The 126149-nt window shown below is 43.5% G+C and overlaps 2 protein-coding genes and 1 long non-coding RNA gene across 15 annotated transcripts; 2 read left to right on the top strand and 1 right to left on the bottom strand.

The window, feature by feature from the left end:
- Positions 1–6896: 6896 nt before the first annotated feature.
- Positions 6897–71610, bottom strand: ILDR2 (immunoglobulin like domain containing receptor 2). 10 transcript variants are annotated; one of them, XM_053208817.1, is made up of 10 exons: positions 71568–71610; positions 50068–50400; positions 49048–49167; positions 29115–29171; positions 26191–26337; positions 24892–25068; positions 15946–16059; positions 11222–11438; positions 9185–9866; positions 6897–7869 (listed from the first exon to the last, which is right to left on the bottom strand). In XM_053208817.1, exons 1-10 carry the CDS (start codon positions 71593–71595, stop codon positions 7834–7836), a joined length of 1911 nt encoding a protein of 636 aa, XP_053064792.1. In that variant the 5' UTR covers positions 71596–71610; the 3' UTR covers positions 6897–7833. The 10 variants fall into 10 exon arrangements, with proteins under 10 accessions (XP_053064792.1, XP_026902257.2, XP_053064794.1 ...); XM_027046456.2 differs by lacking the exon at positions 71568–71610 and adding an exon at positions 65496–66194; XM_053208819.1 differs by lacking the exon at positions 71568–71610 and adding an exon at positions 65084–65212.
- Positions 37023–46266, top strand: LOC113595686 (uncharacterized). 2 transcript variants are annotated; one of them, XR_008292923.1, is made up of 5 exons: positions 37023–37177; positions 37309–37619; positions 39652–39786; positions 44445–44530; positions 44661–46266. It is a non-coding gene; the product is annotated as an uncharacterized LOC113595686 (long non-coding RNA). The 2 variants fall into 2 exon arrangements; XR_003416258.2 differs by having other exon boundaries at positions 39649–39786.
- Positions 71611–80555: 8945 nt separating the features above from the next.
- MAEL (maelstrom spermatogenic transposon silencer) lies at positions 80556–119165 on the top strand. Of its 3 annotated transcripts, XM_015062336.3 has the most exons (12): positions 80557–80778; positions 81042–81134; positions 82753–82852; positions 83796–83951; positions 85586–85627; positions 96273–96397; positions 96811–96865; positions 96989–97130; positions 112912–112974; positions 113974–114106; positions 117782–117857; positions 118620–119165. In XM_015062336.3, the coding sequence occupies exons 1-12, from the start codon at positions 80647–80649 to the stop codon at positions 118814–118816; spliced, it is 1314 nt and encodes a 437-aa protein (XP_014917822.3). In that variant the 5' UTR covers positions 80557–80646; the 3' UTR covers positions 118817–119165. The 3 variants fall into 3 exon arrangements, with proteins under 3 accessions (XP_053065235.1, XP_014917822.3, XP_026902106.2); XM_053209260.1 differs by lacking the exon at positions 117782–117857 and having other exon boundaries at positions 80556–80778; positions 118620–118763; XM_027046305.2 differs by lacking the exon at positions 81042–81134.
- Positions 119166–126149: the final 6984 nt, after the last annotated feature.

Here is a 126149-nt window from a genome sequence, read left to right as displayed (position 1 = left end):
AAATAAGTCATACAGAGAAAGACAGATACCATATGTTTTCACTCTTAGGTGGATCCTGAGAAACTTAACAGAAGACCATGGGGGAAGGGAAGAGGAAGGGGGAAAAAAAGTTACAGAGAGGGAAGGAGGCAAACCATAAGAGACTCTTAAAAACTGAGAACAAACTGAGGGTTGATGGGGGGTGGGAGGGAGGGGAGGATGGGTGATGGGTATTGAGGAGGGCACCTGTTGGGATGAGCACTGGGTGTTGTATGGTAACCAATTTGACAATAAATTTCATATTAAAAAAATAAATAAAATTGTATACTCAGTGAAATTATCTCCTAAGAACGTGAAGTAAAGACTTAGATAAACAAAAACTGATAGAGTATCCTACCAATAGACCATCACTAGAGAAAACTTCCTTCAGAAAGAAGGGAGGGGCGCCTGAGTGGCTCAGTCTGTTAAGTAACTGATTCAGCTCAGGTCATGATCTCCAGGTTCCTGAGACAGAGCCCCGCATCATGGGCCCCACACTGACAGCACGGAGCCTGTCTGGGATTCTCTCTGTCTGTCTGTCTCTCTCTCTCTCTCTCTCTCTCTCAAAATAAATTAATTAATTTAAAAAAAGAAAGAAAGGAGGGAAGATTTCTAAAGAAGGTCTGAAATGCAGAAAGAAAAGGTGTAGAAAAAAATGTGGATGATTCTAAATGAACATTTTATAAACCAATATTTTATTTTTCTAAACACAATATTTTATAAAGCTGGCCAATCAAGATAAATAAAACAATGGACAAAACAGCAGTAAGTCCAGAGGCGATAATCAGAGTTAAATTGTTTTGGGGTCTATCTTTAAGTTAAATCTACCTGGGAACTTTTTTTTTTTTTTAATCTGTATTCACTTTTGAGAGACAGAGAGAGCCAGAACATGAGTGGGGGAGGGGCAGAGGGAGAGGGGGACACAGAATCCAAAGCAGGCTCCAGGCTCTGACATGTCAGCACAGAGCCCAATGTGGGGTTTGAACCCACGAACCGTGAGATCATGACCTGAGCCGAAGTTGGATGCTCAATGGACTGAGCCACCCAGGCGTCCCGACACGGGAACGTTTTTAAGTTGACTACTGAGAGAATTGAGTCCAGATGCTTCAAGAAATGACAGGTTTTCCATTCAACCAGGACCCTAGAATCTGAGACTCCCTTGAGAAGGCCTAGCCAAGAAGAGGATTACTACACCCCTGAGGTACTGATCCCTTCTTCCGCCAACAAAGGTTTTCAGTGGCCTTCTCTTAATTATTTTTCAGATCTAGGGGCACCTGGGTGGCTCAGTTGGTTGAGCATCTGACTTCGGCTCGGCTCATGGTCTCCCGGTTCGTGAGCTCGAGCCCCGCATCAGGCTCTGTGCTGACGGCTTGGAGCCTGGAGCCTGCTTCGGAGTCTGTGTCTCCCTCTCTCTGCAACCTCCCACTCTTGTGCTCTGTCCCTCTCAAAAATAAACAAACATTAAAAAAAAAAATTTGTTTTTTAATAAAAAAAAATATGTTTCAGATCTCTGGAATTTTTCAGATCTCTTTAGAACTTAAAACATTCTCCCACAAATAGCTTTTTTTTCCCCTCCCTTCCCCAAGTGCCATTTTGTGCCCTCTTTGAAAAGGAGCCAGGTACCATCACATTGTCCTGCCGTCTTTCCTACCCCTTATCTCCTCCTGAATGTAGGCCTGTGGAGAGCAGGGAGAGTGACAACAGGAGCTATGGAGCCCATAGCTTATGAAAGTCTGTGACAAAATCCTTCTGCTGCTAACACTCGACTCCCCTGTGGTCCCGCGGCCTTCTGTCAACAGTCCTTAACCCCTCTGTTACGGTCCTTACAACAACCCGAGGCAGTCCTATGTGATCTTTTCTTTCCTGCTGAGGTCTTTTAACGTCAGATCACGATCAGACATAGGTATTAATTACGAGTTCTTGATAACAAACGGAGGTGAAACACTTTATTTAGACTAAAACATTACAACCAAATTCACTTTGTAGGTTTGACACCGAGAAAAAATCACGGGCAACAGCGATACAACAAGTTCAGTTTTGATGCCACAGACAAGGCACAAAATAGCCGGGCACGTGACTCCCATGAGACAGATTTCGGACCCCTCGGCCCTGTCGTTCCTTCGATTCCTCTTGCGCGGTCCCACAAGGAAAACTCTCGCGGGGTAGTGTCTAATGCCTTTGTTAATAAAGTGGCTTTGCCTTTACAGCCAAGGTAAGAGCGAAGTTATTCGTGCCTCTTTTCGCTTTCCCAGAAGAGAGGGGCCGGACCACACGGGCGCGTGTCCAGCCCCAGCGAGAAACCCTGACAAAACTTCTCTAACTAAACAGCTGCATCGTCTCCTACCTCTAGTCCCTCTTAGTGCCACCTAAAATCCCCGAGATAGAGTGACGGTGCCAGATACTTCACGCCTAAGCAGGTTGCCCCCAAGCCCCAGAATTCTGAGTCTAGATGAATTTCTAGTTTGGCTCAGAAATTCCTCTTCAGGAAGGGTTCTGAAATCTCAAGTGCCTTTTTTGTCACGTCCTTCCCCACCCCCAACAGCACGGCTGATGAAAAAGAAACCATCGTGGAGGGAGGCTGGCTCCATGCAGAGCCACATTTGAGGGGCGACGCGGGGCAGCGAGGGGCAGCCCCCAGTGGCCAGCTTCGCAGCCTTGCCCCACCGGCGGCGTGTGGGTGGGCACGGGGTCCAGGACTCTGCACCGGGTGCAAACCAGCCGGATCCCCGTCCTGCAGGTGTTGTAGGAATTGCCCGGGAAGAATCCAAGACAGAGGGCCTGGCTCGATGACTTTAAAAGCCTTTGGACTATAGGCAAATCACTTAGTTTTTCTCAACCTCGGCTTTACATTCTGTTTGATGAGGTCACGACATCCACCCTCCCTCCCTCCAAGGCAGGAGGGTGTCGTAAGGATCAAAGGATAGAATGCATGTGAAAGTGCTCTGCAAACAGTAATATGCCACAAAAATAACACAAATACCATTACTATTAACCTTCTTATCTCCCTCAGGCAATGCCAAAACTCAGGCTGCCGCTTAAAGCAGCTCAGCATTATCTCTGTTCCACTCTGGTGGCAAAAGCCCCTCACTTCAAGCTCTGTGGATCAGCTTCCCAGGTGACTAGGAGGTAGGATCCTGGCAGGAAAAAAAAAACAAAAACAAAAAACAAAACCCACAAAAAACTAGGCACTTTTTTTCTCTAGGACTTTAAGTACCTGAGGCCCTATTTTGGTGAATTTGGATCTCTACATCCTATAAATCAGTTTCAACCCTTGCAAGATTCTAGCATCATCTAAATCTGACGTTGGAAGGGTATATAATGTAGATTTTGTTATTCTTGCCCGTCCTTCCCACTTGGGGCCTTAAGGTGGCAGTGGGTGTTGACCACAGCCAGGCTGGCCATTTGAATGCTTCAAAAAATGATTTGCCGTTTCCCAATGGTCCTTTTCCTTCCTATTCACGATCTAAGTTTTGCTCGGAGCGACATCAAGGGAATGAGAAAATTACCTGTAATTCTTGTCAGATCTGGGATCGTCACAACAGATCACTTTTCCAGGATTAGAAACATCTAGAACAGGTTCTTGGGAGCGCGCCTAGCTTTCCTTTCTCTCTGCCTCAGTTCTCCTACCCCTGGACCCTGGCGAGTCAGTTACCACCGTGGCAGCCAGATTGCTGGGTGCTTCACCACTGCCAGCCCCAAGGGAGTAAAAGGGACCTCCCCAAGATGTTTACGCAAAAATTTCAAAGCCCAAGGAGGCCTCGAGACCGGGGTGCACCTTAGTTACGATCTAGTGCAGCATTTTCCAAACGCATCTGATCACAGGACTCTTCTGAAACGTACGTTAAAAGAACAAGTCCTCGCTGCAGACCCACCCAATACATCTCCAAGACAGGGCCCAACACTACATGTTTAACAGCAATCAAGTACTTTGTACAGTTAGGCAATTTGGGGAAACACTGACCCAGCAGCAACGGCTTGGAGTCTAAAGGCTGAATCAGATTTGTGATTTCACTAATGGCAGTGACAGTTCGTTTCTCCAGCCACAAAGGAAAGGGGGGCTGGATGACAGCAGTGTCTGTGACTTCGGCCTCCCGAAAAGGCTGCCTGACGTCTAATCAGATTGCCTACGTGAAGTCTTTCAGACTATTTAGAACTATTTAAAGACGTGGCTGTTTTCAGCACGGAGCGCCTCGGGCTCCAGTGGCAGCCTCTTCCCACCCCGACTCTGCACAGTCCTGTGCCAGGTGCAGAGGGACGGTCGCGGGAAGGGAGAGGAGAGGCCCACTATCTCCGCCAGACTTGCTCCGTGCGGGTGACGGTGGCCAGCCACACTCACGGCTGCGGAATGGAGCCCCTGGATAAGGAGACGCAGAGCTCCCCCGGGAGCACGCCTGGGCGGGACAGCTGACATGTACCACCGGGGCCACCGCAAGTGTCCCGGGCTTCCTGGTGAGTCTACGCAGGACCTAAAGAAGCAGTCCTGGGGGATACCTCCTGCCACCTGCATCCACGCCCCCTTATCCAACACATCCCTGACTCAGCTGTGACTCCCAGGCAAACACAGCAGCTCCTCCATCAACCCACTGGGCCCTCGGCCTTGTACTCCCCCCTCCCCCATCCGAATTCACCTCTTGCAGTCACACTTTTTTAACACTGGCTTTTCAGGACACTGAGCACATCTTTAAATACAGTGGATGGACACACACACACACACACACACACAACATTTAAATATCAAAATATACCCATTTAAATTTAAAAACTTTAATTCTCTGGGTTTGTTATAATTTATCCATAGCAGTATTTCACATTATATGCATAAAATCTCCTAATTCTTTCTTGGGCATGTCTTATTTCGCCTGTTCAATTGCAGGGTCCCAGTGGACAGAGACCATGTCTTCCACAAGACTTATTTTGTACCCAATGGAACCTAGGAAGGAAGCTAATGTGTGTTAAGTCCGTCCTATGTGGGAAACACTATTCAGGGAAGAAACAAAAGGACCCACTGAGACAAGCCGGGGTGCCGAGGATGGCCAGCTTTACCTTCACTTGTGCAGTCAACCCTGTCTGCGTCCCATACCCAGAAGCAGGTGTTCTCTCCTGGCCGAAGGCCTGGAAATTTCAGTGATTTATGCAGCCCTACAGGGGACAACCTGGTCCTATCTCCCCAGGTTATTTCAGTAGCCTGTCATCTTTGTGTTTTTTATTGTGTTGTCTGTCTGTAGTTTTGTTGTCTTTGGAACTGCAGGTTTCCAATTTTAATAATTCTTTTCCACGACTCCCCTAACCTTCACCAAAATCATACATGCCCTCGGCTAACAAAAGCAATATGTTTGGTCTCTGCAGCTGGTGCTATGGGGCTCTTTGGTGGAGAGAAGCCTGACACAGTGCTCAGTATAAAGAGATAATAGCTACTACAGCTACCCAATATTCTCTAGAATTGCCTGAGCAAGTTGAAATCCAAAGCTGGTGACTAAGAAATGATGATTAAGTTTAATCATCTTCTCCGTCTGAACTGGGGCCAAAACAAACAGACTAGACCTAGGCTCTTAGAGGCCAGGGACACACCAGCAAGTCTAAAACTCAGCACCAGGGTTATGGCTTGTGTCCCCCACCCTTGGAAGTGCCAGCGCTGGGCTGAACCGTCCCTGGTTCCTCTCAGACAGGCCGAAGCCACTGCAAAGTCGCTTGGTGGGCCAGTTCTCCTCCAAGCAGTGATATCAACTCATCCTCTGACCCTCACCACCAGCCACTTCTTTATTTCACTGCACACGCAGGACTGTTTTGGACACGTCACGAAGTAAATGGATACCAGTGGAATGGTACTCGGAGAATAGGGCCCAGCTCCAATCAGGTGGCTCTAGAGAAGACCAAGGAGTTGCTGAAGAAGAAACCTTCGTAGGTTGCCCGGGGATTCAAAGATAAAAAAATTTACCACTGCTGGGAGGCCAGGTATCATTGTCCTCCGGGGATCTGACCCAACCCTGTGTCCCACCACAATGGTGTGGGGTGAAAAGCTTTGACAAACGTTTGCCAAAGAAAGTGGAGACTGTGAGACGCCTAAGTTAGATGGAGTCAGGGATGAAGAACACCCAGGCAAGAAGAAATAGCTTTTCCTCGAAGAGAAAGGAACATGTAACAGGTGCACCAACTTCTCAGCCTTGAGCAGGAATCAGCAACTTGGGCTGGGCTCAGCGAGGCAGTTCTTCTGTTGGTCGCGGCCGGCTCACGCCGGTGTTTGCGATCAGCTGAGACTTGATGGGCTGTCAGGGTGGCAGGGGGACCGGGCCTTTTTTTCTCATCATGCAGCAGGACAGCCCAGGCTTGTGCACCTAGTGGCAACTGCAGGGTTTCCAAGAGCAGCAGGAGAAAACAGGCCCCATGCACAAAAATTTTTCCAAGTCTCTGCTTGTGTTACATTTGTTTTGGGCCACTGGCCAAATCAAATCATGTGGCCAATCCCAGATGTAAGGGGTAGAGAAACAGGCCGCACCTCTTGATGAGAAGGGAAGAATTTATGGCCGTTTTTTTTGTTTTGTTTTGTTTTGTTTTGTTTTGCAATCTACACAAATTACAACATCCAGAGATATCTATCTTTGGGATTTAGGCAAAATCTGTCATTGAGGCAAGGGTGGGAATAGGAAGTGTTGCTTCCTGAGAGAGCCAGATCACTTGTTTCCCAAAGCATCTAGAGCAGCAATCTGATGAGGCGAAGAGTTGCACACTCCACCATCTCCGGTGTCCTGGAAGGGCAGGGCTGGGATGGCAGAAACAACTCATGGTAAATGAAGTACAAAACCAGAGAAGGTCACGTGGAATCTGTAGGGGAAATGGCCCACATCCAAAACATAATGAGATCGTATATTCTTTTCCTCTTAAATTCTTTTTCATTCTTCTCTACTTACTGCTTTGTCCTTTTTCTTCCCCTTCCCCTTCTCTTTCATGTGTGTATTTTAAGCGTTTATCAAAAGGCACCTGATGACAAGTGAATCAGGGTGCAGAGGGAGGTGGGGCTCTGTGGGCGGCACCGCCATGTGAAAAGTCCCGGAGAAGGAGGGTGAGGAGAGCCCTTAATGTCCGAGACTCAGATGTCACTGTGCACAGCAGAAGGAGAAAAAGCAGTTTATGTTCTCAGAGTGGAAAAAGAAATACCACTTGCACAGCTTTTCAAAAACGTATACTCTTTTGTTTTGTCGCAGCCACTCAAGGCATGTCATTCGGAACGGCAGGTTGAAGTCACTTCTGCGATCGTCCAGCAGGTCACTGTCACTGAGCTCACCAAAGGCCCTCTGATTTTAGCGTAACAATAGTCACTGACTAGTGACTGGGAGACGGGGGTAAAAGGTATACTTTGCCTAAAGCTATCTTCTGTTGTCAGTATCAGGCCTTCTTCTAATGGTAGTAATAAGTTCTTCTGTCTCTAAGTATAGAAGAGCATACCGTAGGCGGAGGCGTTTTCCAGGGATCGGCGGTCCAGAGCTAACTCCCTTTAAGAATTGGAAAAGGAATCCCGGTTTGGCTAAGGAAAAACATCAGGCAGGATGAACTCAGTGGATGAGACACTCCGTGCGTGGAATGTTCTCACAACGTAGTCATCTTGTTTCTCACACCAGTTAGATGTACGCTGAAGTTTGGAATCAGCACCCCCCCCCCTTAAAGGACGCTCCCCCCCAATCCCTTGCCAAAGCAAAGGTCAAATCTTCCAAGGTGGTGTCCAGAGAAGGTCCCGGGCCTGCTGGCTCTTGGATTTGTGTCTTGTCTCCATAGTCCGCTCCTGATTTCTAGTCACCCAGAGAGACGGCTTGAAAACAAACATCAGACCACAAGGGACATCCTGGTTGGAAAGTCACTCTGGAAAAGAGCAGGAAGAGCCCAATGTTAAGCCACACGATGGTTAAAGAACCCCAACCCAACACAGCGGATGGTCCCCTGGGCAGAGGCTACAACCTAACTGTTCAGAGCCTGGCGCACCCTGACTCTTAGGGCATTCCATCAGGCTTATGGCTATAGTTCCTAAGCCTCAGTTGGTGCTGAAGCCAACATGCATCTGACGGAACTTAGTTCCGTGGCCACACAATGACTTCCCAGCCCTTTAGGGCTAACTACCTTTACAGTCCCATAACCGCTAGTGCGGACGGCACACCGTAAACCTGACATAACCTTAAAGTTCATTCCCTGCTCACGGTACCTCACAGGTCATCTCATTTTACTCTTTAAAGAACAACGAAAGATACTTAATTGTTTTGGAGGGGCTACGAGTCATGCCAGAACGTTTTCCCATTCATATTCTCTCCCCATACTGCACACTAAAGGAAAGGTCCACCCTGAGTTATGAAAAACAAAATGGTGGAAGAAGCAGGGTAACCGAGGAGGGAGGGTAAGCCTTGGGCTGGCAGAGTGGTCTTCAGAGCACAGGGGGCAGAGGCATTCTGACAACCAAGAGTGGGCATTTGGGGCTGTCCCCTGGCGATTCTCTGACCTCCAGAGCTCACATCTGGGGGCTGAGGGGCGGACCGGGCTGCCCTTGGCATTTAGAGAGAAAACAATACAATCTATGTAAGGCCAATTACAAAAGAGACAATTAACCGGACAGGGACCGAAAGGTTTCCTTCACATACACAGAGCACAATTTATAGTTTACATTCAACAAAATGTCAAGGAGGAAAGTGAGCTGTCCTTCAAAAACGGCAGTAGCTACTAACCTTCTCTGGGCTGTGAACGCATCCGGAAGTTTATGCAACCCTCCCCGCAAGGGGTGGGAGACGGGGGGGGGGGGGGGGGGGGGGGGGGGGAACGCATCTACACGCGTGCATCGCACATTCTGCACACAGATCTCAGAAGCCCCCCCAAACGTCTGTGGTGGTAACGATTCTCGAATCCCTGACGCCACACGCTTCTGAAAGCTGCTCTTAAGGATCTGAGACGCTACATCTGCACCCCCCGCAATTTCTGCTTTTGGCGACTCTCCATCCAGGGCCCCCTGCTTACTGCCTTCACCTGGTCCGGGGCAGAGCGAGGTGGGCAAAACCCGGCCTGGCATCCGCGTTCCCAAAGCCGGCGGCCCGGCTCCCGGCACCTGGCCCTCCTCCCCGAGCCTCCCCCTGCCCTCCCCTCCCCCGCCCCCACCGACGGCTCCCCGCACGAGGAGCGCCAGGCTCGGCCTCACAGTTTTCTTGGTGGGCTCCTTCTTCCGCTTCTTCTCCGAGTTGCCGTGGTAGGGCAGGTCGCGGCCGCGGTAGGACGGGCCTCGGCTCAGCTCGCGCTCGCTGTAGGGCGGCAGCGCGTCGTCGTCGTCGTCGTCGGCCGAGTCGTCGTCGTCGCCCTGCGGCGAGGCCGCCTTGTAGGTGCCGGGCGGCGACCAGGCGTAGTAGGAGGCGCTGCGACGGCCGAGCTGCGCGCTCAGCCGGGACGGCGTCTCGAGGCTGCCGCCGCGGCTGGCGCCCTCGGGCCGCGCCTGGCGCTCCAGGCCGCCGGCGCGGGGCGCGTGCTCGTACTTGGGCGCGGTGCCCGGCGTCCGGCTCACCAGGCGCGGCAGGGGCGCGTCGTCGGGCCGCCGGCGCGGGGTGCCGGGGGCCCAGGCGCGGCCCGCGTCGCCCAGGGGCTCCCGGCTGCGGCTCCGCGGCCCGTAGTACTCCTCGGGCGAGTCGTCCTGGTAGAAGCCCCCGAGGGCGTGCGTCTCCGAGCGCTCGAAGCGGCCGCCGCCCCGCGCCTCGTGGCTGTCGCCGTCGGCCCGGCGGGAGCGCGCGCCGTACGAGTCGGCGAAGGCGGCCAGCTCGTCCATGGAGACGGCCGGCACGCCGGCGGCGAAGTTCTTCCGGGACAGCATCTCGGACTTGGAGCGCTGCTGGCTGAGGGCAGAGGGGACGACGGTCAGCCGGCCCTGGCGCCCTAGACCGGGGTCTGCGCGTCCGCCGGGGGCCCCGGGCCCGGCGGGGGGGGGCGAGGGGGGGGTCTGAGGGGGACGCGAGAGCGCCATGTGCTCTGGCTGGCCGAGCGGCCTTGGACACCCCGGACTCTCAAAGGGCGGCCGTGGCTAGCTCCTGAATTCGTGCCAAGGATCAAGACGGAGTTGTAGGTAAAAATGGTGATATATATATGGTGTTGAAACACACAGTGGGGCCTTGTGATCATTATGTGACTTCTGGTTGACAGCCACATGTCTCCTCACACCCTCAAAGCCAGCGTGGGTTGGGGTGGCTTGGGATGCACACAGTTGTAGCCCAAGAATACCCTGTAATATTTGGTGATATACAAAGAGCCCATTTCCTCCCTCAGAGCCCAGGGTCAATTTATCTCTGCAAGTTACCTGCAGTTGGTCAGTCTGAGAGAAAGACAATGTCTAGTGTCCTTCAAGATAAAGGACAGGGGAATGGTGTTGGTCCTATTCAGTGGGAAGCGGCCCAACAAAACAGGGTGCACGTCTTGGCCTCCCATATTCATTGGCCAGGTGACTCTACCAAGCTCCTCAACATCTGCAAATTTCAGCCCCCCCCCCCCCCCCGCCCCAACTTAAAATGGGGACATTAATAGTACCTGCCTTTTAGAGTTATGAGGATCAAATACAACAGCATACATAACGTGTTTGGCATCTTACCTTTCACGTAACAGTGATCAAATGATGGGGGTGATGGGTGGGAATTTTTAGAGGTTATAGGATAAAATATTATGAGAAGGGCAGGGAAATGTCAATAAGGTTAATAAGGAAACGTAGTTAATAAGGTGCATTAAGGTTCAGTACGGTGCCCATTTCAAAGGGCCTTGAATGATTACTTCTACACATGGTGTCTTAAGTGTTCCCCTGCTTAATAAATGTGAGGGGGTGGGGCGCGCCTGAGTGGTTCAGTCACTTAAGCTGCCGACTTCAGCTTCAGCCTCATGATCTCGCGGTTTGTGAGTTCCAGACCCGCGTCCGGCTTGGCGCTGACAGCTCAGAGCCTGGAGCCCGTTTCGGATTCTGTGTCTCCCTCTCTCTCTCTCTGCCCCTCCCCTGCTCACGCTCTGTCTCTCTTTCTTTCAAAAATGAATAAAGATTTTTTTAAAAAGTTAATAAAAAAATTAATGTGAGGAGGGGATGTTCAACAGCCCAAAGGGATGTGGCAGGACAACCCAGAAGGGGAGACAGAGATGCTATCAGAAAGTAACAGCCTCCGAGCTCCGGCCACCAGCACCCGGCACCAAAGCTGCCTGCTGCAGCCACCTTCACCTGTGCCTGAAGCTCTCCCGATCCTCTTTGTTATACTCCATGGCTGAGGGTCCCCGGCTTGCCCCACTGCTGCCTCCCATGACACCTGACCAGTAGTCAGGATTGCTCTCCAAATCCCCCGACACAGGGAACTGCTTGCTTCTCATCTGGTGGTACGCCTGGCGGAAATTACTGTCCTCCTCGTGCAGGGAGCTGAGTTCCGAGATGGTGTTGTTATCTGCAGGGACAAAACCAGACATGACAGAGCTTTCTACGTATTAGGGTGGGAACTCTGTGAAGGGCTGAGACCGAGGCTCTGGGGAAACCCCGTCCCGAAGGCCTCAATCCTGTCCAGGGTTGGTTATAGACCTGAACTAATGGGATTTGTGTTCCGAGCTCAGCGGGAACTGGCTCCACCCAAAAGCCCACTTGCTTATCAGGAGGAAGGCTTCCCGCATTCTCTGTTGGTGGAATGGGAAAACAGTTGTTACTGCCCCACCTAAGGCAGGCTTCCCAGAACTTGGGCTCTTTTGCAGCTGGTTTCCTCCTAGAGCATCACCATCCTTGTTCCAGTGTTTTTCTCCATGTATAATTGGGTGAAAGCCATGACGATCCCAGGCATGTTGAGCCAAAAGGGGCAAAAAGAGAAGCTGTAGTTCACAAGATCTTCCCTACTGTTGCCTGAGTCCCAAGACGGGCCTTCAGAGCCGGGACAGCCCCATGCTTTAGAGGAACCCCAGTCCAGCCTCCTGCAGCCGTGCCCCTCACCACAGAGCACAGTCCACAGGGTCAAGGGGACTGCATACCTCGTATCCATTCTTTCCCTTTCTGGATACTCATCCAGGAACCTGGAATATCCTTCCCAGTTGGCACCACGTCCATTTCCAGGGCCTACAAAGACTTCTTTGCCTCCCTAAAGAGGATTCCAGGAGTGTGCAGCCACGGGTGGCTAGGACAGTTGTGTAGAGGTGTGGGAAGGAAAGGGGGATTGGGCTGCACTGTGGTCTATGGGCTTCCACTTGTACTCTTCCTACAAAATTCTAAGGAGGGGATGGCCACAGTTTGCTCATTCCCTAAAGGGCCCTAAGTAGCATTTTGCATAAGCACTTGTGAATAAGACCAGAATCGCAGTCTGGAAAGAAAAAAAAAAAAAAAAAAAAAAAAAACCAACTATTTATTTATAGAACTTCGAAATGGATTGAATATCATTTTACTTAAAAAAACACATCTAGCGAATCTATTTCTAATGTAACTGGATCCATTTGTTTTCTACAATCCTTTGGTTAGAACTTCAAAATATTATCAAAATCAACATTTACAAGGTGTAAGGCCTGGCTGTTGAGCAAAAGGTAAGCCAAGATAGGATGTGGGCAGCACAAATATGCGTCTCAGGTTCCCCTCTACTTCTCCTCCCTACCCCCAACAGTCCTTGGAGGAGCAGAGAATTTTGCTGAGTCCCACCCATAGAGGAAAGGAAGGGCCTCCCCACCACTGCATAAACAGTGTCCTTGTCCTGTTCTACCAGATCTGGGCTTACTGGAAATGTCATTCATTTTGGTCATGCAATCAGTTGGTTTTGGATTATAATCTAATTGTTAAACCTTTTCCTCTTTCTGAGGAGAATGGACTAGTTAGTGCCCATTTTAAAGAAAAATAACTCAGATACTACTGATTAAACAATCTAGAACCTTCCTTTTCTCATGATCTCAGTGAATTCGAATCTCCTGGGAACAGCACAGAAGAGAACCATCAGGGGAGCCTGGGTGGCTCAGTCGGTAAATCGTCCGACTTCGGCTCAGGTCATGATCTTGCAGTTTGGCAGTTTGTGAGTTCGAGCCCTGCGTTGGGCTTTGTGCTAACAGCTCAGAGCCTGGAGCCTGCTTCGGATTCTGTGTCTCCCCCTCTCTCTGCCCCTCCCATGCCCATGCTTGGTCTCTGTCTCTCGATAATAAATAAACATTAAAAAAAGAAGAGAACTATAAAATGCATCAAGTGAAACTGCTGAACGATCACATTGTTGGCTCAGAACTTTCCTTAAACTTCAGGGAATAATGGACTTTTCCCACTTCTCCACACAGTGAGGGCTAGCTCTGTTTCACCATTCATACTGGTGGACCATCTAGGATGTCTGTGGCTCTAACTTTTCTGCCGCATCGAGCATACACATCAACGTCCCTGCTTCACGAACACCTAATAATGTAACTCTAGGACAGGAAAGACAGGCTTTGTCTGTAAAGGGCCAGATAGCAAATATTTTAGGTTTTGCAAGCCGTGTTGTCACAACTCTTCACCCTGCCATTGTAGCACGAAAGCGGCCACAGTCAATGTATAAGTGAGCCAGCATGGCTCTGTTCCAATACAACCTTTTTACAAAAACAGGAGGTGGAACATATTTGCCCTGGTAGCTGTTGTCTACAGATCACTGCACTAGGAAGGATCCTGGACTAAAAACATCCCAAGAGCAACCCCCTACTTACAAGGGGCAAGAAGAAAAAGGATCTTCCTGGCTAGCATATTCATGAACTTGAAATCCCCAGTTCTTACAGAATCTTGCCCCAGCCTGCAACCAGGAGATCCGTTTTACAAGGAGATCTTCAAGACCGTCCCACGTCCAAGATCCACCCCAGGGTTTACTCTGCTCTTCAGGAACAGAACCTCTCAAAGCCAAGTGAACTATATTCCTACTTCATCTCTGTGCAATTATTGTAATGTCAACCCGCAGGTTCCAGGAAATCCTGTTCCAGTTCTAGCACTTTTCCTCTCTGCCTCCCTTTTCTTCTCTGTAAAAGGAAGGAGATGGGAGCGCCTGGGTGGCTCAGTCGGTTAAGCGGCCGACTTCGGCTCAGGTCATGATCTCGCGGTTCGTGAGTTTGAGCCCCGCATCCGGCTCTGTGCTCTGACAGCTTGGAGCCTGAGCCTGCTTCATATGCTGTGTCTCCCTCTCTCTCCCTGCCCTCCCCCACTCATGCTCTGTCTCTCTCTCTCTGTCTCTCAAAAATGAATAAATGTTTAAAAAATTTTTTTTATTTTTTTTTATTTGAGAAAAAAATTTTTTTAAACGTTTATTTATTTTTGAGACAGAGAGAGACAGAACATGAACGGGGAAGGGTCAGAGAGAGGGAGACACAGAATCTGAAACAGGCTCCAGGCTCCGAGCTGTCAGCACAGAGCCTGACGCGGGGCTCGAACTCACAGACTGCGAGATCATGACCTGAACCGAAGTCGGCCGCTTAACCGACTGAGCCACCCAGGCGCCCCCCAAATTTTTTTTTTTTTAAATGAGGGAGGTGGATTCAACAACCTCAATCTTTTCAGCTCTAACATACTAAAGTCCTAGGAGGTAAAAGGCTGTGATCTCTAAACAGATACAGCCGCGGCAGCCATGGAGCCATCCAGTTTGCTCAAAAATTTCTTGGGTAAAGAGCACAGGACTGGGAATCAGAAGAGCTGGGTTCTCATCCTGTTCCGGTCACTTCAACCCTCTGGGCTTCTGTTTCCTCATCTGTACACTGCAAAGGTTGACCTCAGCCATCTTTAAGATGCTAAGATTCCATGGATGCTAAGATTCCATGACATTAATGATCTGTCAGTCCCCCAAGACCATCCAGGTAGGCAGGAGACATCACCTAAACCGGCACCCATCCTTTTAGCTTAACCTCAGGTTTTAACTTTTTCTCTGAGCTGTGAGATCCACAGATTTCCTCCCAGGCTCCTTCTCCTTGATCCCTATCTGTGTCCCCTCACAGGGCTCCATGACAACACGTTACAACTAACTTGTCAAGTGCAGTGACATCTGCATTCCTGACATTCCAATCTGGAGATTGTCTTTTTATAGTCCCTGCGGTGGGAGGATGCAGCCCAGACAGGATGAATTTAGCATTGCAAACTGGGAGGAATATGTTGTCCTTAATCTGAATAAAGTGCCTCTAGTCTGGGACTGTTTCCCCAACAATTCTATCGAGTCTCTCCTTGCTTCCAAGGCAAGGAGGGTTCAAAGAGAGACAGACATTGTGACCTGACCACCAGGCCCGCCAGCACCCTTTTGATAATTAGCGAATCTACGTCAGACCTGCCCTGTGCCGCCCCTCATCACGGAAGGTAATTTGGAATCCACGCCAAATAATCAGCCGTGTCGGCTGCCAAGCGTCCAACGGGCTGCGAGTGAGTTAAGGTTGGGGCCCTGCAACTCCGTGATTTAAAGGTTCTCTTGACGAGAGGGACACCCTTTCTGCTAGCCCCTCGGTCTCTGCTGCTGGGGATCTCAGAGCAACGTCGGGCCTCCTTTTTGTAGATTCATTTGGCAGACTTGCTCGTTCACTTTCCTCGAGGCCCCCCTCTAGCAAGTCAGCAGCTGGACCGTTGTTCAATGATGGGGGCTTTCGTGCTGGGAAAAAAACGCACATCTTTTGCCATTATTTTGAATCTGTTTTAAAGAGAGTAGCAGGGAGAGACTCTTCGAATAAAGTATTTCCAACACCAGGACTGCACAGGCCCAACAGCGCTGGCTACTCCATGGAGAGATACAACGTAAGCCAAGGGACACACATCTGCTCTACTCCCCGCACCAGAAGCCCTTTCTCTCCCTTGTGTGTACTTGAGGCTACTGTCCTCAGGATGTCACCGGCACCCTTGCTAGTTCTAACCCTGAGAGCTCAGGGCTGCCCAGGTTTGGTAACCCCCGAATCCCCTTCAAGCGTTGAACTCCCGCATGACGCGCAGATCACACAGAACTAACAGATGCTCACATCTGCTTCTCATCCTTCTGGCCGGATCAAACTGAGCCAGCTCCTTCTCGACGTAGTACAGGACCTTCATGGAGTCTCTCTCTTTGTCCGCTTGGATCCGGTAGCCTTTGCGAACTGTTAAGGAAAGGACAGGAAGGTGAGCTGAAAAAAGCAGGAGGGGGCCTCCATTTTACCAAGTGAAAAAAACATGGTCCCCGCTTATAACAACTCTTTTTGAAATCACCCAGAAATAGTCATCTATATTTATACGTATGGAACCATACCTGAGATCCCTTTTATCAGATGGTGCCCCTGGAACGGAGGAACAGCAGGTAAATAACAGAGTTCTATGACAGTATATTTTGGGTCACTTGTTAAATTCTGTTTCCTGCTTTCTGACCTTCTAGAGCTCCACTTAAAGATCATCTTCTCAAAGCTCAGGGAAGTATACGCACACTAAAAAAAAAAAGGCCACTTTCTAGACAGATCATTCTATACCATCTGGGGATCACATCTTCACTTGGTAGGAGCACATGTAAATAAAACAGACACCCAAACATCAGGGACCTTGACAAAGGTGGCCTGAATGCCTCTAGTGTCCTGGGAGATGATGCAAAAACTCCATAACTGGGATTAGAGACTGTGATATACATTTGGGCCAAGGAAGGTGCAAACCACTCGGATTGCTAAGTATGGTTCCATTTATTTCTTTAACATTTTCCTTTTAGGAAAGGGAATACCACATTCTAGACATGATAAATTCAACCTGCCGCTATGTGGTTACAAGCAGGTGTTATTTGCAGGGCTTAATAAGAAACAAAACTAAAGCCTGAGAGATAATACCACCTCCTACATTCCCATCACTCATGTTGTCAGATACAAAGGCTGTTGAAGCCCCATATCACTTAAGTGTCAGCCAAGTCCAATACCAGCCTCAAGGGTGATCAGACACAGGCACGTCTAATCTTCACAGATAAGGGAAACAAGAGAAGGGAAGGAATGGGATGGGGACGTAACAATAATGGCAAGAGACAACACTCATTGGGCACTATAAATGTGCTTAGGTACGGTGCTAAATGCTTTCATGGATGTTCATTCCTCCCAACCCCTAATGAAGTTCCGGTAGCCTCATTTTATGGTTGAGAAAAGTCTGATTCAGAGGGATTTCATAACTTGCTCAAGCATTACTGGCAGCACCAGAGCTGGAACCATGTTATCTGACTGAAGCCTCTCTGGAGCCTAGGAGTCGGGGGTAGTAGGAAAGACAAGAGGAGAAAACCCAGAGTAGGAAATGCTCATAGGTGTGCCCTAGGTGGGAGGATCTGAGCCGTCGTCCTATCTTCTAGCCAGTCAGGACTCTACAACGGGATGGAAGAAAGTGACCCAACCCCAACGTCCTCTATTCCCAAAGCAGGGCGAATGCCATAAAGAAACCACATGACTGCATGTGCCTCCAGAGGGGACTCTGCTTTCTGCTTTCTGGTCATCTTACCCTGGCTGTGGACAAAGCCCCACACACGAACTATGTCCATGGAAGATTAAAATACAGCATTCCGCAGCACTCTGATCACAGCCCTGGCACCGAAAACTGAAAGAACGCCCCCACACCCATTTGCAGGTGCACCAATTTTCTATATGAGAACATTCTGGGCAGTTCAGATTCATCTCCAATTGTGGAATCACTTTAAAAAAAAAAAAAAAACTAATGAATCTCAGCACACGCTTTTAAGTGGCACCTTCTCCTGGAGGTTAGATCCGTAATCCTTATGCAGAAGCAATTATTAGCAGGAATGATTTTATTTATCAAGCTACACACTCTTCCTTCCATCTCTGCAGAGGCGTTTACAGAGTAGTACAGACAGTTCAATTAAAATGCAATTATCCCACGGAACTGCTATGTCTGTTCTGAGGCAGTCATGTCTGATGGATGAAACACAGGGCTAGGAAATAGGGAACTGGGCACTGGTAGGCATGTGGCTGGTTTATTGAGGGGCCTCAAATAAATGATGACCTACCAAGTACTTGGATTTAATGTCTATAAAATGCAACTAATACTTCCCCAACTTTAAATCTTCCCAACCTTCCTCTTCACAAGGAAGAGAAGACAGATATAGAAAAAATTTAAAAAGGTAAAAAAGAGGACAACAAAGACCTAATCGGTAGAGTTCTTTGAGTTCCTTGTAATTATCAGGGGCCGCTCAAATGGCACCACATCCCAAAAGCTTTCTCTGATTCTCATAGCTATAAAGTTCTATTTCTTCTCTCTCTCCATCTCATTTCTCTCTTATAAACCATTTACTTGGAAGTTTCACTAGGACCCTCAATACGCTCTAGTTTGTTCCAAATTATTTGTATAAATGTCTCATCTTCCCAAAGATTTTCGAAGGAAAAGAAGTCTTATTCTAGATCAGCGTAAAGCCCAGAACAGTGCTTGGTAGGCACTTAATGAACGTTTGAGGGGCGCCTGGGTGGCGCAGTCGGTTAAGCGTTCAGCCAGGTCACGATCTCGCGGTCCGTGAGTTCGAGCCCCGCGTCAGGCTCTGGGCGGATGGCTCGGAGCCTGGAGCCTGTTTCCGATTCTGGGTCTCCCTCTCTCTCTGCCCCTCCCCCGTTCATGCTCTGTCTCTCTCTGTCCCAAAAATAAAAATAAAAACGTTGGAAAAAAAATTAAAAAAAAAATAAAATAAATAAACGTTTGAGCTGAATTGGTGCTAGTCTGAGGGTGGTGCGGGGGGTAATGATTTCCTTGGAAAGAGTATTTCCTGCAGAGTTTCCCTCTCTAGATTCTAAACTTCCTGAGGACAAGGACCGGTTCTATCTCTGCATCTCCAGCACAAGCACAGAGCCTAGCACACTGTAGACCCTAGAAACATGTGTTTGTATGAATGAATGAGTGAATGAACGAACGAACGAACACACGAACGAATGAACAGAAATCAGGAATAGAAACTATATGACAAGGGACTGCAGAGTAAGGCAGAAGCAGCCATGTGGTTGGTTGGTCAGAGGGTTTTGGCCAGGAAGGGGAGGACTTGAACGATGGCTTGAGGGAGCAGCAAGGTTTAGGTCAGTTTTGCTGCCATCATTGATGGTTATTTTTTAAAGGAGAACACTAGCAGGTGCTATAGGCATTAGGGAAGGGGCCTACCCTACCTGAACTAGGGCCTCAGCCAGGTGTTTTAAATATGTGAAGCACTGTTACAGTAAACATTCAGTCACACTGAGATCAAGTGGAGGTGGGGAGGTGTTGCTTTATGGAACAATGTCCCAGCTGTCCCCTGGTGGTGAGAGATGGCCGCCTCTCTGAGCAACAGCTGGAAACCTCTCCGTTAGTTGCAACTTGGGGTAGAGCACAGATTGTTTTCTGTGCCAGTACAACAAATCACACTCCTCCTTGTGAGACAGGTTTGATGGTGTATGCACAGGTTATCATGTCCCTGAAAGGTTACAGTCACTATTTACAGCCTCAAACGAAGACAGTGGTCTCACCTTCCAATCCTGGCATTCTAAAGAGACTCCACTAGAACAGATACTTTCTGCCTGGACTTCAGCTAATGTCTTCAGAAATCTAAATCCCTCCGATTTGCCGAGAAGGACGAGGACGAATTATTGATATTTAGACTTTAGAGGTATCATCTATTTGGTTTCAGTAGCTAAAAAGCTAGGCCATTCTCCCTGCAAAAAAGGTGTTTCTTTTTTTCCAACTGAAAACTGTAAGTTTGATTGTGTAGCACACTAAAACTAGAACGAAAACAAGTTCTCTCATCCTAGCAGAATCTGGCTCTGTGTCACATATATGCTCAGGAGCATTTAAAACACCAGAAAACCTCTCTTCATCCCTCCAAGCAGATGAGACTTTTCCTTCTCTGAGCTTGCATCAGAGAACAGTCTTATCATACACTGCTTTGTATTGCTTCACTCGTTTTATTTCCATTCACAAACCCCCAATGCTCATTTTGCTAGACAGCAAATTCTGTGAGGGAAAATTCGTAGGCATTCATCAAATTTTTCTTACATGAAAACAAGTAAAATGGTGTCAGGTTGATTTTTATCTGTAATTTGCCTGAAGATCCGAGCACTCTCTGATGTGTGGTGATAGTTTAAAAAGACAGGTCCTGGACCATTGGCCAAAGTCCAGCCCTTTTTGGAAAATGACTCTTCCCCCCAGTGATGTTTCAGTTTAGCATGGATGCGGGATCTATTTATCTTTTCAAGCTCTGTCTGGCCCAAGTCCTTTCGTTGCTGTGGCTCTTCATACTTCAACTCCTCGAATGGATTAGCCTCGGCAACTTTGGTTCTGGCGGGGAGGGAATATTGGGATGTTCATTTTGATGCCAAACTACAAAAATTCTTATTGTTAAAGTAGTTGAGCTGATGTGTGTGACCCAGTTGACTGGAAATCAGCTACTTTTCAGTTCATTTCTCCTTTACAGCCAAGCCTAACTTATAAAACTTGCAGAAGAAGTCTCTGAGGCACATACCCGTGGATATAGCCTTGTCTTTCCTACCCTATCTTAATGAGCTAAGTAAGGCTGTTTATGGATGATGGAACAGCTGCCACATTCCACCCCCAGGGTGATAGCAGCTCAGTTGTGGGAGAAGGTGATGTTTAAAATTTGCATATCCTCTGGATACATACAGTAGGCATATATATAGACGCATATCCTTATTAGTTTTGAAAATGACATCTCAAAACCCTACTTGCCTACTCAATTCTTTTGTAAGAAGAATGAGGGGAGGCCAGGTGGATGTGAAAACAAATTAGAACAAGGCAAGAGTAGCGGTGGAAAGCCAGTGTTGGAGATAGTTGCATTCATCAAGGTGAGAGATGAGGGTAGCAGGGACTAGGACAGCACAATACAGGTGGAGGAAAGTAAACCGATTCAAGGTGATTTTGAGGTGTGATCCGAGGGGCCTGGTGACCAACCGGACGAGGGAAGTGAGGCAGAGATGAGGACAAGGTCCCTGCTTCTGGTTGGGGCTGCCGGGTGGACAACAGGGCCACCTGTTGTGATAAGAAACGCGGGAGTTGGTTTGCAGTCAAAAAACAGCAGACTAATTCGACTTCCTGGAGTCCGAGTTTGAAATGCCTGTGAGATGTCCAGGCAGTTGGGTACATGGGACTGAGGAGCAGGAGAGGGGCTGGAGACAGTGACTGGGAGCCATAAGCATAGAAAACATGATTGAAGCCGTGGGAGGAGATAACATTTCCCAGGGAGAGGACCTTGGACAAAACAGGAGGAAGGCCAGCCAGCGTAGAGAGAAATAAGTAGGAAAAATTACTAACCAACGTGTTGGGGAAGGCAAAGAGAGAGGGGTGGGGCAGGGGTGGCAAACGCTTTAAGAAGTCAAGGGAGGTTAAGAACTGGGAAGCATTGATTAGATCTGCCACAAGGCAATCTTCACAAGCACTGTTTCTGGAGTAGTGAAGGCGATAGCAAGATGGAAGTTAGTCGAGGAGTTGGCGAAAAGCGGAGGAAACGGAGACATGAAACATCCGAAACGTTGAAGGAGTTCAGCTGTGAAGAGGAGAAAAGGGGTAGGGAAGCAACATCCAAGGACTACGAGGTTTTTGCAAATTGTTGTTTTGTTTTAATGGAGAGATTTAGGCACGCTTTGAATGCTGCTGGGAAGGAGTCTCTAGAGCAAGACAGTCCGGCAAGGAGAGGGGAGACCGGGATGGAATGTGGGGTACTCAATAAAGAGAGAACCTTGACAAAGCTGAAGAGGCTGAGTCCAGGGCAGGACAGGAGGAGAGAGTTCTTCTATTGTAACAGAGGTCTCAAGTAGCTGCCAAGAAGAACGGGGGAGGGAATCAAGGCTCCTCTTCTCTCTCCCAGTTGGTAACTGACTGGCTGTACTACACACAGCTCATCAAAGATGCCTTTCCAACTACCCAGAGGGTTCAAAAGGGCACTGTATACAAATGTAACCTGAAAAATCACTATTGCTAGATGATTACCCTAAAATTGAGCTAGCATATAAATATAAAATAGGCTAAACTTACATCTTTATAAATCAGCACTTCTTGACATCTCTAACCTTCTTTAACAAATAATGTACATAGAACATTGGCTTAAGCCACCTTTTTCTTAACAGACAAATAACCAGATGCCATCAATAATTCTGTCCATGGGGCCATGAGTACAGAAATGTGCCCACCAGGGGTCATGAGGAATGCTATCCTGACTCAGTGAACCAGACAATGACAACCTGGGCCAGACTAGCTGTGGCTAACATTGCTTGTGCATCTTCCCCTTTTTGCTGGCTAACAGAACCCTGATTTTGTTCATTTCCGAGGTGATTAGGTGTTTTTGGCCTAAGAGATGCGTCTCGATTAGTTCAAGCCAATCTGGTATAGAAACGGGCACAGGACACAATTCTTGCCAATAAAACCACCAACAAGTCTGTTAGAAGGGGGAGGGGCTTCTGGAAAAGGTTTCCTCACTCTTGAGAAAAGCAGCACAAGGGAGTATCTTTTTCTATCTCTGAATGCATTTAGTACCTGAACCATGGCTGTCACCACAGGATCATAAGGGGAGCCAGCTTGGAAGGACAGAACAAAAGCTACAAAGAACTCAGTCCTTCAGTGGTGCTACCTGACCCGATCGATGAAGCAACCCCGGAGCCACTTTTCCTTGGGATTTCTTGCTCTGTGAAATAATAAGTGTTCCTATGTTTCAAGCCATTTCTTTTTTTCTTAAACTTTTGTTTTTTTTTAAATTTTTTTTTCAACGTTTATTTATTTTTGGGACAGAGAGAGACAGAGCATGAACGGGGGAGGGGCAGAGAGAGAGGGAGACCCAGAATCGGAAACAGGCTCCAGGCTCTGAGCCATCAGCCCAGAGCCTGACGCGGGGCTCGAACTCGTGGACCGCGAGATCGTGACCTGGCTGAAGTCAGACGCTTAACCGACTGCACCACCCAGGCGCCCCTAAACTTTTTTTTTTTTTTTAAACATCTATTCATTTTTTTGAGAAGTAGAGACGGTGCAAAGCGGGGGAGGGACAGAGAGAGGGAGACACAGAAATCCGAAGCAGGCTCCAGGCTCTGAGCTGTCAGCACAGAGCCCTACGTGGGGCTCGAACTCACGAACTGTGAGACCGTGACCTGAGCTGAAGTCGGACGCTCAACCGACTGAGCCACCCAGGCACCCCCTCCAGCCACTTCTAACTGCATTTGGTTAGTGTGGCAGGAACCAGAAAAAGGTTGAAATCAGGAGAGAGGAAGTATCTGTCACCCTATGAGTAAGAATCATTTCATTACGAGCATCCATTTCCAAAAAGTAAGAGGGAATGGGTTCTGGTGGGAAGGAAGGATAAAAAGACTGGAGAAAGGGGAAGCCACAAACCGATTATGAGACAAGTTCCATTAACGTCTCTTTTCCCATTCCATCCTTGGGAGAAACGAACTATATTGTCTTTATCTCTCCAATTCTCTGTGTGTCCTTGATCATTAACTTTTACTTCTCAGTCTGTGACTCATTCCCAGGCTCAGACGTCAGAATTCTACTGATAGTTCCAGGGAGAGGGTAAAAAAAAAACAAACAAAAAAAACACAACAAACCCACAAATACCAATTGCTCACTGAGGATATCCACTCCTTCCAGGGTCCAGCACGGACAGGTCATTCAGTGGGCCGGATACTCTTCCCGCACCCACTGAAGGAAGTCCAGATACCTCCAGGGGAGAAGTGTCTGTTTTACCAACCCCGCTGGCTCATCCACACCTAGGGATTTAAGTCGCCTTCCAAATATACTTCACACACGTCTAATCGCTACTGCTCTGTAATCCTGTTCAGACACCTCCCAGAAAGCTACATTTTAATGTCTCTCCGCCCCGGCTACCCCTGTGCCCTCGCCCATAACCACGAATGCATCATGCCCTAAACACCAGGGCTCATCTCCATCCAAATAAGCTCTCCCTACCAAGTACTTAATTCCGTCTATGGTGCGCATCACTGGACAGCTTGCACTCATCCTGAAGCCTCCCCTTTCCTGCATTCCCTAAAGTCATACCTGCTTCCTCTTTCGAAGTATCTCTCAGATTTACCTGCTCACTTCAACTCCCATAGCCTCCATCACGACCCAGATGCTCTCACACCCCCTGAACGGCTTCAGTCACCTCTCAGCCCGGGATCGCTGATCCCACTCTCTTCCGTTCCCACTTGCCTTGTTAGCACAGCACCTCTCCAAGAACTCAGGAACCTGCCTGCAGTGGCTCCGACTCCCTTATGGCACCAAGTCCCGGCTCTCCTGAATGGGTTTCAAGGCCCTCCCTCACCTGGGTGAGGCTCCATTAAAGCCTCCCACTTTCTCCCAGTCAGCCAAGTTGGAGACTGTCAAACACACACCCTGTTCTTCCAGCCCCAGGCTTCCACCATGTGTCCTTCCCGGGGGTGCCCAGCAACCCGCTGTCTGCTCTCCTCTTCCTTTGTCTTCTAGGCCCAGCTCAAATCCACCTCTTCCCTGAACACTCTGTAACTGCTCCAGCTCTTTATCCTTTGAATTCCCAGCACCATACTCTTTACAGCATCTAATTGTCCTAATAAAAGTCTATGGTCTCTCCCTGGCTGGGCCGTACCGCTTCCTGGGCAAACCGCGTCCTAAACTTCTTAGTGTTCCTCACAGTACCTGCTGTAGTGCAACAGTCCTGAACCCTAGGTAGGGCTGAAAGAACTATTTATTCACTGGATGACCCACATTCAACGGGTACCTTGCCTCTTTTCCTCATCATCTTAGTTACTGAGGAGTCTGGGAAGAAAGCAGGGGCAGCTACATCCTGCAGCCCTTGGAGAGCCTGACACGCGTTCCAGATGACATCTGATAGAGCTAGAGAGATCCCACTTCTGGAATGGAGACCGTCACTTTCCAAAGAAGAATCACCGAGCTGATGGTTCTTATCAGGAAGGAACGAGAGCGGAAGCCAGAGAGGAGCATGGGGCAGGGCGGTCTGGAACTACATTTACCACTGTGGCTTCCTCCAGTGGAGTCACTTGGTGCCAGGGGAGGTGGATGCGGCTTGTCCATCAGCATGCCAGATGAGGGGGCTCCTCCCAAGGGGACAGAGGGGATGGAGTAAGGGCCGGGGACACCGGAGACAGAGGGAGGGTACCCGGCCTTTGCTGCTTTCCCTGCTTCATACACTGCGGAGGGAGATGAAGAGCAAAAGAGATTATATTATTGTCCCACCCTCCACAACCCTCACACCAAAACTCCCTGAGGATGCGCTTACGGGAGCTCTTGGATGTGTGCCTCTGTGTTGTGTGTGTGTGTGTGTGTGTGTGTGTGTGTGTGTGTGTTCTCCTAGGCCTGAACTGATTCATCAGAACCACTCTCCCCCACCCCCTTGGACTCCTCCAGCTCCACCAAAAGCAATGACATAAGGAATTACAGTGTTCAGTAGCTGGCAACTGAGTAATTAAGCAGTACTAGGAGCTGTCATGGCAGTCTGTGGTGACGGCCCGGCCCATTGCTAACCACACTGTCTGTAGGCTGCCTCTGTCCCTCCGGAGGAGGCCTAGCACCGTGCCACCCTCCTGGGTTCCAGGAGGACCCCAAACCTCTTCTAGAGAGGCAGAGCAGGTAATGAGCTTGCACCTGGCCCTGCTCTGTGCTCTCAAAGGCAGAGCAAATAACCTGGGTCCTCCTGGAAACTGCTTTCATGCTAAGAATATTAAAGATGCACGTATGTCTTTCTCCTTCAAGATGTATTCGGCTTATGGCCGGGGTGCCCAACTTAGTGGCTACACGGGCTCGGCCATTCAGGTAAAATTGTGAATCCCCAAGTAAGGACTGGTCCCTTTGTGGACCATTTTGTCACGGGAATAAATAAAACTCATCCGCGGCCGGATGGTACTCAAAGGCTGCAGTCTGCATACTCTGCTTGTTAAAAGAGGAGTTCTCTGCATCCGAGAGGCATGGCCTTTCCTCTGGCTTGAGGGCCTGAAGAGAGGACAAAAGCCTTACCCACAACCTGACATCTGGAAGCTGCCCTTCCTTTCACCAATAGTGCCAATGAGAGTCGCAAACGCAGGGGTGACTGGTGTGGATGAGAAGTATGGAGAGGTGCAGGCAGGTGAGAAAGCAAACAGCAATGGGCATCTCAGGATGCCGGGGGCTCCCAGCAGAGGTGTGAGCCTGGAACGACCAACTTTTAAGGTGGAAGGGAAGGAGGCGGAGAAGGAACTCAGGGTACACAGCTGTCTGATGGTGAGGTGACATTTCTCGCGATCGTTCTACATCTCCCCACTAGTCACTTTACTCACAGGCCTGCGGGCAGCAGCAGGAATCTGGACAACACGGGCAGCGGATGTAGCAACAGCAGCTGTGAGGGCAGCACTGGCACCAGCAGATCCCCACCAGGACGAAGAAGAGGAAGATTCCCAGGATCACCAGGCCAACAAACACCCACTCTGGAAGGACGCACAGAGAAACCCACGGTTGAGGTGGCCCGCTGTCGGGACAGGCGCACTCTCATGGCTGTCTACTGTGGGAGGAGTGGGCGGGAGGGATCTGGGGAAGTATCCGGTAACAGGGCACGGAGCCCCCAAACTCAGGGGGGATCTCTGAGAGGGAAAAGCGCAGACTTCACAGGGTTGGGGGGGGTCATGGGGAAGAGGGGCGAAGGTTGCCTAGGTCGTACCGGGCACACGTAACGACCAGCACAAAGTGATGGGGGAGCTTCGGGGCCCCCTCCTGGGCAAAAGGTTCAAAGTATCAACTGTAGCGGCAGAACAAGTATGGGACAAGAACAGAAAGAGCCCCCGGCTGGGGAGAGGAGGAACCTTGCTTGCTGAGCTACGAAGAGGTGGGTTCTGTGAATATGTTCCTTTTGCGGTCAAGTTACTCTTTCCTATAAAAATGTAAGTCCTGCAAGAAAGTTCTCTATGTCTCCACGGTCTAAACCGGCACATATTTAAGTGGGTCCAGGTTCCTTATGTGTTCATCTACTTTCCCTGCTGACCACCCCGTAACACCCTTCCCAGACTCAGCATCAAGGCTGAGATCAAAACCTTCTGCGACAAAACCTGTGGAACAAACCATGGCTAGGGAAATCTAGAGACAAAGACTCAGGAGGAGAATATGATGTCGCCACGCCCCCAAGAATGGCTCGGTTGGATCACGCGCAGGTTGACCATGCTGAATAGCCTGCGTAGCTGCGGGAAAAATGGCTCAGGGCTTTGAGGACTATACTGGCTACGTTTGTTAGCTCCTGTTATTTTCCCACCTCTACCAGAGGATGACCACAGCTTCTAGTGCATTTGCTCATCCAAAAGATTAAGAGAAGGGAAACAAATTCCATTTGGCTTAGATAAAAATGACTGTGACCTTCGAGTGACTTTGTGTCACGCTTTTGGGATTTGGCTATAGGACCCAGCTGCCTATAGACTGGACAGACTAGAGTGAGCCATGAGTTCCTTTAAAAGTCAAAAAATCAAAGTAATTCATTTTGAGCGAAAGCCGCCTACCAAAAAGTCCCTTTACAATGAACTTTAAGTATATATTGTTTTTCTTGAATTTTTGGTTATTAAATGTTCTTTCAGTTAAATGGACATTCAGTTGGAGCTTGAGAATATGACATTTTTGTTATATAAAGGGTTCTGTGATAATGATAAAATTCTTTGACCTTTGTCTAGAACACAGTTTCCTCAGAGAAAAAAACCAACAACTTCTATTTCCTGAAACGTCCCTCGTCACCCCATCCACTCATCCCCATTCAAATTAACCAGGTCACCATCTCTTCAGTGAGGAAATGAGAAGGCCCTGCGCCTGCTGAGAACGGTCTAGAAAACATTCCTGCTGAGGACCATAGATAGCTCAGGGCTTTGTCCTGGACCTTAGCAATAACCCAGGAACATTCTGTCTCCGGAGACAGATATGAGCTCTGAGGATTAGATGAGTGTTGTGGCATGGAGGCTACAACAGTCTTGGGTCAAGCAGTCAAAGATAAAGGACTGGCGGGTTACCCTGGAGAAACAAAAGAATGTTATCCACACAAGGATTCTTGGAGTCAAAAGGGAGGGATATTCAAGGGACCAGGACCAGATATGAAAAATACAGTAACTCTTTCCTGGGACTGGGGGAACATAACATCTAGTTTGAAGCGATGCTTCGTAACATTGTATGTGTATGTTTGCGGGCGATGCACAAACGAGTACAAGCTGACAGCACTCTGGATAAGGGGGATCACAAAGAGATATCTATTTGTGTCCCTGGGGTCAACATCAACAGGAAGCATGTTTATATTTGGGTTGGCCAGCTAATGGCAAAACAGGAGAATTCGTGGAAGAATAATGAGTGAAATTCAACTGTGGAGACTTTGGATGTTTTAAAAGCTGAATAAAGTCAAAACCTATGGCCGGGAATAGTCTGTATCTCTCTGTTGCTCCCAACTATCATGCAGCTCTCAACCCTTTGGCAGTAGCCCTCCAAAGCAAGAATGAATCATAGTCTTTAGTATTCTCTGAGTTTGGATATGTCCTTTCCCGTAGTTCATTCCCGTTTCTCATGGAACCTCCTTCCATTACGGACTATAGTGTTGCACTGAACGGATGCTGGCTTGTCTAGGCTGGTGCATTCAACTTAAGCTATATGAAATGACAGAGCTGTGCATCTGGGGTTTCCCTGACATATGGTCCATGGATCCCAGGGACTTATGGGGCCCAAGGAGCCCCTGAAATTGTATACAAAGCAATGTAGGTCTGTAAGTATGTACTTTTCAAGGAAGGAGGGGTGTACTGACTTCATAAGGTTTGAAAAACTGTTTTGGTAAAGTTACAAAAGGCAATTCAGAGTAACATGGTCATACACTAATGAATGGGTCAACATATAACTTAGGGAATAAGGAAATGCAGATAAATAATTACTTTGTTAGGGATACTTCTAGCTGCCTGGGGACAGCTGAGATGCTGAATGGTTATGGAGTTTGCCAAAGAGCCTGCACAGCTGACACTGAAGGACTGGGTCCCCCTTGCGGCTTATTTTTAATCATTATCCTTTTAGGACCTACTAATAGAAGAAATACAATCTAAAGGCTCTTCCATTGGGCTCAGTTCATCCTGGAAAAGAACACAGAAATAATACAGACAAATGTGCAAACAAATTAAAGGAACAATTAGCGACTAATGCAGAAGCAAGACAGATGGAGTGACAGCAAATTAAGCAAATAAAGAGTTAAATGAGTGAATACCTGGCATAATCTCCACAGCAAAACTGGGCAAGAGATCAGCAAGCAGCCCTGTCCTGCCTGGAAGAGGTGGAAGGAAAAGAAGAAGGAAAGAGGTTACTCCAAAGGAAAATACAGCTTAGAGGCTGGCTCCACGTGGCGCCGTCCCTACACCAGGGCCATGGACCCACGCTCCTTGGGGTAGGAGAGGCAAGTCGCCGAGGCGGGGCTTAGTCAAGAGAATAACTTTCTCCATCACTCTTTGGCAGCCATCTAAGTGAACTCTGCACCTAAACCAGATGGAAGCAGAAACAGAACTTTCTCTCCAACTATTTATAGAAGGAGGAAATTCTCTGCTTCAAATATGAAAAACCCTGCTTGAGCAGACTGACACATACCATCTCCATTCATTTATACATTCTTCTCCACACATTTTATTGGAAAGTCAAACCCATCTGTATCCAAACGTTCAACCTACATTTTCATACATCCATACACAGTCCTATGTCCATATAAAAACAAAAGTACATATTTGGTTTTAACTCAGAATTGTCTCACTACATGTTCTATTTATAGCCTAAAGATGTTTCAATGATTAAAATGTTCAAAGGCGAGGAAAAGATAAAGCTAGATGAGTTACACGCTCTTCTACACTCCTTCTGGTTTCAGAAATACTCTATACATATGTATATGGTATGGATTTTCCATATGGGACCCACAGCTGGCGTCGTATGAACCCAAGTGCCTTCTGCATGGTTCGGCATACGAGCTTAAGAGCCAGCTGGTGTCAGAACAGGCGCCCCCTCGGGGTTCTGGGAGGCAAAGAGCTACGCAGGAACCAAGACTGTAGAGGATGTGGGGGAGGGGGTTAGTCCTTTTAAATACTAGCCTGATTTAGGGGCGCCTGGGTGGCTCAGTCAGTTAAGCATCTGACTCTTGGTTTCAGCGCAGGTCACGATCTCACGGGTCGTGAGTCCGAGCCCCACATCGGGCTCTGCGCTGACAGTGTTGAGGTTGCTTGGGATTCTCTGCCCCTCCCTCTCTCTGCCCTTCCCTCTGTGCCCCTCCCCTGCTCATGCTGTCTACCCCACGGAAGCCCCTGCTAATAAACAAGTCTTGCATTATGAAACAACTGGCAAACTGCCCTCCTTTCCCACTTCTAATGGCAAAAAGTCGCCGTGGTACCACTTAAGCACGCAACTGAATCTTACTTGACTTAACACGCAGAACATATGCCTCTAGAACGGCTCTATCCACTAGAAATATAATGTGAGCGACAGGTAATTTTTAGCTTTTCTAGTCATCACATCACAGAGTAAAAAAAGAAATTAATTGAATACTATATTTTACTCATAGCAGCACTTCAAGGGCTCAGCAGCCACACGTCACTGCTGAACACACAGGTTTAGGGGTCTGTTTCATGCATGTGGAGTGGGCCCATTTAGAAAACGAGTTTATTGAGGTGCATCAGAGAAAAAATTACCCACGTGCAGTTTATATTTTCAGTCGAAAGGTTTATCATGATCGGTCACTGGTCCCCGCCTCCGTCAAACTACTCTATGGAAAAGAAGGTCTGACAAAAGTCAAAGAAAAAGGAGTCCCTCCAGGACACTGACTTTTTCTTGGCTCTCCCTAACTATACAAGGCCAACGGGGTAAAAGGTGCCCTGGCCATGTCTCCTGCTTGGGTAATGGTTCCTCATCTGAGAAATTCATTGGGACCACAACACATTCCAAGGGGAAGGAAGTCTAGAATGAAGTGACTTAGGCTAGCTCTGTTTTAGGTCTTGGCAAGAAAGGCTTCTTTCTTTCTGTCTTTCTAGCTTGTGCAGCTGAGCTGTTAAGGATGGTCTGCTGCTTGCGAGGTCTCTTGGAAGAACACACGAGAGCCAAGTGGGGCACTGGAGAAAGGTGTACCCTGAAGGAGACTTCTCAGGCTAGCCTTTGACCTAAGCCTTCCTGATAGGCTAAGAGGTGCCTCTAAGACTCACGTGTGGTCTAGGATGGGATACCAGACAGGAATTTGGGGCCAAATTCCGAGCAAGTGATTCATAGCATGCACTGGTCTCATCTGGAGTGTTCTGTGTACAAATATCCCTTGGAATCCCTTGTTGGAAACTCAACAAAGAAACAGCTGGTCAAGGACTGGGGAATTTGGGATGTTGGCCATCTCTTGAAGACATAATTAATATTAATTACCGGCTGATAGTTGATCAAAAAGTCAATATACAATGTTTTTCACAAGCTAGTTATGGGATGCTTACTTAATGGTGGCTTAAAAAAAAAAAAAAATCCAGAGGTGCCTGGGTGGCTCAGCCGGTTAAGCACCTGACTTCGACTCAGGTCATGATCTCCCTGTTCCCGAGTTCAAGCCCTGCATCGAGCTCTGTGCTGACAGCTCAGAGCCTGGAGCCTGTTTCTGATTCTCTGTCTCCCTCTTGCTCTCTGCCCCTCCCCCGCTCACACTCTGTCTCTGTCCCTCAAAAATAAACATTAAAAGATTGTTTTAAAATCCAGACAATTAGCACTTCTGAATGTATCTCTTATTGTACCTAATAAAATGAGAAGCTTTTCTTGGGTCTACTCTTAAGCTCTCAAGCCTACCAATGTTTTAAACATCTCTAGATACGCTATAGCCCATAATTAACTACATTTATAAAAGAAATGTTATTGATGATATAAACTACCAACTTGTACACTCACAGGAAATTAGCCATGTGATAATTATTAACTATAAAAAATCTATATATTCAAGGAAAATATGGTGCTTATACTTATTATATAGAAGACATTATATTGGAGAAAGCAGTGAACTGGGAATCAGGGTACTTAGGGCACCTTTGCCATTAGTTTACTTGGTGACTATAGGCAAATTACTTCCTCTTTCTAGGTCTCAGTTTTCTCATTAATCAAATGAGGTGACTGAATAAAGTGATCTATAAATAGGGAGACTATATATCCTCGTTTGTGCCTGTTGTACCTGTGTAAATACTAATAGCACTACTTTTTATTCTCTAAGTGTCTTATCTTGGACGATTAATTATATGGTCACCCAGCCTACAATATTCTTGGTTCTCAAATCTGATACTTAGAGATTAGAGTTGCAAACTCGGCTCTGTATGTTTACAGGGACAGCAGGTAACACAAGTAAATGCAGCCAGCCGAATGTAATACGAGGTGTAGCAAATAGCAGATTATATGTCTATAGAGGCTGCTACTACTCAAGTCTGGCCAATCGCTGCCCCACAGGAATGTGTCTTCACGGTTGCGGGTCTTCCTATTTTTCAAGATTAGCCAGACCCCAGGTTTTTGTGTGAAATATCTGCATTTTCAGTGTTGGCGATTGATCCATAGGTATTTTTTTAAACACTGGACAAGCCATACAAAGTATGTTTGGGGGCTGTATGGAGCCCAGAGATCACACACTTGCAACCACTGATGGGCATATATAAACCAAAATATTTATGAGCAGGTAAAATACAAAAGCTGGATTTCCCCATAGGCTGGTGTTCTGACATTGTTTCTACACTGAGAATGTCAGCGAATATAATCTCCAGGAACCTATGTTCAAGCTAAAATCTGTAAGCGACAGCACTACACACAAAATTGTGTGCCTTTCTTATTTCTGGGGACCCGGAATGGGCATCGTGGAGAAATAATGGAGAGATTTTCATTTCTAGATTTTTTTTTTTTTTTACATTTGTAACGAAAAAAATTAAGGATACGGTGGTCACAGAAATATGGACAGGAGAGTCACAAAACTTGTCACTCCAACCGAAAGACACACATCGAGCTTCTCATTCTCCCTAAGGCAACAACCAATAGCTGATGCTTCAGAAGAAGATGAAGCTTTCCCATAATGCACCTGTGTAGCGCTAGCCCCAGGATGGCGTGGGTGACAGAATCTTGCCATAGTTGGTGGAATTAAATGTCTTCAGAATTCGGGACACAGTAGGAGCTTTGGGGTAGCAGACAATACGACTGTATCATGTCGACAGCAGACAGAGTGCAAAGCTCTCTGGCTTTTATACCACACTTACATTTTATTGGGACTAAAGGCATTTTTAAAAGTAGATTTATGCTGGAATAATATATTTCTGAAAACCATTTGCTTCCAGCTTCTTGCCTAACAATTTCTAAGAAATGCTGTTGCCAGTTAGAAACGTTCTATCTTTTCTTCCTATTCTACCACATCCACTGAAGGTCTGATCTTAGAAAGTCCAAACAATTGCAGTAAATACTTTCCAGATTTCAGTAGCACTTTACCAACACTTGTGAATCATTGCTATTCTTCCAGGATTCAGTTGAAGAGGGGCAATTAGAAGTCACTTTAATGTCTGAGGAGAGGACAGAAAGCAGACCCTGCAAACAGAAGGCCACATTTATGCTTTTCAAACCACAGCTCAAACTATCAGGAGAAAATACAGTTTTGATGCAAGCACTCAAACAGTTTTCCCCAAACCTTGCAGCATCCATTACTTTTAAGAAATTTCCACATGAATAGACCAAACAAATTAGGCATGCTAACAGTTGGTACATGCGCACACACACACACACACACACACGTGTCGGCTCCGTACAAAACCATCACTAAGTTTGTAGCCAAAAACATTCACATGCTTTTGGTTGACTGATTAGGGCAGAAACATGCATTGTGAATAAAACGGCCTCTGTACCTGACCTGTACAATTCCCATCTCGGCTGTGTTCTGCCATTGACACAGTGAAGTTATCCCCATTCTCTTTGTACGTATTCCTGAGAACGAGCTCACCTCTGGAATGTCTCCAATTCATTCATTCATCATTCAGTCAACAAAAAAAATGTGTCCTGTGCCAGGTGGGGACACAGAGGAATAGACATGAACCCTGTGCTGGGGAGGCTCGCTGACTGGCCCATGCAGCTTATCTAACAGCATCAGCTTAAGAACTCCGTTTTAGTTACCTGCTTCTGTTTCACAAAGCTTCCTAAGGTCAAAGCGCTTTCCTCCCGCCAAATCCAATTCTCATCAGGTTTTTTTTTTCTTTTTTTATATTTTTGACATCAGGTTCCACCTAGTACGAGGCCGTTCCCCAGAGACACAGCCTTTGCCTGGTTTCCCACTTCTCGTCTACTCGTGGCCTTATCTTTGCACATTTCACAACAAGGTCCCAGTGACATTTCCCCAAGGTTCAAATGCTTCTTTTCTTGGTAACCCAGTCTCCTCAAGGCAGGATTTACTTACCTTCTTTACTAACATAACCAGCTAACACACTTCTCAATCTCCTGCTTTGTTCAAACCCTTGCCACGCACAGTCTACAAGACTCTGAAGTCTGTTGCGACAGAGCCCTGGAAGAATGCTGCACTGGGAGGAACCTCCATGCTCCTAAGGACCACTGTGCACACCTACAAGAGAGCCCTTGTGGCTCTGGACCACAGCGACACCTTTACGTGCGCCTCCGCTAACAGGACGGGTACCCCTCGGGGGCAGAGACTGTGTTCTGTGTTGGACACCCTGAGCAGCCCTCCTCACCCATCAGGACCTTGCAACGTTTCCAGTAGCAAATCCCCATTGTCTGGTACGCTGAGCTTCTGGCTGGACTTCTGGTTCACTGCTCATGAGAGTGCTTTTTGTCCCAGATGGAAACAGGCTTTTAATAAGACCACGAAGGAAACATTCATTCATTCATTAAGCGCTATTCTATGCACTGGAGAATGTTTAGCGCCCCTGGACTCAGAGCTCAATGCCACTAGTGTCCTCTAGTCCTTGAATGTCCCCAAAGGCCATCTTGCTATCTAGGAGGACTGAAGCACAACCCCACCGGACAAGTTGACAGCTATCAGGCTATGTTGTTTGAAAGGCAGTCGTTACAGAGAGATCCAACATGCATACAAAGTTTAGCCAAAAAAGCCGTCTTTGTCTCTACCTTTAAAACTTAAATCTAAGCTCTGATTAGTCCAAACCTTCAAAGTGCAATGGAAGGTACCGAAATTCTGGATTTAGGACAAATTTGTTTTCAGATCCCAGATCTGCCATTCAATTACTTGCTGACAACGGAAGGTTGTCATGCGCTGGAACCTACCAAAAGGAGGAAAAACAACACTTCCTTCCTACTCATGATGTCACCAAGACTGACAGCATGGTTATCTTCGTTCATTCCTTTGAACTTACTACCTCGGAGTCCTCCTCCGGTTTGCCAATATTCCATACTAATGAACTTTCTGCTCGGGACAATCTAGAACACTTTCCTTCCCCAGTTCCTGTGATTGCCTTCTTCTCCCTTCTGTTTAATGCACCTCTGGGCTTCATCCCATTTCTGAGCTTCCCGAACATGCCCCAGATCCATTTTCAGAGACCAGGGTGACCCACCCCCTGGTCTCTCAGCTCCTGACCATCCAAAATGTTTCTCTCCTAAGGCTTTTAGGAGAGCAGATGGCTTTCTCTGGCCCTCTCAAGTGTAAAGTTGTTTCTATGGCTATTTGGAATCCCAAATAGACTGGAAATTTCCCAAGTGCACACACATCCCTGTTTTTATTCTATATTCCCATAGCAACCATGCATTCAATAAATATAATTTATGATTATCCATCAGAAATGTGGGTATAGCTTTCCTTCTTTTACATATATTTATAAACTGTATTTAAGCATTTCGTGCGTGTACTTTTTTCTTTTTATATCTTTTACATTTCAGGTCACTTTAAACCACAGTGAATAATTCTGACAGTGAATTCTCTCCACAAAATGACTAGTATTGGACCGTCTGCAATTAACTGTCAATAAATGCTTCCGGGTTTTTGGCAGTGATTATAAGCTTGGCCTAAGGCACTGACTTCTACTATTCACATAGATTCTAGAATTAGATTTTACAGCTAGAAAGAATCTCAGAGGTCATCGAATCCATCACCCTTTCCGTGTTTTCAGGAAACTGAGGCTCAGAGAGGTTAAGAACCGTACTCAAAGTCACACGGCTAATAATCGAACCAGAAGAAACTGGACCTACTCATCCCCATTCCAGTATTTTTTCCCCAATATCTCATTCCCCCTCAAGCTTTGCTTAGCCTTAATTTAGAAATGTATAGCAACAGCTTTCTAGTCTCCTAGTATTTGCAGGCAGCAACCCTGAAACTTCTGTTTGTGGCATTATTGCTCCACTTACATAATTAAAGTATAATTTTTGGATGTAGGAAATGCTAGAGATGGCGAAAATGTTCAGCATCTTTTCAAGTCGTGACCAGAGAGTGATTACTGAATACATCATAACGCAGTATGCGCTAATTAAAAGGCATTCACCATTCTGCCACAAACTAATAAACAATAATAAAAACGACTGCAAAGCACTCTGCCTTTGCAAAGTGCTACAGTGAACCAGGTCCCTGCCCCCAGAGAGGGAAGTGATGCCAAGCATTATTAGTAATCTAGCATGCACAACTTGGCCTGAGATGAAGTGCAGAAGGCGGCTGGATTTGACTCCGAGACGACCCGGGGCAGGGTGGGATTTAACGGACGAAGGGAACGGGCTTCCTCGGTACCCAGTGTGATTTTCTGAGCTCACCGGGCTCCATCCAACAGGCCGGCAGAGGGAACTTAAATACAAAGGTGCCCAAAATGGCCACTTTCCTCAACCCCCAAAGCCCTGATGGTCTGAAGCAGACACGGAGGGCCCCACTCCTTGTGGGTCTTGAGCGGTGGGGGTCTCTGCCCTTTCCTCTCAGCGTTGAGGGGCTTCCCCCGGGGGGCAGTTCCCAGACCAAAGTCCAGACACCACCGGCGTGTGAACGCGAACCTGCACCCTTGAATGGCAGCAGCTGGCTCTGGAGAAAAATGCAATGGCTGTCTTCCTGCCCGGCTTTCAGGGGCCCCAGTTCTTTCTTGGCCGGGCCGAGCCGATTTCTCGGTGACGCCCACTCCCCCGCGGCCCCGTCCCCGCCCTCCCTCCCTCCCGCGCCCGCGCCCGCGCCCGGGGCCCAGAGACGACAATGAAGCTGGCGGGCTGACCCAGCTGCTTCAGCTCGCGCCCGGGTAACCACGGCAACCGCAGGCTTCAGGAATGCGCGCTAATTGAAGGCCGAGTTTCCTCCCACGGTGATGAGCAACAAGTGAAGCAAAAATAGTGAGGCGGGATACAGGCTGCGAGGGAGCAGGGGGTGGAGGCGAGAGCAGGCGCAGCGCGGGACTGGGTGGCTGGGGACGGGGGAAGGCAAAGGGCGCCTTGAGACCTCGTCTGTTCTCTTCGCCACCCAGGGTCGTGAAGAGCTAAGTGGACGCCCTTTACCCTTCAGACATCTTGGGGCAAAATTGTCAGTGAACAGTCCTTAACCATCTCTGTGCTGGGCCCCTTTGATCGGTCCTGGTAAATGAATGGCGATGTGTACATCCCTAGGACCCCACAAATGAAACGCCAACTAGCAGCGAGGGTCCGGCAGGTGAAGGAAGGAGCCGACCCTCATTTGCTCCCAGTTTCCCTGGATCTTCTGTTCTGTTCTCTTCAACCGAAAGGAGAACCTTCAAGGCGGTCACATTTATGGGGCGACCATGATACCAGTTTGGACAGTGTAAGTTTATGCCTGTTGTCTTGAGATAAATTATTAAAAGTTTCCCCTTTTCCCTCTCAAGGATCCTGATTTGGACAGTAAATTATGAAGTCACCCTGTCTAAAGCCTTTTAGAGCCATCCAGGGCCTAATCCAAGTCAGGCGTTTCCCCAGACCCCTCCAGACTTCAGCGAATGGCCTGTGTGCTGTACTCCTTGCATTCAGGCACTAAACGCCATATAATTAACTCGGGGCCATCCGCTGAGACATAGGGGCTTCCAAAACAACCAAAATAGAGCAACCAAAACATAGCATGCTGGGACAGAATGTCCTGAAATCCACTAGCGCGAAGATTCCCACGGGGCTGATTGGGGTCACCACTGGCAAGGCATTGCCCAAATGTCATTGAGGAACCAAGAATCTATTAGTAATAGGATTGCCAATGCACAGATGGCTCATTAAAGCCTCTGCCTATGGAATGGGCTAAAGGGAAATCAGCTCTTCTAGCAGGAGCCCCGGATCGCAGAACTCCCTGCAGAGCGTTCCCTCAGATCAAGCATGACGCACCAGCAATGAAATGTGAGGGGTGGGAACAGGTGGGAGTTCTTACTTATCATGTGCCATTTAATCCTCACGATAGACCTTCCACGTAGCTTTTATTACCCCTTCCCCATTTTTACAGATGAGGAAACTGAGGCTCAAAACTGAGGCTCATTAACATGGACTTACCCAAGGTTATATGGCTGCACTGAATCCAGGGGTATCTGACCCCAAAGCTCTTCACAACAGCCCTTGCCAAGTATCCACACGGACCTTGGGTCAAGATCCGGGTTTTGCCACATTGGCACTATGGCCATTTGGGGCCACGTAATTGTGTGTAGGAGGGCTGTCCTGTGCATTTAGCAGCCTCCTTGGCTCCTACCCACTAGATGCCACAGCACCCCGTACGTTGTGACAACCAAAATGTTTCTAGACGCTGCCAAATGTCTCCTGGGGGGCAAAATAGCACCCTGTTGCGAACCAACAGCCTAGATACTTAATATCAAACACAGTCTTAACCTTTTCTCATATTCTCTAATTGCTTCAGAAATACAATATTCATCTTTATCAAAAGACCGTAATTTTTATAGGGACAAGATGGCATCATTTATTTACTTTGTATCCTTACTGTGCTAGGGACATAGTATGCAGAAAGGACTAGTTAAATGTAAATCATAATTTCAATGTAAACCATACTTGAAGCAAAACTAACCCTACTGCATGGTGCCTATCATACAGCAAGGGTGCGATTATGCACCAGAGAGGTCTAAAGGCCATAGGAGGCTTTCCGCAAAGAGTAAAAGGCGTGATCTCAATTCTTTGGAGCAACCACCACCCCCATTCCACTGCTCCTACAGTAGAATGGTTGTTACTCATGGTCGTTAACCAGAATCATATTCTAGTTGATGCCTGGCTAACTTTCTAGTTCTTCCACCAGAGGCATCTAGGTATGCTCAGGGCAGAGCAGGCTAGGGCTAGGACAGAGAACTGGGAAAAGAGGCAATGGGGATGAAGCCTAAAGAGCTCACTTCTCATTAGTTCTCTGGCTCTCCTTCCACGGGACCTGGCACGGTTATCTTGGCTCTTCTGGATATCTGAAGGCACAGGTGTCCACTGAAGATAGAAAAGATGGCTCCGCCCCCCTGGTAGAATCAAGTTCACTTGAGGTCTTTCATGCGCGGCCAAGATAACTGAGGTATAACTGAGTCTACAAATGAAAATATGGGCACAGCCCGAATCCAAAGATGTTCCAGAGGAGTCACCCCCAGATTTATGGCTAGAGTGTGGTTCTGTAATTAATTCCTTCTCTCCTTTCTGCCAGGAGTAAACTTTTTCTTTCTTCTCCCCCAATTCTTTTTCCCTCTTCTTCTGTTTGTAAATCTTGGAGAGAAACAGCAGCAGCCACTCGGAGAGATCAAAGTTTTAGCAAGCAACAAAGACCTCCAAGGAGGCTGTTGCCATGGGAACCCTGGGAGCTGAAGCCCTTTTAATCGGCAAATCTCCTTGGTTAGCAGCACCAGGCTGGGGCTGGCAAAGAGGAAGAGAAGGAGGAGGAGGGACCTTGGCATCAAGGAGCCTTTCTTAACGGCCAGAACGTCACAGGGGTGGCAACACAATGGGATTCAGATTGAGGCGGCATTGACACCGGGGTGAGTGCTAGAGCATTTCTGCTCAGGCTTAGAAACACCTGTCCAAATCCCTAAGGTCAATGGCGAGTTCTGAGATGTCCCCTCCCAAGAATTCCCTGATTTCTGATTATGTTCTTTTTTTTTTTTTAAGTTTATTTATTTATTTTTGAGAGAGACAGAGAGAGTGAGCTGAGCGGGAGAGGGGCAGAGAGAGAGGGGGAGAGAGAGAATGTCAAGCACGTTCCTCACTGTCGGTGCAGAGCCAGATGCGGGGCCCGAACTCACAAATCATGAGATCGTGACCTGAGCTGAAACCGAGAGTCAGACGCATAACTGACTGAGCCACCCAGGTGCCCCTCTGATTGTGTTCTTAATGGTTTCTTTTTTTAAATGTTTATTTATTTATTTTGAGGGGGGCAGTGAGAGGGAGAGAGAGAGAGAGAGAGGAGTGTGAGTGGGGGAGAGGGAGAGAGAGAGCGAGACAGAGAATCCCAAGCTGGCTCTGTCAGCACAGAGCCCAGCACGGGACTCAAGGGGCTTGAACTCATGAACCATGAGATCATGACCTGAGCCAAAACCAAGAGTGGGACACTTAACTGACTGAGCCAGCCAGGCACCCCTTAATGGTCTCTTAATACGAACAGGCTGGGGGCACCTGGATGGCTCAGTCAGTTAAGCATTCAACTTCGGCTCAGGTCGTGATTTCACGGTTCATGGGGTCAAGCCCCACACCGGGCTCTGTGCTGACAGTTCAGATTCTGTGTCTCCCTCTCTCTCTCTGCCCCTCCCCTGCTCATGCTCGCTCGCTCTCTCTCTCTCTCTCTCTCTCTCTCAAAAATAAATAAACATTTAAAAAGAATTTTTTTAAATACTAACAGCCTACAAGGTTTATTTTAGACCACAGTAACAATTTCAGGCACGGTGTTGTGAATAAGTTGATTTTATAAAAATTCATGTATGTCTGTTCCTTCACCCCTTGCCTAGGTAATATATGCTTGCACTTCTGAGTAAGTCACAGAAGGAGATGGAAGGAAAAATAGAAGCATGACAGAAAAACAAAGGTAACTCTGTGGCATTACCGTCACAGGGAAGAATCAATCCCAACTTAGCACCTCCTCACAAGGACCTGCTGGGAGCAAACCTATTTCTGGCGCCCTGGAATAGCAATGCATTTGGCCTGTGAAGAAGCCGAAATGGATGAATTCCACAAAATATTAACAGTGTTTGTTTTTGCCTGCCTTCTTCATTTGGAAACAACTGCCCAATTTCCCTTTAGGAAGCTACTCCTTTTCCCTTTTCCCTTCAACGCATACAGTTCAATGGGGGCTGGTGGCCCGTTTGTATGCTCCTCTGCCAGAGCACAGCCACCCCCAGCAACAGGACTTCTGCCCGCCACTGCGAAGAATGGCACTTTGTCCTCCTGAGATGGAAGGCATTAAAGACCATTTAACTCTGGACCTGCTTGGGGCCACCTTTGCCCCAAACGGAGAGCCTGCCTGAGAATTAAGCTAACCCAGAGGAGACAGAGATTCTTTAAAATATAATCTGGGGGCAGTTGGGGGGCCCAGTCAGTTGAGTGACCAACTCTTGACTTCAGCCCAGGCTGACACCAGGGTCGTGGGGTCAAGCCCCACATTGGGCTCCGTGCTGAATGTGGAGCTTGCCTAAGATTCTCTCTCTCCTTCTCTCTCTGCCCCTCTCCCCTCTCCCCGGTCCAGAAGCAGGCGCTCTCTCTAAAATAAAATTTAAAAATTAAAAAATAAATAAATAAGGGGAGTCTGAGTGATGCAGTCAGTTAAGTGTCCGACTCCTGATCTTGGCTCAGGTCACGATCTCAGAGTTCGTGGGTTCAAGCCCCTCATCAGGCCCTGCTCTGATAGCGCTTGGGATGGGGCCTACTTGGGATTCTCTCCTTCTCTCTGCCCCTCCCGTGCTTGTGCGTGCTCTTTCACTCTCTCTCAAAATAAATAAACTTAAAAAAAGTTTTTAAATAAATAACTGAATTACAATGTAATCCGAACATAGACATACTTGGACTTGGACTTACCAATTACCTAAGCCAAAAAAGTCCCCTAAGCCAGGTTAAGTGTCTATCCCTTGCAATCAGAAGAGTTCTGAAGAATACATTCATTAGCTGTGGATAGTGAGATTTTAGGAAACATTTTTTTCTTTTCTACATTTCTCTTCTGATTGAAATGCTTCCAATACACATATATCATTTTTTCTAAAATGGAAACAATATTAAAGCAAAACAAGACTGCGGTATTTTAGGCATCACCCTGTATAGAGAATTAATTTTGCGATCTGTGGATCTTCTATTTTTTTTTTAATTTTTTTTAATGTTTTTATTTATTTTTGAGAAGAGAGAGACAGAGCCTGAGTGGGGAGGGGGAGAGGGAGAGGGAGACACAGATTCTGAAGCAGACTCCAGGCTCTGAGCTGTCAACACAAGAGTCTGATGCGGGGCTCGAACTCACAAGCCATGAGACCATCACCTGAGCTGAAGTCGGACACTCAACCGACTGAGCCACCCAGGCACCCCAGCAATCTGTGGATCTTTTAAATAAATCAAAATCCTAGAAAGGACTCTGAAAGCAATCTTATTTATCCTAATATTCTAGACAAGAGAACCTGTTCAATGTTGAAAGCTCATCAGAGAGGGAGTTTCTGTCATTTCCTCCGCCAGCCATAATTTCCAAAAGTTACCATTAGGAAAGTCTTCCTTAGCTTTAATCTAAACACCCCTTAGGTAATGTTCTCTTACTCTATTCTCGGTCCAGAAGCAGGAGTGTTCATCCACCCATGCTTCCACAGGGGCCCTTTCCCTCATTTTTCTATTTGAAGGCACTTCAAAAACAAGCTACCACATGGGACATCAGAAAGAAGGGGTCAGGCCCTCATGTTGTGCGTAGAGAGAAGTAAGAGCAAGGCAAGCTGCTTTTAGATTTTAAAATAATAACTTCTCTGCTTGAGCCTTCCTGAATGGTGAAGTCCTTTCCTGCCAGCTGGAGCAGCCCGAGGGAACTTTACTTCTATCCAAATAGTGGCATGGTTCCAGGTTATAAACATCCCGTCCTTGCCACAGATCTTAGACCAATGTCTAATCTCAGGGTGGCAGGTTCCTGGACATTCCCTTCTTCTGTCTGCTGGTATGGCCCTATGATCCCAAACATCTAAATGTTTCTAAGGTAGCTGGCACAGTCATAAAGCACCCAAAACACCAAGTGCGTTTCCAACTTCAGTATGACTTTACTTTCTGAATCATCAAAAAGAGATTAAAGAACGTTCAGTATAGTTTTTGTGTTTAATGTTGAATCAGCGTTGTCCTCCCATTTCTCTGAATCACTTGTCTTCAGATATTTCTGAAACCTCTGAAAGAAGCATCCAGAGCGATTGGTAGAGGGTTCAGATGTATGGGGAAAGGAGGGTGGGGTCACACTCAGGGAGAGGTATGCAATCCAGGCAATGGCAACTATGCCTTTGAAGTGAGTGCCTAGGTCAACGGTTATAGGCAGTTGCCCTTAGAAATAAAGTGAAATACGAAAGCTAATCTGGGACAAGTAAAAATGATTGCCCATGACCTCAAAGCGGCAATCACAATTTTTAAAACATGGTTTATGCAGGGGAGCATTCTATAGCTTCTTAATATACACAGGTCATGTGGTACTGTGGAAAGAAATGAGGCTAGGAATCAAAACATTTAGGTTTGAACATTAAAAAAACATTTTTTTAAAAGGGGGGGGGCAGTGCCTCAGTGGCTCAGTCAGTTAAGTGGCCAACTCTTGATTTCTGCTCAGGTCATGTTCATGAATTCAAGCCCTGCATCGGGCTCTGTGCTGACAGCACGGAGCCTGCTTGGTATTCTCTCTCTCTGCCCCTACCCTTCTTGTGTGTTCTCTTTCTCTCTCTCTCTCTCTCTCTCTCTCTCTCTCAAAAATAAATAAATAAGCATTTAAAAAAATTTTTAAACATTTAGGTTTGATCATCAACACTGTTTGGTTTTTTTTTTTTTTTTACTGGGATGATTGTTATAAAACCTGAACATTAATTTCTTCACTTGGAAAATGAGGAAAATAATACCTGCTATCCTACCTTATTACATGGTCATTATAGAAAAAATTTGTGAACTACAAATTATTATCAGTGTATGTTAATATTAGTATCATTAGGAAATGTATGTTAATATTAGTATCAGAGTAATGGTATTACTTTGGTGGACATTTTTTTTTTTTTTTTTGGCATCTCACATCCATTCTTCTTTTGTAACAGTGCCTCAATTTACTTTGGGGAATTAATTCTTCTCCATATCTGGATGGACGAGCCGCCAAGAGCCCCTGGTCTCCCAAAGCTAAGCACTGGACACCTGTCCAAACTGGGCTGACTAGACTCTCTCCTGAAACTGATTCTTGAGCTGGAAAATGCAAAACCAGAAAAAAACAATTGAATTGATTTTTTTTTTTTTTCTGGCTATGAAGCCCTAAAGACATTTTCTATTAATTCTTGCTACGTAGACCCTAGAGCATCTCTGGCACCACAAGGACTGTGCTGTGTTCACTAAAAAAGACTTTTACATTTTTCCTGGGGAAATACAAAGTAACAGCATAAGTGACCCATGTCACCGCCAGACCTGGCAGCTGAAAAGTCTCACATGACCTTTCTCACTCTCTCTTCCTAAGCAGCTGAGAGTCAATGTTTCCGGTACAGCTGAGCCAAACAAGGGAGAAGCTTAGAGTCCCATTCTACCACCTGGAAGGGAGCTACCCAGGTGAGTCTCCTAACCCACATTTGACTAGGACAAGAGGAAGTAATAGACTTCTGTAGTAAGAAGGGAGGTGTGACGGGGGGTGTTTTTACAGAAACTAACAAGCGTCACCCTCACATACTATCCTTTTCAGAGACGTTCCAGGCTTCCTTTCAGTTATGATACCCTTCCAACAAATTCTTTTCCCGCGGAAGTTGCTCACCTCCGTCGCTTTCAACCACATCCCTGATGGATCTATCACCAGTAACGATTTCAACAGCCAGATGAAGAATGATGACCAGTGAGATTAAACCATGTTATCTCACTTGGGACTGTATGCATTGATTGCACTGACCCTTTATAAAGCAACAAATATATACTCAGCACTGACTAACGTTTAAGAAGCATAAAGTATTAGGTACAGATTCTGACCGTTTGTCACTAAAAACAAAAAAACATTCACACCAGCCTCTTTATACCTGACACTCTGCGGGGCATTACAGATATGAAGACAAATGAGAGTTGGTCCTATATCTGAAGACCACGTGGTCCAGTGCTACTGAGAAGCTTCCAGTGTTGTGGGAGAAATCAAGACGAGTACGCATGCAGTACCAGGGTTACTACTCACACGAGGTAAAACTAGAATACAAGACTGGCAGGTTCTGTCCTTGGCCCTTTCCACTTTATAAAATCTTCCCGGGTGACTCATCTACTCTTTCATGGTTCTGATTATCACTCAGGATTCTCAAATCTGTCTTCTCGGATCCTGGCTTCTCCACTGAGTTCCAGACCTATGTTTCTAGTCAGCAAGACATCCGTACCTTGGTTCCCATAGGCCTCTTGTTCAACTTGTCGCGAACCAAAGTCACTCTCCTGCCTCCCCAACCTGGTTTCCAACCTGTGTCCTCTCTTAGTTGATGGAACACCTGCCTACCCAGCTAGCTAGAAATCATGGTATCCTTTTGACTCCTCCCTCTCTCCTCTCTCCTTTTATACATTAGTCACCAAGATCCGTCACCTTCCACCTCAGAAATGCTTCTGTGTTGTTCTCAATTCACCGCTCTGGTTCAGAATCTCCTATGCTTTTCATCCCCACTGCTGCAGCACCCCCAGGGCCCATCCTTCTGTTCTAGCATTCCTTTTGCATTGTCTACACTGCTGCTAATTATAGTTTTGACCCTAAAGTCTCACTTCATTCTTCTTAGTATTTCTTTACCGGATCCCCAAAGTCTTCAGGATGAAGTCCAAACGCCTTAGTCTGACACAGAAGCCGCTTCACAACTGTGCTCGGTCAACTTTCCCACCTTCACCTTTGTGAGTATGGTGAGAAAAATAAACTCAACTTTGCCTCTAATTGACCCCTTTAACTCATCTCTCCTTACTGATTGGTCATCTGAAATTCCAACCAGCTTTCTGCTCCCCACTTTGTGACCATCTCCAAGGAAAGCTACTTTCAACTCTTTCCAGGCACCATCAATAGTCTCTCCTCATTCTCAAGGGATTGGTCCTTTTGACCCTGACCTACTGCAAAAGACCACAGTCTATTCTCTGTGGCTTCCTTGTGAACGAGCATCACCCTGTACAGTCTTGTAACCAACCTGTACCCCTTCTATCTCTGTCACGAGGACTGAAGTCCTGGGAGGCCATCTGCTCATTTGTCAAGGTAGTCACATCCCTCATGTCTATCTACTTTTCAGTCCAAAATTTTAAAATTGAAATGAAACTCAAAAGTTACCTACACACCATTTCCTATACATAAATGTCTCATTTATAACAACTCGTAAGAAATTTTTCACCCTCTTGGGACAAAGAAATCACTGTTCCTCAGAATACTTTTTCCATCTGTAATGTCTCCAATGGCTACGAGTTATTTCTTCATACTGAGACGGATTCCCGCCGCTGGTAACCTCTACTCCTGGTTCCAGTTCTACCCAGCCATGCAAAGCTTCCAGTCCCTCTTCTGTACAATTTCACTTCTGATACGTGGACATGCTTCCCATAATCCCTTTCCCAAGTCCGCCTTCATTAAATCAAACCCTCTCAGCTCCTCCCAACCAACCATTCCTCATTAAAATTCAATGACTGAACCAGTGGCTCATGGAGGTTGTAATTAGCAACCTGGGGACCCAGTTATATTACCCCTGAGGATTTCATGACTCCTTGAGATTGACCTCAGACATCAGGTTGCTCTCCTGGGCTCACATAAAAGGAATACCTAACAATCAGGCCCGCAGGATGTAACAACCAAATAATTAGAATTTTAGAAACGGCGACAATATTTTGACTCATTCTCTATAGGGTGTCAAGATAAAGACGACTCCGAATTTTGCATCTGGAAAGTAAATACAGTAGTTTCTGTGGCCAGACAGTTCTCACAGATTTCCAAATAACTTCTTTCAATAAACATCACAACTAGTATTGCCCTAAAAAGTTTATACACGGCAAATTAGGGGCGCCCGGGGGGCTCAGCCGGTTGAGCGTCCAGCTTCGGTTCAGGTCACGATCTCGCGGTCCGTGAGTTCGAGCCCCGCGTCAGGCTCTGTGCTGCCAGCTCGGAGCCCGGAGCCTGCTTCGGATTCTGTGTCTCCCTCTCTCTCTCTGCCCCTCCCCCACACATGCTCTGTCTCTCTCTGTCTCAAAAATAAATAAACGTTAAAAAAAAAGTTTACATGGCAAATATATCACACTCTGAGCATTTCTAATTAATGTGGAGCACAGCAGAAGGGTATGTTTCTCCCCTGCGAGAACCCCAGCATGCATCTGCTCATCTCACAGATAAGCTCCCTCTACTGTGATGAGTTCACCTGCAGCCTCCCCAGTTTTCTTTTACTGTTCTTTTTGGAGGGACACGGGTTTCTGTTCTTCATCTTTTCTCTCATCATTGGTGACCATTTTCAGCTGAGCCTTTCTCTCACCCGCCTCTTTCTGTCCTCCGGACAGACCGCATCGTCCCCCTAGCGACCGTGTGTTTCGATCCAGGGAAATGCCCTTCCTATACTTGCCGCACATCCTCAGATGACAAGGCTTTCTCACGCTATTTGTTTCCCCACGTTTGCAGAACTGGGAACAAATTATTTAAAGTGGTTTTTACCTGGCCTCATTTTCCTGCACAGGCAATTACTTCTCTGCAAATGGCTGCACTAGCCAAATAACTGTGTCCACAATTAGCTAATTGCAGGTTCAATGAGCCACTTGTTCCTTCAAACTTGGCCATTAGAGTTGTGTGATTGGGCAGAAATTTATCTTTCTATTCCCCTCTGATTTACAGAGTCACAGCAGTTCCCAAATTTGATGTCCCCGCATTCTTTTACAGTGTGAATCTAAGCCTTTTTACTTTACTTCCTTTTGTGTATCTGGATTCCATTCTTTTACAAACCGCAGGAGCTACGCTTTATATATTAGACCCAAGGAATATGTATTTGAATTAAGTCAACCCTTTAATAGGGGTTATCATTAATTAGAGGGTGAATTATTAATAAATTATCCATTTGATAAACTGTAAAAGTAAGGCCGCAAAACAGTTGATTTGCCAAAGGCAAGCGGTCATAATAGAGTAAAACTAAAAACCCTAAATAGCAAACTCGACTTTCTCCCTAGGCCCTGAGCTTCCCACACAGGGTAAAAATTAACCTTCAACCTCACTTGCCTTTAAAAGAAAGCACCCTTAAACATTCCTAAAAATCATTATCACCTGGGTTCTCTGAAACTACAAAAAATGTCATTTCTTTTAAAAACTGCTTGAATTTTTCTCCTACAATTAATGCATTTTCTTTTCTCAATTTCTGTATATTTGACTCTAATTTTCTTGTTCAACCAACACTTATAGAACATTGAAATATGTGCTCAATTTTCAGTTTCATCACAAGGAGGTCATCTCCCACCAACACTCCTCCAATCCACTAGAAAAGTCGCCAAGAATAGTGAGTTTTCATTTATGAACAAATTAATATTAATGAGGATTAGATATATTCGCTTTGAGAATGACTCAGACACTTTTAGGTTTCAAGACATTTGCCTTCCAATAAACACTAGCAGACTCTCAGATGGTTCTTTTCACCTGGAACATTTTATTGTTAAACTCTCTAGTTTACAGCCACCCCTCCTCATGATTGTCCTAAGTGTCTGTAGCTGAATGGGAAACGATTCCCCATGTCTCAGGAGATCCTGACCCACCAACAAATTCTTATCTCTCAATTGTCTCTATTCTGCTTCAAAAGCCTCTGGCATTTTCTTCAACACTTAGCGTATAAAAAGGTAAGTAAAGCTTAAGAGCAAAGAGAAATCAGGGTTAAAGGTACACAAGTGGAAAGGAGGGAAAAACAACTCTAAGAAAGCAGAAGAAACACTCAGGACAATGCTAAAAAAAGGGAGGGGGGCACAGCCTCCAAGAAACAAGATACAGTAACGCCTACTGCTCACAGAGAACATGTACTGAAACCAGTTTGCGCACAAACGATAAAGCCTGCGTGTGCACCTGCTGGGATATGGAGGCAGAAGTGAGGCGGTCGAAGACACAGGTGCTGCTGATGCTTTTCACTTACCCAACACCAGCAATTCTGCCGAGTCCTCGTTTTTGCCCTCCAGGTCATCAGGGGTAGTGATAATACAGTAATAGAGTCCGCTGTCTCCCCACATGAGTTTTCCAATTTGAAGATCAGCATCTGTGATCACAAAAAGAAGTGCCCAGTCCTAAAACTGCCCCCTGAAAGGAAAACACTGAACACTAGAGGGTGAGAGAAGGGCCCTTCTGGATTGTTTACAGGTCTACTTCTCCACTTAGATGGCAGCTGACGAGCTGTTCGCTTTATTTCAAACAAACAAACAAAAACCTAAAAATAGCAAACAACAGCATCCCTAAGGTGAGACACTTAGTGTGTCCCCAGAAACTGGTCTAGGGCCAGTTCAGTTTTGGGAATAGATGACTGCTTGCAGCCAACCAGATCTGCAGAGGCCCCTGAAAGCCAGATACATTCCAGAGTTACCCTGGACTCCCAGAAATGCGCTGGCGTCACAGGAGTTCTTCAAAATTCACAGGTCACGTCAGACTCTTAGGCCCTTTTCTTGTCCAAAGCTTTAGGGAGCAGAAGGAAGGGTAGAATTGATGCAGAACCACCTGGGGTTTGGGCCATGGCATCTACCCGGCTCTGTAACTTGATGCATTCATCCCTCCTCCCAGCAGAGCAACTTCCTAGGGAAGTGGGTTTTCTGAGTTTGGGAATGGGCCGTAAACGCTAATGTCGAGATGTAAGGTTTTGAGAATATTCTTTCACTAGAATCTGTTTCAATTCAGTTCTGATAACAAGCTCCTCAGACTAGAGGTCGGGACCGGGAAAGACTATTTCCAAAGCTCATCTCTGTGTCTGTCCTAGATATTACACCCTTTACACTTTCTACACTCCCTGTCCCATTAAGTGATTTGCTAAGCTTCTTGATTGCTCCCATCTCCCATAAAATCAAAATCTTGAGGGGTTGCAAGGCTGAGACACTGGCATCCCCTTGTGTGGGGGAGGGTGGAACTAATCTCCCCTCCATTCCTGGAGTCCAAGAGGAGGCATCATTACCATGCACAATCGTGATCTCTCTGCCCCTGTAGAAGTCTCCCAGGGTGACGGTCGAGCCCTGTTTGGAAGCCACCACTCGAACAGTCCTCCTGCTGTCTAAACAATCCAAGTAGGGGTCCCACTCCAGGTTTCTTTTGCTGAGAGACTGGGCCCGGGGAGAGGACATGCCCAGGGATTCCCCCATGCGATCCTGGCAGTAGGACTTGAACTTCCACTGCACGACGGCAGGCTGATGGGAAGACGTGGAGAAGTGGCAGCGAAGCACGGTGGGCTGGAAGAGCATGGCCACCTTCTTCTTGTCAGGCACTGTGACTTGAAGGCCGTCAGCCATGGCTGCAAAACACAATGAATATGTCCAAGTGGCATCCACACCCTGGACCTTACCTCCCATCACACGGTCGCGCCTTTCCACCTCACCTCCCTGATCTGTCCCTCCTCGCTTTCCCCATCACAGTTAACGGCATCATCCCATCTGGCTGCATTGTCCAGAAACCCGCCCTCACTCCCAATATCGAGTCGGTCACTAAGCCATGTCCATTTGATCTCTTAACATCTTTAATACTTCTTCCCTCCTCTTTGACCTCACTACCATTGCTTTTGTTGGTGCTTTTGATTTCTTGCTTATAACATTACAATAATCTCGTCTCATCTCCCCGCCGGCCACTGCCCACATGTCATCCATTCTCCTTGTTATATAATTCAAGCAGTCTTTCTAAATCTGGCTGCTGTGGCTCTCCTTCTTAGAACCCTTCATTCAACCTCCCTGGCCTTCAGGATAGAACCCAAAGCACCTGGAAAAGATGTAAGGTCCTTCATCATCTAGTTCTTCTTACCTCCTCAGCCTCACTTGTAGTGGCACCTTTATTTGAGTACCAGCTTCCAGGAACAACCAAACAAGTTAACAGTTTCCCCAGGTGGGACATGCTATCTCACACCTCTGGGTCTTTGCACATGAAGCTCCTAGTTTCTGGAATGCTTTCTCCTCGCTTCTTTCTTTGGGAAGCTGTTTTCCACCCTTCAAAGCCCAGGTCAAAGGCTTTCTGTAAGTCTTCTCTGACCCTCAGTCCATTCATCACTTCCTCCTTTGTGCCATCAGAATCCCAGCATCCTTTTCTAGACACTTCTTATAATTACTTTGCAAGAATTTCATGCCTGTCACCCCCATCAGATTTGTCAGGTAAGGAATGTGTCTTATCTTACTGTCCTGGCTTGTGAAGCCCACAGGTGCTCAACTAATATTTGATAAATAAAAACGATGAAGCTGGGAAGTATAACTTCAGGAGGAAGTGACTTCCCTTCCAGATGATAAGCTAGCAAAGGGGACAGAGATGAAGGGAAATGAAAGCTTTAAGAGAAATGAAGATTTTCAGATCAAAAGCAGTAGACTAAGTTCAAAAGCTTTGAAGGTTCATCAAAAAAAAAAAAAGTGGGGGGGGGGGGGAGAAGGGTACCTGGGTGGCTCAGTCGATTGAGCGTGCAACTCTTGATTTCAGCTCAGGTCAGGATCTCACAGTTTGTGGGTTTGAGCCCCACGTCAGGCTCCATGCTGACAGCACAGAGCCTACTTGGGATTCCCTCTCTCCCCCTCTATCTGCCCTGCTGTGCATGCTGTCTCCCTCTCTTTCTCTGTCGCTCAAAATAAATTTTTTAGAAAAGGGAGAAAGAACTCTAGAAAGCAAACGAGAAGTTTAAGTGGCGAAAAGATACAGCCTGAGGCTTTGTCCAAGAAAGAGAGGGAGATTTCAGTGAATGGAAGACCAGGGGAGTATTTGAGAGGCAAAAGGTCTCTATTAACTTAATGGTGAGATCTAGAAATTCCAAGCAAAGACAACTTAACTTTCTCAGTTCAATGAGAGAATCAGGAGTTTCTACCTTGATCTAACCTAGAAGCAGAAACAGAATAATGATGAGAGGCAGAGAAAGGAATATGAACAGAAAGACATGATAAAGACGCTCTGAATTAAATCCAGGAGGGAGTCTGCCAAGTCAGCTGCCGGGAGCTTGAGACCCTAGAATTACAGTGGACTTGAAGCACGCGAGGAAGGAACAGTTTCCGCGGGGCGCCTTCTGTCCTTTATTCCTGCCAGTGTTCAAAATGACATCTTGAAAGCACACTCACTCTCACGGTTCCAACATACACTTATTTACCTACGAGTGTCTCCTATGGAATCACCCTCAACAAAGGCAAAATACCACACTTGTGCTCCTGTCTTCGGAGTTCCAGACCAGCACCTCTCATTATGAAAAACCAGGTTCTAAGTTCTTCTGGGGAGAAAACATTTTCCGCATTCTGTGAACATGAGGAAGTGAGTACAACAGAGTGTTTGAGATTCACCAAATCGTAGTGTTTTGAACCTACCAAGTGCTATAGAATAAATGAAGGAACGCGCGCACACATGAATGACGATCACTACAGGAATTTCTAAGACTTTGCAGAGAAAACGGTTACATGTGTCATAGATAGCACGGTATAGAATAGCAGTGGAATCAAATAGATAGTACTTCGAATCCCACCTGGCCATCCACTAGCAATGAGGCCTTAACGAAGCCTCTTAAGCAGCCCTCACTTACAAAATGAGCCTCATAATGCTTACTCACAGGGTTGTTAACAAGCATTACGTCATTGGGCACCTGTCCGGAGGAGACCCTACCGCAGAGGACTGTGACCATGTCCTGCAGTGGTAGATCTCAAACACTAATCCTCCCTCACCTTTCCTGCTTTTTCTCTCACCTCCCACACTGAGGCTCCTGAATCTCCATGAACGTCCACCACCAACAGGCTTGATGATAACCAGACTATGTACATCAGCCCCATCCAGGGGCAAATAATTCCAATCTGGAAGCTCACCAAAGAATCTCAGTTTCTAGGCTCCACTGCTTCCTTCCACCACGCCAAATGTTGATATGGCTAATTCCACTGCTCTCTAACTCACAGAGCTGGAGTGGGAAAAGAAATTTCTTTACAATTTCTCCTTAAATTCCATTGCGTTAATTTTTAACCTTGTAATTCTTCTCCAAATCCCTATTCACACTCCAATTTTCCAGTTCTCCAAAAATGGGACAGAGAGGTGAAGGGACTTCGGTTAGCAGTGGTTGAGGCTGAATAACCAATCACAGGCATTGTTCCCAGTACAACACTTTGTACTTGACCACACCGCCTTTCTTCTCTGCTATCACTTCAGGCTATACCTGGGAAATCACATTTCCTAGCCTTTCTAGGATAAATAAAACCAGCAAAGAACGCAGACAAAGTGTTGTATAAAAGCGTTGCTAAATAAAAGTATTGTACATTTGTTTGTTTGTTTGTTTGTTTGGTCAGGGTTTTGTGTTTTTGTTTGTTTGTTTGTGAGAGAGTTAGGTGATTACTAAGAATAACCTCCTTTACAGCTCTGTTCTCTATTAACGAGATTAGCCATTTGACCAAGCTATTGGACTCCCTTAATTATTAATGTAGTCTAGTTGGTTCTCCGTTCATTCCAGGACATACAATATAAATCCATGCTCCAAAGAATCAGGAATACATTCTGAGAAACATCTACCATTTTACAGCATAAGAGCGAGAGTCATGGATTTTGGAATCCAGTCCTAAATTAGAGTCCAAGCTCTACCCCTTCCTGGCTGCATGACCTACAGCAAATTTCTCAACTCACCACTTTTAGTTTCCTCACTGGTAAAACCAGGATAATTATAACTACCTTACGGAACTGACTGAAGGCTAAATGAAATTTGAACCCGAGTACTTAGGACAGCATGGTATATGGCAAACACTCAATAAATGTAGCTGGTGCTCCTGTCAAGCACAGTCTATTGACTTCTGGGAAGCTATGAACCTAGAGCTGGGTGAGCACAGATACCAAGACGGGAGATGCTAAGTGCGTAGAGGGCAGAGCGCAGAAACTACACAGGAACGCTAGAATAGGTCATTAGGAGTTGAACAGCGACAGTGCCTGGGTTTACTCATCACTGCACAGTCACACAGGCACCTCCTGGAAATCAGAAATGGAGGGTAACCCTGTGTGTTCCTGTGCAGGTATAATAGGAACCCTGGAACTCTCAGCTAAGGATACATCTGGACAACTGGAGAAGACAGGATGAAAAATCTCCAGTAAATCCCAGTTTATTGGATCTTTAAGGACCTTAAGAGTGAAGAAACATGGAAATGCCAATCCCTGCTTTAGCTCTATGAACTTCAAACTGTAGGATGAATGCCACCCGAGTCTTGAGCCTGCCTTTAGGAACCCCAACCCACTCTAGTGGGGTCTGGAGTTGCTCTTCTGGCCCTAACCCTGAATTCTGGGTGAGGGCTTGGATTCCTTACACCCACTACGTACCATCTCCTTCTCAACCTGTGTTTATCTTAGACGGTCTCCTCCTGATTTGCAATCCATTTGCCCAACTGGGACTGAGACCTGACTCTAGGCTCCAGTCTGTTTACCTGGGCCACGATACTAGCCCCTTCTCCAGAGGATTGAGTACTGTTTCCTCTCCCCCCGACACATGACTGAACCAAATCTGAAACCATGTGGCTGACCACCCAACTTGGAAAAATACCTCTCATATGGGATCTCCATTCCTACCACCAGATCAGGCCCCTCAGAGAGAGTATGTAACTGGGGCGAAAACTAAGATTGATAGTTCCCCATGGGCACTGAGATACGGCCTGGCAAGACCCTCCCTCTGGTTCTCATTTCCAAGAGATCTGCCCTGGGGTAAGGTTAGCGTCCTGAGCTTTGGTCCTGCCTCCCACAGAGTTTTTTCTATTTCACTACTTGTCAGATGCCAAAAACCTAGTACTTCTTACGCTGGAGTCTATACAGGCTAATAAGAATATCTTTGCATGCCAGGTAAATAAATTAAAAATGGTCAGCCTCTTCGTGGTGTTCATCCGTGCATTTGATCTGAGAAATCGTATTCCCTCCCATGGTTCCAACTATCACTTAAGTCTCAGACCCTCAGCTCTCTGAAGCCTCATCTGCATGTTTTAACAGATACTTCAAATTCAACATGTCTAACCCCATTCATCATCTCTTTTCCCACTCCTTGCTTCTAGAGCAGTCCTTCCTCTCTCTCTAGCTCCTCTGCCAGTATACCCTCATCCTATCACCTCGGATAGAAATCATAGCTTTGATGACTTCCTCTCCGTCCCCGAATACATTTGGTTGGTCACTAAATCTAAACATCTCTCAAATTTGACCCTTCTCTATTGCGGCCATCACCCCCTTAAATTAGGTTTCTATTCCTCCTACTAAATAATAATTATGAAATGCTTACTGTGTGTCAGAAATTGTGTTATGCATTATTCATGTAGTATCTTAATGAATTCTTTCAAAAAATTCTACAGTTGTTATTATGTTCATTTTATACACGATGAACCTGTTTCTCAGAGAATGTATGTATCTTCCCTAACATCTCAGAGTTAGCAAGTAACAGATATGAACCCAGGCTGACGGGCTCCAAAGCTCTTGAGCATCACTTCACATAGGTCTCATTACCTCCTCAGTTTTATAATTGCCTCCTACGTGGTCTCCCTACTTCTGGCCAAATACACTCTCCACACTTTTTTTTTAAATCTAGAGTTGTTTTTTTAAAGACATATCCAATCATATCTGCTCCCTGCTTCAAGATTTCCATTGATTCCCCTTTCCTTCCGGGATAAGACCCGAATGCCTAGACACGGCATATGAGGTCTTCAATGTGATTTGGCCCCAAGCGCACTCCAGACATATTAAAACATTTTCCATTCTCTAGCTATAAATATGTTATTCCTTTCGCTGGGGAAACACCAGAGCATGTAACTGAAGGAGTCCCTGCGAGCCAGAGAGAGGGAAGCATTGGGTCATGCATACGTTGGCACAATGGGAAAGATGGGCCTCCGAGTCCAGGCACTGGCGACACCATAAGGGACTGCTGTTTCAGTGTCTGATAAAGAGATTTATAGAGGTAAGGAAAGAATCTGTGTTTCAGCCTACCAGTGAAAGCAAGTATTTCAGAACACTGGAGAGAAAAGGTTAGGGAAGATAGCAAAAGAAGCGAAGTAAGGTAAGGAATCATCCTTTATAGAAGGCATCAGTAAAATTTAGGATTCCTGACTGAGAGCAGCAAATAGACAGCACACTGAGGATCAAAGGTGGGCACTGGAGATTATGTGTTTTTCTACATTTGCAGAGGCGGGAATCTTCATTCTTAGACCACCAGACCATGCTGGCAGTTGTCATTGCACCCCTGATCAACAGAGAAACTCCCGTTGCCTATCAAACTCAAATTCAATCAAAAGTCTGTTTTAAAACACTCTGTTAAGTTCTGGGAAAATTGATTTGAAAGACCAGTCCCTGATCTTGAGAAATTCAATACAAAGTTCATTTCTAACTCTAGGGTCCCTGGGGGCAGGAACCAGGATTTGGTTGACCCTGTATCCCCAGTATGTAGCAAAGCCACAGAATATGGCTAAAGCTCACACAACGCGGAATGAATCAATGGATGACAGAATAAATGAAGGAGTGACTTACCCCCAGCACAGAGAATGGATTCTGGCCAATAACTTAGAAAAGCTGCCTAAAAGTAGAGTGATGCGCGGCAGCTCAGAGAGCAGCCCCCACCTCAGCTAGTCACTAGGCCAGGGAAGATCAGCTCCAAGTAAAGACAATGCCTCCCTTCCTGCGGCCAAACAAGGTCCTGCCCCAATTCGCACGGAAAGGAAAGGATTCCATGCGTGACAAACTGTGTTCTTGCGAGAATAACAAAAGCAGTATCTAAAGCAAAGCTGTTCTTATTTTAGCCATTTCGTTTTTTTCCAAGGCAAGTTCCTTTTCCCCACTAGTTAGTTGGTAAGCTATTCCTGCCAGCATCTTTGGGAGGCAGCTCAAGAAGCACAGTCCCCTTTTAGAGAAACAAAGATTGCTGCTGAAGGTCATGGACAATCATCACTGTAGGGATTTTCATCTTTAGAAATTTCGTATAAAGCTCATCCGTCCTTGAAGTTCCAGAAGTGGGATTCTGACCTCAGAATCACCCGTTCCCCAGCATAGCTTGGCCGTCAGACTCCTAAGGTTTTGCTTCATTCCGTATGACAGTACAAATCTTCCTTCTCCTGCCTTCACGTTAGATCTTATTTAAGAAATTTATCTTTTGCCTGCACGCTTTCAACATACTGTCCCAATTTCTTAAGATACTGCCTGCCACGGGCGGGTTTCCTAAATGTAGGAGATGAGTACGAAGTATCCACACATCTCCTCTAGGTTTGGTCCATAGTCCAGAAGAGGGAATAAAGCTTGTCCATCCCTCAGTGGCATTGTCAGGATGGGGGCAAAGTATTTGGAGAAATGCTGCCCTGCAGGCTCAAGGTTTAAAGGAAAAGACAAGTCAGCTTGGGTCTTTTTTTTCCCCTAAAAAAATAGGAACAATCCATCATCTTCCTGATGTACTTGGGTTAAAAAATAAAATAAAAAGGCTTTACAAAGACTAGCAGACATTCCCTTGGTATTTGCCTAATATCTAAGCCCAATTATGCAGCTTTCCCACAGGTTCTGCAAGTTAATCAGCTTCCTTCTAACTCCTTTCCTGCCTCAATTGGCCAGGATCAGTTTCTCTTGTTTGCTCTCATGACACCTGATTGCTTGATCCACTTCAGTGTTAGGGTGACCAGATGTGCCATTTGGATACTTTAAAAATGTGACAGCATTCTTGTATATTTTCTCCCTGGTAGTCCTCAAAGGCAGCAATAGCTCCCCGTCTTCCACGGGGTTACGGTGAATGCCAGTGCTGCCCTGGCCCAGGTAGGCTTTGCTCATGGCCTGCTTATTATCTGCTGCCAATAACGCTGTACTTGTGCACACAGAACTTGCCATTCATTAAGCATACGTTCCCTGTGTCCAACTGAGCCATGCTTTCCCATTCTCGGCCGCCACTGTGCAGATGAGAGCCAGAAGCATATCTCTTTTCTGTCTGATTTGCCTTGTCTTCCAGAGATGTGAAATGAGCTCCTGGGTAATGTCTAGCTGGCCTACCTGCTGTTCCAACGGGACCAAAGCTGCACTAAAAGAGGTCAGTCCCTAGCCTACAAGGCAGAGGTACTTTGGAAAGTGTCCTGGTTCATTTGGGTGGGTCAGATTTCTGAGATGGGCCGGCCATTTGGACAGAGAAAACTCCTATAAGAAAGTTCTGAACAACCTATACCACCTCGTTATCTGTATTTCCATGTCTAGACTCTCACCTGAGCTCCAGACCCAAAGACACAACCTCATTCTCCATGTGGATGTTACACAAGCACCTCCACCTTGTCACTCCATAGAGGGAGACACTAAGGGTCCCCCTCCGTCAGTAATGGAATTTCTCAGGGCTTAATCTAGCCAGCCAAGCACTATGTTTCCTGGCTTCTCTGTAGCTAATGTGGCCGTATGTTCGGGATGAAGGTAGACGAGAAGTGATATGTGCAACTTCTGGGTTACCTTTCTAAAGACAAGCTGCCTGCCTGGCCCTCTGCTTTCCTTGCTCCAACTGGCTGAGAATGCCTGTCACTGGAGCGGTCATGGCAGCTACAGGTGGGGAATGGCAAATTCACCCCCACTGGGCCTGGATTATTACAGGGGAGAGAAAGAAATTATTCTGTGTGAGTTATTATATTTTAGAGTCTCTTTGTTAGGGCAGCTTAGACTCTACTTTAATGAAATGCAAAACAGTGAAACTTTATCTCCCTGCCTGACATGTTTCTCCTCCTGTATTAGTTCAGGCCCACAAATGGCATCCCCAGCGATGCCAGGCCACAAACCTGAAGGCCATCTTTGACACTCCTGCCCCTTCACCCTGCACATCCAACCACGCCACCGCCACTCCTCCGTGTCTGGTCACTCTGTGACTAACCCACTCTGTGACTCTACTCCTTCCGGCCACTTCAGGAGTAGAAGGGACAACTGGCCCCATTTCAGAGGGGGCCGCTCTCCTTCATCCCTCCTGTGGCACCAAATTCCCAGATCACACTGGAATGTTTGTAATTTTCAGAAATCAGGTCCTCCCTGCTTCTTGTCTTTTTTGCACATGGCTGTTCCCTCTGCAAGCTCCCCTTCTCCCATCCCACTTTTCCCCTAGTAATTCTTCCTTATCCCTCCAAACTTGCTCGGCTCTCACTTCTTCTAGGAGTCTCCTCTTGCTCTTACTGCAGTCACAGTACCCGAGAGGATGACATCGCATTGCCTAAGAATTTCCTATTCAGTGGTCCCTGCCATGAAACGACAAACTCTCTCCTGCAGCCTTTTAAAGACTCTGCTACACAGTAGGTACTCGACACATTTGCTGAATGATTTAACCCAGTTAATAGATCGTCTTATTTATTATTCCCAATTCGTTTTCCCTCTGGACTCTTGCATTGTTCCCTGTAGGCAGGGTACCACTTCAAAAACCATGGGCTTTTCCAAGGACTTGCATTGGCCAATGGAATGTGAGTACGTAAGACACGTAAGGCCATGAGACACGTCCAAGCAGAAACTTAAAGGGCAGATGCACGCTTTGGCTCTGGTCACTCTAGGCCCTCCCCCTACCCTCTTGAGCCCTCCACCATGACAACGGTAGGCCCAGCTAGTGGCTGCTTCTTCATCCCGGGTCTTGGAACAAGAAGACGTTTGAAACTGAGCCAAGTCCACCAATTCTAGCCAATTCGTAGCTGACTTCAGCTCCCGTGTAATATGAGCAGGGGCAAATGTCTGCTCGTACGAGCTACTGAGATTTGGAGGTTGCTCCCTGCTGTATCAAAATGCTGGCTGATATGCTTATTTGGGGTTCATAATTAGTAATTGAGGACCTACTGTGTACCACGCATTGTGCTGGGAGTTTTACGTAATTCCATTTTAATCATCACAACAGCCCTATAACGGAAGTTAATTTCCCACTTTCAAGCCAAAGAAAATAAGGTAAAATATTAAGCTGGTATTCAAATCCAGGTCAGTTTGAATCTAATCCCTCTCCCTGCACTGCCTCTGGGTCTGCCTCCTGATGAGCCAAGGGCATGGAGGAGTGACGATGCAGGATCCCAGCTGAATGAGGGTTCTACTCCTGATGCGGGGCACCACTTTCCGCAGGACTGCAGACACTGCAGGGGAACCGGAAGCAGCATGTTCTTCTGACTTCTTCTTTGTTTCTTGGCCCATAAAGAACACTAGTCACCCAAAATGCCTTCTTTCACTTTCAGAGAGCCAAAAACTATCTCGAAGACCAAAATTTCAACTGTACACGCGCCCCAGCTACATCCTGTGCGGCTCCCGGGTGCGGAGCCCCAGCCCCTAGTCCCGGATGGGCTCTGATATACCAGCAGTTATCTGCTGTCCCTGGGTCACATCCTCTGCTCTCTGGGCCTCACTGGAGCACTTCTCACTTACTTTGGATCTTAGAATTGAAGTGGAAAAGCTAAATGCTTTCTTTATCACTAGTCCCTGCCATATTTCCTTGAGTTCCATGAACTCTGAGCCTCACTACCCAGTGCCCCATAACAGACCCCACGTATGTTCACTTAAATCAAGAGCTCTACTCCGACCCACTGTAAGCAGAAAAGAATGTTTCACTTGGATTCAGGCACTTGAAACAACCAAGTCGTATCAAGTCAGTGTCACTGTTTCTTATTTTTTGGATCAATAAGATACCACGGACTTGGACAAGTCACTTATTCTGAGTCTTTGTCTTCTTAAGTAGAGGCAGGTAATATCAGCCATTCTTACTTAGAATGATCAAAAGGCATAATGTGTATGAAAGCCATTTAACATACCGAAAAGCATGATAGCATGTAAACAAACAAGAACCATCACATTATACTTCTATATTCTTGATTGGAGAAAAGGAGGCATAAAAGCTAAAATGTCAAAAGAAGTGAGGAGGTGAGTGGGTCCTGGAACAGAAAGTTGAGACTAGAAGGGACATTCTAGGGCCATATTGGCTCTAGGAGGATTCATCCCACCTGGTCCACAGTGCTTGGCTTGCTTTGCCAGTTCCCAATCTGACCACATTTAAGAGTTCAGAGTGGACCCTCTCCTATCCACCAAGCACTGGGTGCTACCCCATCCGTTTCTCTGAAAATCCTAGCAAGAGCTCTCCCTCCCCGGGCTGGTGTCTTTCATTCCAATCATTCGTGATCAGGGAAAGGCTGAAGAAACTGGAGCTCGCTGGTGGCTCTTCCCTGGGTGAATTACAAAAGGAAGACTGGACCTGTCACTCTTCAGTTGTGACTTCCAACTCATCAAAGTTACATGGAGAAAAGATTCTACATCATAGGATCTTAGAGCTGAAAGTGACCTCAGAAGTCATCTCATTCACCAGGTTATGAGACCCAGATCCCACGGTTTACATAGTCAATCTGTGGAGCAGGCAGGACTGGAACCCAATCCTTAACTTCCAGGTCAAGGTTCCATCCACCAACCGAGTCCTGGTACCAAAACTACGAACACTGTACTGAGCACCAAGTACTTGCACTAAGACTACGAGTACTAACAATTCCAAGTCTGCAAAAACCAGCCACCCCAGAGTCACGTGAGTGTAAAATCTAAAGAGCGTGATACCCAAACAAGCCGCCCTGTTCTGGTCCAGAGGACAGCATCTGGCGGGAGGGGGGGGGATGGAGGGGAGTGGGGAGAGCTGTGATAAGGAGTTTGAAAGAAGATGCTCTGGTAAGAGCAAGGTCTCTTCCCCAGGAGAAAGGAGAACAGAGGAGGGAGAGAAACCGAAAGGAGTGCAGGACAGGAAAGGAGATCATGGAAGCGGAGGGGTCAGCAGTCTCCGGAAGCCACTCTTCCTTCTCCAGGGCTAATCCCCGCCTTAACTCTCCGTATCCAAGCCTCTCCTAAAAAAGGCACCAGGTATCTGCCTGAACGCCAACCACACCAGGTAACAACCGCTCCTGGATGCCTCCGGCCCCCTCCAGGCTGGGCTAGGAGCCGCCTGGAAGCACCCCCACAGCACTGGGTGCAGAGCTCCATTACTGCTTTGGCACAGGCTACCCCATAACCGTGTCCGGCCACCCGCCGGCGGGTGCTGGAAGGCAGGGCTGTGTCTCATTCATTTTCGTAACCCCGGCACGGCGCCCGCACGTGGCCGGAACTCCGCAGCTGACTGACATGCGGGAACACGTGTCTCCCCGCGGCCACCACCTCTTCTGGAAGTTCATTCCAGGCCTCCGCCGTCGGATCCACTTCAGGTGCGGCTTGGGTGTGCCTCTGCCACGCTCCCCTCGCGCCCGTGTGGCCACGGTTCTCACCAGGGGACCTTCTGCTTCGACATCAAAGTCACTGGAAAGCTCGCTTGAGTCGCCGACCAGACTGACTACTCTTTGAGGACAAGGACTGTGTCTTTTCTCTCTTCATCCTCAGCACCTATTGGAACCCTTACAAAGCACAGGAAACCGTGCCTGGAGGATGGCTGAAGGAATGAATGAAGGAATGAATGAATGAATGAATGAATGAAGTAAAGCCAGAAGGCAACCAAAAGAAATGCGAACAGAGCGAGCAATCTTCATCACAGGGAGGCGCACAAGCCTCCAGGAAAACCCGTCGCCCGCTCCCCGCATGGGAGTGTGTTCGCGAAGTGGACACGGCGCCAGCGTTTCTCACAGCTTCTGCGCCAGGAAAGGAGGAAAACGCCACCATCCACATTCAGGAACAAAGACCGAGTGAACCCTCCTTCAGGTCCTACTGCTAGATGGCACCTGTTGCTAGAATAACAGCTGATAAGCACTGCGTTTGGTTCGAAACAACAACAACAATCTATTACAGGAAGCAGCATCGCAATGACAATAAGAAATCATGAGGCTAAATATACAGCAGAATTTCAGCAATGAAAGACAAGGAAGGAGCTGCTAGAGACTGAGGGGGGAAAAAAAAACTAAAGTGTTGATTAGAAATTGCTCAGCCTGCATCAAAAGAAACAGGGGAGGAGGGAGGGAGGGAAGAGAAAGTGGGGGAGGAGAAAGGGAGGGAGAGGAGAATGAATGTGTTTTTCCCTATGCTCTCTGACTCATTTTTAATCTGTCCTTCCCTTTCTCCCTCCCTTTGTACCACCCCCTTAAGAGAAAATTCATTGATTGGGCGGGACCGAGATTTCTCACCTTTCCTCTCCTGGCTTCTCTGTGAACGATGAGTCTGAATCCCGGTCTCATCCTTGGCTTCCCCCCTCCCCAGCCGCCATCCTTAGCTCCTCTGCTTTGCTGAGGCTGAGAGGCAGCCGGTCCAGAGGCACAACTGACAGCCCGATGGGATGACGGGGAAGCAGAAGCTGGGATCCGGGGACGCCTGCGGGGTCCACGGGATCTCCAGAGCCAGCCTCCCGTGCAGAGCACAGCCGCCCAGCCATCTGACAGCTGAGATGGCCCTAACAACTAACCTGTTGCCTGCCTCCTGGCAGGCGGCGGCCTCCCCAGGTACAGAGCAAAGAAGGCACGGACAAAGCAGCAACTCCCCTCAAAATAAACACAAAACAAAACATCCTACAACCACCACCACCACCAACCGAACAAACAGAAACACCAGAGAGGCAGCAGCTTGGGAGAGTGCAAATAGGACTGGCCCGAGGCTTGGAGAACTGGGTTCTAGTCCCTGCTGCATCACAAATTTGCTGTGTGCCTGTCACCTCTCTGGACCTCCATTCCTGTAAACTGAGAGGGCTGAACTAGACGGCCTGTGACCCCTTCCGGTGATATGACTCCATCTCATAAAAAGCTGTCGGCCATCTAGCAAGGCCCGGATATATGTTCGCCTTCTGCTCCCACTCCCTGCCAATCCCTAGAGTGCTTTTCTCGGGCACATCCCTGGGTATCTGCAAGAGCATCTCTGACTCAGAGCACCCCCACCCCAGGATACCTAGCTGACCTTGGGGAGGTGGTGATACAGGCTCCAGGCCCAAGTTCCTTCCAGTATGATAACGTACAAGTAGAGGCAAATTAAGGACATTCAGAATCAGTGAGGGTGGAGGTGGAAGGCACTGGAGGCCAGGGGAGTGGGGAGACATGGCTCAGCCAAACCCTGAAATCAGAGATGATTCATATTTGAATAATGTGGGAGGGATGAACTCAGAACAGCCAAGAGAAGAGGCTAACTCTGCTGGCGTGCCCTGCTCCCCCAAACGTAAAGCCAGCAGGGGGCAGAGCCAGTGTTAGGGGCCCTTCGTTTGGAACAGGGAAAAAAAAAATTGAGGCAATCAGTAATCTTACTCTACAGCGAAGGGAAAAGGAGTTCTTGCTTTTCTTCTTAAATATATTTAATCCTCTTCCAATGATTTGCCTTGGATATCTTAAACTTGTTTCCCTTACCCTATTGACTTGATTTTTCCAAATCTTCTGAGTGGTGCCCCCAGAGGGAACAGAACTTCTTTTGGGGGGGGGGGTGCTATTTTCTGTTTTCTCCCCTGCCCTTCACTGCCCGCATCCAGTCCTCACAACCTTTCTGATCTCTTGTTCCTTTCCTCCATCAGTCCATCTCCACCTTGCTTGGAATCTTGGTCTCAACCGCTTCCAAACTACCTGAACCTTCCTACCCATCCCCACCCCCACCCAAGCAAGGCTACTTTGTGAATCTCTCAGGGCTCGCCACCGGCCCCTTAACCTTGCAGGATCTTCGTGGGAGACAACGTGCTAGGAACCTGAGCCTCTCCAGACCCCAGGGGGGTGGGGAGAAAGTTCCCTGAAAGGCAGGGGGAAACACAGAGGACCCAGCTAGAGGAAGTGACTTTAATGCTGAGGAGAAGCTCTACCCTCTGAATATCTCTGCAATTCATCTTTATTGGGGCCTGTTTATTGGGGGAAGAAGGCTCTTTCTTCTCCACTGTGAGACCACTCCCCAAATTGTACCGAGAGAGAGAGAGAGAGAGAGAGAGAGAGAGAGAGAGAGAGAGAGAGAGAGAGAAGGGCCCTAAACTCCACAACCAATCAAGCCTCCGTCCCCATCTCCTTCCTCATGCGCCCCACTGCACCCCCGGAGCCACAGAGAGAACGCCGCTGGCTCTCCCGGCTTCTCTAGGGAAGGAATTCAAGAGGCACTCCTCTACCCCTCACCTCCAGAAGACCAGTTCTGTTAATTAATCGGTCTCCCCCGAGCTTTCTTTCTTCCTAGCCAGGCTCTTCCCAGGACCCACAGCATTACAAACTCGGGATAAGACCAAGAGAGAACCGTTGTGTGGAAAAGAAAATGCACAAGAAAAAAAAAAAATCCTAATGAGTCAAACACCTGCATCTCGATCCGTCTCACTTGTAATCGGGATTCTCCCCGCCTCCTCCATCATTCTAACACACACACACACACACACACACACACACACACACACACACCCCCCTCCCCCACTTACCGCCGGCCTGCTAAGCAGCTTTAAGCCCAGCCAGGGGGGGAATGGGGGTGGGGTGGGGTGGGAACCGAAGCACCGAGGGAATATACATAAAGTTATTCGCCCGGGGAGAAAACGACTCCTACCTGTTAGCCAGAAGACAGCGATCCACGCCAGCACGACCCCGTCCATGTTCCCCAACTTCCCATTCAGATGAAGGAGCGGGCAAAGTGGGGAAGGGCAGCAGCGCAAGGCTCGGGGTGACCAGGCGGCAGCGGCAGCGGCGGGGCTGCGGCCGCGCGCGTGAGCGGGCCCCCGGCGTCCCTGGGCGCCGCCGCCCGCCCGCCCGCCCGGCCCGCCGCGCCGCCTGCCGAACGCGCGCTGCCGCGGGCTCCCCGGCTCGGCTCGGCGCGGCTCCCGGCGGCGCTCCCGCACGCCCAGGCAGCGAGCGCGGCGCGGGGCGAGCGCCTCCCCGCCGCAGAGCCGGCCGCGCGGGGGAGCTCGGCCGCCGCCGCCGCCTCCGCCCCGCCGCCCGCCGCCCCGGGGCTTCCGAAGTTTCTGGGTCACGTGCCGGCCCCGAGGTCGCGCCGAGTAACAAAGTACGCTGGGGGAGAGGGTGCTGGGAAGAGCCGGGGGCCGCGGGCGCTGCTCCTCCCAGGGAGGCCCACGTCCGGGAACCCGAGCCCCGACGGAGTGGGGGTTCTGGGAGGGGGGAGTCAGGAGACGCAGGTGTCTGTGGCCAGCCTGCACCGGGGGAGGGACAGACGCGGGAGGGGGGGACCTGCGGGGACTTGGCATAACTTGTCCCGGGACTCCTCCTAGCAAGTTCTCTGGGCGAGGGTGTCTGCTTCCAGGAGGCCGTTCAAGGAAACCAGAGATTCTCCAGCATCGGGAAAGGTAGCAGGGAGACCTACGCTGCAACTTTCTCCGGTGAAAACGTTGTGAGGCATACCAAGGGCATAGAGCTCTTTAACAGAAAATAGGGGAAACTGGAGAGAAATAAACCATTGTAACCGCTTACATGTGTCCAACGCTTAATCGCTTCCGGGCCTTTTGGCTAAGATCAAATGCGTTTGTCCAAACGGTACAGTTTGCTGAGTGCATTCACATGGATTATTTCTTTAAAAAAAAAAAAAAAAATGTTTGTTCAAGAGAGAGAGAAAGAGAGAAACAGCACTAGTGGGGGAGGGGGAGAGAAAGACACACAGAATCGGAAGCAGGCTCCAGGCTCTCAGCTGTCAGCTCAGAGCCCAATGTGGACCTCCAACTCGTGAGCTCTAAGAGCCTGACCTGAGCCAAAGTCAGAGACTTCACCCAGGCGCCTTGATTTCCACTTTTTAAATGGGTCTGTCGCATGTGCATAGGAAAAGTGTCTGAACGTATGTGTTGGGAGACAAGGGAGAAGAAACTTCTGCTTTGCTTAACAAAAATGTATTAAGCCTCTACTGTGTACTAAGAACCGAGGCTACGAGATAAATAAGACCGACTTCCTGCAGTTAAAGAGCTTCACGTTGGGTCCAGGAGAGGGAAGAAGGTCAGGCCATTAAACGCCTAAGATATAGTGGTAGTAAAACAAAGCAAAGGTGATAACGGAGACCTAGGCAAAGTGCCCTAAGAACCTAATGGAAGGAGCAATTTAGGGGGTTGGAGGGGCACCGCAAGAAAGAAGCGGTCACATCTCCACTGGCATTTGCAGAATGGGCAAGATTTGAACTGTTCAGGGATTGGTAGTGGAAAGGGGGCAGAGTAGGGAATTCTGGGCAGAGGAAAGGAGACAAGGCAGGTATAAAACTGCCTCTGAAACAGAGTGGTTCTAAGCTTGAGGGGAGTTCCTGGAGAGAAAGATTACACACTTAAGAATGAATGTATATGTGAAACAGGGGTGAGATGTGAACGTTAGAAATGGGGAGAAAAGTCTCTGGACACTGATCTTTCCTGACTGCCTGAGATCTGAGTTCCCTTCTTATTGAGATGGGGAAACTGAAGGGACCCAGGAAGGACCGGTTTTGCTCCTTTTCCTATTTTTATTCCTACTACCGCCTGCATCACCCCCACCATACCCATGCTTTATAGTTCAGATCATGTATATGCTCCTTGTAAAGGCCAAGGAGTTAATGATTTCTTTGGAGTCTTCCAGAACAATAGGTAACATCTAAGGAGTGACTGGGGGAGGTTGTCATGTAGACCAGTCACTCCAGACACCTGGATGCCAAGACCCCTGTCTCCTGGGCGCAGTGACTAATGGAGGACACCTGAGCACTGGTCCGTATTTGTGACTGGTTCCTGGATGCATGAAAGGACATATACACCAGACCCGCAAGCAAAGATTAAGACTCACTCTCCTTTTCCTTTCCGAGTCTCCCAGACACTCTGTATCTACTCTTTCTATGTCTCCAATACATTCTGTTCTCACTTCCTCTCAGCCCACATTTGCTTTCTATCCTGTGCAAAGCCAAGGACCCTCTTAGCTGGTGCTGTGGGACCCCCTGTGGGTCCTCAGACCGGGCCTACATCATTATTTTTTAAAAACTCCAACCGTGGAAGCCAGAAAATCCAGAGCCACCTCCCCAACCACTCCAGCTGGGGTGTAGGCCTAGGCTCCAAGCATAGCCAGGGACCCTCTCACTCAGAGCTTTCTGATTCCGGACCATGGGATAAGAGAAGCAGAGACAGCAGAGCATCAGGTTTCCCCCCTGAGCGGGCAGGGGCACCCGTGTTCAGACTGCTCTGAGGTGTGAGTTTGGCTGTGGTCTTGCTTGTGCAGACCTCTCTGGGTTCCGGCCCATTTTCTCTGCACCTGGCTCTTCAGCCTTCCTGGCATTTCTGCGAGCCCCCCAATATCCTGTCATAAATTCCCTCCTTGTGTATTTTGGCCAGAGATTATTTCTGATACCTGCAATCAAGAACTCTGACTTTAGGGGCGCCTGGGTGGCTCAGTCGGTTAGGCGGCCGACTTCAGCTCAGGTCATGATCTCGCGGTCCGTGAGTTCGAGCCCCACGTCGGGCTCTGTGCTGCCGGCTCAGAGCCTGGAGCCCGTTTCAGATTCTGTGTCTCCCTCTCTCTGACCCTCCCCCCATTCATGCTCTGTCTCTCTCTGTCTCAAAAATAAATAAACATTAAAAAAAAAATTTAAAAAAAGAAGAACTCTGACTTTAACATGCTGTGTGAGAGAAATTTGGAGGACTATTTCCTTTCATAAAGAAAAAAAGAAAAGAAAAATAGAAAATAAGAATAAAGCAGGTACCTAACATTCCCTAGCAGGTTTTAAGCACAGTCCTTGATGTCTTACAAGCTTTCTCATTTAATCGTAATAAGGAAGCTCCGACCCGAAGAACTGAATTAACTTTTCTAAGATTAGGTAGCTAGTAAATGGCAGAGGGAGGATTTGAACTGAGGTCTTTTGACTCCCAGCATATGCCCTTTGCACCATAAAAGGGGCATCTAGACCTCCTTGTAAAGGCCAAGGAGTTAATGATTTCTTTGGAGTCTTCCAGAACAATAGATAACATCTAAGGAGTGACGAGGGGAGCTCACCGTGTAGACCACTAACTCCAGACACCTGGATGCCAAGACCCCTGTCTCCAGGGCTATAGTGACTTAGGGAGGACACCTGAGCTGATATGACCATACGTTTGTAGTATGCTCTGCCATTTACTGTATGCGTGTGTGACTGTGTGTGTGCACGGGCAGGTGCACACAGTGCACAGAAGAGTTTGCACAGTGTTTAGTGTCTAAGCGTACAGAACAATAGAAGTTTATGCACAACTTGGACAACTTTTAAGAGTCGGACTAAGCAAAGAGAACCTGCATGTGCACAGGAAGTGGAAAGTGAATGCCCACTGAAGAAGTGAGCTTCGAGTGTGTGCTCAAATCAACAAGATTTCAGGGGACTTGGGGGAGAGCTTGCGCCAGAGCAAGTCATAGAACACAGGGGCCTCGTCCACCATCCTGGGAAGTTGTTCTGTGTGTAGCAGTCTACACTTCTACCTTCCAGCTAGAGTAACAGTTGGTGGAGCCCGCATCTGCCTGAATGGGTGGGGCTCCCAGCCATCTCTAAGGAGGGGTTAAACTGGATTAAGTCACAATGTGCGTCCCTCCCAAACGTGCAAGTTATTAGCAACCTGATGGAGGGTTAAGAGAAACTTGGAGGGAACACCCAATGTTTCAAAACAGGCAGCCTAAGGGGGATGGCCAGTGGAAAGAAGGCAGAGGGATGGTATGATTTTACCGTATTGTTGGTGGTAGAGGGGCATAACCTCAGAATCCTGGTGCTCTGCCAAGTGTGGTTTTTGAATTTTCAGCATCAGAATCACATTGAAGTGTCTGCTTAAGGGGTACCTGGGTGGCTTAGTCGGTTGAGCGTCCCACTTCGGCTCTGGTCATGATCTCGCAGCTCGTGAGTTCGAGCCCCACGAAGGGCTCTATGCTGACAGCTCAGAGTCTGGAGCTTGCTTTGGATTCTGTGTCTCCCTCTCTCTGTCCCTTCCCAGCTCGCGCGCGTGCGCTCTCTCTCTCTCTCTCTCTAAAATAAATAAATATTAAAAAATTTTAAAGTGTTTGCTTAAAATGCAGATCCTCTGGCTCTGGCTCTGATAAAAACTAAGATCAGAAACTCTGGGTGGAGTCTGAAAATCTGCATTTTAAACTGCCTTCTTCAAGTGCTTCTGACGCACTCTTAAGGTTTAGGAAGTACTACCTAATTACTTTTTCGCTTCCCTGAGTAGCTGTTGAGTTGATGTTTGCAGATGAACCTCAGATTCAGATCTGGTTAAGCTCCAGCTGTCCATTTCTCTGGCCAGATAAGACAGGATAGGACAGATAGGACAGTGCAGGTTAATTTTTCACCGTCATGGCAGGGTCTGAATCCCCTATACTTCAAACTTCTTGCTGCAACCAGAGACAAACATGTCAGAACATAAACCTGTGTGGGACCAGAGCCGGACTTGAAGGAAGCCACAGCCAGCATTAAGTGGACTAGCAGACCGCTAGTCCGCTAAAGCTGCACACTTTAGAACCGAATTAGGACACGAAGAGAAGTGAACCACCACAAGGAGACATGCTGGTAGCTGGTAGCAACCCCGTGGTTATAAATATAATGCAGCTGAATCCACTTTAAAACATGATTTCATTGCAGGCACATGGGGAAGCATGCATGCACACGAATCCTGCTTAACATAGGTCTTTTTAAAGCACACAGATAACATCATACTTCGCTTGTCCTCTCTGATCTTGACTTCCAGGAAGAATCTATGAGGTGTGACTTCAAAATAGATACCATGTTTCTCATCTGAGTTGTGTTCAGCTCTCCTGCCCTGGTGCTGCCTTTTAGGTTTGTTTTCTTCCCCATCTCCCCTGTCTTCAAACCAACGTTCAATGAATTTCAAGTTTTAAAAAATATAAATTGAAGCAAGGAACCGAAAAAAAAACGGGGGGGGGGGGGAGATTCTAGGCACCCTATACTGGAAACTAGAAACGTTTTCAATCTGGAAGCACTTTCATATTGAGGAATAAATTGTTTCATTAAGAAAATGCTATAAAGAAAGGAAATGCAAATGTAGGGTGCATGATGCCAAAAAATGTAAAAAGCTGTACTGCCAAGAACAGTGGTAAGTATATAATAAGTAAAAGATTGGGAAAATGTGCTGAAAATTCTATGTACTTGAGGCAGATTTAACCCAAGAGCCTGCTGTCTCCGGCTTCAAGGCAAACTTCAGGGGTGTAGGGTGCCGAATTAGATGGAGTCTGCCCTGGGTGCCTGGTTGGCTCAGTCGGTTAAGCCTCCCACTTCGGCTCAGGTCATGATCTCACTGTTCATGGGTGTGAGCCCCATGTTGGGCTCCGTGCTGACAGCCCAGAGCTGGGAGCCTGCTTCAGATTCTGTGTCTCCCTCTCTCTCTGCTCCCCACCCCCATCCCCCCGCTCGCACTCTGTCTCTCTGACTCTCAAAAATAAATACTATATATATATATATATATATATATATTTTTTTTTTTTTTTTTTAGATGGTGTCTGCCTGCCTCATCCTGAGGCCAAACCTCACCAACAGTGGGCAGCCTCCACCTGAGTTAGCTTTCCAATAACAATAACAATTTCCCACAAAGGTCCATCCAAGGACAATGTACAGAAAAAAAGAGCAGAACATGAAATTGTATTACAGCAGGGTCTCAAATGTAGGAAATGCATTTAGAAGAGCCAATGGAAACAACAAAATACTAACCATGGTTATCTCTGGGTAGGATTGTCATTCATTTGTATCTTCTGCATAACTTTCTATATCCTCTAATATTTCTGCAGCGTAGAAAAAGTTGCTGGACAAAAGATACAACTGTGCCACAATGTACTCCATTTCTGGGACATCCCTGGAGGAAGGATGGAGGCACAAAGAAGGAGTGACAGGTGTTTTGTCAGGCCTGCATCTTTAGCCAGATACAAAGCCCCCAAATGCACACCTGCTCTCATTCTGTCTCAATCCTGAGCAGTTAATCAAGTTAATTATGAGCAATTGAAGCCCTGGGAGCCTTTACTGACTGATAGTTCAACTATAATTTCTTTGCGAGTTACAGAGCCAAAGATGAAGTAAGCTTGCTTCTCTTTCATGCGCCCTTTCTCTGGGTTTTGCTTTTGTTTCTCTTTTTGTTTCAGTGTTAGCACTCTGTGGAGGCCAGAACAACAGTCACAGCCCCCAAAATGATCAACAGAGCAGATTCCAGGGATCGATCGATCAGCATTCTGTAGCCCAAAGTGGGGAGAATGATAGAAGGCATGTCTTTCTGTATTTTATCAGGGCCTTGGGCACTAGGTCTTGATGATTAAGCCAGAGGATTGCTTCTCAGCCCTAAGCATTCTCCTAGAGGCCTTCTCCCCCGGCACACATCAAAGGTGGGACCTGAGAGAGGGAAGTGAGCCAGAACAAGTATCTCATCCAATGACCTTACCCCCAGAAGACAGACAGGGAAGGGAGCTAGAATAAGAGAACCTGAACACTGAGCATGAAAGGAAACAACTCAAACAAAAGAGGGGTCATTTGTGGACTCTCAAAAGCTAGTGTTAAAAAAACAGCAGACTTGACCTATGTGTCGGAGTTCTGGGTTGAGGCTCTCTTCTAGAACTGTTGATCCCATGCTCCTACCCCAATTCTGAGTGAGTGCCTTATACGCAGATAATCAAAGTAGATTTTTGTCTAATTAATCACAAACCGTTTTAGGTCTTCTTAGGGTCTTCTTCCCTTTTCTTCATCTTTTCTTCTCTCTTCCCTGATTCCTTCATTTAGCCCCTACACATTTATTGAGCAGTTACTATATGCTAGACACTATGCTGTCTAGAGATTTAAGATGAAAGGAAGTTAAAGATGAATGAATCACAGCTCCTTATGTCAAAGAGTTTACAGTTGAGATGCAGCCATGTGTGTGCGTTGGGGTGAGGAAGAGACAGACGCGTGGTCTTTATCTGCGATGGTGTGACAGGACCTGTATTAGGACAATGCCAGGTATGGTGGTGGAACAGAAGGAGAGCTGTCAGTTACTCATTGGGAGTGCTGGTCAGAGATCTCTTCCAGGAAAGGTAACCCCTGAGCTAAGTCTTAAAATGTGACCTGGGCAGACTTTCTAAAGGCAGAAATGGAGCAGGAGGTAGTGCAGATACACAAGCAACAGGCAGAGAGGAGAGTGGGATCTGCCGTCCAGAACATAGCTTCACGAAGGGCAGAGTCAGCAACAGAGCTAGAAAGGTAGGTGGAGGTCAGACCAAGGGGAGCCAGGGTCCCAGGTCTGAGCTTAATTCCACAGGCTGTGGACCACACAAGGATTTCTAGGCGGAAGAACAAGATTAGACCCGTGTTTCAGCCAAGTTATTCTGGCCACAGGGTGTAGGATGGGTTGATGGGAAGAGAGACAACCTCTTCCATGTGAGAGCTCATTGCAAGAGCCCAAAAAGGAACAAGCATCAAAACTAGGCTACAGGGTAGCAGAAATGGGAAGCAAACAGCAAGTGGGAGGGACATTGCAGGGAAACACAAGGTAGAATTTGCATGACCTGACTGAGCAAGCAGAGGAATCAACTAGAATTCAGACTGAGCTATTCCAGAGTATGGTTATGCATTCAGGCAAAATCTAGAGATGATGGGGAACTTGGAAATCCCTCTTTTTGCTTTGGCAAACCATTATGTAATAAAAGAGTCTGACACAGTAGCCTTCAGTGAACGTCAGCTACTATTACTATTATTATCAGCATCAATTGGAAGATGCACACTGAACAATGTCAGGACCTTAACCTAAACTAGCATCTGGGAAGAAGTAGCATTAGGAAAGGCGTTTTCTCAAAATGCTGTGTGTTCTTGGTGCATTCATCACACTCGCTTAGCTTACAATCGCTTCATATTTCATATTTTCAAAAAATAGTAGAAGTCGTTCAACTCCCCAGTGGCTTCTCACCGATATAGGTGAAATCTGAAGTTTTTACGGTGGCCTCGTAAGCCCTGTATGGTTCTGCCCCAACTCCCTGTCTAATACCCTCTCGATTTTCCCACTGGCTTCCTTCACTGCAGCCACAGACTGCTTTGCTGTTCTTTACACACAGCCGACACGTGCCCACCTTAGGGTCTATGCACTTGGTATTCCCTCTGCTTGGAATCCTCTTTGCTTCCTCACTTCCTTCCATTGTTTGCTTAAATTCCATTTCCTCAAATAGGGCCTTTGTCGACCTTCAATCAGTCCCTATTCCCTTATCCTGCATTATTTTCCTTCATTGGACTCGTTGTCTAGTAATATGTCCAGACCTCTTATTATATACAAGATTGTTTATTTCTTCATGGTCTGCATTCCTTGCTTTGTTATACGCTTTGTTCTGTTTAAGGTGTTACTGGGCCTAAAACTGAGCTTGGTACTCCACAAGAGTACAGACTTTTCATAGATATTCATTGAATAAATGAAGCACTTCCTCTTGTAAATGCTCTTTTGTCTTGGTTTCCCTGGCTTTCTCCTTGCTTCTTCAGACATTCCTTTTTAGTACACCTTTGCTGGGTTTTTCTTTTCCAGCTGACTTCTGAATGCTGGTGTTATTCAGGACTCCATCCTGGAATCCTTTTTTCCTCTCTTCCAGCCTAGGTGATCTAATCCATTTCTGTGAATATAAATATCATCTTTAAATCTAAATTGCTTCCAAATTTTGTCTCTGTCCCAGAACCCCAGATGTAGATAGCCAAATGCCTACTTGACTTCTCCACTTGAATGGATAAGAGGCATTTCAAAATTAACATCTCCATAACTGAAATCTTGATCCCCCTGCCGTGCAATACCCCAACCCAAACCTAACACCCTCTAGAATTTCTGGAAAGGAAGGTCAATCTGGTTGGAAAGAGGGGAAACCTGTTCCATTTACAAAGGACTTTATTTAAGTAAGGTTTTTAAAAATCAGTTGTATCAAAGAAGGAGAGGAACAAGTAATAGAAATTATGGGGAGCATCAAACCCTCTTTGGCACTATCACTGTCCTCCCTCCCCCAATTTTTGCTGTCTTAGAAAAAGACACGACCTGCCACTGGGTTACTCAAGCCAAAACCCTCGGGTTCCTCCCTTTCTCTCACGTTGTCGACATCCGATCCGTCAGTTAGCTATTTCTTCCCCAAAGTGCAATTTGAAGCCATCCTCCTCCCCCTTCATTTCTCCTGTCTCTTTTCTGTTCTAGATCACCATCATCTCTCACATGGACTTCTTAAGAGACCTCCTAACTAGTATCCCCATGCCCATTCTTGCTGCTTTGAAACTATTCTCCAAATGGCAACAAGACTGATCTTTTTTTTAGCTGTAAACCATATCATGACACTTTTCAAAAAGATCTTTCAATGATCGCCCACACTCTTAGTAGTGCTTAGACCCTTGACCCTGCTATGCCCAAATCCCTGCTGATCCACTTCATCCTCGGCACGCACCTCACTTTCTCCACCTGAGTGGACATACTGCTGCAACATCAGCCAGTCTTCTGTCTATTCTGATGACCCACCAAACCATTTATTGTCTGAGACCATTACATATGCTGTTCCCTCTGTCTAGAATGCCCTCCTTTTGATTCTTCACATGACTAGCTCTATTCCTTAGCATCCTTCTTCATTTTAAATGGCATCTCCCCAGAGACATTTGTCCTGATCACAAATCTAAAAATTTAGCAGTTAAATCTAAATACTGTTTTAAAATTTTTAAATAAGACAGGGGTGCCTGGGTGGCTTAGTCGGTTGAGCGTCCGACTTCGGCTCAGGTCATGATCTCGCGGTTCGTGAGTTCGAGCCCCTCATCGGGCTCTGTGCTGACAGCTCAGAGCCTGGAGCCTGCTTCGGATTCTGTGTCTCCCTCTCTCTCTGCCCCTCCCCCACTCGTGCTCTGTCTCTCTCTGCCTCTCAAAAATAAAGGAACATAACAAATAAACAAACAAACAAACAAACAAATAAATAAATAAATAAAACTTTTAAATAAGAGAAAGCGATCTTGGCCAAGATGGAGTAACAGGGAATGGATTTATCCAGCAGTCTTAACTAAAAATCTGATCAAATATACAAAGCAATGTTTTCAGACACTGGACATCAAGGAGCAGAGGTGAGTAATCCCTGAAAGAACAGGAACAAACAAGGCGAACCCTCTGATTGCCCCCCGGTTGCTGCCTGGAGAGAGTACCCACAAGACAGCAAGGAGGGTCACCTAGGCAGAGCACTGTGGTCTCTCTGGGTTGAGGAGATGGAGTCGGTACCTAGGTAGGCCACAGTGACTAGAGTTTGCAGGGCAGAGTACCAGAAAATAGAGACCAGCACAAAGAAAGAGCTCTGGAAATCTGTTAAGGATCTCCCTTGAAGCTCCAGCTGAATACTGATCAGTGCATGTGTGGGAGGAAACTACACAGTGCCAGGGAAAGAACAACCTGAAAGGATTAGAAGGAACAATCCTTGAAATTCACACAGGGCTAGAAATAGTTTGTGTTTCCATCAGCCAAAGTGAAAAAACTTCCAAATTCACGGGTTGTCAGGCAGAGTACTAAGAAGGGTATTATATCAGCAGAGGAGAAAATTAGCCCTAAAGGTTGCTCTGATTCCAAGTAACAAAGCATAAAAGTAAGCCTCAAAAGGAGGAAAAACTATACTTGAACTGTTTCCAAATAACATAACTCTATCCCAGAAAAAGCACAAGAACATTTATAAGAATATAAAAATATGCAGCATTCAAAAGGATAAAATTTACAACTGTCGTGCAATCAAATATGATTAGGCTTGCAAAGATGCAAGACAATACAACCCATAATACGGAGAAAAATCAACCAGTAGAAACAGACCCAGAAATGACACAGATGATGGAATGAGTAGACAGCATTTAAGAGTTGTTATAACTATAGTCCACATTATAACTACATTCCACATTAAAGATAGAGGAAAGATAGACCATGATAAGTAGAAATGTAGACGATATAAAAAAGATTCAAATCAAATTCTAGAGATGAAAACTAAATGATCCGATACCAAAAACAAAACCAAAAAAAAAAAACACAAAACATAAACACACACAAAAAAAACCACCAAAAAACCAAAACAAACAAACAAACAAACAAACAAAACCTGGATGGGATTAATAGCAGATGAGACGTTACAGAAGAAAAGATTAGTAAACATGAAGAAATAGCAACAGAAACTGCAAAAATGAAAATCAGAGAAAAAAGACTGAAGACAAAAACAAACAGTACATCAGTGAACTGCGGGCAACTTCAAGCCTAAGGGGGAGGGGTGGGAACTAGGGGTGGATATGTTCATTATCTTGATGGGGATGATGGTTTCACAGGTGTTCACATGTCAAAGCTCATCAAATTGTATGCTTTAGATAACTACTCTATATCTATCAGACTGGTACTTCAGTCATGTCTCAACATTAGTGTAACAAAGCAACCAGGAACTAAAATCCCAGATGATGCCACCATGGGAGACAGAAGTGGGGTGAGCAAGGAATGAGTTGGGGAACTAAGTGGAGGAAAGCAATAATTTTCTAAGCTTCTTGTCTATTTGGGAAGAGTGTATATAGATACTTATTAACTGTATATGTTGTTATAAAAATACGTTTTAATGCAAGTATCTTAAACATTTATGGGTAGCCACTGAATGAAGCAAAATAGAATGTATAACTTGAAGCCAACAGAAGAAAAAGTATAGTGAAACATACTGATCAATCCTACTAAGGAAGAAAAAGGAAAAATAAGAAACCTAAAGATAGTAAATATAAATTGAAAATAACTGAATGAAGCTTTTAGTCAAGAAAGTAGAAAAAAGCCCCACAAAATAGCCTCTGATAAGCAGAAAGATGGAAGTCATAAACTTAAAGCTGAAATTAAAATGAAAAGGAAAACTATACATTTCATCAGTGAAACCCAAACCTGGTGTTTGGAAAGGTCAATAAAATAAACTTTGGCAAGTATTAAGGGGAAAAAAGACAAAAGGTATAAATAACATTAAGAATGAAAAGGGGAGGCAATATTAGAATACATATATTTTTAAATATAAGCAAATATTATTTTTATGCCAATAAAGGTTTTTGTTTTTAAATCAACTTTTTGAAGTATAACTTAGACACAATAAAATGCATACATTTCAGGTGTATAATTTGAGGAGTTCTGACAGCTACATAACACTTGTAACCACTGATGCCACAGTCAAAATATAGACTATTTCTGCCAACCAGAAGTTTCCCTGTGTCAGTTCTCAGGCAACCCCTCACCCTACCTCTTGGCCCCAGCTAACCACTGGCCTGACTTCTTTGACTCCAGTCTTACCTTTTCTCAAGTTGTGTACAAACTTATACATTTTTGTATAAAGTACGTAGTCTTTTATGTATGCCTTTTTTACTCAACAAAATATCTTGGTATTTATTCACGTTGAATAGTTCATTCCATTTAATTTAATTCCTGAGTAGCAGTCTACTACAGATGTTCTACAATTTGCTTATCAGTTAATCTATTAATGAATATAAATAGAGCTGCTATGAAAATTCGTGTAGAAGTCTTTGTGTGGATATGCGTTTTCACTTCTCGTAAAGAGTGGAACTTCTGGGTCCTATGGTAAGTAAGAAACTGTCATGCAATTGTCCCACCAATAATATATGGAAATTCTAGTTGCTTCACATCCTTGCCAACATTTTAAACCAATATATTGGAAAACCTAAAGGAATTAGACAATTTTCTAAAAAATGTAAATTGCCAAATTTGACAGAAGGAAAATTAGAAAACTTGAAACAAAATAATAACCACACAAACTATTGAAATGGTAAACAAGGGCAACCCTATCCGCCAAAGCTATACTAGGGTCAAAGACTTTTACCAGTAAGTTCTACCAAACTGTGAAGGAATAAATAATTCCCATATACTGTTTAATGTGAACAGAGAAAAAGATGGCAGTTCATTCTAGCACAATGCTGATACCAACATTTTGTAAGGCTAGCACAAAAATATAATTCAGTATCACTTCAAACAAGGAAGCAAAAAATCTTATATTAAGTTAAAAAAAAAAAAAAGCAATGTTTCATGATCAAGAAGAGGTTATACTCAGAAAAGCAGGATGCTTCAAAATTAGAGAAATCCAGCAGGATCATTTATTTAAAAAATTTTTTTTAAATTTTTTTTTAACGTTTATTTATTTTTGAGAGAGAGAGAGACAGAGCATGAGCAGGGAAGGGTCAGAGAGAGAGAGACACACACACAGAATCTGAAACGGGCTCCAGGCTCTGAGCTGTCAGCACAGAGCCCGACGCGGGGCTCGAACTCACGACGGTGAGATCATGACCTGAGCCAAAGTCGGACGCTTAACCGACTGAGCCACCCAGGCGCCCCTATTTAAACAATTTTTAATATTTATGTATTTTTGAGAGAGAGACAGAGACACAGCACGAGCAGGGGAAGGGCAGAGAGAGAAGGAGACAAAGAATCTGAAGCAGGCTCCAGGCTCCGAGTCATCAGCACAGAGCCCGACGAAGGGCTAGAATCCACCAACCTAGATCATGACCGGAGTTGAAGTTGGGGGTTTAATCCACTGAACTACCCAGGCGCCCCCCCCAGCAGTATCATGTATTATATTAACAAATTAAAGAATAAAAGCATATGATCATCTGAAATGATCCACAAAAAGCATTTAATAAGTTTTCAACTCCTATTCTTGACTTAAAAACATATACGATGGGTCGCCTGGGTGGCTCAGTCGGTTGAACGACCGGACTTCCGCTCAGGTTGTGATCTTGCGGCTTCGTGAGTTCCAGCCCTGAATCACGCTCTCTACTGTCGGTGCCGAGCCCGCTTCGGATCCTTTGTCACTCTCTCTCTTTCAAAAATAAAATAAAAAACATTTAAAATATATATACATCAACATGTATACACATGCTTAATAAACTGAACTCATAAGGGGATTTCTTTGTGAAGCATATGTAACACTGAAACCAAAGCCTTCTGTATACACCAGCAGTAACCAATTAAAAGATGCAAGTTTCCATAGCAGCTACAAATATATTCCTGACCTTTCTGAGGAAACCTATAAAATTTTATTCAAGGACGTTATTTATGTTTTTTTTTTTCAGGGACATTATTTTAAATCTCAGCTTTTTATTGTCGGTTTTCTTCCTCACATATTGCAAACTGCTTTATAAAACCCCATGTTCTTTGCAACCATAACAAGTGTAATTTAAGAACGGGGGTGGGGGCGAAACGAAAAGGCAACAACACCCCCCGCCCCGCGTGCCCCATATTGGTTGAGGCACTTGTTCGGTCACCTTCCTTCTCAAACTCCCCCCATTAGATTGTAAACTTCTTGGGGGAAAAGATCTTGTTTGTCGCGCTCCTGTCTCTTTCCCCCACCCAACACCTTTCACAGTGCTTGACACAGAGCCGGCCTTTTACAGCCGTAAAACATGAAAGAACCTAAACAACTCACCAGGCCTCTTTTTCTCTACCTACTTTAACACATACTACGCAACAATGTACAGGAATTGCGCCGAGCCTTCCACGTGACAGCACACGCACCAACGCCTCATCCCAGCCAATCAGAATGCTTTGCACCTGTGACCGAGCTCCGCCCCCCTTCTCCACCCCACCCCCACGGCTCCACGAGTCCGCCTCGGACTGCTTTTCTCCCGGCAAGGCCAATGCGGCTGCGCACCGCGCCCTGATTGGTTGAGCGCCGCAAGCCTTCGCGCGCAGGCGCCTGCCTCGGTTACTAAGGGCGGGAGCCCGGCGAGGGCGCCGGCGGCTTGTGGTGTCTCAGGCCCGGGTCGTCGAATCTTGGCCTCGCTCGCCATGCCAAACCGCAGGACCAGCCGTAATGCCTACTATTTCTTTGTGCAGGAGAAGATCCCCGAACTACGGCGGCGAGGCCTGCCCGTGGCTCGCCTAGCTGATGCCATCCCCTACTGCTCTGCTGACTGGGCGGTAAGTAAGGCTGGGGGGAGGGGGCATTGGGAGGCAGGGGGGGTAGAGCAGGCAGTTGGGCGGGTGAGAGGGCGAGGCGGGAAGGATAGAGGCCTCGAAGAGACCAGTGACCCCTTGGCCCCTGCTGGAGGGAAAGGAAGTCCGCCCCTAAGGCAAACCGACGCGGAAACCTCCTGGAAAGTCTAGGCTTCCGCGTCTGGGGCCTAGGGCACTCGGTCCTCATTGCCGCTTCTCTCCTTTCTGTCCCCTTAAATGTCCCCAAGCTCCTGAGGGAGGAAGAAAAGGAGAAGTATGCAGAAATGGCTCGGGAGTGGAGAGCAGCCCAGGGAAAGGACTCTGGGCCTTCGGAGAAGCAGGTAAAGTTAGAGAAGAGCAGTTACCTGCTTGGCACATAGGCGTGTTAAGTAAATGCTGGAGGAGTGAATGGGTGAAGGGTAGACTAAAAGGGTAGGCTGGTGGGTGAGTTGGGTTAATGCAAAGAAGGATTATTATTATTATTATTTTTTTTCTTTTTCCTGGTGTCAGAATGCCTGTTAAAAAGCCAACGGGCTCCCTGGGCACCTGGCTGGCTTGGTTGGTGGAACATGCGACTCTTGATCTCAGGGTTGTGAGTTCAGCCCCACATTGGGCAGGGAGCCTACTGGAAAAAATTTAAAGAGCCAACAGGTTCCCTAGCTAGGGCAAACCACACATTGTTGTTATTGGGTGGTGTGAAATCACCAAACAGGGAAATCCCTATTCGGAAACCTGCAACCAATAAACCATGATCAGCAATGGGGGAGTTGGGTTTTAGGATTTGTACTAGATGATCTTTAAGGGTTCCTTTCAACCCCTTTATGATTAAAGACTCCCTTTTTGAATGTTTAAAAGTAGCTTGGACCATTCTGTCTTTTTAAATGACACTTGGAACCAGACCAGTTGTTGTGTTTGAAATTTGGAAATAACAAAACTTGCACATGCTGATGAAGGTTAATGTGCCTTATAGTAAGAATTGAATAATGTTTATTTGGGTAAAGTTATGACTAGTAAAATGATAAAGTACTAAAAAATTTTCTTGTTGATTTGTATCAAGAAAATGCAGGGTTGGGGTGCCTGGGTAGCTCAGTTGGTTAAGTGGCTGACTTTGGCTCAGGTCATGATCTCAGGGTTTGTGAGTTCAAGCTTCTTATTAGCTTTCTGCTGTCAGCCAGGATCCTCTGTCCCTCCACCGTGTGCATGCTCTCTCAAAAATAAATAAACATGAAAAAAAAAATTCAGGGTAGTTGTGGACTTTTCCCCTCCCTCTGTGTTCTTTCCATTCTTACATAGTAAAATTCCATTCTTTTTTTAAACTGTCAACATCGGATTGAAGTTCAAGAGAGCTTTGCTTGCTTTAGGTTTGAGAGATTGTTTTATTTTGTAGATGTATATTTGAGTAGAAGCTCTAATCAGTTGCATTGGTACTTAGTTATACTTGTGGGCTTTGATTTTTTTTTTTTACTATAATTTCTCATAAGAAATTTCCTCTCATAATGTAAGCCATGTTGTGTACATACCGCATTGAGACTTGGAGTCAGCATGATCGGGTTTTTATTTTTAGCAAAAATCGTGTTAAAGTACTTTGTCGAACAATGTTCTTTTGGCCACTGGGCTGGCATATATTATGTGATTCAGTGGGATTGATTTAGGTTATCAGTAATGGGCATTAAAAAATTTTTTTTGGATTATCAGTAGTGGGCACATGGTTTTCAGGAATAGTTGAATTGGTTGTTTACTCATCTTTTGATTCAGAATATTTACAGATTTTGCCCTTGTCTCCCTTTGGGTTGTTGGTGTCACTGACAGATATGTGTTTATTTACTCATTGGGGTTCATTGGCCTAGAGAGGTTACTGAAGTAATCTATGAGCTGTTTTTGTTATTTTGCTAACTTTAAGTATATGTATAAAGTGACCAGTAAGAGTTTAAGAATGTGATGAATTCTCTTCCTCTTTAGAAACCTTTTTCCACCCCACTGAGGAGGCCAGGCATGCTTGTACCAAAGCAGAATGTTTCACCCCCGGATATGTCAAGTTTGTCTCTAAAAAGTGATCAAGGTATAATAATCCTAAAATGTTTTGCTTAGATAAATGTGGGTGCTCAAATTGATCAAATGATCAGTAAATATATGTTCTGTTCATTTTGATCCTGCATAAAATAACTGACTACAAGTGTTCAAATTATAGTGGTGCTAAAGTTGTAAAAGATGAGCTAATTTGCGTTTGTTGAAATAACACTGGAGAGGTTTTGTTTTATACAAAAATCTGGTCTCTTGGTTAATAACCACTTCATGTGTTACTAAATATACTTCTTAGATTTAAGTGTTTATAACTAGACCCTTAAAATACATTTAAATTACAAAGAGAAGGTTGAATTATTGAGTTGGCCTGGAAAAGAATGTAGCTAATAAGAGCCCTTGTTATTCCTTCTGGCTGTTTTTATTGTGTTATGAATTTGTTGAAGATTAATAAACTTTTAACAGTCTTAAATTGTGGCCAGTCCTGGTGTATAAAACCCTTCTCGCAATCTCATATTTCTTTCTTCCTTTAGAGAATTCATTGGTGTTCTTATGTAAATTGGTAAAAAGTAAAGAGTGAACTAAATTGTCCATAGTTTATATCATGCAGTTTTTCTACACTGATTCTACTTGGCTTTATTTCCCAAACCTCTTGAATTTGTTGAATATGGGTCACAGCTTTTCTTAAGTCATTCCTGAAATTCAAGGCATATGTCTAACTAAATTATGTAGAGCTGGCTGCAAATTTGAATAATTTTGTTGCTTCATGCAGAGTGGTTACCACTGTAATCCTTGATAAGTATAATTATAAAAATTTTGATTCGTTTATCTGGTACAGATAATTAGTTTTCTCATTTCCAGCTCATTTAGTGTTATAGGAACACAAGGAAAACGGTTCTAAAACTTTCTTTTGTAGAGGGGTAAACTCTCATCTATTTGTGCTGTCTTACTGCTTTTTTTTTTCTTTTTATTTATTTTTTTAGCTCTCCTTGGAGGCATTTTTTATTTTTTGAACATTTTTAGCCATGGTGAACTACCTCCTCATTGTGAACAGCGCTTCCTCCCTTGTGAAATAGGCTGTGTTAAATATTCTCTCCAAGAAGGTATTATGGCAGATTTCCACAGTTTTATAAATCCTGGTAAGTAGAGTGGGTAGATGCTAGATCTTAAAAACTATGCGTTTTATCTTGAGTTTATTTAACAATATTTGTTTTCTTAAAGGCTGATGCATAGTTGAGTTCCTAAAATGTAACAAGACTTCATCATAATTGGTTGAAAAATCATTAAGAATTAGGTGTTTACACGGGGTTTTTTAGTTGAAGCTTTTAACCTCAAGAAAGCATTAGAGTTGGGTGGATGGTATACCTGAAAATGTGTATGTAGCCTGGCGTTTGCTTGCCTATGGCCTTATGTCTTGGAATTTTCTAAAAGCTTTTTATGCCTTTGCTCTTTTATTTTTTTAACCCATCCTTTATCTTGGCGATCACTAGTTTTTAACTTGATGTTGCTTTGTAACCTTCAGCAAAGTTATTAACCTTTCTGAACTTATTAGCTTATCAGTAAAGTGGGAATAATTCCTATTGTTGGCTGCTCTAAGGAATACAAGAGAAGGTATGGAAATAGCCTAGTACTTAATAGCTTCTCAGATGTTCTCAATACTTTTTTTTCTGGATATTCCACTCAAGCAAAAGAGGTAGTAATGAAGACAGGATTCAATTCAGTTACCAAGAGGATAGATAAAGGACCAGTAATACTTTTTAAGGCAAGGAGGGGAACCATATAGGGAGAAGAGTAAAGGGAAAGAGGTTGAGGAGAGAACTTCATCTTTAGTTTTGTCAGTTGCTTTAAAATTCATTAGTACAGGGGCGCCTGGGTGGCTCAGTCAGTTAAGCATCGGACTTTGGCTCAGGTCATGATCTCACGGTCCGTGGGTTCGAGCCCCGTGTCGGGCTCTGTGCTGACAGCTCAGAGCCTGGAGCCTGTTTCCGATTCTGTGTCTCCCTCTCTCTGTGACCCTTCCCCGTTCGTGCTCTGTCTCTCTCTGTCTCAAAAATAAATAAACGTTAAAAAAAAAAATTAAAAAAAATAAAATAAAAAATAAAATTCATTAGTACAGGCCAGCACTTTTCCTTGTGTTTAGATGACAGAAAAACTAAAAACTAATTATCCTACTCACACCTGTGAGAGTTGTTGCTTAGAATAAGTTAAATAACTATTTTTCTTCATATGGTTACAAAAAATTAAAAAGATAGAATTTGGAGACTTTTTTTTTTTTTTTTAAATACATACATGAATACCTATATCAAGGGCCTTCTGGACCCCTCGTTAAGACTTCTTTAGCCCAAGTTTTCTTTACCTAGTATTTTTTTCTGTAACTTTCTTTTTATGTACATATAAAGTTTATTTTGAGAGACAGCCTGTGGGGGGGTGAGGAGAGAGGGAGAGAGAGAATCCCAAGCAGGGCTCCATCCCATGACATTGTGACCTAAGCTGAAACCAAGGGTCAGACACTTAACTGACTGAGCAGCCCAAGTGCCCCCTACAAGTAACTTCCTTTTTAAAACAGCTTAGACAATATACCAAAATTCTTTAATACTCCTCATTCCTCTGGGTAAAACAAAACAAAACAAATCTCTATGAAAATTTAAATCGTTTGTGTTTTCACATAGCAGTAACAGTTACCTACCTATGTTATTTATGACTTGATCATCCTATGAAATATTGCTATAGCAAAACCAGAGAACTTCTCTCAGCAAAATATTTTGTATTATAGGTGAAATTCCACGAGGATTTCGGTTTCATTGTCAGGCTGCAAGTAAGTATAAATGAATGGGGTAGAATATAGGCATTGAATGTGTATGTACCTGATTAAGACTTACTGCTTTAAATGAACACGTAAAACATAATTTGGAGGAGGAATAATCTTACTGTTGGAGACTCTTCATAGAAATGATAGATGGCGCATGTGATCCTTAAAAACCTGAAAATTAAATAGATTTGTGGGACACCAAAGGATATGACTGTATACCTAAGCTCTGAACTAAACTCTTTTAGAAACTAGGTTTTAGCAAGTTTCCTCTGTGATTAGAATGAAAATCATGATAATTTTATTTTTTATTTATATTCAAAATTATCATTGTTTTAAGTTTGTTTTTTTTACTTAAAAATGCTAAGTTTTTCAAATATGCATGATAAGCAGCTATTATGTAACATTTATAATGCTGTTCTTCATAAATGAAGAGAACATTTTAGAGTCACTTTTAATTACGTCCTTTGAGTTTTTTCCAGTCTTCGTGAAAAATATGTACTAGTCCTTTTTTTGTTTTGCCTGGGATCAGGGCCATAGACTGTGGAACAAGGTAAGGGCAATTTTTTTTAGTTGATTCTTTTATGTAGCTTTGAATGAAAAAAAAATGTATAAAGCAGAAGAATTCTGTTGCAGTTTTTGAAGTGTGAACCTAGCTAATCTCCCCACATATTACGTCATCTGAGGTTATTCAACTAAATAGGTGGTAGTAAAACAAAAATAGAAACTTAGCTGGTGAATTAACTTCACTTCTTTACTTAAGCTGTTTCTGGTTTGTTCATCTGTTGAGTGCATTGGAATCCCTGCAATTTGCCAGACACTCCTTTGTGAGAGTGCCACTGGCTTACTGTTTATTATTCTGGTTCTGATAAGTACTTGGTTTAAAAAAAAAAAAAGTTTTTAAGGCTTATTTTTACAACATTTTCAAGTCAATCAGATTAACAGAAAGTGTGGTTCTTAAAAACCTATTAAAGACTCTAGAAGGGTTTTCTTAGTATGTTATTTTAAACTAATTAAAATTGAACACAGTTCATTCAGGAAACTTAGATCTTTCGGAGCTCGTCAATTTAGACATGTCTTAAATTGCCAATTTGATAACGCTGGGAAGTGTGCCAGTTAAATAAAATAAATGATTCTATTAGAGTGACGGCTGTGTCGACATAATAACTAAAAATGCTTATGCTAGTGTAATCAACCTGATGCTTAGGAAAAGATCATGTTTCAAAGGGGAACATGCTGAAGCAAATTTCACATGTGGATGCAGTGTAAGTAGTAGCTAAGGAATGTACATGTAGATCTTTCAAATGCTCCTGTGCTATCTGGCCTTTTATGAAATATGTGTAAGTGAATCGAGGGAATACTTCATGGATGGGTGTTATGGTTTAGCACATTAGAATCAAAGAATTTCAGAGATTTTGGTACGGAATCCATTAATTTCCCCACCCCCACTGCCTTGCTTTTCTCTGAAAAGGTACTTCAGATTCTGCACGAGAGTGTGGGAGTAGGAGGTCTTGGACCTTCTCTCTCTCTCCCCCACTTTAACCAGAGGAGCTCTGCTTCTGTCCATTTTACTGGTTAATTTTCTTGAGAGAAGTTCTGCTTTAAAAAAAGCAAAGCTTTGAAAACTGCTTTTGGCTTCCCGTACAAAAGGTCTACCAGCTTTTAAAATTAGTCTTCATACACAAAGAGTATAACATTGACTTAAGGTATAAAGAACGTTAATGAGCAGCTGTGCATTCACCAGTCAGCTGAAGAAATAATAGCGGTGCCCTATCACTGAAGGTCCCTGTAGCTCTCCTTGATTTAATGCCCCTCCCTTTTTATGAGAGAGACACTATTTGGAATTTTGTGCTAATCATTTTCTCTTTTCTGAATAGTTTTATTGTGAATACATATGTATTTAAATGGTGTATTTAGGGGCACCTAGGTGGCTCATTTGGTTAAGCGTCCAACTTCAGCTCAGGTCATGATCTCACAGTTCGTGAGTTCAAGCCCTGCATCGGGTTCTCTGCTGTCAGCATGGAGCCCACTTTGGATCCTCTGTTCCTCACTCTCTGTCCCTCCCCTGCTTGCTCGCTCACTCTCTCTCTCAAAAATAAATAAACATTAAAAAAAATTAAAGGGTATATTTAATTTTGTTTTTTTTTGAACTTTTATGTAATTAACATTGTGTGCTTGTTTCCATACCTGTATTTGTTTTTTAACTCAACATTACCTTTCCCCAATTTTTGTATTGGAATGTCTTTTATATTGGTTTGGGGAATTTTATTATGTATCTGCTTACTGACTTAATTGCAGGTACCTATTTTCAGTGTATGCATTGTATTTTTTTTTTTTTTTACTGTCATTGTGGCGTCTTTCAATGAACAGAAGTTATTTTTAATTTAGTAAATGTATCCTCCTTTCCCTTAGGGTTTTGAGGGTTCTTAATGTCTTATTTAAGAATCTTCTTCTACCTGCAGGCGATAAAGATAGCTTTTATTAAGTTTTGTTTTTCATATCCCAAGTTCTTATTCCACCTGGCACTGACTTGTGTAATGGTGTGAAATAGAGGTTCTATTTCTTTTTTTTTCCTGTGTAGATAATTAGTTGTCTCAGCATCATTTATTATTACTGTTTTTTTTTTTTTTAATGTTTATTTTGAGAGAGTGCATTCAGGCGAGCGGGAGAAAGAGAATCCCAAGCAGCCTCCATGCTCAGTGAAGAGCAGGACTCAGGGCTTGAACTCCAGATCCATGAGATCATGACCTGAGCTGAAATCAAGAGTCAGACTCTCAACCGACTGAGCCATGGTGCCCCTCAGCGTCATTTATTAAATAATCAGCTTGTTCGTCAGTATGTAGTGCCACATTTCTGCAGATGCATGGGTCTTTGTGATATATTTATTTTGTTCTGTTGGTCTACTTGTGTTTTTTTTGGTGTTCATACCATTGAATACAGTATTTTGATAATATTTACTTAGACAAGTTCCTTGACTTTGTTTTGGAACATCACAGCTATTCTTGACCCTTTGCTCTTCCATACAATTCAGAGTATCATGTCATGCTTCACAAAAAGCTTTGTTGAAATTTAGATTGGAGGGGCGCCTGGGTGGCGCAGTCGGTTAAGCGTCCGACTTCAGCCAGGTCGCGATCTCACGGTCCGTGACTTCGAGCCCCGCGTCAGGCTCTGGGCTGATGGCTCGGAGCCTGGAGCCTGTTTCCGATTCTGTGTCTCCCTCTCTCTCTGCCCCTCCCCCGTTTATGCTCTGTCTCTCTCTGTCCCAAAAAAAAAAAAAAAAAAAAAAAAAAGTTGAAAAAAAAAAAGAAATTTAGATTGGAATTACCTTTAAATCTTTAGATCATTTTGGACAAAACTGACAACTTCATGATACTCTGTGAACATGGGGCTACATTTTAATTTTGGATCTGTGATGCCTTATAATACTCATAATTTTCTTCACAGTGATCTTACTATCATTAAATTTGTAGCTTATAAATTTTATGATTTATAATGTCTCTTGAAATTATATTTTTATTTACTCTTATGTTTTAGTTTTATCCAACCATTGCTGAACTATAATTCTTGAGTTTGGTCAATTCCTTAGATCTGTGAAATGATGTTTTTCCTAATCTATATATTTTTTATTAAAAATTAAAAATTTTTAAATGTTTATTTTTTGAGAGAAACAGAGATAGAATGTGAGTGGGTTAGGGGCAGAGAGAGAGGGAGACACCGAATCCGAAGCAGGCTCCAGGCTCTGAGCTGTCAGCACAGACCCTGACACGGGGCTCAAACCCACGAGCCATGAGATCATGACCTAAGCCAAAGTCGGTCACTCAACTGACGGAGCCACCCAGGCGCCCCTATTTTTTTATTTAAAATTTTAAAAATGTGTGTAACTGTGCTGGTTAGGAACTCTAGTTTTTAATGTTTCATCGGTGAGTATGTTGTTGGATATAGTTTTTTCTTATTTTTCGTATGCACTTTTTTTTTTTAATGCAAGTTAACATAGTGTAGTATTGGTTTCAGAAGTAGAATTTAGTGATTTATCACTTACATATAACACCCAGTGCTCATCCCATCAAATGCCCTCCTCCTTAATGCCCGTCACCCATCTAACCCATCCCCTACCCACCTCCCTTCCAGCAACCCTCAGTTTGTTCTCTGTATTTAAGAGTCTCTTACGGTTTGCTTCCCTCTCTGTTTTCATCTTATTTTTCCTTCCCTTCCCCTATGGTCATCTGTCGTATTTCTTAAATTCCACATATGAGTGAAATCCTACGAGATCTGTCTTTTCTCTGACTTACTTCGCTTAGTGTAATACACTTGTAGTTCTATCTATGCTGTTGTAAATTGCAAGATTTCATTCTTTTTGATTGCTGAATAATATTCCCTTGTACCACATTTTCTTTATCCATTCATCAGTCGATGGACATTTTGGCTTTCTCCATAATTTGGCTGTTGTTGGTAGTGCTGCTATAAACATTGGGGTGCATGTGCCCCTTTAATCAGTATTTTTATATCCTTTGGATAAATACCTATTAGTGCAATTGTTGGGTTGTAGGGTAGTTCTATTTTTAATTTTTTGAGGAACCTCCATACTGTTTTCCAAAGTGGCTGCACCAGTTTGCATTCCCACCAACAGTGCAAGAGGATTCCCCTTTCTCTGCACCCTCGCCAACATCTGTTGTTTGCTGAGTTGTTAATTTTAACCATTCTAACAGGTGTGAGGTGGTATCTTGTAGTTTTGATTTGTATTTCCTTGATGATGAGTGATGTTGAGCATCTTTTCATGTGTCAGCCTTCTGGACGTCTTCTTTAGAAAAGTGTATTCATGTCTTCTACCCATTGCTTCACTGGATTACTTGTTTTTTGGGTGTTGAGTTTAAGTTTTTTTATAGATTTTGTATACTGACCCTTTATCTGATACATCGTTTGCAAATATCTGTTCCCATTCTGTCAGTTGCCTTTTAGTTTTGTTGATTTTATTTCCTTCACTTGCAGAAGCACAGAGGTCCCAATAGTTCATTTTTACTTTTGTTTCCCTTGCCACTGGAGACCGTGTAAAGAAGTTGCTGCGGTCAAGGTCAAATAGGTTCCTGCCTGTGTTCTCCTGTAGGATTTTGATTATTTCCTGTCTCACATTTTGGTCTTTTGGCCATTTTGAATTTATTTTCATGTGTGGTTTAAGAAAATGGTCCAGTTTCATTCTTCTGCATGCCTCTGTCCAGTTTTTCCAACACCATTTGCTTGAAGAGACTGTCTTTCTTCATTGGATATTTTTTCCTGCTTTGTCGAAGATTAGTTGGCCATACATTTGTGGGTCCATTTCTGAGTTCTCTGTTCTGTTCCATTGATGATCTGTGTGTCTGTTTTTGTGTCAGTACTATACTGTCTTGTTGATTACAGCTTTGTAATATAGCTTGAAGTCCAGAATTGTGATGCCTCCAGCTTTGGTTTTCTATTTTAACATTACTCTGACTGACATTATTTTGGGGTCTTTTCTGATTCCATATATTAGTGCATTAGTATATACTCCTGATCAGGGTAAAGATGTTCCCTTCTACTCCCAGTTTGGTTAGAGATATCAGTTGCACATTTTAATGAATAGTTTTTCTGTATCTCAGGTGATTTGTGTCTTTTTATTCATCTGGTAATTTGCTAATGCTAAACCAATCTTACATTCCAGCAATAAACCCATTATAGTGACTGTATAGCTCTTAAATTGCTGAATTTGGTTTGCTAATATTTTGTTTTGGGATTTGTACGTTCATGTTAAAGACTTTGATTAATCTTACCTAATTTTGTTCTCAAGGTTATTTTGCCATCCTAAAATGGGTTAGAGAATGTGTCTTCAGTTTAATTTACCTTTGGTTCTCTTTTATGGTTCTGCTAAAATAATCTATTTTTTACTTCTCTGAACATTTAAAGCCTTATGTCTGAAAAACATAGGGATCTTTTTGTGGGGGGGGGGGTCTGTTGGTTATCTTGATGTCAAGATACCTGATCTCTTCATATGTCTTATTTTTTTCTCCCCCACCCCCATCTGATTATTTTTGAGGGCTGAACAGTATATAGAAAAACTTGTTATTCTTCTCTGAAGAAAATTTGTGACTGCTTCTGGCAGAAAGGTGCTGTCACTAGCCATCTCAGAGTACCTTAATCCAATTTCAGGGATTGAGATAATGTAAAATTGGGTTCATATTTTTTAAGAATCTATTTCTGATTGATCTCTAAAAAGGGGGGGAAGGTAGACAGATTACCACCAAAGGATCATCTGTAAAATTTGCAATTGACTTGAGTATAAACAGTGGAAGCAAGAAGGCAATTGAATATTCTTTTAATTACAATTTTTAATATACACAAGTAATACTAGAGTAATACTTTTTAATGTCTTATTTACCTATTTGAGAGAAAGGGAGAGAGTATGAGAGGGGAAGGGGGAGAGAGAGAGGGAGAGAGAATACCAAGCAGGCTCCGTGTTGTCAGTACAAAGCCCAACGCAGGACTCAAACCCACAAACCGTGAGATGACCTGAGCTGAATACAAGAGATGGATGATTAACTGACTGAGCCACCCAGGTGGTCCTACAGTAATATTTTTTTTTAAAGGTTTTATTTTTAAGTAATCTCCACACCCAGCATGAGGCTCTAATCCACAACTCAAAGACCAAGAGTCACATGCTCCACCAACTGAGCCAGCCAGGCGCCCCCGGAATAATAGTTTTAATTCTTATATATCTAAGTCTTTTGAAAACTGCTCAGTTTATCAGACTCTAAATCTCCTCTTCCAGAATTCATAAATGCCCCAAATTACCAATGAACCCAAATGCCAGAATCCACTTTCTAGGATTCCTTCTTCTCCAAGATTTTGGACCCCCGGTTCCTTACTGTAGTTTTCTCTCTGCAGTGCTCTCAAGCAGGTGTTTCATTCATAGAGTTCTAGTCTGTTGCTATCAGAAATTGAACTCTTCCTGTGTGTCCTTTTTTATAACTTTATGGTAAAATTCATAATTTGATCATAAGCGTGAATATTTATCATCTGTACTGAATAATTTCAGTAGCTGGAATACTTTGGATCTCATTCTATCAAATTTGGTTTGGTTCTCATTCTTCTTTCATCCTGTACCTGGTTATTCATATCTAATGTTTGAAAAAATGATTTTTTTTTTGAGTTTGACAAATTTAGTGGTATTTTAGTAAAGACATTCATCTCCGTCGTTTCTCTCCCCTCTTGACCTTAGGTTAATAATTCATTTGAGTCCAGACAATATGTAGGAAAAGATGTTATTTTAACATAAACAACAAAATGGACAAAAGTGGAAAGTTTGCTTACATTAAAGCAAGTTAAATTCATGTATTATGATATAATTAAATCATGTAAGAACTGATAGTTCTATATATATTTCCATTGTTTTACTTGGGGTTTACTTTTAACTTAAAAGCAAAATGCAAATGAACAAAGCGTTAGGAATACAGGCTGCTTCTCTGGAGTTAATCCCTGTTTAAAAGAGCTCAGCGAGTGGTTGCTACCAATAAAGTCTGAAGCTGCTTCCAAATTAAACATTGCAGGAATTTTCAAGGAAATCATTTTACTGTATGTTTCTTTTATCTGTGATTATGCTTTTAAAGATGTGCTTAACTGTCACATTAAAAAAATTAAAGTTTTTTAGAAAGCCTATAGTACATAGATCTAACAATGTGGTTGGAGATTCCATAGAATATGTTTAAAGATGTATTTTCTTTATTTTTATCTTCAGTATCTAAAATGTACATGATTAATGTGTATAATACTTTAAAAAATATATGTATAATTCAAATAGCCATATTATTTTACTAACATAAGATTTCTTGTATTAAGTTCAAATCAAATTCCATTTTCATAAATTAGTAAATTAAGCTTTAACAAAGGTATGGAAAGTGCATTTTTCTCATTTTCATCTTCATACAGTGTGGGTTTTTTGGTGTTACTACCTTTTTTTTTTTAAATTTTTTTTTCAACGTTTATTTTTATTTTTGGGACAGAGAGAGACAGAGCATGAACGGGGGAGGGGCAGAGAGAGAGGGAGACACAGAATCGGAACCAGGCTCCAGGCTCTGAGCCATCAGCCCAGAGCCCGACATGGGGCTCGAACTCACGGACCGCGAGATCATGACCTGGCTGAAGTCGGACGCTTAACCGACTGCGCCACCCAGGCGCCCCATGGTGTTACTACCTTTTAAAAAACAAAAACACCCACATATCTAAGTATTATACCTACCTTTAAGTTTTTGGTGGTAGTTTGTATTTTAAAAGAAACTACTTCTTCATGAGTTGCCTCAAGATCTGGTGGAAATGCTTACAGGAACTAGCTAAGAACAAAAACTAAGAAGCACATTCACAATACTGATTTTACTTTGGTAGCAGATGGTCTTTGAAGACTAACGAAGGTAGACCGGACCCATTAAGGTGAAATGTACTATTTCAAATACGTAACAATTTACATAAAATGAAAACAAAGTTTTTTTTAAAGAGGTAGGCATCTGTACCAGCTGATAGCAATGCAATACCTAGTTTATGAGGATCAAAAACAAATGCCCATTAGGGGGGAAAAAAAAACAAACCATGTTTTATCTAATGTACTTCCAGTCAATAGTCCAGTAACATTTTCTTCCCAATACAGGCTGTTCCTGGGAGACAGTTTACATTAATAAGGGAGTCAAGAGTAATTGTTTGCAGTTTAAATAGATAATAACTTTTTGCATCCCTCTTGATAGTGTCTTAAAAAATATGCAATTCTAGGGGCACCTGGGTGGCTCAGTCGGTTGGGTGTCTGACTTTGGTTCAGATCATGATTTCATGGCTCGTGGGTTCAAGACCCGCATCACGCTCTGTGCTGACAGCTTGGAGCCTGGAGCCAGCTTCGGATTCTGTGTCTCCCTCTCTCTCTGCCCCTCTCCCATTCATGCTCTGTCTCTCAAAAATAAATAGACATTAAAAAAAAATGCAGTTCTTAGATACCATTTCTGATTTTTCTATTATCTGTAAGCTAATCACATGAAACTATAAAATTAGTAAATGTCTTGAAATCTGTATATAAAACCTAAATTGCCTCTAATTTCAAATTCATTTATATATCACTCAATCTTAAAAAAAAAAGTCTTCAAAGATAATCTTACACCGTTCTTTAAAAAAGGAAACTGTTGCGGGGCGCCTGGGTGACTCAGTCGGTTGAACGTCCGACTTGGGCTCAGGTCATGATCCCGCAGTTCGTGAGTTCGAGCCCCGCATCGGGCTCTGTGCTGACCGCTCGGAGCCTGGAGCCTGCTTCCAATTCTGTGTCTCTCTCTCTTTGCCCCTTCCCTGCTCATGCTCTGTCTCTCAAAGATGAATAAACGTTAAAAAAAAATTAAAAAAAAAAAGGAAACTGTTCCTTTTAACTTTACACCCACCCAACACCCCAGTTTCAAAACACATCATTTAATTATCTTGGTCATGGACATTTCCAAGATGAGATTTTCTATTTCATTCCCATAGGTTCTGGTCATCAGAAAAATCATGCTTTCCTTTATTGAACGGGTTTGGTCCTAACGATGTTGGTGTATCCCTTCCAGTATTCTTCATCCTCATCTTTGTTTCTGGAGTCATTTCCTCTGTTCACTATCTTCATCTTCATTAAAGTCTACTGCTACTGAAAGGGTTTTTGGAGCAAGAGTTCCTCTAGGCTTGCCTGATCCAAGTTTGATGGATATGGCTGAGACTTTCTTTGTCACTACCTATGGTGCTTCCAAATTTGTGGATCTTTACAGGCTTTGTTGAGAGGTTTGCAGCTTCTTGTTCAGCTGATTACTTCTTGGTGTTGCAACTGGAACTTTCCCTTTCATTACTCTGACAGCTCCAGCTGGCTGTGGCTTCTTGGGCTTCTCCTTTCCTGCCTTCCTGGCCACCATTTTCCCCACTGTGCTGAAAAAATGATTTTAAAGTAATTTGAGGTTTATAATGATGTTCCCTTCCTCCAGAAAAGATTTATGTTTGCTCTTACTAGACACCTGGAGGCCTAGCAAACCAGGCCTCCAGAGCTGTCACAAGCACATTTCTCAGCCATTCAACTTCCTTCTCTTCTGGAATTGGTAAATAACTGCAGGGGGAAAAAACTGCCCCAAAAGCTAGGCTCTCTGGAGGGCCTTTTTGAATTTCTATATTCTCTTGCATCTGGGTTTATTAATTCCTCGCTACTGTGTGCTCTTGATATTTTCAAGTATTTTAAATTTTTGTGGAAGTTTGGTCTGAATTGGTCCACTTTTTATTGCAAGTGGAAATCTTGATTGTACAACCTTTAAAAAAGCAATCATTGCTATTAAGTTCTCCAGCCTTACATGAAAAGCAGAGGGGAATAGTGAAAACATACAGGCTTAGTCACTTAAACCTGGTTTTGAGTCCTTACTCCATTGATCACCAACTCTTAACTTACTATACCAACTTCTGTGATTCTCGGTTGTCTCTTCTCTAATAGGTGTATATCCCCTTTCTCATAAGAATATCGGATAAAGTACCTAATCATAACTAGGCTTGGTACAAGTGCTTAAACATGAGTTACTCACTATCCTCTTCCTATACCCTCCTTCCTTACCCACTTTGTCATATTTGTCTTGGTCAAATTTTGAACTCCCTACTTCCTTTTTGTTTCCTTCAGGTGATTCTAGTCACAAGATTCCTATTTCAAACTTTGAATCTGGGCATGACCAAGCAACTGTGTTACAAAACCTTTATAGTTTTATTCACCCAAACCCAGGAAGCTGGCCACCTATCTACTGCAAGGTAATTTCAGTGTAAGAATTTTTTTTTAAGGTTATCCACTTAAGATACCAAAAGATCCACAAAAGGTACCCAAAGAAATTCTTCTAGATTAGGAGTTGAAGAACTGGGTTTTAATCCTACTAGTTTAGTGTAATCATGAACAGATGACCTTTTTCTGCGTGTTGGTTTCTTCATGCGCCTACCCTAGGTCTCCCTTGCTTTTCACAAAGTCTGTTAACATTGCTTTATAAATGTAACTTTATTAATAGCAGTAGTCTTTTAAAATGCATGTTGCTCTTTTTTATGGTTCTCCTTTAGTTGTCACAAACTCTTTAGTCTTTCCCTTCCTGCCACCCCTGTCTCCCCAGTTTGAAAGCACAACAATTGAACAACAATGTAGGAGAAAATACAAGTAAATTTTTTTCCTTCTCCAGTCTGATGACCGAGCCAGAGTCAACTGGTGTTTGAAGCATATGGCAAAGGCATCAAGTAAGTAAAACTAGGTTACTGTTCAAGTGCTTTATAATGTCTGTGTTTGTTTCCATTTTGATGTACATCTTCTGTGTATCTAAATTCACTAATTGTATGTCTTTTTCTATTTACCAATGGAAGAAATCAGGCAAGATCTAGAACTTCTCACTGTCGAAGATCTTGTAGTGGGAATCTACCAGCAAAAATTTCTTAAGGAGCCCTCTAGAACCTGGGTTCGGAGCCTCCTAGATGTGGCCATGTGGGATTATTCTAGCAACACAAGGTATTTATAATGATTTTGTGTTAGTGATTTTGACTTTTCTGAACTGAGAAAATATGACAAGATTGGTTTTTCCATCAATGGGCAGTGTTGTCCTATGAAACTTTGGAATCATTATTTCCTTGAATATAGGATTCCATTGATTGTCAGATACATTGTTACTTTGTCTGCAACTAAAAACAGACACACTACCAAATAACTGACAGGGTGCTTTATCACTTAGAATTTTTATACTGATGGAAGAATATATTTATTTAAACAGATGTCATATTACATAGAATTCTTGCATATATATATATATATATATATATATGAAATACGTAAGTAAAATAAATTGAAAATATTTTATATTTTGAAATAATTTCAGGTTTACAGAAAAGTTGCAAGAATAGTACAGAAAAGTCCTATATGTCATTCTCTCAGGTTTCCTAATTGTTAACATTTATTTATTTATTTTTCAATGCTTATTTTTGGGAGAGAAAGTGCATATGTGCACGTGAGAAGGGGAGGGGCAGAGAGAGAGAGGGAGACAGGGTCCAAAGCAGGCTCTGCGCTGACAGCAGAAAGCCCAGTGGAGGTCTCTAACCCATGAACCGTGAGATCATGACCTGAACCAAAGTCTGATGTTTAACGGACCGAGCCACCCAGGCTCCCCTCTAATTGTTAACATTCTAATACATTTTCTTTATAACTTGCTCTCTAGACACAGTTTCTTTTTCTGAACCACTTGAGAGTAAGTTGCTGCCATGATGCCTTTTCACTTCTAAATATCAATGTATTGTTCCTAAGAACATGTATAGTAACATGATAAAATTATCAAAACAGGATATTGCCCTTAGTATAATAGTGTTGTTTAATTGGAAGACCATATTCATATTTTGCTAGTGTTCCAGTAATATATTTTATAGCAAAAGAAAATCTAGTCTAGGGTCCAACTCAGGAGCATATGTTGCATTTAGTTAGGTTGTTTTAGGCTCCTTTAACCTGAAATAGTTTCTCAGTCTTTGACTTTCTTTTTGTTTAGTTTTTTTTCAAGTTTTTATTTAAATTTCAGCTAACATATTGTGTAATATTAGTTTCAGGTGTAGAATGTAGTGATTCATTATTTGCATACCACACCCAGTGCTCATCACAACTGCCCTTCTTAATACCCATCACCTATTTAACCCTTCCCCCTTGCCCGAGTCCCCTTCAGTAACTCTCAGTTTGTTCTCTGTAGTTAAGAGTCTATTTCTTGGTTTGCCTCTCTTTTTTTCCCCCCCGTGTTCATCTGTTTTGTTTCTTAAATTCCACAAATGAGTGAAATCATATGGTATTTGTCTTTCTCTGACTGACTTAGTATAATACTCTCTAGCTCCATCCACAGCATTGCAAGTGGCAACATTTCATTTTTTTTCATGGCTGAGTTATATTCCTTTGTATATATCTTCTTTATCCATTCATCAATTGATGGACATTTGGGTTCTTTTGATAATTTGGCTATTGTTGATAATGCTGCTAAAACATGGAGGTGCTTGTACCCCTTTGAATTCATATTTTTGTATCCTCTGGGTAAATACCTAGTAGTGCAATTGCCAGATGGTAGAGTAGTTCTATTTTCAACTTTTTGAGGAACTTTTTAACTTTTCCATACTATTTTCCAGAGTGGCTCATGCATGAAGTTTGCATTCCCACCAGCAGTGAGGGTTCCCCTTTGTCTACATCCTCACCAACACCTGTTGTTTCTGTGTTAATTTTAGCCATTTTGACTGGTGTGAGGTGATAACCTTGTTGTAGTTTTGATTTGTATTTCCTTGATGATGAATGATGTTGAGCATCTTTTCATGTCTGTTAGCCATCTGTATGTCTTTAGAAAAATGTCTGTTCGTGTCTTATGCCCATTTTTTAACTGGATTATTTGTTTTTTGGATGTTCAGTTTTATAAGTTCTTGATATATTAACAAATGATGTTGGGAAAACTGGACAGCAACCATGCAAAAGAATGAAATGGGACCACTTTCTTACCATACACAAAAATAAATTCAAAATGGGTGAAAGTCCTAAATGGAGACAGGAAACCATCAAAATCCTAGAGGACAACATAGGCAGTAACTGCTTTGACATTGGCCATAGCAACTTCTTACTAGATATCTTACTAAATACGTCTCCAGAGGCAAAGGAAACAAAGCAAAAATAAACTACTGGGACTGCATCAAAATAAAAAGCTTCTGCACAGCGAAGGAGACCACCAACAAAACTAAAAGGCAACCTACAGAATGGGAGAAGATATTTGCAAATGACTTACTGTGACTTTTTTGATCTTGACATTTTTGAAGAGAATAGGCCAATTACTTTATAGACTGTTTCTTAGTTTTAGTTTGCCTGTTATTTCCTCATGAGTAGATTGAGGTTCTGTATTTTTGGCAGGAGTGCACAAAAGTTAGGTGTCTTCTCAGTACGTCGTATCTGGATGCATCTGATGTCCATTTGTTCCATTACTGATGGTAACTTTGATCATGTCTGCCAGATACCGTCTGCCAGATTTCTGCCATTGAAAAGTTACTGTTTTTCACCTTAAAATTAATATTTTGTAGGGAGATATTTTGAGATTTGGTAGATCTTCTTCTCTTCAAATTTCAGCCTGCCTGTTAGTTTTCACATCCATTGATGATTTTTGCCTGAATCAATAATTATTACATTTGTGAAGTGGTGATTTTTTATTTTTTATTTTTATTTATTTATTTTTTTTACTGTTTATTTGAGAGAGAGAGAGCTCAAGCAATTGGGGGAAGGGCAGAGAGAGAGGGAGGCTCTATGCTGTCAGCACAGAGCATGATGAGGGGCTCAAACTCAGGAACAAACCGTGAGATCATGACCTGAGCCGAAATCAAGAGTTGGACACTTAACCGCCTGAGCCACCCGGGTGCCCCTGTGAAATGGTGATTTTCTGATCCAGTTGTTCCTACTACATTTATTAGTTGACATCCTACTGTAAGGAAGAGCTTTTATTTTTAAAAATAATGAGTATGGACTCATGGATTCCTGTTTTATTCAATGGGCTATAATCTTTTACTGTCAACTTATTTTTATACTTACATTGTTTCTTCATGGCCGTTGGGAGTCCCTTCAAAGCAGTGGTTTCTGTCCTTTTGGCATTTCTTCATTATTCTTTCAGTGCTCCATTGCTTTCTGGCTTAATACGTTCAGGCTCATCCTTGTACTTTCCTGCTTCTCCAAGAAACCCTGGTTCCTTTAAATGGAGGAGAGTATTTAGGAGATAGGATGTGGGTGCTAGGTATGTTCATTCCTACTAGAGCATCATTGATTCTAGTTCCCCTTAGTGGATAGAGCTAGGAAATACATGTATATACACCCCCTCCACACACATTTTTATCTGTCTCACCATGAGTTCATACTAAACCTACACATATTGTTTTCTACTTTTCCACTTTTCTGTTTTTGTATTTCTCTTCTCTGAGTGAAAAACCTGGCACTCAATATTCTTGTTTGTTCAGTCCTAGAATACAGTAAGTAAAAGTCCATTGTTAGAGAACTGTTAAGTGATACCACTGTAAAATGACATACTAATAGTTCAGAATTTGCTTTCAGTTATTTAGTCTGAAGATACATAGTCAAAATACTTTGTTCAAAAGTTATTTGGGTTGGTTCTTTCCCCTTCTTCAGTCTGGTGAAATTATTCATTTGAAATCTAGTTCAACCCCTTTGCTTGTTTTATTGCATTTTTCCCCCATCCTTGTTGATTTTATTCTTTTTAATGTGGTTTAAACAAAATGTATATGCAGAAGAATCCCTTCACTTCAGTCCAGCTCCATAAAACTCCTTGGATTGCATTGAATGTATAAATTGGGGAGAACCGAAATGTTTATAATGTTGAATTCTATCCAAGGTGAGATGTGTTTCCATTTCTCTAATCTACTTTGGGTCTTTCAATACTTTTAAATTTTTCTCATACAAATTGTGCATATCTGGGACTGGATAATTTTTGTGGGGCAGTTCCTTAATAACTTTCTCTGTTTCTTCTATGAAAATCAATTTGATTAGGCTTTCTAACTTCAATGGAATCGATTTTGGTAATCTGTACTTCTCTAGGAGATTGTACGTTTTATATAAGTTTCCAAATTTATTTAAAAGTCTGCAAAGTTAGTCTCATAATTTTTAAAATTACCTCTGTTTCGGTGGTTATCTTGTGTATTTGTGTGTTTTTTCCTTAAATGAAGATAGTATATTGTCTATTCTGTTGGTTTTTTTTTCTTCAAAACAACTTTTTTTTAAATTCTCTTCCTCATTAATTTCTGTTTTTTTCTTAATTTCTTGGTACTCTGGTTCTTTTTCTATTTGGGGGGATCAGAATTCATTAATTTTTATATTTTATTGGTAGGTGTTTAGTAGAGTGAATTTTCTTCTTAACATTGCTTTCAATGCATCTCATAGATTCACATACAGTATTTTGTAATTTAAAAAATATTCTGTAGTTTTAACCCATGAGTTAATAATCTCCAGGTGGAAAGGCCTTTCTGGTTTTTTTTAGTAAGTTCTGGTGTCTTTGCATTGTGATTTTAAAAAATATTATTTATTTTAAAAATATTTCTTTTAAAATTTCTTTTAAAAAAAGAATTTCTTTTAAAAAATATTTCTTTAAAAAAATTTTTTTTTGAATATTTATTCATTTTTGAGAGACAGAGACAGAGTGCAAGTGGGAGAGGGGCAGAGAGAGAGGGAGACACAGAATCTGAAGCAGACTCCAGGCTCTGAGCTGTCAGCACAGAGCCTGATGCGGGACTCGAACCCACAGACCACGAGATCGTGACTTGAGCTGAATTCGCCACTTAACTGACTGAGCCACCCAGGCGCCCCCATAATATTTCTACTTTATGGAAGTTTTGCAGTTTTTTGCTAACTTAATATATAATCAATTTTGTGAATGTTCTGTGGGCATGTGAGAAGAATATTTATTGTCAGGGTGTAGCATTTGACATTTATCCATGAGGACTACTTTGATTATGTTTAAGTTGTTTTATCTCTTAAGAAAGACAAGGGTTGGTGAGGATGTGGTGAAAAGGGAACTCTCGGGCACTACTGGTGGGAATGTAAATTGGTACAACCGCTGTGGAAAATAAGCATGGAAAAAAAATAAAAATAGACCATGAGATCTGGTAATTCCATTACCCAAAGAAAACAAGAACACTAACTTGAAAAGATAACATACCTACCACCCCATGTGTATTTAGAATAGCCAAGAAATGGAAGCAACCCGGGTGCCCAGTGACAAACGAATGGATGAAGGAGATTGGTGCACACAACACACACGTACACGCTGGAATATTACAGAGCCACAGAGAGAATGTATCTTGCCATTCGTGGCAACGTGGATAGACATAGACGGTATGCAGAGTGAAATAAGTCGGATAAAGACAAATACCATGATTTCACATTTACATGGACTCTAAAAACCGAGACAGACAAACTAAAAACCAAACTGACTTAAATACAAACTGGTAGTTGTCAGAGGGCGAGGTTGGTGAGGGGGTGGGCTAGTTAGGTGAGGATTAGGAGGTACAAACTTCCAGTTATTAAAAAAAAAAAAAAAAGAAACTACCTTTAGCTATGTCTGCTTCATCTGTCACGTGTTGAGAATGGTGTATTAAAGTTTTCTGTTATACTGTGTTTCTATGTTTCATTGCATATCCTGTAGTTTTAAGCTGGTTACTGTGTTATTTTGGTGCCTTTACAGAAACAAATTGTGGAATTGATCTGGTATATTGATTAAGGACTCTTGGGGACACTTGTCCCTGTGTTCTTGCCTGTTGAAATCTTGTTATTTATCTTTTATTTCCTTGAGTTTCTACAAATATAGCTTTATTGTTGTATTTCATTGTGTGTTGCTTTTGAGAAGTTTGGTCATTTAATTCTCTTGGCCTTTTAATTTATTTGATCTTTTTGCCTGGAGACTTTAAGGGTGTTCTTTTCATCTTTAAAAAGTCTAATAGTTTTATTATGATATTTCTCTGAGTATATTATCACAGGTCAGTTTTCTCAGTTGTTTGGTGAACACTTTCAGTATGCAGAATGAGGTCTTATTCCTGGAGATTTCTCTTGGTTATTTAATATTCTGTTCTTTTTTTCCTTCTTAAGGGAGTCCAGCATATGTATGGTCCAGTTTGGTCTTCGTGGCCTACCTTTCATTTTGATCATGGTCTCTGACCCTTTTTCTTTTTCTGTCTTTTCTTTCTTTTTTTCTTTTCTTTTTTTTTTTTTTTTTTACTTCTTTAATCTTTTATTCTTCCTTAGGCAGTTTGTAATTTAGTTCTTTTCTGATACAATTTTTATTTCCAGAGTTTTGTCAACTCTTATTTTTTTTTATTTCTGTTCTTAGTTTTGAAATTTCTCACTCAGGACATGTTTTCATATCTTAAAATCCTTCTTTGAGGATATTTAATTCAACATAGAGTGTTATGTTTTAGTTTTACCTTTGTGGTGTTTTGGGGATCAGGGGACTTTGGGGAGAAGTTATCAGCTGAAGTGTTTTAAGTCCCCTTTTCAGTTTTCTTCTTGTAGCTTTCTGTAGATCAGGGTATGTTGTTCCTTTGCATTTCGTGGACAGGGCTGCTGATTTGGGACGTTTGACATTCTTCATTCCAGTGCTCCCTCTTCTGTCTGTGTAGCAAATGGCGGTTCCTTTGAATGCTTTCAGGGTGGTGGGTCTTCCCATTTTTCTCGTTCTTTTCTCCTGAAAAGTCCTGTTTTTCCCCCCTCTCCCGTTTGCTTTTTTTACCCCTCTCTGTACAATTTCTAAACAACTTCTCCCTTCCTCTTACCCCCTGCTGCCCAGAAGCCTCCCCTTCCAGACTGCCTCCTAGAGTCCCACAGGTGCTTTTTAGTCAGTGCTCTGATCTATCAGGATTCTGAATATTTACAGATCTCATTGTGGAATTATTGTAATTTAATCTTAGGCTCTTTATTTCCCTTCTGTCTCTCCTCCAGTGTTTCTGGGACTCCAGTCTCCCTCTAAAGCCATATAAAATAGCTTGGTATAAACTTGAGAAATTACTCCATTGAAAATTAAGAGTTATTTTCCCCCATTTATAGGTAGTTTTGTAATACTCTCTTGGTTATGCATCATGTATAGATTTTCTGTTTTGTTTATTCTTGTTAATCTGTAAAATTTATGGATGATATGTTAGCATATTTTGATTCATATACTATTACCTCAGCTGTTTGTTAATGTCTTTCTAAAACTTTCTACCTTCAGAGTCCTTCAGTGTCTATGTTATATACATTACTGACTTCTCTGTCATCCAGAGTTTTTGTGATACAATGTTTCTTAAAAGAGAACTGCACCACACACCATAAACAAAAATAAACTCAAAATGTATTAAAGACTTGAAACTGTAAAACTCCTAGGGGCGCCTGGGTGGCTCAATGGGTTAAGGGTCCAGCTTCAGATCAGGTCATGATCTTGTGGTTCAACAGGGCTCTGTGCTGGCAGCTCAGAGCCTGGAGCCTGCTTCAGAGTCTGTGTCTCCCTTTCAGCCCCTCCCTTGCTCTCTCTTTCTCTCTCAAAAATAAACATTAAAAAAAGAATTTAAGAAACTATAAAACTCCTAGAAGAAAACACAAGCAGTAATCTCTTTGACATCTGCTGTAGCAACATTTTTCTAGATGTGTCTTCTCAGGCAAGGGAAACAAAAGCAAAAATAAACTATTGGGATTACACCAAAGTGAAAAGCTTTTGCACCGTGAAGGAAACCATCAACAAAATCAAAAGGCAACTTAATGGGAGAAGATATTTGCAAGTGATATATCTGATAATAGGTTAGTATCCAAAATATATGAAGAATTTCTACAACTCAGCACACACACAAAAATCTGATTTAAAAAATGAGCATAGGACCTGAGTAGTCCTTTTTCCAAAGAAGCCATACAGATGACAGACATGTAAGAAGATGCTCAGCATCACTCATCATGAGACAATGCAAATCAAAATCACAATGAGCTATTACCTGACACCTGTCAGAATAGCTAGAATCGAAAAGACAACAACTAACAAGTGTTGGTGAGGATGTGGAGAAAAAAGGATCCTTGTGCATTTTTGGTGGGAATGTAAATTGGTGCAGCCACTATGAAAACAGTATTGAAGTTCCTCAAAAAATTAGAAATATCCTATGATCCAGTAGTTCCTTTACTGTGTATATTATCCAGAGAAAAAACACTAATTGGAAAAAATCTATGCACCCCAATGTTTACTGCAGCATTATCTGCAATAGCCAAGATATGGAAGCAAACCAAACGCCCATCCATAGATGAATGGGTAAAGATGTGAATATTACTCGGCCATAAAAAGGAATGAGATCTTGCCATTTGCAAAGTATGGATGGACCTAGAGGGTGTTTTGCCAAGGGAAATGGGTCAAAGACAAATATCATAGGGTTTCGCTTATATGTGAAATCTGAAAAACAAAAGCAGAAACACACTCATGAATATAGAGAACGAACGGGGAGGGGAGGGGAATGGGCAAGAATAGGTGAATAGGGGTAAGAGGTACAGACTTCCACTTAAGGAATGATTAAGTTACAGGGATGAAAAGTGCAGCACGGGGAATAGAATCAAAGGTGTCTTAGTAGTGTTGTGTGGTGACAGATGGTAGGTGCACTTGTGAGTATAGTGTAGTGTTTATTAAGCATGTGGAATCACTGTTGTACAGCTGAAAGTCTCTACTTCAGTTAAAAAAATGAAAAATAATTTTAGGGGAAGGATAAATTTATGGTTACTCGGAGAAAAAAAAGGAAACCAAACAGACTGAGCAAGTATTGTGCAAAGAAAGTGAACGACGTGAATTAATGTGAAACACATAACAGACCTATGTATTTGTATGCTGGTGTATTAAAATACTTGTTTGCCACTGACACCCTTTATGCAAGTTTTTATGCTGGTTCTTGATGTCAGCAGAAAGTGTTCAGAGACAAACCAATACTTTTCTCAAATAATCTTCAATTGGTTCATTGAATAAAATGGGTTGCAATTGTTTGTCATCAAAAACAACCAAACTTGTATATGTTTAGGCAATGCAACTATTTCTTAGACCAATAGCAATTGTAAAACACCTTCATTTGGAAGGTGCATTTCCACTTAAGTTAAAAAGTGAAAAATGCATGTCTTAAAATAGGAGAAACACAGTGGTGAGCTCAGTTGTGTAAGTGTAGGCTACAACAAGAGTAGCTTTGGTGTATGACATTGGGGCCGGTGCCATGGGATTTTGTTAATGATGAAACTATTACATAATACTTTAAGCACTTTTGTAATAAACTGCTTCGGATGGGATGGATTCTAATATGCAGTATTTTTTAGACAGGAGATTGTGTTGTAGTAGTCAACAGAAACTACTGTTGGAATTTGTTAGTTAATGTAAGCAGATAGGACTCCTTTCAAATGCTTGTTTTGAACTTCTTTTACATTAAAGTTTATAATAAATTTTTGATAAATGCCTCTAGCTTCAGGTAGATGAAATGGATAGGTATTGGTGAAACTGAGTACAGTTAGACAAAGTGAGTATCTGAATCTTAAGAGGCTGTTGATGGCTATCCTGGAATTTTGAAGACTAGAATATTCGTAACTTTTATAGATCTTCCATTCTCTTTGTTGCTTTTTGTCATAATTGTCCCTGAATTAATTCACTGTGTAATGACATCTGTTTGAAACAAGGTAGTTTTTAATCAGCCAGTATTTATTGAGCATCTCCTCTGTCCCAGGCACTGTGCTGGAGGTTCAGTGGTGAACAAGATTTACGTGGTCTCTGCCTTCATGAGGCTAACGTTTTAATGGGAAAGAGAAACATACAGTAAATAATAAAATGGTAATTTTAGCTTGTGATCAGTGCAGAGAAGGAAATCAGTAGGATACTGTTCCTCTTCTTGCAGAGAAGACTAGGTAGAAAGACTGCTTTCTAGAATAGTCAAGAATACTTTTTTTTTTTTTTAAAGATGTAATATTAAAACAGATCTGAAGCAAGAGAGAGATGCAGCCATGCAAAACTAGAAGGAAGAGCATCCTGGGCAGAGAGAGGCAAAGGCTTTGAGGTGAAAGCTTGGTGTTTACTGGAAATTGTTAGTGTGACAGAAAGTAGTAAGCACAGGAGAGAATGTACAAGGTGAGGTTGAAGAAATAAGCAAGGACCATACACACTATAAGCCTTCTTAGCTACAGGAAGGAATTTTTTCCCCATCCCTCCCCCCTTCCCTTCTGGCAACCATCCAATCTCTGTATGTAAGGGGTACAGGAAGGAATTTTACCAAACAGGGAATTAACAGAATTTGGTTAGGTTTCTAAAAGATCCTCTTGAGTTTTTAATGGATATATTGACAGGAGGCAAGAAGGGAAGGAAACAGTCCGTAACCGTTAAACCATTTCTCTAGTCAAGGCAAGAAATGGCTTGGACCAGAGTAGTGACAGTAGAGATGGAGAGGAATAAGTAGATTTCATCTTGGTAAAAATCAGCAGACCTTGCCGATGGACTGGATACAGGAAGAGTGTGAAAAGAAATAAAGACAATACTCAGGTTTGTAGTATATATTTCAGAGTAGACAGGGAAGAGAGAGGAGCAAGTTTAGAATGTTTTGAGGCCCTGGTGAGGTAAGATCTAGAAATAACAAGCAAGCAGCTGGTCTTCCCAGCCTAGAACTTCGTGAAGAGATTTGGATGATGCCAGCATTCATCATTTCACTATGTGCCAGGCACTGTCCTGGGCACTGAAAATGCAACGAAGAGAGACCAGTTCTCTGCTTTAATGGATCTACTGCATATTGACGAGGTTACTTAGGCAGAGGGCAAAAAGAGAAGAAGACCAAGCACAGAACCCTAACAAGCTGTGGCATTTTAATACTGAGCAGAGGCTGACTTGTTGAGGTCTCTCTGCCTGCAGGTACTATCCTGTTACACATACTGTCACATTCATCATCAGTGCTGATTCAGGTTGAAGATATGAGGAAGATAAGTAGGATCCTAGATGCAGTAATTTCATAGATCTCATTGGGGTACTTGGTGGGGGAGGGATGTTTGTGTGCTTTTGTTCTCTGGATTTTCATTCTTTGGGGTTGTGACTTGTGGTGTTCCTGTGTTGATCTTTCCATGTTGCAGGGTTTCTTTGAATGTCGATTGTCTTTGGTTATGTTCATATTTAGAAATGAGGCTGCAAAGCTGAGTGTTTAGTATTGTTCATTGGGGATTAACAACTAATTGGGCTTTACTCTAGGGGAAGCAGATAAGAGCTGGATGCTAAGTTGAGACAAAATCCTAAATGCCAGAATATTGAGGGCTTTGTCTTAAGATACTAGCATCTGTTCTTGCTGCCTAGTTCTCTAAGAAGAGTTTACTTCTTTGCACAGTCAGGGAACTTGACCGTTCTTTGTACAGAAGAAGTTCAGCCTCCTGGTCTTAACCTCTGCTGTCTGGCCAGGGATATGTCCATGGGTTCAGAGCCTCTCTAGAGTTCTTGTAGGCAGATTTGTGTAGCTGGTTCTGTGGGGGCTGAAGGCTATGACTTCCTTTGTCTAGCTTCATCAGTTACCACTCCTTCGTTTACTTTCCATATCCCACAGGTGTGTTACACTCTCTTCCATGGAAACCTCTTTCTGTTTTCTCCTTTCCTGTGGACCTCTACTATTTTTATTCTTTTGACTGTCATTTTGATAGGATTTTGGGAGCAAGAGGAGATAAATTTATGCATTTTTAACCAGAAGCCCAGCAGATAGTAGTTTTAAGGGGTGTAGTTTTTTTTTCTTTCAAGTAATAAATGTATTTTTTAATTTAAATCCAAGTTAGTTAACATACAGTATAATGATTTCAGGAATAGAATTTAGTGATTAATCACATACAACACCCAGTGCCAACAAGTGTCCTCCTCAATGCCCATTGCCCTGTTAGCCCATCCCCCTACCCAATGCCCCTCCAGCAACCCTCAGTTTATTCTCTGTATCTAAGAGTCTCTTATGGTTTCTCCCTCTCTGTTTTTATGTTATTTTTGCTTCCCTTCCCTTAGGTTCATCTGTTTTGTATCTTAAATTCCACATATGAGTGAAGTCATTTGATACTGGTCTTTCTCTGACTTTTATTTTGCTTCGCATAATACCCTCTAGTTCAAGGGCACCTGTGTGGCACAGCCGGTTGAGCGTCCAACTTCGGCTCAGGCCATGATCTCACTGTTCATGGTTCAAGCCCCGCATCTGGCTCTGTGCCGACAACTCGGGGCCTGGAGTCTGCTTTGGATTCTGTGTCTCCCTCTCTCTCTTCCAACCCTGCCCGCACTCTGTCTCTCTCAAAAATAAATAAACATTATAAAAATTTTAAAAAAATACCCTCTAGTTTCATCCATGTTGTCCCAAATGGCTATCAAAAGGAATGAAATCTTGCCAAGTAATATTCCGTTGTATATATACCACATCTTGTTTATCCATTCATCCATCGATGGGCATTTGGGCTCTTTCCATACTTTGGCTATTGTTGATAGTGCTGCTGTAAACATTGGGGTGCATGTGCCCTTAAGAGGTGAGCTTTTTATTTTGACATCATTTTAGAGTCATTTTTTCTTAGCCCAATTTTTTCAATTTTATTTTTTATTTTTTAAAATTTACGTCCAAATTAGTTAGCATATAGTGCAACAATGATTTCATGAATAGATTCCTTAGTGCCCCTTACCCATTTAGCCCATCCCTCCACCCACAACCCCTCCAGTAACCCTCAGTTTGTTCTCCATATTTATGAGTCTCTTCTGTTTTGTCCCCTTCCTTGTTTTTATATTATTTTTGTTTCCCTTCCCTGATGTTCATCTTTTTTGTCTCTTCAAGTCCTCATATGAGTGAAGTCATATGATTTTTGTCTTTCTCTGACTAATTTCACTTAGCATAATACCCTCCAGTTCCATCCACGTAGTTGCAAATGGCAAGGTTTCATTCTTTTTGATTGCCGAGTAATACTCCATTGTATATATATATCACATCTTCTTTATCCATTCACCCATCGATGGACATTTGGGTTCTTTCCATACTTTGGCTATTGTTGATAGTGCTGCTATAAACATGGGGGTGCATGTGTCCCTTCGAAACATCACACCTGTATCCCATGGATAAATGCCCAGTAGTGCAATTGGTTGGTCGTAGTGTAGATCTATTTTTAGCTTTTTGAGGAACCTTCATACTGTCTTCCAGAGTGGCTGCACCAGCTTGCGTTCCCAAATTTTATTATTTTTTAATGTTTATTTTTGAGAGAGAGTGTGAGTGGAGAAGGGGCAGAGAGAGGGGGAGACAGAGGATCCCAAGCAGGCTCCCTGCTGCCAGCAGCTAGCCCAAGAACTCACAAACTGAACTGTGAGATCATGACCTGAGCTGAAGTTGGAAGCTTAACCAACTGAGCCACCCAGGCGCCCTGAATTTTTTATTTTTAACAAATATTTAGGTGGCTCTCATATATAAGGCCGAAGACTAGGGAAACACAGGAAAGAGTAACATGATTGTCCTTGCCTACAATGTCTCCTGGCTGACGAGCAATAAAGCGAAGTAAAGACAATGGAGTTGTATATGGTAATTTCTTATCACTTTTAAAAGTGTTTCCAAAGATAATGATACATCAGGGAGCAATCACTTTGGTGTGAGGGTTAAAAATAATGTGAAATACTTGATGGGGTAAATGTTTTATTTGGTTCTCCTGGAAAGATGAATAGAATTTCTATGAGCAGAGATTTGGGTTGAAGGGAGGACCTTCCAAGAGAAGAAAATGACCTGAACAGTGACTCAAAGGAATGAAGCAGAGACTGTTTAAGAGAAACTAGTGAGTCAGTTTGACTAGCATATAGAGCCTCTATAGCAGCCTAGTTCTGAGCAGGGTGTAAAGACTGGGTTATCCTTGCAAAAGAGGAGGAATCTTAATCCTGAAAGAGGAGAAAAGGACATCATTGAGACCTTTTGAGACAGGAAAAGAGGATTGTCAAGGCCTTCATGCTACATGTCATTGGAGTGAATGAGATTGTGTTGGAACTCAGGAGTAAGGTTGCAGATTTACTCAAAAGACTGACTCCCTTGTGACCTTATGACTTTGGAGTGGAATTTCATAAATAAAATAAACCCATCTAAGAGGTGTTCAAACTGGGGCTAGATTTGAGGCTGCAAAGTGAATATTAATAGCTTAACAAAGTGGACAAAGCAGTTCTGATATTTGATAGAGTGAATCCTCCTTTACTAGAAAATACAGTCATTCTTAGGGGGGGTTGGTGGGATGATTTTGAGGAAGAGAATCCAGAAGAAAAAAATGAAAGAAAGACAAATACCGTATGATTTCACTCATGTGGAATTTAAGAAACAAAACAAATGATCATGGGGGGAAAAAAGACAAACCAAGAAAGAGACTCTCAACTATAGAGAACACCAGAAGAGAATGGGGTGGAGAATGGCTTAAACAGGTGATGGGGATTAAGGAGTGCATTATGATGAGCGGTGATAGATGGACGTGTTTAATCACTAAATTGTACACCTGAAACTAATATTACACTGTGTGTTAACTGGAATTCAAATTTTAAAAAGTAGAAGTAAAAACATCAAAACAGTATCATTCTTAACAGTGTAACTATTAGATTTGGAGGCATTTTCCCCTGGGATCAGATTCCTGTAGGTTTGTTCTTGGGTTCTTTGTTTTTAATCTTGGAATACATTGCTGGTTTTTCAATTGCTTTTATTTCAGATACGATCTACATGGAAATGTGTGTATGAGGTACTAAATTTGGGAGTTTAAGTTCCAGAAAAGGAGCAAAACTAACTGGAAATTTAAACATTACTTGATTCTGTGTGTCTGTGTAAGAACTTAGGCTGTTTCAACCTAAGCCTTCATTTTAGACCTAAGAGTTTTATGAATCCTATTTACTGAATCACTTTAGAATAGCAGTGGGAAATTCTTAATTTTATATTTAGTCTTCCATTCAGTTAAGTAACTCCAATTAAGTGCAGATAACTGACTTTTTACACTTAGTGTTTAGCATGTTTTTAGTAATTTTTAAGTGATTCTTGGTAGGTTCAGGCAAGCTTTTAATTACTCAAGTAGTAAGTACTCTTCTGAGTCTCAGTAGACTGTGCCTAGTGGAAAGATACGGGTTTATAGTGGCTGTCATTGTAAAAATACGCTGTTCATCATTTTCTCTCCAGTATTATCTCCTGAGGTCCCCGCTCAAACATCACCTTCTCAGTGGTACCTCTCCCGGCTGCCTTACCTAAAATGTCCCCTGTCTGCAACATTTCATATCATCTTTTTCATCTTTATTTTTTTCCTCCTTAGAACTTGTCTTGATCTGATTTATTGTGTATTCTGCCTACATCTTTTTTGATCTGTCTTTCCTACTAGAAAGTAAGTTTTGTGTGATTCCTACTAGAAAGTAAGTTTTCTGTGTTTCATTCAGTACTATATCCCTAGTGCCAAGAACAATATCTGGTAAATAGTATGCACTTAGTAAATGGTTGTCAAATATGGTAGCCATGGTCACTAATGTGTCTCTGTAACACTCATTTTATTACAAGGTAGAGTTTACCGGTTATGTGTAGTTTATGAATTTGCATCAGAGGAGATACATTAAAAAAAAAAGCATTTTCTGAAAAAATCTATTTTTTGTTTGTTAAATGTTAAACCTTTGAGTAAGGATGTTAGTTTTTCTTAAATTATTTTAACTAAGTAAGTTAGAAATCTGGCATATAAAAACCCTTAAACAGTGCTACTGCTGTTAAGGATATTAAAGTCCTTTTTCTTTTTTGTACAGGTGCAAGTGGCATGAAGAAAACGATATTCTCTTCTGTGCTTTAGCTGTTTGCAAGAAAATTGCGTAAGTTGGAGAAAGGAATTTCTTCATAATGCTGTATTCTGCATTGAATTCTTAGCCATTTTGCTCGCTGTTGCTTTCACCAATGGGGTTAAACACTGTTCACTTCTATTTCCATAATTCTCTTTTTAAAAAAATGGTTGGGTTTCGTGTGTGTGTGTGTGTGTGTGTGTGTGTGTGTTTTCATGTTAACCGTTACTATTCTGCACGTGTGACACTTGTTTGGGAGAGTTAACCACCTGAGTGATTTGGGTGAACCTTCAGAAGCATTTATTGAAAATTTTCATTATAGGAGAGTGAAGTTCCCTACCATCATTAACAACAGCACCTCCTTGTTAAGGTGCTCAAAAAAGACCCTTTTCTTCTCATTTTTAAAAATGTCTCAAAAGAGCGCGAGAGTGAGCAGGGGTGGGGCAGAGAGAGAAAGAGAGAATCTCAAGCAGGCTCCAGGTGGTCAGCACAGAGCCCAGTGTGGGGGCTTGAACTCACGAACTGTGAGATCAGGACCTGAGCCAAAATCAAGAGTCGGATGCTCAGCCAGCTGAGCCACCCAGACAGCCTGCTTCTCATTCTGTAGTGAAAACACCTCGAGCCTCAGCTCTCTGGGTGCTCTGGTGGTCCCTTTACATGGCTGGTGGCATTGGTTTTGAGGATAGATAAGTGTTTTTAAAGTTGTAGCCTAATTTCTGTTGCTGCCCTCTCCTTGCCTTAAACATTTGAGAATTCTAGTAATCTTTACTCCCATCCATGTTTCCTTATAATGAACCTGAAATTTTATCTGGTAATCCGTGGAGTATTGCTTACTAGTAATGACCAGTTTATTGTATGTATTGCTACCCATTCCCATTTCTTCTCTGAATCTCTAAATTCCTGCCCCCCCCCAATTTAGAATGGTATATCTTACATGCTTTTTCTTTATATTAGAAATTTTAAAAATCTGAATCCTTTTAGAATGAATTAGATCAGATTCTGATAACGAGCTTTTATTATTTCCTTTTAAAGGTACTGCATCAGTAATTCTCTGGCCACTCTCTTTGGAATCCAGCTTACAGAAACTCATGTACCACTTCAAGATTATGAGGCCAGCAACAGTGTGACACCCAAAATGGTTGTATTGGATGCAGGGCGTTACCAGGTAAGGAGCTGACTTTTAGGAGCTCCTGGTCTCTTTGTGCTGTTCCATGTGGTCCTGGCCAAAAACAGCTAAAGATCGGGACTTTGGTTCTCTTTTTCGTAAAACATTTTTTAAAAATCCTTTGTGGAATGTCAAATGCTTCTTAATCCAATTGGACCCAGTTGCATAAATCTTTTTTCTTCTATATTTTCCTACTATGTTTAACAGAGTTTTAGGAAAATCAAAATTAGCAGTGAACTAGTCTATACAAATCATATCCAAAGTTCATTCCAAAAATTAAGTGTCTAAATGTAGACAGTATAAATATTTAAAATATTTACTTCAAAAATATATAAGACCTGATTTAGGATTTGATTAAAAGCTGTCTAATTTCCCTACCACCTTTCTTCCCTCCTTGCAATTTATTTACTAGTAGTCCTCTATATACTCCTAATAACATAGCAGTTAAGAGTGTAGACTGTGGAGTTAGAATTCCTGAATTGCATTTCAGGCCTGCTACATACAGTCTGTGTGTCTTTAGGCAAGTTATTTGAATTTTCTGTGCTGATTCCTTATCTGTAAAACAAGAATAATAATAAGGGCTACTAGTTGCAGGATTAAATGCAACTGTATATGAAAGTGCCAAGAACTCTGCTTAGGAACATAGTACATAATAAATGTTGTTGTCACTTGAAAATAGTTCATAAAACAGTGAAAAGGGAACCCCCAAAATAGAATGAACTATTGTTACAGTCAAGGATTAGGATCTCACAAGTATTATACTTAGCAAAAGAAGCAGACTCAAAATATTATATGACATTCTTTAAAAGGCCAGACAATAATGATAACATATCCAGAGTTCCCAGGGGCTTGGGCTGCCTGTAAGGGGACAGCACGAGGGAAGTTTTTGAGGTGATAGAATGGTTCTGTACCCTGATTGCGGTAGTGGTTTCACAGATCTCTTCGTGTGGTAAAATTTGTAGAGGTGTACCCCCCAAAACAAGTCCATCTTAGTGTATGATAATTTAAAAAAGAGAGGGTGCCTAAATGGCTCAGTGGGTTAAGCGTCTGACTCTTGATTTCGGCTCAGCTCATGATCTCACAGGTTCGTGAGATAAAGCCCCACTTCAGGCTCTGCACTGACAGTGCGGAGCCTGCTTGGGACTCTCTGTTTCTCTCTGCCCCTCCATCGCTCGTGCATGTGTGCACACTTCCTTGCTCTCCCTCAAAATAAATGCACATTTTAAAAAATAAAACCGAGGATATCCCGGAGTTCTCTGTATATTCTTCAAGCAAGACTTTTCTTTCTCCTGTTAACTCTCAACCCAGTGATTTATCATCCAGTACCTATTTTGTGTCCTTCCGGGGACATTAGGCAATGTTTGCAGATGTTCTCGGTTGTCCCAGCGGGGGAAGGGGTGCTACTGGCATCAAGTGGGTAGAGGCCAGACGTCCTACGATGCACAGGACAGCCTCCCACAGCAAATGTCTGTAACGCCCAGGTTGAGAAACCTTGCCTTCTTACCCCGTCATCACTGTGTTGAGACTGCCAGAATTAATCTCTGTATGTTCCCCTTCATTTTTTACATCACTCACTGCAGAAACTCAGGATACCTAAATTCTCCCTCATCTCCCAGACTCTTCTTGTTTGGCTGACTGTTTCCTGGCCCCACCCAACTCCTGGAAAATTTTTCCGTGGGTCTCTCAACCTTAGTTATCAGCAAAATCTCAAATATCTTCAATCTTTTCTTGGGAAGATCTGTTTATCTTCCGTCTTCTAACTAAAATTTGGCTATCCTCTAAAGATACTGCTTCCCTATTAATCCTATCAAATCGTACCCTCGTGAGGCACCTGGGTGGCTCAGTCAGTTAAACCTCTGACTTTGGTTCAGGTCGTGGTCTCACAGTTCGTGAGTTCGAGCCCTGTGTCAGGCTCTGTGCTGACAGCTCAGAGCCTGGAGCCTTCTTCAGATTCTGTGTCTCCCTCTCTTTCTGCCCCTCCCCAGCTTGTGCTTGCTTGCTCTCTCTCTCTCTCAAAAATAAACACTAAAAAAATTTTTTTTTAAATGGTGACATCTTTTTTTCCCCTCATTTATCATGGGCTTAGATTTGAGATAGTTTTCCTTGTTTACCATTGCCTCTTATAGGCTTGTTCCTATCTTCTCCCTAAAATCCTTAGACTTTGGATCTCCTGCCATAAAGGCTCTAGCGCCTAATAACTACATCGTGGAGTCAGTAGGCCCCTGAGTGGCATGTCCTCATTCCTAGAGCAACACTGAGCCATGTTACCAGACAGGATTCCTGCCAGAATTCTTGAGGTCAGCTTCCACATAGATAATCCAAGTGCCTGACCTCTCAGTTCTTTGACTTCCCTTTCTCCGGCGGTCCTGTTTCCCACTATCCTGTCCTAGACCTTGGTGGTACCACTGGCACATATGCAGTGCTGCAGCCTCTCCTGAACCTCCCTCACCCCTGCCCTTGACCTCCTTCCTTCCCAGCTTAGATCTCTGGATCTGTTGTTTCCACTCACTTGCAACATCAACTTCATTGACCCTCCCCTTTTTTTTTTTTATCATACTTGATTGATAAACACTACCCTGACTGAATCTAACTCTTCCCTATTTTATTCCTATACTCCTGAAGCTAAATGAGACTGAAAAGAAACTGCCATACTGACTGATCTAATCACTACCAACTTCAAGTGAGCCCTTAGTGTTACCTGTCGGTTTTCCATTTCTCCCACTCTCCTAGAGCTTTTTCTCACCCCCTTTCTTTTGTGTTTTTTATTTTTATTTTTTAATGTTTATTTTTGAGAGAGAGAGGATGAGCGGGGGAGGAGCAGAGAGAGAGGAAGACACACAATTCAAAGCAGGCTCCAGGCTCCGAGCTGTCAGCACAGAGCCCGATGCAGGGCTCGAACCCACGAGCTGTGAGACCATGACCTGAGCCGAATCGGACGTTTAACTGACTGAGCCCCCCAGGCGCACCTTTCTCACCTTCTTTCACTTCAGACTTCAACCACCTCATCCCTCATTCATCCTTGTTTGAGCTGATGCCCTTGCCTCCTACTTCTCTGAGAAAATAGAAGCAATCAGAAGAGGTTTTTACATAGTCCCACCACTGCATCTACCATGTACTCTTTGACTCCTGTTTTAATGCATGAATTGTCTGTGTTCCTGCTTAAGACCAATCCTTCCATTTACGTTTTAGATCCTATTCTCTTACCTGCTCAAAGATGTGGCTCCAATAACTTACTTCTCTTTCCCGCATCATCAGGGTCTCTCTCTGTTCTGAATCACCAGGAAACATGCTATGGTCTGTTTTTAAAATTAATGTTTATTTATTTTGAGAGCAAGCGAGCATGAGCAGGGGAGGGGCAGAGAGAGAGAAGGAAGGAGAGAATCCTAGGCAGAGCCCCACATGGGAGCTGAAATCAAGAGCCAGACACTTAACTGGACTGAGCCACCCAGGTGCCCTGTCATCTCATCTTTAAAAATAAAAACCCTCTCTTGACCCTGTAATTCCCCTCCAGACACTACCCTCTGTTCCTTTTACAGCAGTCTCTTCAAAAGCTGATCAGACATTGTAAAAGTGGGTGTTTGTATTTTATAAACAGTAATTTGAAATTGAAGTAGGTGATCCAATAATTGATAAGAAAACAATTTTTTCCCTTGTATTTTTCTTTGTTACTTATAGAAGCTAAGAGTTGAGAGTCCAGGATTTTCTCATTTCAACTCTTCTACTCAGGAACAAAGGTCAAACACACACACTGGTAAGCATCTTCTAAGAATGTACCTCAAGAAGTATTGGGCCTAAAGCTTATTCAGATTCTAGGGTATGGTACTTATTAAACAGATACTCTAAATTAGTTTTAGGTTGGGGCGCCTGGGTGGCTCAGTCGGTTGAGCATCTGACTTCGGCTCAGGTCATGATCTCACAGTCTGTGAGTTCGAGCCCCGCATCGGGCTCTGTGCTGATGGCTCAGAGCCTGGAGCCTGTTTCTGATTCTGTGTCTCCCTCTCTCTCTGCCCCTTCCCTGCTCATGTTCTGTCTCTCTCTGTCTCAAAAATAAATAAAAACATTAAGAAAAAAAAAATTAGTTTTAGGTTATGAGGATCTTATTGAATTGGGAATTTTATTTGATGTTACCACCTTAAACAATTTCAATATGTATATTTTTGTATCACTTTAATTTAGTCTTATTTTTGTTCAAGGCATTTAAAATAAAGCCTTTTATTCCTGTAGCAGCTATAGTTTTGTAGTTCTGTGATGTCTTTGGGCAGATAGGAAAATTTTAAAGCTAGTGACATGAAATTTCAAGTGGTGCCTGAAGAACTTCAATTAAGGTTTCTGGGGCTAAAAGCAGAAAGAAATATTCTTGTTCAGGCTTCTGCCTTTATTCTGAGAATCTGTTTTCCTTTACTAAGAATCTCTGTCCTATTCATGAAAGGCCTATAATAGGATAAGAGTTAATCGAGGCATCTCTAATTAATAAAACTATAAAATTGCTACATTTCTTTTCTTGTATTTCCAGTATCCTTAGGTGACTGTCCATCTGGGGTGAAAATTTCTGGCCAAAACAGCAGTGTTCGGGGAAGAGGGATTACGCGCTTACTAGAGAGCATCTCCAATTCCTCCAGCAATATCCACAAATTCTCCAACTGTGAGACATCGCTCTCACCTTACATATCCCAGAAAGATGGATACAAATCTTTCTCTTCCTTATCTTAATGATGGTACTTTTTTCAATTTCTGGAAAAATTACAGGCCCAACTTCCCTTCTGACTAGTCATATTAAACAGATCACATCAATGATAAATGTCACTACTGTAAAAACTACTTAATTTGTAAGGAAATTCTGTTTCATAGATTAAAAATAATTGTGGTTGGAGAAGATCTTGGCATTTTTGCTTTTATTTTTTTCTTAGGGCTTGTTCTACTTCCTGACTGTATGGTGTGAGCGCCATTAAAGTTTGAGTCCTTTACAAACAAAACTGGCATTTCAGAGTTGTGCTTTTTGGGAATGTTTTGATAATCTTTTCCTCTACAATAAAGGTACTGAATATCTGTTATAAAAGTTTTTCAAATAGTGTTAATCTGTTTCTTCCCATTATGAGATGTGAAACCTTATTTAAGTACCTACTTTATAGACATATCTGTTATCTATCATCTTGGGAAATCCTTATAACCATTTTGAGAAAGGAGATTACCTCCATTTTACACACACACACACACACACACACACACACACGACTCAGAGATCCAGGTCACATTCAGGAGTAACTGTAACTGTAACTGACTCCAAGGACTGTTTCTCATATACGGCATTGTCTTCTACTTCCTTTTCATCTATTTTTGATATCAGATCTTTTAACAAGAAAAAACTCATACAGTGTAAGTTTATATTGCATTTTCTACTAGAAGATTTTTTTAAAAATCTTATATCCAAGCTTTGAAAACCTATCTTTCTTCAAAATCAACATGACAGTAATTGGGTTGGCTGGGGAGATGAAGAGAAGGCCTAAAATTATAATTCAGATCCATGGCTTTAGGTGCCCAAGTCCTGTTCTATGCCATCTGAATTTAATCTTGTATTATTCAACTTATATTTTAAAAATTTTATAGCTTGTGCTGCACTTTGTAGTATACATGTCAGATAAACCAAAACAAGAAGTTCCAGAGATTTAGGTTAGAAGAATGGCTGATCTTTCTCTTCATAAACCCCCCAAATCTTATTAGTAAAATTCAAACTCCTGTCTCCCACTTTTTTTCAAAATTCTCTTGAAAGCAAATTTGAGGTATTAACTACCCTTCGGGAAGACTTGATGAGTGATTGGGATAATCAAAGTTATCCTGGTTGAAAGTGATTTCTGCTCCATTTTCAGTAACATTTTCTTTGTGTTATCTGACAATATTTAGAGCTTTTAACTGTTGCTGTTTGAGTTCATCACTGAGTTTTTCCTCAGTTGCTCATTTTGAGGTGCCCGTATTTCTGTACGAGATGTTCAGTGAACGTTAGAATGAATAATTTCCAGTAACATCTCCCATTCCATAGGTTGCCTTTCAGTTTTGCTGTGCAGACAGAAGCTTTGTATTTGGATGAAATCCCAATTTTTGCTTTTGTTTCCCTGCCTCAAAAAGTTGCCATGGCCGGTGTTAGAGAAAGTACTGCCTGTGCTCTCTTCTGGGATTTTAATGGTTTCCTATCTTACGTTTAGGTCTTTAATCCATTTTGAATTTCTTTTTGTGTATGGTGTAAGAAAGTGGACCAGCTTGTTTCTTTTGCATGATTGCTGTCCAGTTTTCCCAACACCATTTTTTGAAGAGACCATCTTTCCTTTGGATATTCTTTCCTGCTTTGTCAAAGATGAATTGACCATATACTTGTGGGTTCATTTCTGGGTTTTCTGTTCCACCTATTTCTGTGTCTACTTTTGTGCCAGTTCCATACTGTCTTGATCACTACATCTTTGTGTTATAACTTGAAATCGGGAATTGTAATACACCTCCAGCTTAGCTGCACTTTTATTTTTCAAGGTTACTTTGGCTATTTGGGGTCTTGTGGTTCCAACATGTATAAATAACTTAAAACTCAACACCCAAAAAGGCAATCCAGTTAAAAAATGGGCCGAAGACAGGAACAGATATTTTCCAAAGACCAACAGATGGCCAACAGGCACATGAAAAGATGCTCAGCATCACTCATCATCAGGAAAATACAAATCAAAACCACAATGAGATATCACCTCATACCTGTCAGAATGGCTAAAATTGACACAAGAAACCACAGGTGTTTGTGACCATGTGAAGAAAGGGGAACCCTCTTACACAGTTGGTGGGAATGCAAACTGATGCAGCCACTCTGGAAAACAATATGGAAGTTCCTCAAAGTTAAAAATAGAACTACCCTACAATCCAGCAATTGCACTGCTAGGTATTTACCCAAAGGATACAAAAAGATAGATTGAAAGGGATACATGCATCCCGATGTTTATAGATAGCATTGTCAACAATAACCAAATTATCAAAAGAGCCCAAATGTCCATCAACTGATGATTGGATAAAGAGTGTGTGTGTGTGTGTGTGTGTGTGTGTGTGTGTGTGTGTGTACATACATACAATGGAATATTACTCAGCCATAAAAAAGAATGAAATCTTGCCATTTGCAATGACGTGGATGGAGCTAGAGAGTATTATGCTAAGTGAAATAAGAGAATGACAGATACCATATGATTTTACTCGTGGAATTTAAGAAACAAGCGATCATGGGAAAAAGACAGATGGAGAAACAACCATATAAAGAACAAAGTAATGGTGACCAGAGGGGCAGGGCAGGGGGAGATGGATTAAATAGATGATGGGGATTAAGGAGCTCACCTGTTGTGATGAGCACCAGGTGTTTTATGTAAATGTTGTGTCAGTAAATTGTATACTTGAAGCTTAAAAAAAAAAAAAATTACCATTGCAGATGGTGGAGAAGGAATGCCAGAATTCCAAATCCACATCAAACAGTAAAGTACTCCATGAGGAAAGGAGCCCATCTTTCTTGTGGAATCCATTCCCATTCCTTTCCTCAAAAGTAAATGATTAATTTCATTTATTCAGGTGAACATGTTCTGAGGGTCTGCTAAATGCTGGGTAGAAAATACCAAGGTAAATAAGTTGTTTCCCCTGTCTTCAAGGAATGTCATTTCATGGGTGTCATGAAGGATTACTGTATTACTAAAAGTGCTTAGCGTCACCTGGGTGACTCAGTCCTTTAAGCATCCAACTTTGGGTCAGGTCATGATCTCACGGTTCGTGGGTTTGAGCCCCGAGTCGGGCTCTGTGCTGACAGCTCAGGGTCTGGAGCCTGCCTCGGATTCTGTGTCTCCCTCTCTCTCTCTGCCCTTCCCCCGCTCACACTCTGTCTCTCTCTCCTTCAAAAATAAATAAACATTTTAAAAAAGTGCTTACATACATAGATCAACTAATAGAATTGAGAATCCAGAAATAAACTATGGTCATTTGGTTTGACATTTGTGCCAAGACCATTCAATGAGGGAAATAATAATAGTCTTACTACAAACGGTGCTGGGACAATTGGATACCCACATTCAAAAGAATGAATTTGGGCTCTACCATTTACAAAAATTAGCTCAAAATGGATGAAAAACGTAAATATAAGAGCTAAAATTGTACAACTCTTAGAAGAAAACATAAGGGTAAAACCTGACCTTAGATGAGGCATTGGTTTCTTAATAGGACAGCAAATGTAAAAGCAACAAAAGAAAAAATAAGTTGGACTTCATCAACATTAAGTCCAGTAAAAGTGTTCTTGTGCATCAAAAGACACTGTCAAAGTCAATAAAAACAGCCGCAGAATGGATGAAAATATTTGGAGAACGTTTTATCTGATAAAGGTCTAGTATCCAGAATATATAAATAACTCTTAAAACAGCAATACAGGACAACCTAATTAAAAACCGGGTGTGTTTGGGCAGCTGGGTGGCTCAGTTGGTTGAACGTCTGACTTCGGCTCAGGTCATGATCCCACAGCTCTGTGAGTTCGAGCCCCGCATTGGGCTCTGTGCTGACGGCTCGGAGCCTGGAGCCTGCTTTGGATTCTGTGTCTCCCTCTCTCTGCCCCTAACCCACTGGCATTCTGTCTCTGTCTCTCTCAAAAATAAATAAACATTAAAAAAAAAAAATAAAAACCGGGTGTGGTATCCTTTAAGTTCTTTTGCCCATTGAAAAAAAAACTTTTTTAACATTTATTTTTGAGAGACAGAGCGTGAGCAGCTGCGGGTCAGAGAGAGAGGGAGACACAGAATCCGAAGCAGGCTCTAGGCTCCGAGCTGTCAGCACTGAGCCTGAAACGGGGCTCAAACTCACTAACCGTGAGATCATGACCTGAGCTGAAGTCGGACGCTCAACCAACTGAGCCACCCTGGTGCCCCTCTTTTGCCCATTTTTTAATTGGGTGGTTCATTTTCTTATTAAGTTTTAAGAGTTCTTTATACAACTTGGATAACTGTATTACATGTATCTTTTGCAAATAGTTTTTCCTCTGGTTTTTCATTTTCTTTGTATTGTTTTTTGCAGAACAGAATTTTTCATTTGAATGAAGCCCAGTTTATCATTGATTTCTTTCATGGATTGTGCCTATAATGTTATATCTGAAAAGTCATTTCCATATTCAAGGTCATCTTAGATTTTCTTCTTTGTTATCTTCTAGGAGTTTTATATTTTTGTGTTTTCTTTCTTTTTTTTTAACGTTTACTTATATTTGAGACAGAGAGAGACAGAGCATGAACGGGGGAGGGTCAGAGAGGGAGACATAGAATCCGAAACAGGCTCCAGGCTCTGAGCTGTCAGCACAGAGCCTGACGTGGGGCTCGAACTCACAGACCGGGAGATCATGACGTGAGCCGAAGTCGGATGCTCAACCGACTGAGACACCCAGGCGCCCCAGTTCTAAAAATATAATTTAAAAAACCCCATACATTTGGAAGTCATAGTGGAATCCAAAAACTTCTTTGTAGCTAAATGATAGTAATGATAGTAAAATAAATGATAGTAACTAATGTTATGATTCTGGGTAGAATTAAACAATAATATAAATTCTACATATTACATTAGGATACTGAGTGAGGGAAAATATGGCTTTAAATACACTAAGAAAAGAAGGGCTGAAAATTAAGCAACTAAATACCCAACTTAAGAAATTAGAAAATGAACAATAAACCCATGAAAAGTAGGAGAAAATGACTCAACCTCAATGAAATAGAAAGCAAAGATACAGTAGTAAGGTTCAACATAGTCCTACATGGCTCTTTGAAAAGACTATTGAAATAGACAAAAAACTGATGAGATGAACCATTCCAAAAAGAAAGAAGGCACAAACAATGTTAGGAATGTAAAAAAGGACATAAATCCAGGCCAGCAGAGGCCAAAGAGATGGACTAATACTATGAACATTTCGAACCAATAAATTTGAAAACTCAGGTGAACTGGAAACAAATTCCTAGAAAAATATAATTCACTAGAAGTGCCTTAAGACAGAGAAAGCCTACACCATATACATATGTCTGTGTCCAAGCTGGGTTTATTCAGGAGAACAAAAGTGATTTAGCATTAGAAAATCTATAAATGTCATTTATTACATTAATAGATTCAAGGGAGAAAAGCGTGTTATTATTAGAATAGATGGAGAAAGAAGCATTTGACAAAATTCAACACCAATTCATGATAAAAATTCCAAACTAACTAGAAATAGGATTGGAGCTTCCTTAGCCTGATGAAAAGCAACTACAAAAATTCTACAGCAAATATTCTTAATGGGGAAGCTTTAAAGGCATCTCCTTTCAAACCAGGATTAAGACAAAATGCCCTTTGTTACTGCCTGTGTTCAACATTGTACTGGAGTTTCTAGCAAGTACGGTATAAAAAGGAAAATAAAATTTGGAAAGGAATAAATTGTCATGCACAGATATGGTTGTCTACATAAAAGCTGAAAAGATCTATAGATAATGGGCAGAAATAGTAAGTTTGGCTGGCTAATGATCAGTATAAAAAGTCAAATACATTTCTACACATCAGCAACCGATAGTTTGGAAAAAAAGTTTTAAAAAGAAAAGACAGCACTTATAATAGCAAATACACACACACACACACACACACACACACGACTACACTTTAGTGAAAAACATTAATAAAGACCTACACAGAAATTTATTTAATATTGAGTCTTCCTATAGATAGGTTTTCTCTTTACAGATGGTTTCCTAACTATAGAAAGAATATCATAAAGATTTCAATTATCCCTGGACTCATCTGTAGATGGAATGCAATTTTAGTTAAAATCCTTACCTTGTTTTTATGGGACTTAGTAAGTGAATTCTGGAAAGAATAGAGGCAAAGAAAAGCCAGGACACGCCTGTAGAGGAATAACGTGAATCTTCAGATCCACGGTTTCTTCAGTTTATTTCAAAGATTATTGTAATTATAATTAAGATTGTGAATACTGCAGTATGAGATATTGCAGTAAGGATAGACAAATTAACAAATGCAACAGAGTCAAAGACCGTGCCTTCATGGAACTGATATATGACAGAAGTGACATTTCAGACCAATGGGACTATTTAGAAAATTGTCCACTTAGAAACTGTCTATTTAGAGAAATTGATAAATGCAAAAATAAAAAAGAAAAACAAAAAAAACCCTGAAATTAGACCCCTTCCCTACCTTATTCAAAAGAGTCCTTTTACTTGGCCTAAGGATTTAAATATGAAAAGAAATTTAAAATTTTAGAAGATGTATAAGGTCCTAAGGATTGAGGTCATAAGGATTTTTGGAACACAGAATACAGAAAAAGTTCACTATAAAAAGCTATTGATATGTGTGGCTACTTTAAAGAGCTTGCGCTCGTTAAAACAAAAACAAAACTACAGAGATTATGCAAAGACAAGCCACAGGCGGGAAATTAGAAACACAGAGTCAGGATAGTGGCTGCCTCTGGGGAATGAAAGTGAAAAAGGCAGAGGAATATATGTGTCAAATATTACACTGAAAGGGATAATACAGAGCAAATTTTAATAGAAGTTTTTGGTGACTCGGGCAATAAACAGTGAAATAAAGAGCTTCCTTCTCTTGAGTAACAATATCTTAATCTTTAAGACGGTTTCTGCTAGTTGATATGGAAAGGGCTAGAGTTAATGAGTCACCTGAAACTTTACTTTAGAAAATAAAAGCAGGGACGCCTGGGTGGCTCAGTCAGTTAGCGCCCAACTTCGGCTCAGGTCATGATCTCGCGGTTGGTGAGTTCGAGCCTCGCGTCGGGCTCTGTGCTGACAGCTCAGAGCCTGGAGCCTGCTTCGGAGTCTGTGTCTCCCTCTCTCTGCCCCTCCCCAACTTGTGTTCTGTGTCTCTATGTCTCTCAAAAAATAAATATATGTAAAAAAAAAAACAAACTTTTTTTTTTTTTTAAAGAAAATATAGGCAGAGGTGCTCTGAGTGGTACATCTGTAAATTAGGTGTCTGCATCAGCTGCTGAGCTGAGACTTTGTGTCTTTCCTTGGCTTTA

Source organism: Acinonyx jubatus, chromosome E4 (assembly GCF_027475565.1).
Source record: "Acinonyx jubatus isolate Ajub_Pintada_27869175 chromosome E4, VMU_Ajub_asm_v1.0, whole genome shotgun sequence".
NCBI lineage: Eukaryota > Metazoa > Chordata > Mammalia > Carnivora > Felidae > Acinonyx > Acinonyx jubatus.
Note: the sequence above shows the minus strand (reverse complement) of the source record. Positions and strands in the feature narration are given on the sequence as shown.

Bases quoted from the DNA above. Each gene is read 5' to 3' on its own strand.
- ILDR2 (XM_027046456.2), bottom strand. From the start codon at position 66,147: ATGCCAAGTCCCCGCAGGTCCCCCCCTCCCGCGTCTGTCCCTCCCCCG. The intron at 26,338-29,114 runs GTATTCACTCAT...GCGTCCTTCCAG, and splicing joins TGCTGTGGAGATTATGCCAG to AGTGGGTGTTTGTTGGCCTG. The intron at 25,069-26,190 runs GTGAGTAAAGTG...CTCCCTCCGCAG, and splicing joins CTGCTGCTGCCCGCAGGCCT to TGTATGAAGCAGGGAAAGCA.
- MAEL (XM_015062336.3), top strand. From the start codon at position 80,647: ATGCCAAACCGCAGGACCAGCCGTAATGCCTACTATTTCTTTGTGCAG. The intron at 81,135-82,752 runs GTAAAGTTAGAG...CTTCCTCTTTAG, and splicing joins CTGGGCCTTCGGAGAAGCAG to AAACCTTTTTCCACCCCACT. The intron at 96,866-96,988 runs GTAAGTAAAACT...TACCAATGGAAG, and splicing joins GCATATGGCAAAGGCATCAA to AAATCAGGCAAGATCTAGAA.